The following is a 121,896-nucleotide window of genomic DNA, read 5'->3' on the forward strand; positions in this document are numbered from 1 at the left end:
GATACAGGTGAAATGTTTGGTTTGGAAGTTTCTGGTTTTGGATCAGAGATTTGTGGTGTTGCGCAAAAAAACAAAACACTTTGTCAAGTATTGCGTACTTCATCATGTAAGATTATTGACATCTTATGACCAGAATTTCCACTCCTTTTGTGATGGAGTATAGCAGTTTAGTTAGAGGCTGACAGTCCATCCATCACATCAGGCTGCCTAACCTTGCAGTAAATGAACAATAAATCCATTATATGTATTGGAGATTTTGAAGATGCTTTAAAAGTGTATTTCTTCAGCTGGACAAATATTCACCCTTGATTTTCTGTATGTAGAATTTTCATTTGGGTTAAGATACAAGAATAAAGGTTTAATGTCATAACATTTTTGGTCTTAAAACTAATGTGGCTGTTTTTCCCCTTTGAAGAAAGATGGGTTAGAGTCTCAGTTCAGAGTCAAACTACATCAACAGAAGTATAGTGTCCAGATCAAGCGAAGTAATAGTTCCACTCTATTATGCCTTGCTCAGTCCACACTTGGAATACTGTGTCTAGTTACTGACACCACAATGTGTGTTTTCTATTTGATTTAGTCCAGAAACTTAAGGTAAGAGGAAGTTGAGCGTTGTTCTTCAAGGCAATATTTCTATTTTTAGAACCATTTGGGGAGAGTTCCAATCAATCCATGTTGCAACTATAAATTCCTTAGCTTTACATCGGGATATTTATGGGTCAGGCACAGTCTACAACATTGGAAAGTAGACTTTGGCATATATCTAGAGATTCATGTTCAGCCACTCTTAGAACTTTAATATACAGTCACTGACCCAGATTTGCAGGTCTCTGTGAAATTCCTACCCATCTTGGAACAGGCAGCTATTAACATTTTAACACTCCCTCCCTCTTCATAAATCAGCCTGTTCTCCTCTACCCCCTGCTTTCTCATGACCCAAACACCTGCCATGTGCAATGGAGCTCTAGGCCGCCATTATTGCGGGCCTGATCCTCTGTGCTATTCCCCAATCCTTATATGTCAACTTCCCATCTCTATCATAGATACAAGCAAAGTGTAAGGTGTGTGTTTAGGCAAAGTGGGTTGTGAAGCCTGTGAACAATTTTACTCAAAATAACCATTTCAGATTTTCGTAAATAATTGTATTTTGGCTGTTCAAGCCATACAACCATTTTATTCTTCAGTGTCTTTTTGGCAGTTCATTTCGGACCAAGCTGACCATGTGTTTGCATGTTCTCACCATAGGCCAATTTGAAATTTCACATATATAAGGAAACGTGCAGCCCATCCCATTTCACCACCTGAGGTGAAACGGGAATGTGCCTCTCCCTGCCCCCCTGCCACACCACGCCTCACATGAGAGGAGGAGCATTCCTCAATGCTTTAATACTCATCTTCTTTGCCCTGGGGCAGAGAAGATGAGCGGCACTGTCATGCGCTTTATTGGCCGAGGGAGCCGGCATACAGCTTCCAGGTCATGTGGCCAGCATGACTAAGCCGCTTCTGGCGAACCAGAGCAGCGCACAGAAACGCAGTTTACCTTCCCACTGGAGCGGTACCTATTTATCTACTTGCACTTTGATGCGCTTTCGAACTGCTAGGTGGGCAGGAGCAGGGACCGAGCAACGGGAGCTCGCCCCATTGCACGGATGCGAACCGCCAACCTTCTGATCGGCGAGTCCTAGGTTCTGTGGTTTAACCCACAGCACCACCCGTGTCCCTATAGGTCAATTAGGTTATAGCAATAGACTGCTGAGATTTAGAGCTAGGTGAGCAGGAATCTATTATCTGGCTGCAAAGTTCAGCAATTCACTACTATACTAGGGTGGAGAGAATTTCTCCGCCATTTATTTCCCCTCCATGATCTTTGCAGACCCCAACTCGGAAGTGATGAATGAAAGAGGAACTGCTTTCATCAAGGAATAAAAAGCTAACGCTTTGCCATATGAGAAGCAGTTTTACAAGGCTGAAGATGATTTAATTTTCAGACAGTATCAAACTTTGAATAGTATGGTACAAAGACTACTTGAATAATACCTAATGTGCTCAGTTATTCTACTTTTGAGATGGAATGAGGCTTTGTACAGGGTACAATAAACGAAGTAAATTTTATTCAGTACCCCCCTCCCCCTTTGAAGAGTAAGGATCATTCAGTAATCTTGAGGTACTGAGTTGTTTTCATTTAAGAAATATCATTTTAAAAACAAAAGTGGTATTTCTGCACCAAGAACATAGTGATTGTCTGTCTCCCTCTCCCTCTCTGCTGCATGGCTTACAAGCATTTCATCTCCATGCTTGGATAAACTCCATCAAAAGCACATTATCCTCCTACTTCTGTGGCCAGCTGCCTAATTGTATCTGCTCTAGCTGCATGCTGTTGGAACACGATACTGACGAGGAACAAAAATGATAAATTACTCCCTGCAGCTGATAGCGATGATGGTAACTTTTAATTTCCTCTCTCCTAAGTGAATTGGTCAAATTGCTTTTAACTGGTTTCACAGGGGTTTGTATAAATCAGACAGGGATTTACAATTGGGAACAGAAGTGTTTTCCTAGAGAAGCGGCACAGGTAAATGAAGAAGCAGATTTGAGATTTGCTCAAATCTGCGCTTTGCTCTGTTCTTAAAAAAATAAAAATGAGCCTGAAATACAGGATAATGAATGAGTAAACTGTGGGTGTTTGACCATCTTCAACAGACACTGGGTTTTTTTAGAGAGAGACTGCTTATTTTGTGGTTTTTGTGAATAAAATTGTGTCCCACTGTGGCAACAGAACAAGTAATTAAGGCACAGAGCTGCAATATATTTGATTTGTGTGAGAAATCATGCACACACAGAGAGAGACACCTTGTACTTGCAGTTCCCAGATTGGTTACCTTATGGCTACCGATGTCTGATTATTTACATGTTCCCAGTAATATATTTGGGAGAATTTCTACATTAAGGCAAACTAGCCTGGCTTATATTTCAATGTCAGCTTGGTCTGTGAATTGATTTCACAGGTCTGCATACAGGCTTAATGATCACATTTGCAGCTCTGGTGCTCCTCCTTTTCCCCTCTGCATAGCTGACTTGGTTTATGAGCAGGAGAAATTTGTTGTGGGGTTTTTTTTTGGTGAATTTCTACATCTCATTAACCTCCTTGCTCTTCTTTGCTTGCCTACTTTTCAAAACAACCGCCTTCCCCTCAACATGCAGAGCGGTTCTGTCTGTTGATGGGATGTTGAGAACAGAAGGCAGAATAATTACTCTACTGCGGTGTATCTTTAACAAAAAGCATCCTTTCGCAGTGCTCAATAGGCCAGATCTTCAGTTATATACGGCCAATCCCATTGTGTTTGCTTTCAATTTCCTACTGGTTACTGTTCAGAGAATAGTGTTTGAATGACTCTAGTGGAGATGCTGGAGTCTATTGTGATTATTTCTCTGGGGGCCTATATATCTGTTGTCAGACGAAGTGCTGTGGTGGGGAAGGAGGTAAAAGCAAGCATAAGTCACTTGCATGTAAAACAAAATAATACCTGAAGTAACTGTTTCTAAGAGCCAACACCATTTTCAGTTTTATTGCAGTTTTTATCTTTATATTCTATTTTCTACGCTGACCTTTCTGCTTTAACTTAAAAAATATATTTTGTATCTTGTCTCAAAGCTGTTCGTATAATGTTGGATAAAAGGTCAAATAAATAAAAATGATTGCTCCGCTAAATTACGAAGCTATCTAATCTCTCAAATGTATATAGCAAGTCTCAGTTAGAATGGTTCTGCAGAAGATGAACTGTGAGGAAGTACACTGGTCTTTCGTTCGACAGCCAGTCTGTAATATTAAGAGATAAAAGATATATGCAACTTTTAAGAAGGAAGACAGAAAACTAAAGTGGGAGGAATGGCGTAACATTAGTTGTTCAAGCAAGCCTTCCCCTTTAATAAAAAACCCCTGAAAAATATTTGTGTCTCCGACTGTGGCTTTGATATACATCAGACAGTTCCACAACCAGGAAGAAACAGAATATAAAATATCATAGAATCCAGCAATTTGCACAGAAAGGGGAAACATGAATAGCAGACATTCAACCAAGTTTTACTCAAAGTAGACCTGTTGAAATTAGTGGGCCTAACTTAGTCATGTTCATTAATTTCAGTGCGTCTAAAATATAGCTGAATAACTCTCAATGTGTTTTAAAATTGCCCACTCATGTGGTAGGAAAATTAAAATACAGGAGTGTATGCAGCGTTTCATGAACAGAAGACAGCTTGCACAATGTATATTTTCCCCTAGAGTCCCCTCCTAGCCTTTCCAGAGACTTGGGAAGACCTAACAGACATTGTGGGTGGTGATGTGAAAAGTGCAAGACCTCTGTGCCAGATTTGGGGGAATTCCCTTGCCCCCTGCAGCCCTGTGGAACACAGCCCACAATGTGGGGTGACTCTCTGGAGAGGCTTTTTAGGGGGGGTGGGGAGAGGGAAAGATCTGTTGCATGACGCGATATAAGGCAGCTTCCCAGCTTCCTGTATGACAGTAGAGAGCACTTTGCTAATAATGCAAAGGAGGGGAATGCATTTGTTCCATTGCCTGGGGTGATGAGGAAAGAAACCCAAATAGTTAAAAAACATAATTTGCTTATTCAGTATTTCTCCACTCACATGATGCCCCTGCTGGATGGAGAAAAGGGAGGAGTCTGCAGCCCTCTGAAAAACTGCAGTGCCAGGCTGAGGAACCCTCCAGGGCCATGAGATGGGTGGGTTAGGGAGATGGAAAGGGAAGGGGAAAACAGGTGAAAATTGTCTCCCCACCCTTTCTTCAGTGGGAGGCTCTGCTGAATCTGGGCCTCTTTCACTTCATGGGAATCCGGCCTGTGGAATATAGAAGCACTGCAGTTGCTTCGTTAGGATTTAGCATTCTGTTAGGTGAGGTACTGGCTAAAGTCGAATAGAGTCTAAAGGGCAGGTTTTCGTCCCCTTGTGCTCTGAAATGGATGCATTATCCATTTGGATTGGGTAGTGCTAGAACATGACTGACACACTAGAACCATTCCAGATGGTTGTATTCACTTATTGATGTATTCTTGAAGGACCTTGTCACCGTTTGGTGCTTATCAATACCAATTGCAATTTAAAACTTCCCAGTTATTGAGGAAAACTCGTGAACGATGCTTCATTCTTGGTGGCGGTGGGGTGTTTGACAGATGTCCTTCATGAGCAGCCTTTCATCCATGTTCTTGTACAGAGAATGCTGCCCACATGCAGATGCAGATTTCTGTTTGAAAGTTGCATCAGTCAGCAGCAGACAGTGGGGAAAGGAACCATGTGGTGCTCACTATAGCCATGGTTACTTGAGGGAACATTTTAGAGTTTGTATCTATTGAATCCATGCTTATTGGCTGGGGTGGGATTGAGAGCATAATTAGGCTTTGTGGGTGTTTAGCAATATGTAGGCCACTTTCCATTGTTCTTGCAACTGGAAGGTGGTCTTAACTGGACTTGTATGTAGCATTTAGCTTCTTGTGGTTTAGGCATGTAGCAAAAACTAGGGAGTGTGCTGTCACAAGAGGTAGTGAGGCTTTTAGAAGAGGATTAGACCAATTCATGGAAGATAAGGCCATCAGTGACTACTAACCCTGATGGCTGTGTTCCACTTCCACTGTTGAAGGCAGTATGCCTCTGAAAGCCAGTTGCTGGGATCACAAGTGAGGAGATCTCTGTTGCACTCAGGTTCTGCCATGGGCATCTGGTTGTTGGACTAGAAGGGCCTTTGGCCTGATCTTATCCAGAAGCTCTTCTTACTTCCTTCTGATGATCTGATGCATTTTCTGCAACACAGTTTGATGCACCAGAAGCAAGAGCCCTCTTAAAGAAACCAGACAAATGAATGCATGCTTTGGACAGTTTTGGTTGGATTTGGTAGTCTTTTCATTTGTACTTTGATTCTGAACAGTGTATTTGCAGTAGCTCCCCATTCTCCATACCCTGGAAACACAACAATATTGCTTCTATTACAGTAATGAAAATGGAAGGACAAACCTTAACTGAATAAAGGCCACAGCTTTAACCCTTCATACTTGCTGGCCTTAAACAACATGTTAAGGAGCCATTGTATTTGCTGAACGACATCAAGGTGGTTGAGTTTTCAGTTTGTTTTGAATGCCCGTGCCCAAGCAAGAACTTGGTATTACTCAATATATTATTTCCAGCAATTATATTGATGATATCAAGAAACACTTCAAGGATAATGAATGTGAAGATTGCTGATGTTTGTTTATTTCTAAATTGCAGGCAGTTGCTGGATATTTTGATATATATTTTGAGAAGAATTGCAGTAAAACAGTGAGTACATGTTCAAAATTAATTTAAAGATATATATTTTGTCAGCTTTTTGCCTTAAGGTGTTTTGGAATAAGTCTGTTTTGCTGTTGCAAGCATTTAATGTATGTGTGCTAGATTAATGTAGCATGATATTAAGTCTTGTATGTCATCACAGATTTTTGAACTCTGTCACTGCAGGTATTGTTCTCAACTAGTCCCTGCTGTACCAAAACACACTGGAAGCAAACAGCATTTTTTTGGGAGAACCCAATTTCTGTGGTAGAAGGTACAGTATTTTTTTCTTAGCTAAATATAATTTCTATAATACTAGATTCTTCTTGACACGCTTTCAGATTTGTTTCAAAAGCTGAAAGTAAACACTTGGGAATTTCCTGCACAACATCCAATAATAATTTCCCTCCTGCCTTATACTATATGTGAAAGTTCTTGCTTTTAGTTCACCAAAATAATGTGACTAGAAGCTTACAAGGACTTTGCCTCATGCAGTACTGCATTATGAATGCTCTTTCACTAGATAGATGAATACACATACTCTGCACATAGGCAAGTAGAACAAAAGAAAGAGGACTAGGTAAAAATATTTCTCCCCCATATACTAGCTTTCTACATGCAGGGACTTTTTACATGACAACAATCAAAACTGCAACCATCTAGCCAGGAGTTGTAAGAGTCCAAGAAAGACTTTGGTACCTTATTTCCCCAGTGAGTAGTGATGTTTACATACCATGTCATAATGACTTGTTCGCACTACATGTGCAGAGCAAGTCACTGTTTGCTTAAATCAAATTTTACCAGCATATTACTTAACGTGTTTCTAGGTTGAGCATACACTTCATGTACAAGTAGTGTATATTTACAGAATCTACCCGCATTCATATGCAGGGAAGAGTATGTTGGGCCATAACTTCCCAAGGGAGAAAAGGAAAATGCATTCATATGCAATGGCTTCAGGGGTGGTGAAATACACAATATGCACACACAGTTGTTCTCCATGTGTAGCTTCTGCAGTGGAACTGTGCTTCTGGCCACGCCCCTGATAGTACTGGTTGCGTGGCTGGGAAAGCAGCGTAGGAGCAGCTGTTCATATATAGACTTGTCTGATTTTATTAAATTTCCCCTCCCTTCCTGCAGAGAGCATGCAACCAAATGTGGCATGACCAGTGCAGTATTCAGGGTCAGGAGCAGGGCCAGCGGTAGACATCCACTGCCCACTTGTCCACATGTAGAAGCCGTGCATGAAGAAAGAATTAATAAGGTCACTGTAGCCTCTTAGTGAAGCAGGCCTTAGTTGCTTTTGATCTATGTGTAGTCCAGGGGTAGACAACATGGTACCCTCCAGATGCTCCTGGACCACAGTTCCCATGATGCCTGACCATTCACCATGCTGGTTGGGGCAAATGGGAATTGGAATCCAACGACACCTGGAGGGTACCTGATCTAACATGAAGAATACAAGACTCCCTTTGAATGTAGTCTTTTGGGCTGCTGAAATGGAGCAAACAGTCCAGGAAGATGCACTTTCATGTATTGAGGCAGGCATACATGAAACTTTCTTTGCCCAGTGTCTCAACTCCAAATGTGTGTGCTTGAGTTGGATTTGACGGTCTTAGGCTTCTAATCAACCTTTTTCCACAGGTCATTTTAGCTGACGTTTTTTGCTTGTTCTACATTAATAAATGTGCAGTGGCATTTGTCAGAACACACTTAACATTAAAAAATAGGTGTCTGTCTAATCTACTATAAGAACTCTGTTAACTAAGGTCCAGTGACTTTAAGAACAATCTTAGACCCTGAGCATATGGACCTAATAAGTGCATGATCTTTCTATACCAGTGATCACAGTAAATCTCGTTATCAGTATTTCCTTGTCACGTGTTCCAGAATCCATACATAATTTACTCTCCACCAGAACTTCTGCTTTTGTTTAACCCTTCAGGGTGGAGTTGAAAAGGGAGTGAAGGGGGAAATGGGGGCACAAAGAGGGTTGCAAAAAAAGCGGGTGTAGGAGAAAGGGATTGAAGATGAAAGCAGCCATTTCCTCAAAGTCTAATTTATTCTGGTTTTCACCTAAAAACATTCCCAAAACCCCACTAGCCAAACTTCCCTGATAACCTCCCCTTTTCCTTCTGCAAACAAGCAACTTCATTCATTTTTGCACTGTGATACCACTTTCACTCTTCAACCCAATGTCCTTACCCAATTAACCCAAAGTCTCTCTTTTTCACTGACCAACGTCCTAGTTTTCCTGTTGGTTCCTAGGAATGCTTCTAAGAACAATTTGTGTACTGGTTTTAGTGTTCCTAAGCTCAAACTGGTATTAGTGTGCTGTTTATAGATTTACAGTAAACGTGCTAATTTCCTTTTGAGACAGTAAGCTAGTTTCAAATATTATAAAAAATTAATTCTGATTTATCTCTCTGATTTATCTCTCTGGTCCCTCTTGGGGTGCCAAACATGGGGATATGTCCAAATCTCAATGTCAAAAGCTCCCTCATATTGCAGGCTTGCATGTAAGCAGCACACTTCATTACCAGCCCATTCATCAGTAAAGTGTATATGTCTTTAAAATTTAAAAACAGTGGATGGCATTCATTAATTTCAGTGGGTCTACTCAGAGTAGGACTTAGTTGAACACAACCCATAGGGAAGAAGAGTGTCAAGGCTAATTCACATATGACTTTTGCAGTAGTTGCCCATTTGACAGAATAAATCACGTGACATATACATTAAAAATGTCCATCGGTGTGTACATATTTTCTCCTATCTAGAATATTAAACTACCAAGGCTGAACTGGTCTTCAGAAAAGTGTTTTCCTCTGACGAGTTTTGGCTGCACTGCTCTGCTGTGTACAACCTTTTAAATTGCTGTGGAAAACAACAAACATTTTATTTTCACTGCAAGGCATTATCAAGAACATAAAATGCAACCATGTGCTGTTTTATTGCTAATGGGTTTTGTGTGGTTCTCCCCCCTTTTTTTTTTTTGGTTCAAGTTAATGGTTTTTCTCCCGTTCAGAGTAAGTCAGTACAAAATCTTTTTTTTTAAGATTTCAAGAAAAGTTATATTAAACATTAGGTTGAGATCGCAGCCTGGTAAGTCAGAGATGCTCTCAAGCATATCCTTTCTATTTTGGTGAGAAATAAAAAACTTTTAAGAGCTGGAAGACTTCTAATTTGTGGTAGGCTTCAAAGCTAAAGACAGTTCTTGCATAAAAACACCATTGAGCATTCATGAGGTAGCCTTGTGAAATCTATGGGGCATATCTATGTCAGTCAAGAATGTACTTCAAAAAATGCCCTTCCAAGTGGATAGCTCCCCTTGTCTATAACATATTAAGGCTGCCCTTTCTTCTGTCATTTAGCTATGCAGCAAGGTATTACGAACAAATGGAGCATGGTGACAGCATTCTGTTGTACCTCACTGTGAATCGCCATCATATTCTGGAACATCACTCATTCATATCAGTTCCTACCACTCTAGTTAGAAAAATCTTACTTTGCAAATCTTACTTTGCACTATGCAGACCAAATCTTGGCTGCTTTAATGAAGTTCAGTGGGACTTGCATCCTTTCGGGTCAAAACTCTCCCCCCCCCCCTTTAAGGTCACGGCCTCCGTAATGTGCAAGAGATGCCTTTTTAACTTAACACACACACACCCCAGCAAAGATAATACGTAATATACAATACTAGAAGCTTCTCCTTTGCTTGTCAGCTCCCCTAACATTCCTCCATTAACCCCCTTTCCACCCCATGCCACCAGCTTTCCCAACCCCATTTCTGGAGCCACCTCTCTCTTCTAGTCTGCAGCCCCCCTTTGCACCCATTTTCACCGTCTGCCTCATGTCCTTGCCACTGCCTCCCCCACCTTTTGTGCCACCCCAGCTTACTTACTAACCACCCCCTAGTAACCTCCTGTATCCTCTTCCTTCTCCTCCTGCACATTGCACCTAGTAAGCATACTTGTCACCTCCTATTTTCGGGTGAGACAACCATTTTGTTTATTTTTCTGGTCCTCATACATTTTGAAGTTCGAATCGGTTATAGTTTGTTTTTTGCAGTATTTGGATGTGCCTTTTTTCATTTGATTCTGCTTCACTGGTAAGCTCCTTTGAAGATTTCTATAGCAGCTGTACTTAGAAGGGACACGGGTGGCGCTGTGGGTTAAACCACAGAGCCTAGGACTTGCCAATCAGAAGGGCGGCGGTTTGAATCCCCGCGACTGGGTGAGCTCCTGTTGCTCGGTCCCTGCTCCTGCCAACCTAGCAGTTCGAAAGCACGTCAAAGTGCGAGTAGATAAATAAGTACCGCTCCGGCGGGAAGGTAAACGCCATTTCCGTGCGCTGCTCTGGTTCGCAGAAGTGGCTTAGTCATGCTGGCCCCATGACCCGGAAGCTGTACGTCGGCTCCCTCAGCCACTAAAGCGAGATGAGTGCTGCCACCCCAGAGTCGGCCACGACTGGACCTAATGGTCAGGGGTCCCTTTACCTTACTGTTGTCCCATTGGTTTTTTGCTACTGTGTGCTTCACGTTGGGGCCGTTTCCATGATCCCTTGGATTTCACAGGCCATAACATTTGAAAAGGCGACTATAACCAATATTTTCTGCTCAAGGCAGAGGAGCTCCTCTGGATCCCCAATGCCATTTTATTGTTGGGTACAGTGAAATGTTGTCATTCCAATCTATTTTCTCCATTTGAGTACTGTTTCTGTACTTGCATGATAATCCCACAAACTTTCTGTCTTGTCTGAGAGCTATAATTGAGTCCTAATTGTTGTAATTGGAGCTGGTTTTCTCTTTTCCCCCTTTGTTTGCACTGGGAATGGTTGAATCATCTTGTGCATCCCAAGAGAGTCTGTTAATTAGGTGTCTAATAAATATTATAAACAAATAATATCACATCATATGAATAGTTTGCCCATAAGTATGTTGTAGTGTCACTGAGTAGCCCTTTGGTTTAAGCAAGAGGCTCAATGATACATGAGCAGAAATGCTAAAACATACTCAGCCATAGAGCGGCGGTGCCTTTTTAAGAGGAAAAAAACCTACTAATTTTGTATGCTGCAGAAACAGCACACTTCTTGTTCCGTTCCTGTTTGCTGTACTTTTTACTATGCAAAGCCAACTTAAGTGTTCTCCAAGGGAAGAATGACAGTACTGCAGTAGAAAGATAATGCATTCAGTCTTGATCAAACCATGACATGACTTGTGCCTTCCTTGCATCTTATTGAGCATAGGTGATGCAGCTCAGTCTCTGGAAGCGTTTTTTGCAGGGCATAAGAGCAGTAGAGCTGTTGAAAGCACATCCGTCATTTTATATCTATATGGCATTGATTAATTGGTCTGATCTTCCTCTCTGTTATGATTACACAGCCATTGCTTTAGTTTAGCAACGGAAATGGCTGGGCACAAAAGATTTAACGTGGCCTGTTGGGGCGAGGAAAAGGAGACGATCTTCCTCATGACAATGAATTAAACTGATTGTCTGGGTTGCTTAATGCAATTAACACGGTTATAAATAACTGGGGGCTGCCTTTAATGAAAGCTGTGGTAGGTTGTTATAGAAATGTTGCCTCTTACAGCTTGCCTCAAGGTATGCATCACTAGAGCTGCTTAAATAGCAAATTTAATTCATTTTTATGCAATTAAACTTAGACTGTGTGTTCTGATAAAACCCCCCAGGGGGTAGAATTATAACTCTCCAGTAGGATCTGGTTGTCCACCTTTTTAGGGACATTTTGGCTGGCTTTTGTGTGCTGCTGTCAGACATAGGATATTTTTGTGAGCAGATTGGCGCATATTGGGCATATTAATCAATTCTATACATGTGTGTGTGTGTTTTAGACCAGCCTATTTTATGTATACGCCAAATAATTGTGAAATCTTGTCTATACTGTCAAAATTATTTTGAGTTAGATTTTGCATCATTCAAATTAAATTTTTATGAACTAGTACACCTTCAGTTCTCACCTATCATTAGTTCTCTGCTCCCTTTGGGGTGTGGGGGATAGAAAGGGTTGGTTTTTTTAGGGCCTCAATTCTTCTGCTGCTCTTTTCTTTTGGAATTGTTTTTTTAAAAAGGCCTCAGTTCTTCACTGTTGCATAACTGGGCATACACAACAATGAATAAGATTAATCCCATCAGCTCAGTGGGTTCAGATGTGCCTTGCATTCCGACGCATGTATGGTCTTGCTGTTCTTGAATGCTTATGATGACTTCACAAAAGGCCCCTGTCAGCAATATTAACTAGCACAGAGATTTAATTCTGTATTTATGCAGTTATTGAATGTGCTTCTCAGAGCTTCTGACGAAGGAAACAATGGTGCTCCATAGAGCTAAAAAGGTCAGATTAGTTATATTTTTGAATTTATGAAGACTCCAAGTACAAAGAGTGTCTGCTACTCAAGATAATACTATAATAAAGCAATCCTGCAACTTTAAAGGCAATTATTTTAAAAGGCGGGGGGCTGGAAAACATCACATGTGGTACCAAATAGGCTTTTCCCCTCCTTCTTACTTTTTCTCATCAAACCAATCTCTAGTCCTGTTCACATGACATTAATAGAAGATTCTTACTTAGGAGCTGATATTTTAATACATGAAAGAGCCACCCGGTTCCAGAACAGGGATAGCTCTTCTAAGGAGATACTCCCACCCATTACATGTATGCATATTTTTGTTTTACACTAACAATTCAGATCAAACCATGATTTACGTGGGCTTTCTCCAGTCACTCAAAAAGTGGAGAGCACATACCGTATGTTTTTATGCCAAATGTACATTACCTATTTTCATAACAAATTACTGGACTATTTGTGAACAGAATTAAAAAATCAAACCATGTCTGCTGCATTAGTTAATCTGGCATAAATTATGAAACTATTGATTATACTTTGCCAACATGCTGATTTTTTCATGCGTCTGTCCCTTATGAAGACACATGAGGCACCTGGATGGGATCTTTTATTTTTTTTTTTATAAATAATATTTATTAAAATTTTCCAATTAATTACAAATTAATAAAACATCCAATTTCAAATCTTTTTCCAATTACATCCTTTCAGGACTTCCCCTTCCCTCCCCCCCTTGTATTCCAAATCTCTCAAATGATCTCAACAAGTTCTTCTCCTCAATTCAGACTTGTTATCCTTAACCCAATTTTTTTAAAAAAAAAACAACAACAACAACAACATTGTTTTCCATTCCCCTAAAATCGGCTTATTCCCACCACGAGTTCCCCACTTTAGAATACCATGTAGATGTACATAACCTAAATAAAACATAGTTTACGCCCTTTGGATTCCACATTTCCCACCCCCCCTTTTCCCGGTTGCGTTCCCAATGTTCCTCAATGTCCGATATTTCCACGTCTCTCTAAGTCATAGTCCTTTGCCAGTCCTCTTTAGTTTCAAATGTCCAATCATGGAAGGATTCTGTCTCAAAGAGAGGCCCATTTTTTCCCATCCAGATTTTTATATCCAGGAGTGAAAAACTCCAAATTATAATCCTTAAGCTTGTCAAATCTGGATGTCCCAAATGTCCCCACTTTTGACTTGGTCCAATTCTTGTTATTTTGTTGTTCTTATTGATCACACTCCTCTTTCTATTTCTTTCTGTCCCTGTTTTCCTGCACAAATGTCCTAATTCCAAAAGTTAGTTCCTTTACAGAGGCTTGTTATTCAGAAACAAAACATTACGTCAAGTTCCTTTCATTCCACAACAGATGATTCCATTGTCTTCTTCGGTGTAGTGGCCTCTGTAGTCATAATAATGTTCCATTTCTGCAGTTTCCCAGGAGATAAACAGTTCAGTTCCAATTTCCAGCTAAAACCACTTGTAATATCCCTCGGCTCCTCTAGGTGGATTGCAAAAACTGAGTTCTCTTCCAAATCGCGTCCATTAGCCCTAGTAACTTTATAATTCTTATTTAAAACAATTTGTATCCAATTTATAACAAATATAACCAGCAAAGTCCTTGTAACATAGTCTCTATCTTATTTTCCGCTTTGACAGCTCTTTGACAGCTGTCAAAACTTGCCTTTCTCCTCTCCAAACTCCGTCATCGATCGCTCCCGGGGTTCCAGGGGGGGTTGTTTTTAAGTCCGAATTCTACTTTCCTCCTCCAGCTCAGTCTCATATTCTTCACTCATGAGGTTAAAAACTTGCCAAAATGATGTTACTCCGATCTTAGTTATCAGATCCTTTGCTTTGACCCTTCTACAATGGAGGGGGTGGCTGACTTCCTTTTTTGCGCCTCCCCCGCTCGCTCCGAAATTTTTAAAATTTTTGTCCCTCTTTTTAATCCAAGTTCCAATTACTTACGGGTTGTTCTTTTAGGTCCGAATTTTCAAAGGAAAAAGCCAGCGCTCTCCGCCGAATGGCATGCGGCTTCGCACGGCAGGGATAGCAGAGGACTCAAAACACCACGCTTCTCCCCGGCACCCGATCCGTAGCCTTTAAAAAGGCTCCTTCACGAGTCGGGAGGGCGCTAACGGTGTCAGCCGAGTCTCCATGTCCACGGCCCCCGTGGCCGTGGTTTTTAAGGGTCCCCGCATCGCCGGTGCGGTAGGACCCAGCCCCTGCCGTGCAGGCTCCCTCCGGAGCTCGGAGGGAGTCCGCCATTCGGCGATGGCGCCGACCCGGAAGTCGGATGGGATCTTTTAAGGTCTGTTAATTTAAAATAGCCATCAGTAATCATTCCTCCTGCAGTGATTTTAGTAAAGCTTCCCCTTTCACTATGCAGTTTTTTGAACTTCATACAAATAGCAATGTTATAAAGGTAACAGAGTATGCATCAATGTATTCACAAAATCTCCAGGCTCAATTTGCAAAATTATGTTTTGTGACATAAGGAGACACAAAGATTCATTTCTCTCCCTGCTCTCTCAGAAGAAGGAAAGAGTTACGAGAAAGGGTTGGATTGGCTGCAGAAGGAAAAGACAGGATTTCCTATGGACCAAATGCTTTGGAGTAAAAGTTCTAGAATACGTTTTTTTATTGCATTTATATTTCAAATTTAAAAACACAATTTTTAAAAAAAGATACAAGGAGGGGTGTTGCTTTATATAAAGGGAATAGATCGAACTGCTACACTATTAGAAGAAAAATAAATGGGACAAATAAATTAGTCAGTGCTGACAGTCTTCAGTGCCTGAGCACAGATAAGACTTTGCTAATTTTTCTATACAAGGAGAGGCATAAAATATGCAGGAAGTTGCACTTCCTGGTTTGAAGAGTGAATAGGAAAGCCAATATGTGCCTTAATTCAGGCTGCTTTAAGCTTAGTGCCACCATCCCATAGAATATATCTATACAATTCCATACATATGTCATTTCAGAATTAATTTCTCCTGAGTTGAATGGAGTTTGCTCCCAGTTAAGTTACAGCCCAAGGCTTGAAAATTCTCTTAATTCTATCGTGTTCATCAGATAAAACCTTTCATTTCATTGCTCATCTAGACTTCTGTCATACATGTTGTAGAATTAATGTGTTTGGTTATAAAAACAAGTTTCCCTCATCCCTTGAAGGTACAGTGGCTGTCCATTTTGTACAGTCTGCTATAGTTCCTCTAACGCCAAGTAAACACTTTCTCTTACATAAAATGTGCTGGTGCTGTCTTCAAAATTTATACTAAACTACTTCTCTCTCTTTTTTACACTAGCAGCTATATGTTCATCCCCTAAATTAATAAAACAATTGAAAACCTCTAAAGATACATAAAAGGTGGTAATGATGATTTTGCTCGCTGCTGAAGCACATTTGTCTCTGGGGTGGAATATAAGCAACTGCTTAATAGCAAATTAAACACACTTCGAAGGATTGGGACAAACAAATTCGGCTGAAACATCTAGGGATAATATTTAAATAAGCAGGATCTTTTTGGTACATTGCCAAAATATCTCAACTAAACACCTACAGAAAGAGCTGGCAAATCTTAAACAAAAACAGTCAGCAATTTACTTTGTAATATAAAATAAATGGGACGTGGGTGGCGCTGTGGGTTAAAGCCTCAGCGCCTAGGTCTTGCTTATCGAAAGGTCGGCGGTTCGAATCCCCGCAGCGGGGTGCGCTCCCGCCGCTCGGTCCCAGCGCTTGCCAGCCTAGCAGTTCGAAAGCACCCTCGGGTGCAAGTAGATAAATAGGGACCGCTTACTAGCGGGAAGGTAAACAGCATTCCGTGTGCTGCGCTGGCTCATCAGATGCAACTTGTCACGCTGGCCACGTGACCCGGAAGTGTCTCCGGACAGCGCTGGCTCCCGGCCTCTAGAGTGAGATGAGCGCACAACCCTAGAGTCTGTCAAGACTGGCCCGTACGGGCAGGGGTACCTTTACCTTTTTATAAAATAAATACATTTGGTTCTTTCTTAAATACAGGCAGTTCTTCAAAATACCCTTTAGCCAAATCCTTTAAAGTCCATTTCCAAGTACTCATGCAATTACAAAGCATAGGATAGACTACTGCAAACGGAATGGATTTACCTATCTAATGCTGTGATGTTTTGGCTGTGGTTTTTTTTTTTAAAAAAAAAAAGCATGGTCATTAAAACCTTCAGTTTGTTAAAGTACCTGTGCCTCCATCTCCCATTAGATAACCTGACAGAGACTTCACAGAAGGTTATCAAGCGTGATTGCTTTTTGTCTCCTTGACAAAGGTTTTAGGATGGTTGCTAGGTGACAATTTGGATATCATGCATTTATGTTTTAAAGGTCAAAGGCAGCATAAAAGTATGTAGCCACTTAGCTGCCTTCCTACCTGCTGTCTCTGCCCATCCCTTAGCCCTGTCTCTTTTAAAATCATTAGAAACTGTCAAACAACATAAGTCATAGTTTCCAACAACTGAAGGGATATCAAAGCAATGGTGTTGCATTAAGTATATTCCCTAAACCTATCTCTGAGCAGGAGAGAACCAACTTTATGGTTTTATGTGAGTGTGTGCAGAATTCTCATTAGGGAAATCTTTTGGAAGTGGTGGGTTTCAGTCTGGTAAACAAAAGGCAGAAGGACTTTTCCAGAGTCACTGGGGGCAGAATTCACTGCTCTAGTGTTTTAAGGGTGACTCTTTTTTTCCTACTGTTGCATTAATAGGATGGTGAAGTTTTCAAAAATATGCCACCCAGATATTCAAAAACATGCCACCCAAATGTGATCTCAATTGTCATGACTTTTTACCATATTACAAGAAGTGCCTTCAATGAAGCAGGTGCCACTGTGCATGCAAATTTAGTAACAGTGTGTGTAACCATTTCCTTGGTAAACTAATAAAAGTTGCTTCATTTGTGCATTGTTTTGCAGGTGAAGAACTGAAAGGAAAGATAACAGTCCACAAAAACAGAAAAGATCCACGTTCCCTCATCATAACACTTTCACTGAAAAATGTGAAGCAGACATACAGTCTTCAGTGAGGACTACTCCACAGCTAGCTTTGAAATGTATAAAATGAATAAAAACAATGGTTGTTTGGATCAACAACTTCAAAATACGTTTTTCTGGAAATGATAGTGCTAGAAAGTGTGTTCCCATAGACTGTTGGTTCTTCTCTGCAGGCTATTTCATACAATCTGAAGCAGTTAGTAGAAGAAACCACGAGGGAATTAAGTTTATTGCAAGACTGCTATTGTGGACGTGAGCAGTGCAACTTTAAAAAATACTTTTGACCTGTTAATGAAATCATACTAAGTTGTACTCAGAGTAGAGTCAATGAAATAAATGAATTGAAGATATGCATGACTAAGTCAGTTGATTTCAATGAGTCTACTCTGAACATGGCATTGTTGGATACCGTTCTTTGATAGTTAAGTATTTAGAAACATAGCCAAGGTTCTTGACAAGGAGTTAAGATTTACTTATTGCAATTTCCCCCCCAGTTTTGGCCTCCTTTAGATGGGCAAAACATTATTTTTCCTCAAGTATTTTTATATTACAACTGAAAAAAATAAAGATTTATTATGTGTATTATAAATTTATTATGTGTCTTGACTCTGAGATTTTTGTATTGACCCACCTGTTGAGACTTTGAGGTATCAGTCTTCTCAATTCTTTGTTTTGCTAACTTGTCACACTTGGTATTATATGCCCTTCTACATACAGGATAAAATCCCATCACCCATTAAGATTGTCATACTTTAAATCTGTAAACTGTAACAAGACATGCACAATACATCATGGTTTTGTTTTTGTTTTTTAAATAATATTTATTGAGCATTTTCAAATATAACAAAAAAGAAAAATGAAAAAATAGAACATCCATTCTATAACCTTATTTTCATTAACATTTTTCCAGGACTTCCCCACCCCACCCCCTCTTGTATTCCAATTCCTTCAAATAAATTCAACAAGTTCTTACCCCAAATTTTAAACTTATTACAATTAACCCAATGTTAAAAATGTTTTTCCCTCCCCTAAAATCGACCCCGCTCCCTTCCACGAGTTCCCCACTTTAATATGCAGAACAGATTAGAATAAAAGAAAATAGAAAAAAGAATAAAGTATAATTTAACACCCTTTGGATTCCAAATTTCCCTCCCCCCTTTCCCGGTTGCGTTCCCCAATGTCCATCAATGCCTGTTGTCATCCTGGAGATCCCACATCTAGGCCAAAGTCCTTCAGAGATCCACTTTGCCGTCTTTTTCAATAGTCTTTGCCGTCTTTTTGATCATCTTTAGTTTCAAACGTCCAGTCTTGGAAGAAACTCTATCTCAAAAAGGTCCATTTTTTGTCCAAATCTTATTGTTCATGTTGTTCTTTTTATTCTCTCTCCTCATTTTTCTCTAGTTTCTTTTCCTGCTCTCCTGCAAAAATGTTCCAATTCCAAAAGCTTCTAAAGTTTCCTACAGAGGCTTTGTTATTCAGGAACAAAACTTTACGTCAAGTCCCTTCCATTCTTCAATAGATAAGTCTATTGTCTCCTTTAGTGTAGAGACCTCTGTAGACAAAATAGTGTTCCATTTCTGCAGTTTCCCAGGAGATAAAAAATCCAGTTCAAATTCCATGCCAGCAGTACTTGTAGTGTCCCACAGCCCCTCTAGGGGGATTATAGTTACTCAGTTTCCTTCCAGATCCTACCCAACAGTCAAAGTAACTTGTTATTCCTTATTTTAAACAATTTATATCTAATTTGTAACAAATGTAACCGGCAAAGCCCTCCTAACAAAGTTCTCTTTTTACTCTTCAGCTTTGACAGCTCCTTTGACAGCTGTCAAAGCCTCTGTTTCTCCTCTCCCGGCGCTCTCACGGATCGCTCCCGGTCCCGGGGGGGGGGGTGCTTTTTAGCTCACATTCTACTTCTCTCCTCCAGCCCAGTCTTATAATTTTCCATCGTGAAATTAGTAGCTTTATCAAACTTAGGTAGCACTCGAACTTAGTTGTTAAATCCTTTGCTTTAAATCCTCTACAGGGGGGAGGCTGACTTCCTTTTTGCACCTCCCCCGCTCGCTCCTAATTTAAAATTTAAAGTTTTTTCATTTTTTAAGTCCAGTTTCCAATTACTCACGGGTTATTCTTTTAATCCGAATTTTCAATGGAAGAAGTCAGCGCTCTCCGCCAAATGGCATGCGGCTTCGCTCGGCAGGGGAAGCGGAGGACTCATAGCACCACCACCCCCCCGGCACCCGCTCCGCAGCCTTTAAAAAGGCTCCTTCGCGGGCTGGGGGGGCGCAAACGGTGCCCGCCGAGTCACCATGCCCATGGGTTTCAGCGCCCATGGTTTTTGAGGGTCCGCGCGACGCCGACGCGGTAGAACCCAGCCCCTGCCGAGCAGGCTCCCTCCGGAGCTCGGAGGGAGTCCGCCATTCGGCGATGGCGCCAACCTGGAAGTCTCATGCACAATACATCATGACATACTATTGCCTATCTGATGACAATCCAACAGATTCAGAATACCGCAATTGCCATTCGTAATCAGTACTGCTGCTTACGGTACATTGATTTGAGTTAAAGACCGATCTGGTTTTAACATACACCTGGATTCTTGGGCTACCTGAAATAAAGAATAGCACAAATGGGTACATAGTTGTTGTTTTTTTTAAAGTCATGTGCAATCTGCTGCAATACCATGAAAGATGGGTGAGCATTCTGTAACTCTTTAGAAAAATATTCTTTTCCCCTTCACTACTAGATGTTTGAGGCTATGCGCGTGTCTTTACAACAAATGGTGCAGAGGGCAAGATGGCAGCATGAAACAGTAGACACCTAAATAGGTTTAGTGTGAATTTATCTACTGTAATGCATTTTCTGCCCTCCAGCATGCAGTCAGAAGGAGTGACTGCCCCTAGCCTTTTAGTAATTATCCTTGTCACCTTAAGGACACTTGGCTATCCATTTAGTCACTTTCTCCTTGATTCTCTATGTATTGCAGAGAATTCAAGTGAGGTACTTGAGTGTGTTTTGAGATGAACTTTAGAGCAGGCTGGAGGTTCTGCCTATTTCAAAGATCTGCATGTGACCTGCCCTCCACCTTGACATGTACACAGAACTGGGGAGTAGGGAAATGCTAGTCGTAGCCAAAGGGGTACACACCCTCATTTAAAGTATTCTTGTCTGTGATGGAGGGAACTGCAAAGGTCATCTTATTTAGCAGAAAATCCACTACTGCAGTACACCCAACAGGAGATTCCTTTAAGCAGAATCTGCTGCATGCCCACTTAGAAATGAGCGACCACCACTGCCATCTTCGGAGATAGTCTTCTCCACTGTCAGCACAGCCAGTGCAGTTGGGAACATTCTTACTAATGTTTAATCTAAATCATTTTCTGTTTTAATGTGAATCCGTTGGTTTAGATCCTACCCTCTGGAGCAAAAGAAAACCAGTTTTGCCCATTTATGTAATAGCCCTTCAAATATTGGAAGAAAACTGTCATGTTGCCTTTTAAATATGGTAATCTCTTCTCCAGGCTAAACAGCTCCAGCTCTTCACATCCTTGTTCTCTATCCCCAAACCATCTGTGTTGTCATCCTCTAAATATATTCCAGTTTGCGGATCATCTCTATGCATTTGCAGTCATTGCTGTATAGAACACTTCTTTCCCTCCTGTCTCCATAAGGCTGTATAGAACACTTCTTTCCCTCCTGTCTCCATAAGGCTATGGTCTGGGCCATATTGGGAATTAACACTGCAAACTGATTCTGCATGAAGTTCAGTCACCAGGGAAAATTTTGTGATGTTCCACCAAGAGTGCTTAACTGCCCTTTCATTTCCCTCAAAGATTGTTCTGTCAAGGGTGTGGGCCAATACATTTTTGGCTAACAAATTGTCACTAACTCCCCCATTCTTAGAACTTGCTTTTGCAGCCAAAATCATTGCCCCTTAATTTACCAACCTCTTTCCCATCAGTGCATTACGAAAGAAAATGGTTCTTTTAATAAATTCTTACAAGTGGTGCTAATACTTAAAAATAAGATCTCAAATTAATCACATCACTAAATAGTTTATTAATGATGCAAAGCCACATGGGCTATTAAAGCTAAGAGGTTTGTCATTAGCTGATGTAACTACAGTTTGTGCAGACTGTTTTTATATTTAATGATTCCTTTAACTATTTAAGGCAATGATATGACTAGCCATTGAAGATGGAACGTTTGCTGTATATAGGCACCAGGTCTGGGAATCTTGAAGAGTGCTATAGGGTAAACTCCTGTAGCTAATAATTAAAAGTTATTCAGAATGGGCAAATACTCCAGTATAATAATCATAAATCCCATTATTATTTTCATCTACTACCATTTTGCAATTGGCTATACGAAAATAATTTTCAAAGCTGTTTTTGGAGACATATTTTCCCAAAGCTAGCTGTGTTACACTGGGGAGAACACAGGAGCCCTAACACAGATAAGAAGCAAGAAAAAACGCTTGGACTGTGAGGTAAGCTGTTACTCATCAGATTCCTTTTTAGTTGTTGTTCCTGGATAAATTAGAATCGGTTGTATACATGTGGAGTTTCCAGAAATTCAGAAGTATTATCCAGAACTGAGTTTGACCCAACCTTTCCTGGTTATTTTTGCTAAAGTATAAAATAGGATTTATTTCTGGGTGTCAAGTGTATATAAAGAAATAAAACACGCTTCTATGGAACTGGGAAACAGTATTATCCCCACAAGGGAACTTTTCCATTTATAATACGCCACTAGATTATTTCGGAGTGTGTCAGCAACTGAGCTGCAAAACTGAGCATAGCTTTGTCATTGGACAAGGGAAAGCCATTAATATGGCGGCTGCTCTGGGTCTTTTCTTAAGAAATGAGCCTCCTATTGGGGCCTTTAATAGATTTGGGGTTTTTCCCCCATCTCACACTTTCTTGGTTGTCCTTTGTTTTTAATTCTCTAGGACATAGTGTGTTTAATGAGATGCAGGGCCTGTGATCCAGCAGGAAGAGTGCTTAATCTTAAACTTGACAATGTTCTAATGGGTAAAGGAATGCAGAGAAGCATGACAGATCGTTTCATACAATCGCTGTAGCCGCCTGATTTAGATCCTTTAAAAAGAGAGGGTTATCCTTATTCCCAGACGATGTCAAAGTGGCATGATTATATAAGAGTGCTTACTGATGGAGAAGTTGGACTGCATGGTGTGGGGGACATACTGAAGAACACAAGGCTACCTGGGCAATCCTAAAATGTGGGGAGAGGGGAAATCCCACAGCCGAAGAACTTCCTAATCATTGCTGCCTCTATCTGGCTAGCATGGAAGAAGGTGGAATTATCTTGTTGGCTCTGTCCACCACCCCTGATTTATTTATTTCTGTTGCTAATTTCCCTTTGATATTAACATAATGGATAGAAAATCACTACACTCTCTCCAGGACTAGTGTAGGATTCTGCCCCCCTTTTCAGGATTGTTTCAGGAACAAGGATTTGGGATCCTGCAGGTCCACATCCACCCTTTCTTAACCCTGTGAAAAACTGCTGATGGTACAATTACACCTGCTGAGCTTTATGGGGCCTCCTTAAGAGCACAAATGCTGCCTCCACCTGCAGAGTAATACTTACACCATCTCCCAATACGTACTCCTTAGGCAGACTTTGACCTGCTTTAGAAGTGCAGCCTCTAGTATCATTCATAAACAAGGGACACTTGAAATACATAGGGCCTACAGATGCTACCAAATGAGAAAATTGGGATCAAGTGTGAGAAGTCATGTAATCTTGGCCTACTTTCCTTGCTACAGGAGGTATCGAGCAAAACAGGGAAGCAGAAAAGGAAGTTGATAAACTCCCATGGGCCGGTCAGTGTCTTGGACTAGGTCAAATCCCAGCAAAAGCAATAGTCACCAAAGATTGTCCTTCGCTCACATGTGAGTACTGCAAGGCTGCCTCTGCAAATAGGCAGAGTGATCAGCTGCTTCAGGCAGCAAGCCCTACTTTGTGTGTGCTGCTGCTTCCTCCCATTCTTCCTGAGCACCCTAGTTTGCATTGCACCACTTGAGCTGAAATGCTGATGTCACAGAATCATAGAACTGTAGAGTTGGAAGGGGCCACAAGGGTCTAGTCCAACCCCTTGCAATGCAGGAATCTTTTTGTCCAACCTGATGCTCGAACCCACAGCCCTGAGATTAAGAGTCTCATGCTCTACCAATTGAGTCTTCTGTCAGTTTTGAAGCAAGAGGCAACTTCTACTCCAGTCTGCTTCTGTATGTAAAATGGAGGACAAATCAACTTGACCTTCATCTTGGGCAACAAAGGGTTGTATCCAATGTAGTGCTAAGCTGAAGTCACTTAGCAATATACTTTTTCTGCTAGCAAAACATTTTGCACCATCAGGACATTGTTGCACAAGAGAATGCATACGCAAGTTGCTGCTAACTATGTTGCACAATAGATTGTGCAATCTGTTACACAATTCATTTCTGCTAGCAGAATTGTTGTGTTGGATTCCTTGGTTGTGCAACATTAAAGAACCTTTGCACTAGCAGAGAACATTGGATGCAGCCCAAAATGTCCTCAGCTGGTCCTAGGGAAAATAGCAATAAATTAAGTTCCAGATTTGGGGACTTTATTCAAGATAATCTGCACCATGGGTTGGAAAACCTAATGGCATTCTGCCATGCTAAGATAAACTTGCCTAAGCAGCTGGGAAAAGTGAAGGAGATGCTGTTAAGGTTTTTACTAAACACTTCCAACCATCTCAGATAGATGCTGGTAACAGTGGCAGCACATGAAATAATCCATTATAGCAACTAAATGCAAGTACCATGGAATGAGCTCAGTGCTGCTTTTGACTTTCCACTGCTGCTGTTCCTATGGCTGTTGGCAGTGGGTAACCAAAGCAAAACACACACAAAAAACCCAAGCCACTTAATGGGGCCCATACAAATTAAAGAGGAATAAAAATTACTCAACAAGTTAATTTGATTTTCCACTTGGGTATGACTCAAACTCCCATGGAAATGTGTATAATGTAGTGGAATAAAGCTCTAGAGAACAAAATAGGGTTGGTGCACCCAGATAGTTGTCTAATATATCCAAAAATGGTTTCCATTGTGTTTTATAGTAGCGTCATCAATATTCAGACACTGACATTTGTTTTAAGATGCTTTACACTGATCATTTTTATGTGGTTGGTGCAACTGAGCATTAAGGATACTGTTCTGTCAGCACAAGCATTTCTGCATGTCTGGTGGAATGATCTCCACTATTCTCTCATCCCTCCAGAGCAGATTTGAGAAGGGGCAGAAGGTGTGAAAAGGGGAAGTCCCATTGCACTGATTTCCTCTAGCTCAACTATCTAGAAGAAATTGGCCAATTATTGAAATATACATTTGTTAAAAAACCAGAAGCTTTTCTACTAGGTATTGTAGGTACAGACATTAATAGACAACATAACAAGTTATTTTTATAACGGCTGCGAGAATATTGTTGGCACAGAAATGGAAACAAGAATTGCTGACAAAGGAGGACTGGCAGATAAAAGTGATGGACTACGCAGAATTGGATAAAGTGACAGGAAGGATTCGTAACCAGCGGGACCAGAAGTTCTTGAAAGACTGGAGTAAATATGTGAAATATTTGAAAGACAATTGTAGTAATTTGACTACGCTTGTAGGACTACAAGAAGTTGTGTAAGGAGAATAATACAAAATATTACAAAAAAAGGATTTAGGAAACAGCTTTTATTGAAGATTTGAACTGTTAAAGTAATATGGACAATAACAAAATGCAGAATTAAGACGTAAAGTTTGAAAATTATTGGTTGTGGTTGATGGAAGTAGTAGGCTAAAACATAGCCAAATGGGCATACAAATTGAGAAGACATGTTGTGTTTTTATCTTTTGTTTGTTTGTGTAAAAATCAATAAAAATATTAAAAAAAGAAATTGGCCAATTGTATTTTTTTTACTAAGGATTACACCTATAGTAAACTCACAACATGGCTACTAAATTGTAAAGGTGTTCAAAACCTGAAGAGCTGGCAACCAGGAGAGGGGGTAGAAAGAAAGGTTAAGTCTACTGGTTCTTGGGTTAACAATGATCTTTCACTCTGCATTTAAATGGATTTTTCCCTGTTGCTGCCCCAGGAAGACTGGCAATTTGGAAGCACACTCACTCTGAAATGCCAAACCAAATTTCTTAACTTCTTCTCCATCCCGGCTTCCTGATGTTCTGTGGCAGTGATTCTCTTTAGGAGAGGGGGTGGACAGACTCACATGCTAGATACATGGACCGTAAGATATGATCATATGGGGCAGGCCAATTATGGGTCTCTCCTGGCATCTGGGAATAACGGGGGGAAGGCTAATGTTGCATCATGGTTATTGAACTTAACAAAGTTCAGTTGTATATACAATTGAGCTTTTATTGAACCTCTCGATGAAGTGTGCAATGAACTAGTAATGAGCAACTTAGGTGGGGGAGGATCTCTTAATAGCATTGACCTTTGTCACATTACTGGATAGCCTTAACCCACTGTCCATCCAGCTGGAAAATTGGATTGGGGGAGTGCATGTGGTGGAACTTCTCTGCTATTCAGGAACTGTAGTAAAGCTATGCTTTCCCCATGTGAGTGAATTGATTCCTGCATTGGAAACAGAAACATAAGGAAACTAATGGTGGTTCACTCCTTTTGTCTGTAAGCCACCTAACCAAAACTTTAAAAGAGAGATTTTCTAAGGTATTCATACCTCCAAATTTTTCCAAAACAACTGTAAAACCTCAGATTCATTACCTTATAAGATGAGCTTTCCTCAAGCAGCAGTGAGGAACTGATCTGGAGCAACCAATGTCCCCTTCCCCAGTGAAACAAGTTGTAGGTTAAGCATCCACCATCCCTATTCCCTTGCTCCCCATCATCCCTTATGATGCTGCTTTTCAAACATAAATCAATTCAAACCAGTTAAGTGCCTTTAAAAAGGCAAAGGACCCCTGACAGTTAAGTCTAGTCGCAAACGACTCTGGGGTTGCGGCACTCAACTTGCTTTACTGGCCAAGGGAGCCGACGTTTGTCCGCAGACAGTTTTTCCGGGTCATGTGGCCAGCATGACTACGCCACTTCTGGCACAACGGAACACAGAAACCAGAGCAGTGCATGGAAATGGCGTTTACCTTCCCGCCGGAGCAGTACCTATTTATCTACTTGCACTTTTTTGGCATGCTTTCGAACTGTTAGGTTGGCAGGAACAGGGACCGAGCAATGGGAGCTCACCCCATCGTGGGGATTCAAACCACCAACCTTCTGATCAGCAAGCCCTAGGCTCAGTGGTTTAGACCATAGCGCTACCCGCCATCAATATATATGTGGGATATGTGCAAAAAGGAATAAATATATGACCTTTAAGAGTATTTCATAATCAATTATCAAATTGGAATAAAAGGTGATGGAATTGATTATTTAATCAGTAGACTATTAAAATATGGTGTTGTTTTTCTCAGTGTTCTTCAGTGATACTCTTGCTAGGCAAAAATTCTTAGACAGCACAATTCTAACCATGTGGAATTCAGTAGGACTTAATTCCACATAAGTGGGGTTGGGATTGCAGCCTTGATCATATAAATCAGATGCTTACTTAGAAAATCCAAATCTGCTGGTTGGAACCACCTTATTCCCAGTGGCATAGTGTGGGTTGCCAGTGCCCGGGGCAAGGCAAGTATCCTTGGCACTGTCCACCGATAGGCTAGAATGAAGGGGCAATAGCTCAGCAACCTACCCAAGTGGCAATTGCAGTGCTCCATGAGCGGTGAGTACAGCAGAGAGTGGGATGGGGGATTGGTCAGGAGTGGGTATCTTTCTAAAGCCCTCCAGAGGGTGCCCTAGCAACCAGCCATCTCCCAAATCCACTCCGCAATCCACCCAGACAAATATTGGGAGATTTTCTCTGTGAGGGAGAGGCTGTGCTATTTTTAAATTTTATTATTACTACTTTATTCTTTTTTCTTTTGAAATTTTGCGCCCCTAAGAATTTTGCCCCCAGGGCAACTGGCCCTGGGCCCCCCCCAAACTACGCCAATGCCTCTTCCTGTTCCCCCATATTTTAAACCCCAGATTTTATGCTGGCATTCATATGGCCCTGTTGTTACGTTCCATTATTTAGAAATGCTTTCCATTATTATACCACAACGTCAGTTTTCCAGGGTAAGCAGAGACATAAGGCTAATTTACCTTATTTTCTGCTTCTGAATCAAGCTGCTAGCACTTTTCTCCCTGCTATCGCTATTTGATAAAGGTTGCCCTGATCACCTCTTGAAGTTCAAATTTTAAAAGCCTTGGTGTGGCAGGCTGTTTTCTTTCAGCATTTCAAATCACTAAAATGTGATACAATTCAACAGTTAATATTAAACCTGCCTGAGAGAAGGTTGTTTTAGAAGTCTCTCTGAGCAGATCCAGCACTTTGGGAAGGGCAGAGGACAGTATCCCTTGCATCTGGCTGCCCAAACATCAATCCTGCTATTGCTGCTGAAATGATTCTCTGCTACTCCCCGATTGTGCAGGCATGAATCAATGGACAGACAAGAAGATAGTCTTGCCAGACATACAGTATCTAGGATTGGTAGCAGATACACAGGACTGTCTCAGGTAAATCCAGATGTGTGGAGAGTGAGCATGCTCATGAAATAATCTTGTTGGCTTTTTTATATTTAAGGGGGTTAAAGCAAGCATCTAGATAACCGAAAAGGATATGTGCTGTTGTAGCCAATGATCTCTTAATCAATTTCACCATCATTGCAATCCTGTGAACCATCTGCCCCTTGGGAATCTGCCAGCATATTAAGCATTATGTCAGACTGACTTATCTGGATGGCCAAGCAGTGGAAGAGCAGAATGAGAGAACCAAGATAAGAGGCCTTAACAGCCTATGTATTGTAGATGCAATGGAGGAGAAATATTCTGTTTTCTTTCACTAGGCCTGTGCTGTGCTGCTTGCATCTCTAGTGGGGAGAATAACTGAAGAGCATGTGTCCAGATTTTTTCCTGCATTTTCTCTACCTTTGCAAGTAGCTTCTGTATTTTAAGAAGGTTCCTCCCGCTTATGGTTTACACTTCCGCTTTTGTACTAAGATGCATGGAAATTAATTTAGCTAAGGACATGGGAGTGCAAGTCCAGGTATATCTCACTAGACAGCCTTCATCAAGAGATACCTAAATGTCAGAACATACACACAGAAATATATAATTAACATTCTGATTAATTAACATTTTACTGTTTTAACCATAGTATGTTATTTGATCAGTATCTTGAATGTTGGGCTACTGAGGTATCTACACAATAGATACAGAAAGAAGTTGGTTTTAATATTTATAATTCTGATATACTTCCTTTCAAAATGTCGTAATTTTTGAAAAGTTGTATGATATTTTCCAGGCTTAACTATATTTTGTCTGCACTTACCCTCCTTATGCTATATTTCTGTATGTATATTCTTCATTTTATATCTCCCATGATAAATGACATATTTTATATTATGCCTTTTTCCCTGATGGGACTCAAGGTGGCTTACAGATAAAAACAAGAATCAATAAAAACATAGAAAAACAACAACATAAAAAAACTATTAAACATTGATAGAATTAAATCTCTCTCTCTCTCTTTGTGTGTGTATGTGAAATATCTATTTAAAAATACACATAATTACAATAAAAACAGCCTGGGACCAGCCCCTCCATTCAGTGGCATAGCGTGGGGGTGCAGGGGGGGCTGGCCGCACCGGGCGCAACATCTGGGGGGCGCGCACTCGCACTCGCAGCTCTCTGCCCCTACTAAAATCCACGGGTTAGGGGGCGCAAATTACTTGCCTTGCCCCGGGTGCTGACAACCCACGCTATGCCACTGCCTCCATTAAAAGCAGCTCCCAAAAGCCTGGTTGCAACAAGAGTGTCTTTGTCTGCTGGTGGAAGCACAGGAAGGAGGGAGCCAGTGTAGCTTCTCCAGGGAGGAAATTCCAGAGTCTGGGAGCAGCCACCAAGAAGGCCCTCTCCCACATCCCCACCAAGCATGCCTGTGAGAGTGGTGGGACCAAGAAAAGGTCCTATTTTAACTTGAAAAACATTGCAGTTCAATCAATTACCTCCAAGATTTTGCATTTATTGCTTAACTCTTTGGGCCCATTGTTGATTGGGTGCTGCCCTCTTACTGTGCTTTTTCACATCTGTAAGAAGCAACTATTAAGGTGTCAGTCTTGTTTCCACTTACCTGGGTATATATAACCCCAATTCAACTCAATGGGACTTACTTCTGAGTAGACATGCTTAGGATTGAACAAAAACTAACCAGACCCACCAAGAAGTGGCTTCTCTGAATTCATCCCTTGCTCTTTCTTCATCTAAATGCCGCTGTCCTGCTCACTCTTACTTGGAAAATGGTCCATTGTGGAGATATTCCAGAATTATACCTTTAATGTCCTGCTGCTGTCTGAGAAATATGCTAGTGAAGTGGATGGCACTTGCAGGATCTGTATTCAATTGCTTTAACTTCAGAATAATAGGTCCTTTGTGCTCACTTTTTCAAAAATTGCGCTTGCACAATGGAGGAAAAAATCCTGCCCAAAATAAATTTGACAGTAGCCAAAAAGCTCAGCACTACAAATTATTCGCCATTGTTGAGAAATCAAACTCCTTTCTGTTGGAAAATGTGTGTGTGTGTGTGTGTGTGTGTGTCCCCTACTGAATTTCAGTCTTATTTCTTTCACGTTCCACATATTGAGGAATGAAACCTGTCAGTGTAAAATAGGTCAGCACTTGTTCTGCTGCAAGATAAACCACATTTCAAAGTGAACCAAGCAAACTATTTTCCTCAGGAGGACCAGGCTGAACTTATTGGTACTTGGAGATAGCTTCATTCTCAGTAAATTTCTGGGGCAGAGACTATTGCTTGTCAAGGCGAATCCGGATTTTAGTGGTCATATAGCTGGTCAAGAAAACTGCAGGTGAGGCTTGTTTCCAAGGGTTCACCTTGTTTTACAGCAGCGGTGAGCAATCTTTGCCCACCAACGGTTGTTGGACTCCATGTCCCATCAGTCCCAGTCAGCACGGCCAATGGTCAGGGATGTTGGGAGCTGCAGCCCAGTAACACCTAAGGGAGACTTACAGCGCCTGTTGTGGCTGTAGAGACCAATATAGGAGAGACATGTTTTGTTGCAGCTGGGGCAGATGAAGGCATCTGGTTGTACTGATGTAGGTGTGTCACGGCATTTATTCTTTCTGCGCTTCTCCCAGCGGTCATTCCTCCTCTCTTCACTGCTGTGGATGCACAGCTGGACTGATTGTCTCCAGGCTCTGCAGCCATCTGCAAGGAATTCCCACACAGTGGGGTTGATGTTGCCAGCCTTCATGTCACGTAGCCTTCATGTAGGGTAAAAAAAAACCCTTGTATTCTACTGCCCCGCAGTTCAGTGCACCAGTGCACCAGTACACCATTATTACTGTTTATTTCTGAGGTTTGTTTATTTAGATAAACCCTTATTCTGAGCTTTTACTTGAACTTAGATTCTGTTTCAGCCTTGAGGGGAGAGGTGGAATAAGGGTTCAGTTTAGTTTGACACCCTGACTGACATTTTTTGCTGAAACCATAGATGTCTATAAGGCGTGTATTCTAGAAATATGATACAGTGGTACCTCAGGTTAAGTACTTAATTCGTTCCGGAGGTCCGTTGTTAACCTGAAACTGTTCTTAACCTGAAGCACCACTTTAGCTAATGGGGCCTCCTGCTGCTGCTGCGCCGCCGGAGCACAATTTCTGTTCTCATCCTGAAGCAAAGTTCTTAACCTGAAGCACTATTTCTGGGTTAGTGGAGTCTGTAACCTGAAGCGTATGTAACCTGAAGCGTATGTAACCCGAGGTACCACTGTATAGTGGGCAGCAGAAATCCTTGGTGGCATAGAGGGTACATGGTCAGGGGACAATAGATGTTAGCAACATGACTGCCTGGCCAGTGATGCAGAAACTTCCTCCAGATGCGTCTGTCCCTCTCACAGCCGTGCACCTGATCCCCTTGAGCTCCCAACTTCCAATGTTATTAAATGAAACTTCCCTGACAGAAGCCAAGTCCCCTATTCACAGTCTTCTTCCTGTCTAGATTCATAGCTGTGTCAGAATTCAGAATGTGTATTTGAACATTCCAGCAGCTGCTGTGTAAATAAATTAAAGCAACTGGAGACAAGAACACAAGGCTAGGTGCACATCCTGCTTCCACCGCTTGATGAGTTAACACAAGCTGCCACAGAGAAGCCTAAGCGCACAAGCAATTAATGCTTTAAAGATTTACCAGACCCTTCATTATCTGGGGATAATTTCAACTGAAATGAGAGAGAACTTTTATCAGAGAGCTCTTATAAAGGTAATGATTTCCCTGTCCAAGAGACTTGGCTCTTTATTAACTGAAAGGACCTACGCTAGGAAATTCTGTACAGTTACAGAAGAAGGGGGCACTCATATTCCAGCCAGCCAGCAATATTTAAAACCGTGATTAGAACACCACCAGTAGCAAATCAAAATTAAATTCAACCAATCTAACCTGCAGCTTACTGTGGCAGGCAACACAATCGTGCTATATACTTTATATCACATATAATAAATTGCAGAAAGTTAATTTTAACAGGAAATTGGTAGGTCATAATAATCTGATGTAATTCAGGGAAAAAGATTAAATTAATGGACTTCCATAAGCCAGCGTGCATTATTTCTTAATATGAGCATTACATTAAAAACAGGTTAATAATTTGTTTCCATATCTAAGAAAAGTTTAAAAATATAGCTTTTCATTTTAAAAAGAGAGAGAGCAGGGAAAGTACAAAGAAATGTGTCACCTTTAGCAAAGTCTGTTTTATCTCCCCATGCTTTGATGGCTTTGTTCTGCAGTAAAAGGAGCTACAGAAATCCAAGAAACAGCCTTGCGTGACTGATTGCATGCTAGCCTTATTTCCCTTTTTATAATCCAAATGGTAAAACAAACCAGTCATTTAAAACATGCAAGAGGAGGAATGTTCATGCACCTCTGTTTGTTTATTATTTTATTTATTCAATTTAATGTTCATCAGAAGTAGATTTTGCTTAACATACAATTGGCTGAGATTAGTCCTGAAAATGATCAGCCAGAATGAGAGAGAGAACGCAAGAGATGAGCTGTAACCTCAGCCATGCAATATTTCCTAATTCCTGGGATGTGCAGTATTGAAATCATCTAATGGCCCAGCTGTATGACTGGCAGCTGCCACTGCTGGACCTTGTTCACAGCTGCCATCTGTGGTGCGGCAGCACCTGCCATTGGCATGGCTGGTTCCATTGTCTGCCCTTCACTTCAGTCAAGCTTCTTAAGAGCCATGCAATGACATTTGTGTAGCATTGGTGAGAGATGGCGCCATTGCATTCTGAAGGGCCATTAACAAATCCTTAGGACAACCACGCACTTGGTATTTTCGGGGGGAAATTATGCTGCAGCTGAAGCTATGTGGTCAGTGTGGCATGCAGGGCAAAGTGATTCAACTAGCTAGCAACCCATCTTCCTTGAAAATGAAGTTACATGGTAGTAGGGACCGTTTGTGGGCTTATCTAACTGTTCTGGCTCCATTCACAGCAGAACCATGTAAGCCCTTGGTGTGCTAAGAGCTGCAGTTCATTCTCTTGCTTGCGCTGAAAAGTTTGATTCTTTAGAACAGGTGTGGGTGGCAATCTGTCATTGGACTCCAACTTCCATCAATCTTAGTGAGCATAGTTGTGGGAATGTTGAGGAAGGCAGGAGAGGATGTATTGATTAAATATTATTCCTCCTCACTCATGCTAGTGAGCAAGCAGCAGAGCACATTCCCTTACAGATTGCTGGAAGCAAGTTGATGATTCGTTAGAATCCTTTAATTTAAGCAATCCAATCTGGATTGTCCAGTCTGGATTGTTCCTGGTAAATTTCCCCTTTATTTCCCTCTTAAAATAAGAATTACCGGTACACGACAGTCTTCTTTAAAAGTAAGAGTAAAGTGTACTTACATTCAGTTCACAGCAGTAATCTGAAGGCAGGCTTTATCTCGTGGTTACAGTTACTTTTGTAGAGAAAAGAAGTCTGAGCTACTCCTCAGATTTTCCACATTGTGGCTTCCATCATCCGTAAGGATGAGCCATGTGCTGGCTAAGAGCCAAAAGAGGAGGTCCAAGAGAGAAGTCCGAAATGAGAAAATGGAAAAGGGAAGATGGCTGCATGGCTAGCCCTTTTACATGGTCAGCTAGGGTCATGCCCATCTACCTGGTCACACACAGGGGGAGGAGGCACCAGAATAAGTATGGCAGGAAGTCCTCCCTGTCTGGGGCCACATCCCCCTGTGTGTCCACTCTAGGCAACAGGAAAATGTTGTACTTGACAGATACATCCCACAATAGTCAATGGCCAAGGGCAGCATCTGAAGGCCCACAGGTTCCCCATCTCTGCGCTCGCACTCTTGCTCGCACTCTCACTGTAGTCTGCCCTTCGAGAATGCTCAGGAATGAAGAAAATGAGAGCACTAAGAAGAGAGCGAGAGAAAGAAGAGAAAGACCTGTAGAAAATAAGCTAACAAATAATGTTGTGTTTGTTTAATCCAATATCAGATACAGCATTTCTGGATGCAAAGAAAAACTGCTTTTCAAGAGACAAGAAAACAATTCCAGGAGAACTTTGCTGTCACTGCCCAATGTTTCAGAAATCCTGCCTAATGGGTTACTATCAAAAGCCTCTTATGGTGATCATGTGTAGTATGCTAAATACTGACAAAGTGAGTCAGATGGTCGGACCTGAAACAAGCAGTGAGGCACATGGTTTTCACTAAATAATTGAGGCTGATCAATCTGCACTAGTTTTTGAACATCAGATTTGTAGATCAACATTCTAATAGTTAGGATGCTGCTTCAGCTGCATCTAAAAAGGGCGTTTAGGTTTGGGCTATGCAAATATTTAAAATGCCCTTATGCATGTTTGACTTGCCATTCTAAATGCACATACACAATTGATGCAGTCAATCCATTAAATCATTTCTGGGTTATTTGATTTAGTACATCATCATCATCATTATTAAAATGTCTATACAGTGGTACTTGGGGTTTACAAACACCGGGTTACAAACTCCGCTAACCCAGAAGTAGTACCTTGGGTTGTGAAGTTTGCCCCAGGATGAGAACGGAAATTGTGTGCCGGCGGCCCGGCGGCAGTGGAAGGCCCATTAGCAAAAGCGTGCCTCAAGTTAAGAGTGGTTTCGAGTTAAGAATGCACCTCCAGAACGAATTAAGTTCATAACCCGAGGTACCACTGTACTTCCCTTCATCTGAGAATGACAGGGTAGTATACATTTTAAAAATCTGTTGAAGCTTAAGCACATCACTTTTTATATGTATGTGTTATTAGCAGTGTACATTTTTATATGTCCTCTTAATTTCAGTTGGAGACAGCTAAGCATGTACAATCCTTGATCATATTAGCATTTAAGCATGTTTAATTCTGGTTGGATAATGCCCTAATTGTTTTTGCTTCTGCCTTTTCAGCAGTTCTCTCATATCATTATAAAACTTGAAGGAATCAAAACACCAGCTAGTTTTAGAATCCCATTTTCTACTATTCACTCCCAAATGCCATTCAGTCCAGATTAAAGCATGCCAACATCACAGAGCAGGTGTGCTGCCGTACAGTGCCAAAACAGTGAGCCAAGCCATATGCTAAAGGAGGGATGGGGAGGAGAATGTGTGGTCCTCCAGGATGACTTGACTACATCAGCTCTTGATCATGGGCTATGGGCCTAGGACTGACAGGAGTTGGAATTGACTGGGACTGACATCAGGAGGGTCAGTTCCCCACCCTTGAGATAAAGTGAAGTTTGTGAGTGTGTGAGTTATAGGGTTAGTTTTCACCCTCCCAGTATCTCAAGGCTATTGATCAATGATTCTCCCTGTTTACCTCCACTCCTGAACTATTAGGCCTCCCCCTGCAGTTTTGCATTTTGAAACCTGAGCTTTCCTTTCCATAACTCCAACATTCATACAATTAGGATTCTTTCCCCCTACATTTATTTATTTATTTGCTTATCTGCAAGGACTTGGAGTGGGGGGCAAGGTACCGATGGGAGAGGAGGGGGAGATGCGAGCTGATCCAGGACAAGATCAATTACTATTTTTCATCTTTGACAAAGTAATTAAGGCTGTAGTGACTTGTTAATTCAATCCGAATGGCTGCTGTGGTGATAGATGCAGATTTACAATCAGTTCTGCTTCAGCGTAGGGAAATGATTATCCACTGCAAACAGGAGGCCTGAGAGCAGGGAATCACTCCAGGGGGACGTGTTTCCTTTTTTAAAGAGACTGCAGGCTGCGCTACAGAGGCAGAAAAAAGCACATATGAAGGGAGGGGAAAGAGAGAGATGCCCTCATCTTCTCTAACACCCATATTAACACTTACATATACAGTGGGTTGGAAACCATGTATGCAAAGGATTACTGTGCATACAGCTCTCACAACTGGATCCCTGAAGCCAATATGTGAGATGATGTGTGTGCAGTGCCCAATGCTGGATTGGGGCCCTGTGCGCCATGCCAGACAGATGGTCAGCGCTATCAGCTTTGACAGGACTTGTTCCTGCATCCTTTCATCCCCTCCCCATCCCAATCACAACCAGTAGCACTAGCCTTCTGACTGGTGAGGCTCAGTGTGCAGAGATACAGAAATTTCCTTATAGAATGAAAGCTTGATCCATTTACTACAGAGAGCAAATCCATATGGCCAATCTGGCAAATTGAGGCTTGAGGGCAGATTGAGTTTGTCTGTGCAGCATTCTACCCAAGGGTAAAATGGTGATGTTATTTGCTGCTTCTTGAACACAACACACATTTAAGCTTTATTCACACTATAAATGTATGTTGGCTTTAGATCACTTAATTGTCATGGCTTCCCCAAAGGAACCCTAGGAATCATTGTATGGAAAGGGTGCTGATTAATCTGTTCCCATTCTGATTCTCTAGCCCTGCCCCTTTCATGATACAATTCTCAGGACTGTCTTATAGAAGGAGTGATTTTTCAACCAGGATAAGTTCATAATATATATTCTGAATGTTTAACCAGATTTGGGGCAGATTTACTTCAGTAACTATTCACCTGTGCTGTGAGCTGGAAATATTCTGAACTCACGGCAGGTCCAGCAACCTCAATACCACAGAGAGCATGCAAATCCTTCAGAGATCTACTCAGCCTAAATGTCAAGCATGTGAATTTACACTGTGACACGAAGTCATGCAAATCTACACAAAGTTTGTCAAATACAAACAGCTGTTTCTTAAAATGGCATCAAAGCAGTGCATGATAGCATGGGTGCCTGTTTCCAAATTTTACTTCTTACATAATCTCTGTAGAATAAAATAGACCACGGCACCCTGTTTTAAACGCCTTTTGATCAGGCAGCTTTCTATGCACCACACACTTAGGAAAACACAGCAGATTTCTGTGCAGCCAGTTTGAGGAACATCAGTGACCGAGTGCACCGCATGGGCTGCCTCAAAGATGGAACTTCTCAAAGCTAACTGATGTCAAGGTAGCCCCAAGGTCAAATTTGTGATGGAATAATAAGAAATGCTTTCATACATTTTTGATGGGAATGTCGGAAGTCTCAGGATTTCTGGTGGGTTGTGTATGCTACATGCTCAAGTATGCTGTGCCAAGAGGCCAACATGGTAACATGGATCCAGCGTTAGCCTTTTAAATCTTTGTTTCGTGGGAGGAATAAGGCCATTTTGTTTGAAACTTTGACAACTCACCTCCTTGTTGCAGCTCTCATGGAAGTTGCACACTTTGGGGGACGTGACAGGCAGTTTGATAAGGGGAGGCGGTGTGGCAGGATATGGCAGCTAGCATTGGGTGACAAATTAACACAGCAATGCAAACTGTCTGGGGGTGAAATTGAGTGGGACACTTATTCTGAAGGCTGGATGCGCCTACATTAATTCTAACCCTAGGGAATCCAGATCCAGCCAGCCTGCCAGCCAGCTCAGTGTTCCTTTTGGACAGACACCTTGGTATAGCTGGGAATTTATGCCCTTGGTCAATGTTGTATTGTTTATTCTTTCTGCTTATTTGAAGGAAAAAATGATGTTTGCTTACATGGTAGTCATGGGTCTTTTCTTCTACAACTGGATGGGATGTGCATGTTTGTGATCTTATTCTTACTGTTGAGGTTGCAATTGTTACTGTCTTTCAATTCAAGAGAAAAAAGGCGTGGAGATGTTCAGGGTGTCAGGAGAGGATATATTGTTTATTAATATCCTTCCTAACTTGCGATAGAGTTTACATCATAAGCAGAGTTTACATTCCCCTTCTCACATACAGCAGAAAGCTGGTTGCAGGCTTGTTAGAACCTCTTACTATTATGCAGTTTAATCTGCCTCAGATTGAATTGTATATTCCTGGTAAAATCCCCTGTAAAAGTCCCTCCTAAAAGAATAAAGACAACGCCATCTTATTCATAAGCAATAAAAAGAAAGTTTACTCATGATCAGGCAGAGCACAGTGTGATCCCTATAGGCAGGCTTTAGGCTTAAAGATACAAATTTATACTAACAGGTTTATCCCATAAGGGGGATGACCTGGGCGACTGCTTGGCTGGCAGCCAGCAGTTCATTCCAGGAAGTCTGTAGGATGGAAGGAAAATGGAAAAGCGAGAGAGTGGCAGCATGCCTTGGCCTTTTACCGGGTCTGGAAAGATCATGGCCACCCACTAGTCACATGCAAGGAAGGATGCTGCAGGCCAGGAGGAACAGGAAGTTTCGACTGGCTGGACCAAACATTCTCTTGCATGTCCACTCTAGGAAAACAAGGAATGTTGTATCTGACTGCTCCCACAAAAAGAAGGACCCTTTAGTCTGCAACTTATTTTGCCAGGAAACATGTTTCTGATGGAGTGGGGGGGGGGCTGGCACATGGGCACTCATGTGATTGTTTCCAGGGAGGGCAAAGGAAACAAACAAATATAACTAGCATCAACTAACAGATGTGCCATTTATGGGAAATCTGGTGATTCAGTGGTAGAGAGGCCTGGGTAGATCTGGCCTCTGACAAGCTTGCAATCCAGATTCATCCTTCCACTGTTTTGCAATAGGTAGAACTGCTGTATAACTGTGGGTAGCCCTAGTATCCAGACAATATTTAACACTTATTGCATTTATATCCTTTTTTATTATTCAATGAGTTTAAGATGTTATACTGGAGATGGTTCTCCTCTCCCTCATTTAATCCTCGCAACCTTGTGACTACTGAAACCCTCAGTCCATTCTCTGGCATCCTTCACTCCCTCCCCCCTTAATTAATTGCAGATATCTGGAATTTTAACATAAAAACAAAAGGTAGATTCAAAGGAAGGAGTGCTTTCTAACAAGGGTATATGGAAAAGGGTCTTCCTGAATGCTGGAGAAGAACTGTATATTTAACCTTAGGAAGTGTGATGTCTGAGTTCCATGAATTTCAAGTCTCCAGGTCAAATTCTTACTCTTATTTCAAATATGTTCTTTTAAGTAGGCCTCCCAGTGTGGCTTCCCATCCAGGTATATTATCATATTCACCCAGTTTCAGGAAGGCTGCAGCATCAAGGTTCCAATTCTGGGCCCAAATTCTGGGAATTCTAAAGGCACAAAGAAATGAAAACATTGAACATCAGCCAAATATACACTGAAGGAAGGGATTGATTGATTGATTGATTGATTTTTTTTTGCTGCCTCTTTTCTTCTAAGGAGGATCTCTGACCCTCTTCATGTCATCAAAACAGAAGCAGCGCCCATCTCTTCCAGGAAACTGCCTCCCATGGTGGCCAACTTTCAGCCAGAATTTCTATAAGCAGTCTGTACAGGGTTGCCTTCACAGCACAAAGCCACTGCTGCTTCATTGGCCAACTTCCCATGCTCTTTCTAGCTCCCTGTTAACAAAGAGGAAACAAATACCAGCAGTGTTGGTGCAGATCTCCCATAAGTTTATGGAGGGATTTTTTAAAGCGACGTAGACTATGTGGAGGGGTAGTTCACCTGCCCCCCCCCCCTCATTTCCAGGCCAGGACCCTTTCAAGCTGGCACAGTGATCTATCTAGCCCTGCAATAAAAAAAGAAAACCGTCCATCCCACGAGGGTTAAAAGAAAAAGAAAAAAAGCCCCCCCTCCATCTCTTTCCCCCTTTTCTTCCTAAGGTCTCAACAAATGAAACTGATTTGTAAAAATGTTACATGGGGGGGAAAAATACGAGAGAGACATTGCACACACTTCTGTGAATCAAGAAAATCTTTAATAAAACAAAAAAGATGGAAATTGACACTTTGTAGCTGGGACGCAGAGTTTACTAGAAATTGGCTCTCTAGCCGCCGTCTCCCCTTCTTCCACTTCTACCCGCCTCTACTGCACCAAAGAGCATGTACAGATTGCTCTCTCCTCTTCGAGGCGCAACTGCGGCTGGGGTGCAAGGGGAAAGGCTCCAGTCCTGGTTTTGCTGCTCCCCTGTGTATCGGATGGGGTCGTGCAGACGTAGACGCCTCCTTCGGTGGTAGCAAAACGGCACGATTTTGACTCGCTTTTGTTTGCAGGAATTTACGCCGTGCGCTTCAAACTTCAAGTGCTTCGGTTTAAATCCGCAGGATTCTGAGTCACTGATGCGCCAGTCCCTAAATCTCTGCTGCTCCTCCTCCTCCTCCTCTAACTCCCGTTGCGAACAGTCCCGCTCGTGAACTTGACTGGAAAGAGGCAAATCCCAGATAGGCAGCCCTCTTCGCTCTGCAGCAACGCGGAAACAAAAGGCTCCCTGGACGCAGGAGGCGTTTTGAGCACAGACCAAGCGCTGAGAGTCCTTCTTGCCGCGGTCTTTGCTCTGAAGCTCCTCTCTGCAGCGGGTTGGGATGACGCGGGTTCCAGGCCCTCCTCGGCAACGCAGTTGCCCGCCCTTCTTGCCCTCAAAAGGAAGAAAGGTTTAAATAAAGAGGGAGGGGGGGGGGCTGATGAGCAACGGGCAAAGGTTGTGGAGAGTTAAAGAAGGGGAGGGAGCGCTTACCAGGTTTAGCTATTTATAACATCCCTTCAAATCAAGAAGATCAATGAGTACGAAATTGTTGGCGCCTGATGTGCGCTTTATTAAATATGACGCCAGTAGACGCGCATTCGACCACCTTAGAGAGTGCGGAGAAAGGGGCTTAGGATACTCCCCGTTAACTCTTCCTCGTGTAGAAAATAATCTGATGAATAATACACTGGATGTCTCCGCACAAATGAAAGCTAATTAGATTACATTGGAGACAAAATGAATCTATTTCCATCTACATTTATTTAAGCGCTACAACCGTTCCTTGCTTTGGTTCTCTTGTGGAACCAGCGCATTGTAGTTGGGTGAGTTTGGGCGCTGAGAAGATTAGTTTTGAGAATACTGAGAGAGGGGAGGCTCGGGGGGGGGGTGTAATTTAACCACTACCGAGATCTTCTTGCAAAGGAAAACTAGCTCTATATTATTCTTCAGCCAACTTCTAATGACGTTAATGGACTTGTTTGACTTCGGTAAAAGTGTGTGAGAGAGGGGCGGGAGGAAGTTCTGAAAAGTTAAATGTTATGAGCTTGGAAAGCACCGTGTAACTCTCTTCCTAGTTCACTTACTTAATCACCCATTTGCAATTATGTGAATTTCCACTTCCAATTCATCGACGTGGCTAACAACATTCTGCTGGTGTGTTTTTCACTGAAGACAAAGATGTCCGGTTGTTGTTACTACTTCATTGTTCCACTTTCAAATTTAATAAATTAACAGTGCGCTAAAATGGCCAGAAATTTATGAGCAGATTCCTGTAGTTCGAACCCTACCTTATTTATCGAAGTCTCCTGCTCCGGACAGTGAAACTGTGGCAAACAACACTAGTCCTTTAAGATGGATGGTTTGTCTCTTTTAATTTAGTTCATGTATTTTAAAGGGATTACTCTAATTTTGGGGGGGGGGGGTCTGGGTGACACCAAAAGTAAAAAAAACAACTCTGTTCTGTAACCCACAGCTGTATCTGCAATTGAATTGAAACCTTGGGCACGATTCAGCTACAGCTTGGTGCTTTTAAATGGCGTTGATTTCAATAGGATAGTTAAGCTATCAACAGCGTGACTCTGTCACATCTACTCAGAGGCAAATAACATTGAATTCAATGGGACTTACTCTTGCTGAAAGGTGAAGTCCTATACACTCTTACCTAGGAGTAAGCACCACTGAACGCACTTCTGAGTGAGTACAAGACTGCGCTGTAAGAAACACAGTAAGGAAAACATTTCAAAGCAAAATGCAAATTATTTTATTTATGTTCTGATAAATATTCCCACCACCACCACCGGTGTTATATGCGTGCGCGGGCCACATCTTTCTTAATTTTTTTTAAATCGTATATTTTGATTCACGATTTTTATTTTCTTTTAAGCACACAGCAATGCCTTCGGAAATAAGTCCTACTGTGTTCAGTGCGGTTGAGTCTCAAGTGTGCCTGACTCCTAAAAAGCCAAGAGAGTTGCCGGCCCAACTTTTTAGTAGCATATCTGATGCTGCAGCACTGAGATAATGTGGGTTAATAGAAGTTTGCTAATGTCTTCAGTTGGAATCCGTGCTAGACATCTGAAGGGCATCGAACGAAGCAGGATATTGCTTATATTTTTAAATTGCAAGTGTGCATTTCATAATTGTATACAGAGAGATACATAAAAGGCGGGTGGAATATTCTTTTCCACAATGTGCACAAGGCCACTATACATACGTACATATATGTTCAAAACTCACGCTGATCCTAAATGCGTTTGCTTGAAATAATGCTGCATTGATTTTAAGGGAAATTGTTTCCTCATAAGAGTGACTGGTTAGGATCGCAGCATGTACCCTGTACTGTCCAGTTTGGGAAGCGTGCAAAAAATATAATCGTGTTCCTTTTACGGCTGCTGTTCTGTAACTAAAGCTTTTACTTACACATCGAAGCTACATGGGAAACAATGAGCCAGAGCTGCTTAGAGAATCTCGGGAATTCTCTAGGATGCGCAGAGTTGTCCAAAGGGCACTTCAACTTTGCGCTCGAAGATTGGATCCAACAGTTCCTCCTTACCTGCTCAACCTCAAGCATTTTTTAAACGCATCAAATATGCTCAGCATGTCTTTTTCTCTTCACCCCACTGCCCTAAAGATGACCTCGATGGATATTAACACATTGCTGAGCTGCTTGGGTTGATTTCGTCTGTGTTATGTCTCCCGTTGCGTTTTGAGGACAGAAGTCGGGAGAGTGGAGATTCCTCCCCTTTCCTGAAGATCTGTTACATTAAATCAAAACGCTGCCGTGGCCAGCCTGCAGCTGAAAGGCAGAGAGAAGAAGGCACACGGGCTGAAGCGTCTAAAAAAAAGTCGAAAGACGTGGTGGAATGGGGTGTGTCCATTGCAGAGGTTCTGGCTTGAAGCGTAAGGAGACGTAGAGCGGTGCTCGCAGGAGGGAGGCGGAGGCGAGGAGGTCTTTCGCGGCTCGCGTTTGTGCTTTGGGTGCAATAGGACGTGTTCCTCACATGTTCTTTTTCTAATTACCAGCAAGAAAGTTCTGCTTTCGTTGGGCTTGGCTTATTCAGCATATCCCCCCCTCTCCAATGAGTCACACCGAACACGTAATCCCAACCGCTGCCTGAGTGACAGCGAGCCGGCGCGCAGGCTTCTTGTTGTCCCTTTAAAATCCGAATCCAAGGGTAATGATTTATCAAGCTCGTATTATCAAGAAAATGTCATACGAAGGGCACCTTGCTATGCACTGACGCAAACCCAGTCTTTCCCACGGAGGTATAGAAAGCTTTGGTCTTGCCGGAGCAAAACCCAGTCTACCCATTTTGCCTGTGCTGCTGTTTTTACCTCTGCGGGTTCTATCTGATGCTACTTTAGACATGGTAAGTGATGGTGCTCTGGGTTTCCCCCTCTCTTTTCTGTTTCTTTTGGGAATGTTTAGGCTGGGGGGAAATTGTATTTTACTCTTAAAATGAAAAGTGGCTGCAAATTAAGTTTGGGGATGTGGTTCAGCCTGCATCCCTGAATACACTTCCTTGAAAGTGAGCCCCACTGTACAAAGTGGAGGATGCTTCTCAGTGGAACATACATAAGCAGCGCACTTTTAGACTTGGGAAAGTGTCGACTGCAGTGGGGAGGGGACGAGTGGAGGCGTTGGCGCTGTCCAGGGTCCTGAACGTCCACATTCCTGTGTAGAGAGCGTTCCGCATTCCTCTATACACTAAAGCGGCAGTGGGGAGGAAAAGTGGGGAGGACATGCAAAAATGTGGGTGTATTTCAGTGCAAGAGTAAAATTTGCTTTCTTTACTGAAGTTCTGAAGCTGCAGTTATTAATTATGCGCGTTTTGAGGGTTCTCGATTCTGAAATCCAAATGCGGACAAGAAACTGCCTACATGTTTGCTTTTCAGAGTCGCATGGGTTATTCTCTTAAGGGCAGCAAAATGTGACTTTCTAAAGTTGTGTGATTTTAGTTAGCACCGTTGTTTATTATAACACACACCTTCAAAAGGATTAAGAGATGTAAAAAGAGATGTAAAAAGTTAAAACACAGGCTGGAAGAATGTGGCCAATATTTAATACTGGTACAGTACAGACGTCTTAAATATTAGCAATGCAATACTATACATGCCGACTCAGCCATTTTGTGTTAACTGAGACTTCCTCCCAAGTATAGTATAGTATAGTAATAGTATAGTATAGTATAGAATTGCGGCCTAAAAAATAAACCTCTGGATTTTCCTGTGCTGAATGAGAAATAAATCCCATTTACTTCTGAGTAACATGCTGAGGATTGGAATTTCAGAAAATACAGTTTAGCATTTGTTGTAATAGATAATGTGCCTTTAACGCTTCTTGCAGGCCTTTTCTTTTTTCCACCATTAGACTAAATTATTGAGAAAAATCATTACTGGGGGAATATAGGAACCAATATTATTGAGTTCCGCTATGTCTCGCTAGCCCCATCGAAGGCAGAATGCCGACCCCCCCCCCCAATCCAAAGCTAGTGTGCATTGCTGAATGACAGAAAGGAAATGGGGCGTAAAATTAAAGAATCTTTCTACAGTGGTGCTAGGAGAAAAGAGCATCCGACAGTCGTGATGAGAAAATCAAGGAGGTTTGCAAGCAGAGAGCTGGAAGGGATATTTCATCTATCTAATACTGGAATCTGAGGGCGCCAATGCAGTTCTAGCTTACAGTATGAAGATTAGCGAGGGGAGGGCTGCCTAAACCGAATCTGCTGCGACGCCTTCGCGATTATCTTTAGCAGTGCAACCACAATACAAACACTGTATGTCAGGGACGGGCCCCTTGTCCTGTGGCAGGACCGCTTTTGCTTCCCTCTTTTCAATGTGCCTCTGCTCTTTCAGGATTACGCCAGTCAAAAGGAGATGAGCAAACAGCTGGTGAACAGCCCCGAGTCAGCCGCCTCTGGGCCACTGGAAAGCGCCGGGATGATAAGGAACAGCCCCGAGACGGAGCACCCGCAGAACCTGCCGTCCCAAGTCCCGTCCCAGCTGACCAAAGTCGCCACCGCTCTCTCCAGCGACAACAAAACTTTGCCACCCGACGAAGCCAAGGCAAATGATTCCGAGAGGACCAAAGTTGGCATCTGCAAACTCGCCCCAGTGCAAGACTCTATAGACCCTTTCCCTCTCAAGAACGCCCCCAGCGCAGGGAACACCCTCCAGGCCCACATTGCCCCTTGCAAAATCCCCCCGTTGCAAAGCACAGACGGGGAAGCTAATCAAAGTATTGGTAAGAGCACACTGGAGCAAAACAATGCCAAGGGCGCTTGGGTGAACATGAGCCAGAGCACCGTGGTCTTGGGCACAGATGGGATCACGTCTGTTCTCCCTGGCCGTGCGGTCACTGAGGTAAGTCGTTTCCCCCTGTTACTGCCTTCTATTTCTCTCTGTCTCTCTTCTCTTCCCCCACCCCACGCCTTTTCGGATCTAACACAAGTGGTTTGAACGTAGGCGGATGTCCACCAATGCCACTTTCCACGCAGAATGCATCCCTAATAGAAATTTCGGGTATACTAAATCAGATTTAGGCTTCGCAGTGAGCGATCTTGAAAGTAATCCTCCTCCTGCGTGCAGTAGAAAGAAGGAAAACGAGGGTCTGGAAATGATGACAATGATGATCTAGTTACAGATAGGTAGCCGTGTTGGTCTGCCATAGTCAAAACAAAACAAATTCCTTCCAGTAGCACCTTAAAGATGGACTTAGTTGGTCTTTAAGGTGCTACTGGAAGGAATTTGTTTTGTTTTAATGATGATCTAGTTATTCTTCTCTCTTAAGCACATAGACTCGAAATAACTCTTCTCTCTCCTTCCCGGGGCTCAGGCAACAATTAGGAGAAGGGAAGTGGATCTCCTCCAACAGATCATAAAATGTGGCCATTATTGGACACTGGAGCGCGAAAAGGGAAATCGATCTATAAGGCGAAATAGAGAGTAGCTAAAATGTTTCGCTGTTGCTTACCTGGGAGTAAGTCTATTGAACAGGCTGGACTTACTTCCAAGTAAACATCCCGAGACTGACTCTGCGTAACTACCCTGTTCAACGCACACATATTTCCTTCCACTCAACTGCGCAAAAAGTCATTCAGTATTCGCCTGAGTCTGGGAGGGAAACTGACACGCAAAAGCAAACAAATATGAGTATTTATTGATTTCTTAGCCGACCCATTCTTAAGGTTTTGGTGGGCAATGACAATTATAATACACACGGGCGTATGCATATTTCCATCTACTTCTGTGATTATGTATCTCTCGCTAGCTTGGCAGAGAGAAACCATAACAAAAAAGGATTAAGTCCCATTGGCCTCTTGTCGTTTGCTGCGGCGGGACCTGCCACCTCCAATCGAAAAATACTCATTACCTTGCACCGCTTTGTCTGAGCGCTATTCATAGCTGATTAACCTAATTAACCCTATCTCTTTCTCTGGCACGTGCGCGAGAAGAGTCCCCCTCCCCCTTAGAGAGCAGTTGTAGCTGCGACTCCAGTTTCCCAAAGTTCACTCTTCCTTCCCGGCTCTGAGCGTCCCCAGCGCCGCTGTCCAAAAGGGACCCTTGGGGAGCGCTCTTGCCTGTCGAGCAAACGGGGAAGGCAATCAAAGCGAACAACAAAAAAACCACCCAAGCAAAGAGCCAACCGTAGCAGGCCCTCTGCTCGAAGCCCCACCGGGCCCGGGCTCTGTGATCAATCACTCCATCTCAGACAGTTCAATCGTCAGTCGGGGTCAGTGAGCAAGTCCCGGGCACTGCGGTGTGATGTAGAAAGGGGGCCGGGCTGGTGAAAGCGCGCACCTGGTACCCTGGCAAGACAGTGGCCTCTGCTAAGAAACAGAGGAGTCCACGGCTAGAGGCAGCGCTGTCTTTCTCTGCTCTGAAGGCACTGATGCGCCCTCCCGTCCGCATACACACAATCCGCATCAGCGCATCTATAGTCTCGGTTAAGGTGTCCGTTTGACTGCTTTTCTGGTCGTGAGGACAGCACACTACTGCTCCCTCGTGAGCAGTACAAGTGCAAAGACATCAGATTATGTGGTTGGCTCCCCGTGGGCTTAAGATGTGCAGTTAAGGCCATGGACATTATTGTGGTTTGCAAAACCGGATTCGACTGCACATTATAACCAGCGAAGGTTACGGTTGAAGCGTGAGAAGCTATCAAACGCAAATGTGCTCACTTTTCAGAATGCCGTTATCACATGCTCTCGAGTGAAGGACAGATATATCCGCCCACTTAGCACAATTAAGTTTCATCACTACGATTTAAAACGATCTAAGTGTCAGGGCGCAGAAGAACTACATTGGGTTAACTTTCAGAAATTCCGCTGAGTTAGATCGAGATGGTTCATTTGTGGGCTCAGCTGCGTGTGGTGGACCACGTTGCCTAAGCAGCGAGCAAATCTGAAGATTCAGTCCCCGCGGTGCATTTTTTGTTTATTCTTGCGATTTGATTCCTGCTACCCACGAGAAACTGGGTATTTTAATCCGTTTCCGGATAATCTACAGTTTGACACAGTGTCCTCTTTGCCCTCCCTACAATGCAAACTGGTGTCCAACTAAAGAAAAAAGGAACTGAGTTAGTACACTTTTAAAATTAAATTTATCTTCCGCTTTTCCTCCAAGCACCTCAAGTTGGTGTATATTGCTTCTTTCCCTCTCTATTTTCTCCTTACACAGCAACACTGTGAGGTTAGTTTGGAGCGATAATGTTCGGCCCAAGGTCGGGGATTCGAAGCCAGGTCTCCCAGATCGAAGCCGGACGCTCTAACCCCGTGGTTCCCAACATGGGGCACACGCTCCACAGGGAGGCAATTTGATTTTTAGGGGGGGGGGCAATTCGAGAATGTTTAGACCAAGTTAATGGCTTCCTCCACGTGAATAGGAGTTCACTTTTTGAATAATAAGAATTATATGGGAGGGGTAATCAAGATTTTAGAGATGCTTTTTTTCCCAAAAAAGGTTGGGAAACACTGCTCTAACCACTACACTACACTACACCACACTGGCTCCAGTTAAGCTCAAGCCAAGGAATCATTCGCCCTCAGTCGCGGCGGAGTTTACATTTCAGGGCCGCAACTTTTATTACATCTGATCTATTTTATTTCGATAATCGGCGCACCGCTTTGATCACGCTGTATCTGCCAAGCCGGGCGCGGGTGTTGTGTTCATGGGACGGGGCAGGATCGGGTCCGTGGGGAAGAGAACCTTCATCCTTTCTCCCCGCAGTCCCGATGAACCGCTGGGCTCAAGGGCGCCCATTTGAACAAAATATTGGCGAGGGGGGAGGTAATCGATCACATGACACGGTGCACGCACAGTATTTGAATGGCAAATGGCCATCACTTTAGGGAAGCAGCCCCACCTCCCAGTATTTAACGGGGGCGAAAATCCCTCGCCTCGGCCCTGAGGAGTTGCCTAGTCGTCCAGAAAGGGAAACTGCCAGCCCTTCAGTGACAGAGGGACTGTGCCTTGCGGACAGGGGACATCCAAGGCCCTGGGGCGGCGTAGGCCTGGAAGAAGACAATGGCGGCCACTCAGCCCTGGCGGGTCAAACCAAAGGCCAGCGCGCAGGTCGTGCGTCATGACGCGGTTGCTGCTGTAGCCCAGCGAAGCTGAGGAAGCCTGAATCTCCTCCTCCTCCTTCTCCTCACGACAGACTTTTCTGAGGACTTCGGGACCCTCCCCAGCGGCGCGCGTGCGTGTGTGTGGCGAGTTTAGCTAGGCTGAACTTCCATCCCCTCGCGCTCCCGTTGGGGTTCACCAAGCCCCGAGTTGGGTCTGGTAGCGTCGCCAGTGCCTTCAGGAGGACATTCCCCCCGAAAAATGCTTCGCCTCCTCCCCTCGGCCGAGCCCCTCCTCCACCGAAGCGTCGTCCCTGTGTATGACTGAAGCTGTGTGGCGCCAGACCAGCTCCAAACCGGCGCTTCTCCTCGCCAGAGGCCTCTTTTCCCGCTTTCTTTAGCTCTTCAGTAAGTTCAAGCGCCTCTCTCTCTCTCTCACACACACACACACAGCCCCATTCCCGCCTCGCTGCTCTTCTTTCCCTAAGCAGTGACTGGAGGGAGAATGGACCGTGTGGTAACTGGGGGTTGAGGGATGGCAAACGACCAGGGGGACAGTTCACGCGCCCCGGGCAAATGCTCCCCAAAGCGCTGTGCGCAGCAGACAGCCGGCGCGAGTCATTACGGCGCCAGCTCGCCTCTCCCAATCGCTTACTGCTTAACTCAGCCACATGAAGCCTTGAAGTGGGTCCCTCGGCGCATCTCGGTCTCGCCTTAGGCACTGTCAGGTCTTCCGCTTTTGTTCTAAACTTCTTCCCATTCCTGCCCCCATTAAAAGGGTGATGATGCGCGCCAGGCCATGTTTGCTCCAAATACCACTGGAGTTTGCCTTCCACATTCACTCGGGGGGGGGGGTGCAGGCAGGGAAGCTGGCCAGGGATCTTCTTATGACCTCAAACTCGGAGGAGGACGTGATCAGAAGTCACTGTGAAGCTCTCATCGATTTCAACAAGGAGAGATTTAAACACATACATAACTCTGCCAATGGGACTTCAAAGTGCCTGGGGCTTTCTCTTGTTTTGTGACAGAGCCAACTGCAGATCAGCGAGTCCTAAGATTCCCAGCGAAGTACCTGTGGGAGTGAATCACCTCTAACTTTCCTAGAGGACATTTTCAGTTCATTCTTTCCCCACGCCATGATTAAATGCTGTAGCTCTCAAGGGTCTCCTAAACATAAGACCTCTGTATTTTCTTGCTCCAATAGACGTTAACGCTGCAGTTTATGTTTATGGTATGGACTGAATAATAATAATAATAAATAATAATAATAATAATAATCTGTTATTATGTATATAATTATCAAACCAATTACTACTGCAACTACTGCGGTACAGTTTGCTTAGGGATGGCAGCTCAGACATTCCGCATATGAACTCGTTGTGTCCTATCGCGTCGATGTAATTGTGTTTTTGTTTCTGTCTCCCTCCAGCCGGAGGAGGAGGATGAAGGGGACGAAAATAAAGCCCGGGGAAACTGGTCTAGCAAGCTGGACTTCATCCTCTCCATGGTGGGTTATGCAGTAGGGCTGGGCAATGTCTGGAGGTTCCCGTACCTGGCCTTTAAGAATGGGGGAGGTATGGATTTTCCTCTCTTTTTTCACCCTGCAGCTCAGAAAGGGGTAACGCTGGGGCCTTTGATCCACCAGCCGGGTTAAACGGAGCGCTGAGCTTGAACGTAAACTGCTTCCTCAGTCAGCTTAAATTCGAGCTTCCCCACTCCCTCTGGTTTCTGGATCGGGCTTTCAGCCAGTGCCTTAGAAGCAAAGGGGTGGGTGCTGCTGATGGCGAGGGGAAAGGGGCGGGGCAGGGGGCGGGGTCAGAAGCTGTCCATCGTCGGAAACCCGCAAGCCCTGCTCTAGAAAACCCGAGCAGCCAGAGAAATCGATGCCCCTGGGTTTAAAAGCGTGACTAACTCTTGATCTTGGTGTTCATAGGAAAGGTTACTTCACCTTATGTTAGAAGTACCCATTAAGCACTCCATATCACGCCCCTATCCTATAATCTGCGTTGCGTGAAAAATGAACAAAATAGACTTCAAGGCATGTTTGCGGGTGAAGTAAATTCTAATCCGCATTAGTGACCCGAAGTAAGGTCTTTATTCCACCCGATGCGGACGACAAGAAGTGTGCGATTCTATGTTATCAGTTAAAAGCAAATCGTTTGGTTTAAGGTCTGCAGTGAAGCTCCGCCGCCGCCACTGCTGAAACTGACCTTGGCGAAACCTAACAGAATGTACAGTATACATAAACAAAACATAAAAGGACTGAATGAGTCCTGGATGGATCTCTTTTGAAACGTTGACATCTGCTTCCAAATATGCATGCTTAGGATCGGCTGCGATCTTCCAGCTGTGCACCCAGCAGAGCTTAGAGAGACTTGCTTCTGAGTAAACAAGCGTTGGAGATCTCCCAACCTTTTATTCTTCCAAATGTTTCGGGGTGACTACCTCGAAGTAAAGGGAGCGAGGCAATCATTTCAAAGAGCAAAGCAAGCGAGAGCAGATTTTCGCAGCAAATCCTTCGGAAAGAGTCTGCATGCAGATGATCATGGTTGCAATTCGACGCAGTCATTCAGAAACCAGCCCTCTTGAACTAATGGGACCCTTTGGGGCCCAAACTGCATGCTAGAGGTGCAAGGTCTCCCGACGCCCCCTTTAAACTGAAATGCATCAAGGGGGGGGGGCTGCCAATTTGAGCGGAGGGGGCGGAGAAGTGTCTGTTGCCTTAGCCCTTTCCCTTCCGACTATTTGTTCCCTCCAAATTGTCCTCCCCCAAACAGCTTTTCTTCCTTCTTTTGGGAACTTCAAAATAAACAGGCAACGGATTAGGGACTAGAGTCTGGAAAGTGAAGAGACAGTAAAGCTTTCTACCGACCTCTCTGAAAAATAAAATAAAATATAGTTGATACGTCAATCAAGCCCTGAAAAACTGCGTGAGAATTGTTACCAGTCCTGTCCACCGAACCTTCTTGCTTTATAGAAAACAAACAAACCCTAATTTGGAAATATTTTCCCACCAGTTGTGACCACAGTAAAAGGGGGGGGGGCAACATCCAAACTGGGAAACCACAAAGATAAAAAAATTTCATTTATTAGAATTAGACAACGCCTAAAACAAAATGATTCCCCCACCCGTTCAGAAATGAAAGAGATGTAACATACCTCTCACAATCACAAACGAAAATAGTAGAATGTGCATTTAAAACAATCCAGCTTTCTTATAGTGCATTATTGCCATTAATCTCGACGTTGCTTTAATTACTATCGGAGTTTGGCGATTTCCTTTCCAACCCGTATATTACATACAGAGAGAACAAGACCAGCCTTGCAGATATTAGAATTTCATGAGCGAAAAAGTGCACATATTTTTCCCGCTCTGATTAATTGGACTAAGCCTAAACGGCAATTCCTCACCTTCTGCTGAACACTGCATGTTAACATATTTTTCTCGTTTGTATGTCTCGGTGTAGTCAGTACACCCAACACCACAAAAGTCACCTTTCTTAGGAAGATAGGAAGCTGCCACATACTGAGTCTAAACCATTGGCCTATCTAACTCAGTATTGTCTACACTGACTGGCAGCAGCAACCCAGGAGTTCAGGCGGGGTTTCCTCCCAGCCCCACCTGGAGATGCCGAGGCTTGAACGTGGGACCTCTGCATACGAAGCAGATGCTCCAACCGCCGAGCTTTTTCTGTTTTGAGTGAAATCACAGGATTGTACGGGTTTGGAGAAAACTTTCAACTTCACATAAAACAAAAACATGTGGTTGTCTCCAAATCTACAAGAAATGGTTGTTTATTATGATTCAATTTCAAACGGTGGTGGTGGGGGACTCTACTCTGATTATTCTAAACCTCAAAGTTTCCAGGGTGTATTTTTTATCAATACCCGATATATATATTAATCAATCACCATTATTCCATACACGTGATTTACCCAACATGCCATTTAGCCAAACTGTTGCTGAATTCGGGTTGGGGCTGAAATCCTGAACACATTTGCTTTGGGATCTCAGTAAATTTACTCCCAATTCAGTGGGATCGAAAGAAACCACATAGACGCACTTATTGTACCTAATCCGAAGCCAGTATACCCAGAAATATATTCTACCGAGTTCATTGAGGATCTCTCCCAAATATGGGTAACAGAACAAGCAGATTAAGGAGCTGCGTCTCAAGTTTGCGCAGGCGCAGTCCCTGGTCCAGTGCAAATAATTTGTCTTTTTGGCATCATTGCAAAGCTCTCCTGATTTCGATTTCACAACAGAATTCTGAACAGCAGTCTCAGCGTGGGGAGTCCAGGTTTGCTGAGCTTCCCTCCTAATGTGAGTCAACAGCAGCGGCTGCGGGCTAGATTTTATACAAGTAACGAACACAGTTGCTTGGAAGACTTCATTGTCAAATGCATAAATGCCATCCCAACGTGATTTATTTTAAAATTTGAAATTAGGAGCCGGCTGTTTCCAGCGCAATCCCCACCCCCCTCACCCGCCCCTCTTAAAAACAACGCTGACTTCCCTCCCCAGGACACACTCCAGGAAGCCCTGAGACGCAGTTGTAGGTGATGATGAGAGAAATTATGAGTAGTAATTGAATTAGCTGCACCACCTGCAGCAAGTCTGGCAGCCATTTCCACTCCGAACAGTCAGCCTTGTTTGACACGGTGCAGAAGCAAATCCATAATATGCCCCAAGGAGAAGGCGGGTCAGGAGCGGTTGAACTGAACAAGGCAGGTTTTGTCGAGGTGGCTAGAAGGGGGAACAGCCCTGCACAGGCTGAGATCTGGCACGTATTTGCCAGGAAATTAAGTTCCACTAAATCTAATAGGGTTTACAACCATCTGTATACACAGGATTTCCCCTTGAACTGGAAGTCTCGTGGATGCAGTCTTAGTAACCCTTACAGAGTTCAGTGGGGCTGCTTCTGGGTAGATATTAGGAGTGGGCACCAATGTGTTTTCTTTAGCCTGCTTTCTTTACCTTCAAAATAAGGATTGTTAGGATCAGCCTAATTTTGTTTTAATATGCCCTGGTAATTATAACTGTGGGTTTTATGGGGCATGAAAATACCTTCTGCCAATCTGACCAACATGCAAAGCTTTCCCAAGGGAGAGAGCCCTGCTTTCCGCCGACAAAGCATCTCCGCAAAGGGTTTCTAAACAGGAAATACATTAGTTTCAAAAAGTTTGGTATTGCTCTGCAGGGGTTTGGGGGGGAAGGGTTGTAAAGTGCTTTTGCAATGCACAAAATAGAACAGCTACAAAATGTCAGGGCTGTGCCCTTTCCCACCCATGCTGTCCCTGAGATCTGTATTCTCTTCTTCCACTAGGTGCATTTCTTATTCCCTATTTGACAATGTTGGCTCTGGCTGGGATCCCCATCTTCTTCCTGGAGGTTTCTCTGGGGCAGTTTGCTAGTCAGGGACCTGTGTCTGTTTGGAAAGCCATCCCTGCCTTACAAGGTGAGCTGAGCAGAAACAATGCCTTGTCCTGTGGCATTTTGTGTGCATGGGGTGTGTGTGTGTGTCTTTTTAACTTGGAGATCATGGTTTTCCTTCAGTTCAAAGCAAGAGAGATGACATGGGTTCTCCTCTGTGTGGCACTGCTACGAGAACAGTGGCTGATGCGCTGCAGTCTGACTTTGACCTTGAGGTGACCTTGCAATGACTGATGTAGTAGTAATGCAGCACTTTTCTGCTTTAGTGGATCCATGCTGCACTTCCCAGCAGGAGGAGAGCATTCCACGGCTGCATCACTTTTATAGTGTCACGTACGTCTCATAAGAAAATAGCACTCCCCTTCAGTGCTAAATATCTCGCACATACCATGCCGCATGGTACTTTCCCACTCCCCTTGTATAGGCAGCACTGGGGAGAGCTGTTTCAAGGTTCATGTTGGCTGGTGTGGTGGTGACAAATGTATTGACATGAAATGAGAAGAAGCTTTGAAAGATAATTGGACAAATTGGTGAGGGCATTAGGCTATCAATGGTTACTTGCCTGATGGCTCTGCTCTGCTTCCATGGTCAGAGGCAGTATGTTTTTCCTGAATACCAGTTGCTGGAAAATGCAGGATGGAGTGCTCTGGTGTACAGGTCCTGCTTGAAGGTACGCATTTTACGCATCTGATTGTCCCCTGTGAAAACAGGATTCTGAGCTAGATGGCTTGAGCCAGCAGGCTCTTCTGTCACTCTTAGGGAATTGCAACAAAACAGTGTATTTTAAAAGCATTAAAAAAAGAGACTTTACTGAGTGATGACTTATCATTATAATCCCATGATGCAGAATTAGATATTACTTTGGAACATAGAAAGATTCAATCCAAGATCAATGAAGATAATGGAAATATTATTTTTGTAGACGCAAGAGTGCTGATATTAATGTAGAAAGCATTTATTTTTGATCCTTTAAATGTAGATCCCATAGCGTAATAAATCACATGTGGTCTTCAAGAATGGGGTGACAGCTCCACTGCCCTGTTATATGGCAGCCCGAGATGGATTTTGTGCCAAGACAAAAATATTCTGTTAACCACTATGAATTACATTCCAGCACAACATTTACTTGGGAGAAAGCCAAGCTGAATTCAGTGGGACTTAAAAATAGATAGGCTTGAGCTGCATGGCATGTTGAACTATTTTCAGTAAAAAAAAAACGCCTGAAAAATAAGATGCTATTTAAACTAAAATGTGTTCATGTTGTATATGACTAGGCAGCCTGAATGTTATCCTTTAGTTCACTCTGGATTATATTTGATGTTAGCCCTACTCAGAGTAAACCCATACAAATTATGGGATGTGGCAAGTTTAGGTCCATTAATTTATTTCACTCTACTCTGTGTATGAACTAGTTGGATACAAGCCCATGTATTTTTAGTAGTTTAAATTGTGATCTTCCCTGATCCTTGATCCTCTCTTTTTTTTCAGGCTGTGGCATTGCTATGCTGATTATCTCTGTCCTAATAGCCATATATTATAATATTATATTGTGCTACACACTTTTCTACCTTTTTGCATCCCTTGTACAAGTGTTACCTTGGGCTTCGTGTAACAATCCATGGAACACGCCGGATTGTAGAGATAAAAACAAACTTTTATTAGGTAAGTTAGAGTATGCTTTCCCTTCAAATCTGTATATATGACCATTCTGTACACTCAAATCTGTATATCTGACCATTCTGCCTTAAAATATAGAGCAATGAGTATTCTCAAGTATGTCTCTATTGTAAATGTAGTAAAAATGAATTCTGCAATTACACCAACTTTTCACACCTTCATTTAGACTTCCTTATCTGCTTATTGATTCTGCCAACATAGTGCCATAGTAACTTCACAATATACTGTAAACCATAGAAGAAAGGAACCCAAAGGGCCAATTGAGTCCAACTCAAGGCAAAATCATATTTACATTAATTTTCCACAATTCAGCTCACCCAGTCAGGACTACAGTGCTCCACAAACAGAGAATGTAGTGATATTACCCAGCACATGCCTGTCAATTTTACTGCTTTTTTTGAAAACTGATTTGGGAGTACAGTATTTCTGGGAAGCAGGATTATCCTTTAAAAAAAATATATTTTTTTTTAATAATAATTTTTATTCAGTTTTTAAAACACATAATTAAAGAACAAACACATCACAAAATACAAACAAACATAAACAAATCAAACATAAATAAATTCATAATCTTATTTTCTTGTAACTTCTTTCAATCGACTTTAGTCAATTTATCCATTTAGTTCCCTTCATTAAATTCCCATAAATTTGTTAATTACAGCTGTAGTTCTCTGCTTCTTACCCCTTGACATCTTAACACTCCTCAATTTTACAACAGTTTTTAAGATATATTTTAAATTTCTTCCAGTCTTCTTCCACTGCCTCTTTCCCCTGGTCACGAATTCTGCCGGTCATCTCTGCCAGTCCCATGAAGTCAATCATAAAAAAAATAAAATTAATTGCAGAACTAATTTATTGGAAGCAGCAGCAGCAGCAGCAGCAGCAGCACTAAATAGATCTAATTAGTGGTGCATTCCAATGCTTACTCAGAAATTAGTCTCACTGTGTTCAGTGGGGATTACTCACAGGAAAGTATGTCAAGAATTCCAGCCTCCTTGACCCAGAGCTGAAATTGAATCAGTAAGATTTATTGCATGCATCTTCCACTTCTATAGATCAGGCCATGGTTTACCAGAGATTGTTCTGATAAACACTTCTTACTTTCAGTCTTCTATTTGGGTGACATTAATACTTGCAAACAAGGCTAACTAGATTTCATGCAAAGCCTCAAACAGGATATACCATTGTGCACTGGGGACGTGCGGGATTCACTCACAAATAGGAATAAAACAGATGCAGCATATTCCGCAGAGTGCATTGTGTTTTTGAGAAAAACAGTAAGTGGAAACTGGCTGAAATATGTATGACATTTATGAAATTTGTGACCTGTAGGTCTACATGTGAGTTGCACAATGAAAAGTGGGGGGACATTTTGGCCCCCAACAATTTGGATTAAGGTTCAAGATTCCAAAGTGTGGCTTTGGTCACATAGTCTGACATATTTCCATCATATGACTTCCATATTTCCATTTAGTTGTTTATGAAAACTTTACTATCCTGTCTTTTTTTCTTTGGGAAAGATACCCAGGATTGCTCAGAAGCCTCACTAAATCTCACTAAAAACATGACACCTTTTTTTTTTTTTTTTTACTTTAAAAGTCCAGGTTAAATCAGATGTTAGTTGGCACTTTAAAAAGGAGGGTTTTTCCTTTGGTGGCAATGCCAACTTTCTGATACTCCTGAATCAGTGCTAGCTGTTGAACACAACAGCTAAATTTTCATGTAATGAAAGAGAACGCAATCCCCTACAAAAGAAAAATTTGGTTATAGGGGGAGAGAACATTAAAAAAACAACAGAAAGAGTTGTGTACTGAAGATGGTGATGTTCAATTTCTAATGCAAAGAAATAAAATGGAAGAAAATGGTTTTCAAATGAGTATTCAAAATAACATATATAGTGGAAAGTGACTTGCAGCGATGTCACAGGCACCTCTAAACTCAGGGGAAGGAAACATGTGGCTCTGCAGGCGCTTCTGAACCACAAACCATGGCCCTCCAGATGTTATTGAACTATAGTTCCTATCAATCCCAACCAGCATGGAGATGAGGGGTGATGGCTGAGACTCATAGGAACTATAGCCAACATCTGGAGGGCCACAGATGCCCCTTTCCTATCTAACTCCTATGTAGTATGTGAGCCAAGACACTTTCTCCACACCAGATGATACAACAGTCTCACTTGGAAGGGAGAGAATAGGGCATTGTTACGTTATTTTATAACTAGCAGCTCTAGCTAGCAGTTTGAGTGCTGATAAGTAGCAGTTCCCACTCAATGAAGCTAAGGCAATGTCATTCGGTCAGTCTAGTCATGGTTGCACAGTCCTTCCTAGAACAACTTCAGCCTCTGTCTTGTCAATGACTCTTGTTGTGGGAAGGTGTCCTTTGATGTAGGGCGTCATTATGATCCCACATGGGTGTTAAGGGCTTTGCCCACAATTCATCTGAAGTTTCATTCTTATCAGTGAACTAATTTTTTTAAGCATGCCGCTTAAATGGCAAGAGATCTAGGAATAGGAGCGACAGGATAAGAACCTCATTAATAATGTTGTCATGGATATTGACTCCAGTGCCAGATAGGCAAACACAGAATAAGATTTCAAAGATAAGGTAGGGAATAGGTGGTGATGTTTTCAGTGAACCTTACAGGAGCAAAGGATGCCAGAGTTTGGCAGTGCATATTTACTTGCAAGTTAGTGGGGATTTCAGTGCAATAGTGTATTGAGGATTGCAGTCCGAGTGACTGAATCTGTGGCAGATTTTATATTCAATATGGATTTTTCTTACAATTAAAATGACTATAATATGAACACACGGCTGTGTCATCAGTACTGGTAGAAAGGATTTTAGCAGGTAGGCAGCTATTAGCACAATGAGATGTAAGTTTTAAATGTCTTTTTATATAACTTTTAATGATGCAGATATTCTGCATCTCCATCTAGTAGAAGGACCAGCTCTACCATTAAGCAGAGTGAGATAGTTGACTCTGGCAGCAGATGCTTGCTGGTAGTTGTGAGGTGTTGCAGAACAGAGCTGTGTGTATTACAGGTGCTGTTCTGTGCCCCAAAGCTAGCTTGCAGACCTCAGGAATGGTGGAGGACACTGTCCTGTAATCAGGATTAAAGTAAGTTTCTACTGCCAGTCCACTTGACTTAAGTACAGTGGTACCTCGGGTTAAGAACTTAATTCGTTCCGGAGGTCTGTTCTTAACCTGAAACTGTTCTTAACCTGAAGCACCACTTTAGCTAATGGGGCCTCCTGCTGCCACCGCGCCACCGCCACACAATTTCTGTTCTCATCCTGAAGCAAAGTTCTTAGCCTGAGGTACTATTTCTGGGTTAGCGGAGTATGTAACCTGAAGCGTCTGTAACCCGAGGTACCACTGTACATGGAAGCGGCAGGAGGGGATGCACAGTCTTGTTTGCCTCAGGCAGAAAATTTTCTTGTCAGGTCAATCCTGTATGGTGGTTATCTTAAGCAGAGGCTTGCAATCAATAGCACTCAACATCTTGTTTTTGTGTATAGCAGGGATAGAAACTCAGCAGTCCTCCAGATGTTGTGGGACCCATCATTCCTCACCACTGGCATCCTCATCATTGGCAGCTATGCTGTCTGGAGTTGATGGGAGTTGAAAATGCAGTAACATCTGGAGGGACAATGGTTCCCCATCCCTGGGGTATGGCAGGACCCATCACTCCACTGGAATAAAACTTCTGAATCAGAATTGGAATTCTAAGATAGCATTCTTAACTCCTGCACTAATCAACGTACTATACCATACTATACCGTAAAAACTTCTTTGCTAGTACGAAACTTCTGAGGTTGTGATCCTAAGACTATTTACTTGGAAGTAAATTCCAGTTATATTGATGGCTTGTTTAAAACAGCAGCAGGGCTGGGTAGATAATCCCCTGTTTGTGATCCCTGATCTCCCCCTGCCATTCAAATGCTTCTAGGTTACAGGTATGAATAAGGCCATCTTGTAACTAGCCTATTTATCTAACGTTTATGTATATTTTTTTCAAAGTCACACATTTCAACATATCTATTATAAACACATAAAATGAATATTTTCTTGGGGAAAAGCAACATATCGAAAATAATGGTTGATATGCTCCACAAATACACAGACCTGTATCCACCTGAGCTTTTATTATATCTTCCATTAAAATGTGCCATGGGAGCCAACTTATTGAAGATGGACTCGTCAGTCCATTCAATATTTCTGTTGCCTTTCCTTTTATTGTATGTATATATCTTCTTCACATTTATTTCCCACCACAGGAATGATAATTAGAAATGGGGGCCTTTGCATGGCTGTTTATGAAAGCTAGTTTCAAATGTATCCCTGCCTCTAGTCGCCACTGATGCCCAGGGTGGCGTTTGCTTGGCCTCTTCCAACTATAATTTGTGGGTGTCAGCTACATAAAATAAATGCACAATGGGAATGAATGTGCATGAGACGGGCTTTTTACCACACCCTTAAAGTAAGTTTTTACTGTGTTACTTTCTGCAAAATACAAAGGGGGGGGGGAGCACAAGCTATCTGAGCACCCAAGATTCACACCTTCCAAATAGTAAGTGCGGTAAGAGGCAACACATCTCACTTGTGCATCTTCTCCCATCACTGCTTCTTCAAAATATGCCAACTACGTACAGCTAATTTCTCAGAGCCTGAGAACAGTCACCAGGGGAATGCTGTTGAAAATGGTTTCCCCATGGAGAGTTGCCCTTGGCCAAGCTGTAAAGCAGAGGGAGTGGACATGGTAACCCCTAGATGTTTTGGTTGACTATTCGCATCAGCCCCAGTCAGAATGACCAATGGTCCGGGGTGATGGGTGTTATAGTCTGACAGCAACTGAAGGCTCCCCTTGCCACATAGTATAGAACTACTTACTATGTGCATCTTCCTCCTCATGCACTTCATAGTACTGTTTAAAGTGGACAGTAGGGTTCCTGTCCCTCCCTTGATTCTCCATTGTCCACACAACCTCCTTGCCAAATCGCAGCCTTCACGCATGCTCCCTTCCCTTCACTCAGCCATGCTTGTATCATACCAGGGATACTCTGAAAAGGAGAGGGTATGAGAAAATCTGGAGGGAGGGGGAAATGTGGGAATGCAGTGATTTAAAGGAGAAAGCCATATGGACAATGAAGAATTAAAGGAGGTACAGGAAGTTTACTGTTCACTTTAAATGTATGGATGAGCCATCTGTCCACATAGCTGATTTTGTAACATTTGCAGAGCACGCAATTTAATTGTTGCTTTGCAATTCACTGTGCAGTTTTTTTACTTCATCTTCAAAAGCCAATGCTGACCACTATCAGGGACAGGACACTGGGTTAGAACAGCCATAGGATATTTTCAAGCTCTTCAGTGGTGTGATGTCTGCAGGCTTGCACAGGCATCCATTTAAAGAATCTCTATCAGCGCGGACAAGATGTGTAAGTTACAGGTGATTACCCATCCTTCAGCATGCCTGGCTTTCTGTAACAAAAGAAAAACGAGTTCCTTAATAATCAGGTAAAAGAAAAAAGAGATAAAAGCTGATTTCATTTTTAGCAATTTGGGCATTTCTAGAAATATTCAGGGAGTTGAAACACACCCACACACTCTGTACCTGAAACCAAGAGTGATCAAGCAGTGGCCAAAGGAAATAAAGGTTGTTTGGTTTTGTGCAGAGCACATCGAGTTTTCTGGATTCTCTTATATTTATTGCGGAGGCAAAAAAAGATCTTATAGGGCAAAGATGTAAAGCTATAGATTTGAGATCTGTTCTAGTGAGATGAGATGCTGCTCAACTTGTTCTGTTTTTCAGATTTTTCAGATTTGCTCTCCTGTCCTGAACATGCTTACTCAGAAATATATTTTGTCATCCACTGATTTCGATGGGACACATGAGATTGCAGTCTTGTTAACGTTTTGATTTCCCCCGGAGTCTTCATAAATATCTGAAGGCTAGAATGATGTGTGTAAACATTTCCCCCCTTCAAAACAAGCACAGTTGGGCCGTCCTTTCCCCTAGATTACAAATGGATGCTTTTACTTATTAGCAATTGTCCATGTAAATGTAATTTCATGCTAGCACCTTCTGGTTCGGTGTAGTTATTATTTTCTGCCTAGCGTCCAAGGTTTGATGGATAGCACTGCATGCGAGGATTTGTTTGTCCTCTGCTGCAAAGTGATTGCGCCCTCTGCTGATCAGGATCGTCTGGTGCAGGGAAACCAACAGCTCTACAAAGCGAAGCTGTTTTTTTTAAAAAAAAGCTTGCTGCAGTGCAGCAAAAGTGACCTTACGTGTCATCCTCTGATCTCACTCATGCCTCTATACACTTTAAACAAGGCAAAACCAACCCAGCATATACAGGTGAACATGTTCTGTTCTACTGATGTCAGAACTGCCTATTTCTTAAATGCGCTCTCAGAAATACAATATTGTTAAGGCTGCAATCCTGTATCCAAGATTCTCTGTGCAGGTTATCTCTGAATAGACATGCATAGGATTGCACTATAAGCAGGTTTTATTTCTCAGCAGAGAAGATGTGCGATAATATTTTTGCACAATTAAGTCTTCCAAAAGTGTTCTTCTGAATACATTTGGAATATTACTACCCTTATGTAAATACGATTTTGTGTGTGTTCTGTCTTTGCAGCAGCACAGCATAGGAGCATTTGGGAAGCAAAAAAGGGGGGGGGCAGCTCAATCTAACATATTTGTAACATATATTTATTTATTTGGAAGGTCACAAAGACTCTTGTAGGAGAAATAACATTTTTTTGGGGGGGGAATGCCTTTTATTTCAGTAGCTTTCATAACTAGCTACGCAATATTGAAAAGGGTATTTAAAAAGCAACAGTTATTCCAAATTTGGGGTATTTCCCACTTTTTTAAAAAAACAACAACCCCAAGCTATTTTCTTATATCTATATTTACTAGTGTGGAATCTTTATTGCAAACCCTGCAATTCAACACAGAGTTAGCAACACACTACAACCATTTTCTATGGGCTTTACAACTAATTCTGTATTGGATTGTGATGGCCTTAGAATTTGTGTATTATTTTCCATAAGCATTTGATTGAAAGGACCAGACAATGAGACACAGGGTACCAGGTACACAAATACTGTACCAACTCCTCAGTAATATTCAACTAAATCTAGAGATGTGCAGAAAATGAGAGAATGGGTGGATAACATACCACTACCCCCTCTGCTGGCCGACGTGGGGCATAATGCTTTCCTTTCCAAAAATGCTGGGGTTGCACGAAGTTGGAAGCTTGCAACAGCACAGTTTAATAGAACACTGATAGAACATTAAAAGATTAACAGAACAAGGGGACATACAAAGGGATCATTTGACAGCAATTATTTATTTTCCTGTTTTATGCTTCTTGCATCACTAGTAGCCTTCACCGACTTTGAAGAGAGAATTTCAAAAGCAACAATGTGCTTTTGTCAATTAGCAGAAAGGGCATGGCTTCGGATTAAGCGGAGAGTTAGGAGACCGCACTCATTTCTGTGGATAATAATTAAATCTGAGCAATTTAAATACCACTCTCTTAATACGCTGATTATGTTCTCAAGATCTTTGCTGTCTTTAGGTGCACATGAGGATTGCCCTAATGCACCTAAAATGCACCTTGTAACCAAAAAACTTCTGTTCAGGATGAATATTGCTGCAAGTCATATCTGATGTATTATTCACAAATCAGTAGCTTTGGATCAAGCCTAATCACAGTCTGGCCTCTACATACAACCAAGGCTCAAGCTGAAACAAATTTCTGAACTCAAAAGTCAATTCTCCTCATTAGAACTTGATTTCAGAGCTGTGAATTTAAGTTCTTCCTGGGAATGTGAGTAGTGTTCTCCATATAGATATTGCTGGGTGTAGTAGTTTTACTGAAAACATTGACAATTTAATATTTAACTCCCATTCTTGAAATACATCTGACAAGGCTTGGCTTGCAGTAAGCCCAATCAATTTCTGTAGAACTGACTTCTCAGTAGACATCTACAATATTATACTGCTCAGACTGAAGACTTTCAGAAGTATGTCCTGAAGTGACTTTTCAATAGAAAAATCTAATACAGTGCTACCTCTGGTTATGAACTTAATTCGTTCCAGAGGTCCGTTCATAACTGGAAATTGTTCATAACCTGAGGCGTGCTTTTGCTAATGGCGCCTCCCACTGCTGCTGCGCCGCCTGAGTGCGACTTCCACTCACATCCCGGGGCAAAGTTCGCATCCGGGAGCATCTACTTCCGGGTTAGCGAAGCTCGTAACCAGAAGCATTAGTAAGGAGGACGGTACGTAACACGAGGTTCCACTGTAAAGTTTGAAAAGTAACAACTGACTGGCACATTTAAATGCTTAATCCCTCCTCTAAATGTCTGTTGGCTGTAGTCAAAAACCCAAAATTCATTATCTCATTTTACATTCAGAGTACCGCGCCAGTTTTCTATGCCTTATTTTTCTTAGACTGTGTGGTTGCTTTGTATGTGTACAGTCTTCCTGCGTTAGGACACCTCTACCTTAGCTTTCTCTCACATATTATACCTGCTGAAACGCACAACTGTTAAAGTTCGTGAGTCCTTAATGCCAGGAAATTGGCCGTTCCTGCCTAAAGATGGCCCAATGGGGAGAACAAATCTACTGTATGAACCTTGCATAAGGATTCAAACATGGGGGTTTCAGTTTTGCTCTGGGTCAACTATGCCGCTGATCCACAAGACAGATCAAGTCAGTACTGATGGGTCAAGATCTTACTGCAGGATATTAGTTTGTTCTTTCTTTCAAACTGTGTTTTGTACACTTCCAGTTTAGTGCTGAAGCAATAGCATGGAAAATGTCCACCTACATTTTCCCATTCCTCACGTTAGACACTGCTTCACAGTAGGATTGCACATAGTTCATACTGGCTTGGCTTTGGAAATATCCCTGGATATATATTTTTAAGTGTTCCTTAATAGAAAACAGCTTATATCCTATCGTTACCTGCCTTGGGCATCTTCAGATGGAAAATTGGGGTATACATTTATTAAAATCAAATAATAGCTTTAAAACCAGAATTTCAGTTAAAATGCACAAATCTGCAGCAGTCAAATATAAGTTACAAATTGCCTTCGGATTGACAAGCCTTGCAAGCAACATGTATAAAAGCAATGTTTCACTTAGTGAACTTGTATTTATTTTGCTGTTCGTTGTTTTTAAATGTCCAGAGAAACTGAGTAGGAGGAAAACAGCTCATTAAATGCACAGTATGAAATAACCACTCAGGGAGCCACAAATGAGTAGCTAATAGTCTACAGATCACAGTAGACTGCAAGCAGAGGTTGCATCGTAGCAATGATAACACAAGCCTGAGTGTGGGCAATACTAGGAAGCCCCATTTACTTGTCTCTAAAACTGAGACTTGCACCCACAGTTGGAGCTATGAGCTCATTCTGTGGGTTTGGGGCTTTTGCATGGGCACAACAAATTGCCAGAAGTCCTGCCCAACAAAAGGCCAAGATGGACTAGACCAGGCTTCCTCAAACTTGGCCCTCCAGATGTTTTTGGCCTACAACTCCCATGATCCTTAGCTAGCAGGACCAGTGGTCAGGGATGATGGGAACTGTAGTCTCAAAACATCTGGCGGGCCAAGTTTGAGGATGTCTGGACTAGACTCATTAATGAAAAGGAAGGCTCAAATGTGATTAATGTTGAAAGGAAGATAGTTTGCCTTTGTTCAACCAGGTAGAGGAACCTAATTAATTTTCAATGCTCGAATGAAATGTACTTCAATGCAAGCTGTTATTTGTTAATTGTTTTTCCCCAAGTCTTTGGATGAATTTTAGCTCAGTAATTGCTCTTTTGACTTGTGTTTTTTCAGATTCCTGCATCATTGGTGACCACCCCAAATTACAAATAAAGAACTCTACTTTCTGTATGAGTGCCTATCCAAATTTGACAATGGTAAACTATACCAGCCATGTCAACAAAACTTTTGTCAGTGGCAGTGAAGAGTACTTCAAGTAAGATTTAAAAAAAACAAAAACAACACACACACACACACACACACACACACACACACACACACATTTTGGAACAATTTTAAAGTAAATCTCCATTTGAAAGTCACAGGGTAATGCATGAAATTATTAACGGAATGAAAAAATTGTAATTACATTGTCTGTAGCTTCTTTCTCTGCTGTTCATTAGTTGAGTGTTTATGCCAGTCATTTAGATATGTCTTTCATATATTGGGACTTGACTAATGAGTTAATTGCTCCTGCTACAGAGACAGAAGCAATTTGATGGCATTTCAAAACAAGTGCCAGGAAAATAGTACATTGTGTTGGCATTCAGGAGGTAGATGTCCTGAGGTTTGAATGTGATTGCATCTGGGTTCAAGTCCCACCACATCAGTGGCGTAGCGTGGGGGGTGCAGGGGGGGCCGGCCGCACCGGGCGCAACATCTGGGGTTAGGGCAAATCCACGGGTTAGGGGGCGCTAATCCACGGGTTAGGGGGCGCAAATTACTTGCCTTGCCCCGGGTGCTGACAACCCACGCTACACCACTGCACCACATAATCTTTCGGTATCTCTTCCCTAAAGCTGCCATCATGTCAAGTCCTGGTAGACTTGCCCCATAGGATAGTGGTCAGAGTGAAAGCACCACAAAAATTATGGCAGTCTCTCTCTCTCTTTTATCTTTGTAAACTCAATTCTTTGTAAACTCAACCCTGTGTTGTCCCAGATTACTTCAAATACTCTCACACCTACAGTTTTAACCACACAGTACCTAAGGAAACGTCAGAGAGACCCTAGGGAACTTTTTGAGGCTATTTGATAAGCGTCAGCCTGTTAAATAATTAATCTCTTATTTGAAACTGGCACGTACCTCAAACAGGGAAAGGGAGGGCACAAGAGAGGGGTACACTCTGTTGTGACCAGGTCTTCCTTCGTCAGATAGGCTGGGGAGGGCTGGGATGTGGTTATCACAACTACAGTTATATTTGACAGGTTTTGGGATGTTGCCCCCAGTGATTTATGATCTTGCTCCTATGTGAACTGTGGCCCATCTGTGTTAGGAATCCGATATCTGCAGGGTTTTGGTTTTTTGTCAGCTCCCTACTTTAAGAAACTGACTGTACCAAACTATCACTGTCTATTTTCTAAAGCCAGATTAAAAGTTTTCCCATCCAAAGTGTTGAGTGGAAGATTGGCTGGCATCCCATACCAAGATAGGCTGTGCCCAAGTTCCCAGGATGCTGAATGTATGAAACACATTTTATTACACTGTAGTCTGTATAAACAGGTTAGATAGCATCTAATCAAACCCATATTAACAGAACAACCTGGAATTGCTTATTCCTTTTATGTTATGGTTCTCATTGAGGATAATACTGATACTATTACACTGGGTGTAGCAAAATTTCTCTCGGAGATAGTAAGTATCAGAAATCAGTATGTATGGCCTAAGGCTCCTCTGTTGGCTAGCGAGGACGCTCTTATGCCTTAATAACTATTGATATTTATACCATTGTTAGACTGTGTAATTTGGGTCTACGGACCGCAATAAAGCTGTGTGTGTGTATTTGACTTTACAAAAGTAAACGCCGGAGGGATTGGGCCTGTAATGACTCACATTGGCATTTTGATTCTCAGGTACTTTGTATTGAAGATTTCTGCAGGAATTGAATATCCTGGTGAAATCAGGTGGCCTTTGGCACTCTCTCTCTTTCTGGCTTGGGCGATTGTCTATGCTTCCCTGGCTAAAGGAATAAAGACATCAGGAAAAGTAAGAGAGCATCTTTCTTGAGACTATTCAGAGCCAGAACTCAGTGATATATTGTATGACTGAAGAACTAAGCATTACCAAACTACTGAATAGTTTATTGATAAATGTGAAAGCAGTGTAGCACATTCTCTTGCATGGTAGCTGAAGAAAAGTTTCATTGATAGGAGTATTTGCTCTATTTTTCAAATTTGGGATCCTCATGGCATGCTGCCTACATTCCTTGTGCTTTCAGTATTGATATTGGGTTGCATCCTAAAAGGTGAACAGAAAGAGTCCTGTAAAGTATGATTAATTCATTTTATCAAAATATGCATTCCAAAGACAAGGGATGCAGCAGCTGGCTGGATTACCCAACAAAGTGCTTACACTGGGGCAAGGACATTTAGCTGCACAATGGAACTTCCCTTCCTTCTCCTCTCCCTGAATGTCTCCCCAAAGCCCTGTTAAACCCATGTTGGGAGTTCACAACCTCCAGAGCAGATTTGGGGAGGATCTGGGGCACGCAGGGGGAAGAGAAGGAAGTTCTGTTGTGCAAGTGGAAATCCTTGAATATAATACAACAGAAGCATCATTGCCCAGCCTGTATACACTTGCTCAACTATCCCCTCTTCATAGGAGGGTTTTCAGGTTGTTACAATGTTCTGTGAGGCTAAAAATAGCAATGGAATAAAATTAATGAGTTTGTACAGTATGGAAAACAAGACAAAATATATCATATTGCCTACAAATTTAGTTCTCTTAAACACTATTAGCTTTCTTCAGTTCAGGAAGATAGATAATATCTTTTTTCAACATTGTCCTAAAGGTAATTAAAATATTAGTGTCCCCCCTACAAACTTTATAAAGATTAATTCTCTAATAAAATGACGTCTGCGTAAGCATGCAAGAGGCTGAGCAGTTTGATTATAAAACTGCTCTATTTCAAAATGTGAGGGCACATAACAAATGATTTGGGAACATCATTAAATGAAAAAAGTAAATAGATTTCAAAGATATCCCAACTGTACTGAAAAGAGAGTCCTAGAATGATAGAACTAGCCTTGTTTAGGGCTCAGCCTCTTTACTCTCAGCCTCAGCTCCCTCTCCCTCTTCTCTTTTTATCTCCCCCACATATTAGTTCTTTTCAAGCTCACTTGACTGCTCCCTCTGCAGGGAAGCTCTGTTCCCAATGCACAAGAAGCAAGATTCTGTAGTTAGCTGGTGGGTCATAAAGAAAGGGCTATCTATACACCTCTCCCTCTCCTTTCTCAATCCCCCTTTACTTCAACAGCAGACTTACCATGCTGGGCTCAGAACACCTTGGCCAATCTTTGGTAAGCTCTAGTTCCCTCTGACTAGAGTCCCTGCTCCAGGCTTAGATCCCTCCCTTTTTTCACAAGCATGCAGGTAATGCCCACCTCACCTGCATGAGTGCTAACCATGATGTAACAGCAGCTAATGTGGATGAAATACTTTAGATCAGAGGGAAAAGAAAAAAAATTTCAGCCCAACTGCAACATTCACTTCTGGGCAACCGCAATTTGCTGGAGCAATTAGTGTCATTTTGATCTTTGTAGATCAGGCTAGTTTTCACACATACTCTTTCCTGTCCTCCACTGAGCCAGGACCCTTTCCTGTCCTCCACTGAGCCAGGCGTTCAAGGACAAAATCTAGCCAGGCAAAACCACTCAAGGTCAGAGAGCGGTGTGGCCTGGAGAAAGTTACAAGGGCTGGAGGGAGAGGCCTGGAGGGTTCCTTTTGGCCCCTGGATCTGAGTGAGGCTCCCCTCCCTTGCTTTAGATGGTCCTTTTACCAAAGGGCAGCAACTGGGGAAGCAGAATCAAGCACAACCATCAGTATGTATATATAGAGAGAGGGGATCTTAAATAAATGGCTGCTGTGTCTGCTGACAGAGCACAGCATTTTATGAAAAACTACCTTGATTTTCATTGGTTTGAAGGGTCACATATATAAGATGTATGAATAGGAAAAACATCAGCTACACATAAATACTGTTATTGTTATCCCAGAACCTTGCTATTTTATTAGCTTGTGGTTTTTCATAGATAGCAACATTTTAATAATCCTTTTATCTCTGTAGGTTGCTCACATTCCCATGAGCCTGTGTACTAACTCTGCCTGGGTAATGAATTGTCATGGACAATAAGCCTACTTATAGGATCCGCCCAAATGAGTAATTCTTTGTCTATGTGTGGTCTCTTTAGGTGGTGTACTTTACTGCTACATTCCCTTATGTAGTGCTCATCATCTTACTCATCAGAGGAGTAACTCTGCCAGGAGCTGGGAATGGAATATTGTACTTCATCACACCTAAGTGGGAGAAACTGATTGATGCTATGGTGGGCTTATTATTCCAGTTATAACACTCTAATAGGGTGAATAATTCATACAGATTTATTATTTGCTGTGTATTAAGAAAGCATACAGAGATATGCTATGCTGTGCTGAATCAATTACGTGCAAGCTGATCTAGCTAAATCTATTGCACGCATTACATTAGGCGTTCTAATAACGTTACGTTTGCGCGTCCTTCAGTACATTGCTCCATTTGTTTTGGTGGGTCACACTTTTTCTGGTTGTGAGGAAGTGAAACATGGCTATCAGCAAGGTGAGCTAGCTCTGCACATCCACAGCCATGCTGCATGTGTTATGTGGAATGCAATAACACACTCCCAGAGAACAGCTCACCTGGTCACTTATCAGATTACAGTGCACATTGTTCCTTATCTAGTGACGTTTAGAGTACATTGGGGCTGCCTTGTTGGATCAGTCTGAGGTGTATCTGCTCCAGTGTAATGGTCCCAACAGCAATAGGAATTCCATAAATTTGGCTAATCCGTGTGTGTGTGTGTGTGTGTGTGTGTGTGTGTCCATCACCACATTTTGCAGTAGTAATTTGTATTACAATATTTCCTACAATCCCATAAATTCTACTGCTTGGAGCAGCCTGCTTCTTCTTGTGCCGTGAGCTGTGCCACTTTTGTATGGACTCTTTTACAATCAGTTTGAATTGTAGGGAGCAATCCTGTACACAAGAAACTGGTGTAAAGCCAAGCCAGTGTGAGTTTAGCTGGTGTCATGTTACACCAGATCCAGACTCCATTCAGCAGCAAGGCTACTGCTGCCTAAGCTGGTCTGTACCTGCAGAGGGAAACAAAGCCTTTAAAACAAAGTTTGAGTTACACCATCCTTTTTGCCAGTTTAACCTACACTAGGTTGCCAGGCATGGGCATAGCGGGGGGGGGGGCGCAGCTGCACCCCTCCAAATCAATACAAATCAATGCAAATCTGAGGTTCTTTTCTCTCTAATAAAAATCCTGCCTATGCCCAAGTTGCCAGGTCATGTGACTAAACAGAATGGGTTTAGAATCCAGCCTAAATAACCCCAGCCCTCTGGTCCCATCCCAACACACTCCTTTGTGGGGGCTTATGTCAATTTAAGATCCTTCATGGTGGGCTCAGCTGGTTGGAAAATATACTAATGTTTCTCCAGCAGAGTCGAAGATGAGGGAATTAAGCCTCTATAACCCAACTGTGACAGGAACCTCCTGACTCAGCTGGAGAGCTCTGGATCCTAATCCACTCATCCTGGTGTATCTTGAGATAGGATTGCTCCCATAGTCAACAGCACTATTGATTTTTAAAATAACTTGCTGAAAAAATGTTTGTTGAAGTTGATGCTCATTTTCTTCATGGGACTTTTTTTTTTTTAAGGTGTGGAAAGATGCTGCCACTCAAATATTTTTCTCTTTGTCTGCTGCATGGGGTGGCCTGATTACTTTGTCTTCCTATAACAAATTTCATAACAACCTGTACAGGTAAGTAGAATGATTCCATGAACTCAATGGCTTTATGGCGACGTGAGTGGCACTGTTAATTCCAGAAACTTATGGATATAATTTAGATCCTTACAAATTAGCTGGGAATTGTTTATGAATTTTAAAACGTAATTAGGATTACCAGTGGTTCCTAATTATTTGACACAGCCAGACCACTGAAAGAAGAAAATTGGGTGATTTGGATATACCCAATCAGTAATAAAACCAGTCTATGCATTCAAAACTGTCACACAGCAGAACTATATCAAATGGTTGGAGAGAATTGCACACTACCTCATGTGGGGGCAGGTCAAGGAGGGAACTTCCTGTACATAAGAAATTAGAATGCCAGGGAGAGTCCTGCTTCCTGATATGCCACCCTCCATTAGGGAGGGAATTTTGGAAGTTGCAAGGCATTCAATATGTGGTCCCTCTCCCTTCAGTACAGTTCAGGAAGGCCAGCAACACACAATACTTCTGGACCTTGCAGGAACCAGAAGTTCTGTTGTTTGGCTAAATTGTGCCTGATTCTGTGGCCATGAAAGCTATGACATTGTTTGTAAAGCACAATTTCTTTCAAGAATGGAAACACTCCATCACCTGTGATGTAGGTCCTCAAAACCCACTGGGCTCCTTCTGAGGTTGGTGTGCCCTACTTTCTATTGAAAGCTTGCCCTAATTAAAAATAGGCCAGGTTGAAAAGCAACCTCGGGAATTGCCAGGAAGAACCTGGGCTGGCAGCATGAAATACAACACAAGCATAATCTCTACCAGAGAAAGCCTGGAGATTTAGAAATAGGTCAGAATCCAGCTGTGCTCTGAGCACTCTGCATTAGAAAGGGTAATCTGCAGTTTCCAAAAGGGCAATGGCTGTATCACCTCTGCTGTTGTTATATCACTGAGCACAGTGATTATTCCTGAAATTGTATTAGCACCTAGTTAAGATTAAGAAAAGCTCTCTAAATTCAAACTGAAGATGGAACCTTTGATTAAAGGTAGTGGGTAACTTCCTACAGAGCTGAGAAGTTTGCTCTCTTATAAATGCAGGCCCATTCCATATTTGGTTTTGATTGATTGCTTTAATTATTCAACACATTCCTACTCCAAGTGTTCCACTATTTGAAGCAGCTTCAAAATGCAAGTGGAAGGAACAGTAGAAACCAGCAACCCCAACAATAGCTCATAAAGATGTAGCATGTGCCCAAGAGGGAGTTTTGGAGGCACAGCTGAACATTTGGTTGCTTGGGTTGCATTTTCTCTGAACAACAGGCAGCAGGAGTCAGAAAAGTGTGACATTAGGAAGGTGACAAAAACGTAATGCTGGGAATGTTGCAGTCAAATGTCAGTGCTGCTGATAGAACTGAAAGGCTTCAGAAAATATGTGAGCAAATAAGATAGGCAACAGGTCTCCAGAATGCATAGAATAACTGGTACTAGATTCCAGGGCAGAAAAATGTGTCTAAAGCGAATTTAAAACACTTTAACAGCTACTGTGCTGTGTTTGGCTATAAAAATGCGCTCAAGAATGAAGGAATGTTGGGACTCGTAGTTCAAGAAAGCTTGTCACATAGGCTGCATTCACATGGCAGTGCATTCTGTTTCCCCAGCGTTTCATTTCCCATTTCCCTGACCTCATCAAGAAAAGAAGGGAGGCAGTTTTTGCAGATTCTCTGAGCCCCCTGTGCCACCTCTCAAGCTGCTCTGGAGGGTCTGGATCGGGGCAGAGAACGCACAAGGATGTAGGGGAGAGTGGCTTATTATCCAAGTGACCAATTGGGCCTGGATGCCTATATTCTGCACATTATGTGCTTCCAAATAATTCATAAGGGAGGCACAACTCTTGGTGCTATGCTGCTTTAACCATCAAAATGGTTAAAGAATTAATATACAGTACATGCATGTTCAAGCAGAACTGACAGGCCCTTTTGTGTGCTTTTTTAGCCTAGGGGCCAGCCTGCACCATCTGATTTTCTTGCACTCTTCTTTAACACATGCCCTAGTTCTGTCATATTTTGCAGAGGATTTTAAAGAGAAGAGTAGTGATCTCTCTGCAAAAGCTTATGATTTCCCTTCCTAACCAGCTACCTCTCTCTCCTTCCTTGAAGCATTTACTTTTAAAGTGACATTTACTTTTGTGTATGCAGATTGTAGCTTCATAGCTGTTAGAAGGAATCACTATAATTAGTCTGGTCTTTCAGAATCACTTTTATGACAACCTGGATTTTATGGAATGACTGTCTCCCTATCATTTGATAACATGATTTCTTTTTGGGTCTCATTGTCAGTCAGCATTTTTCTGTCAAGGGAATTGTAAATTATGTTTTCTTTGACATTATTCCCTATGCCCAAAAGAAGTCTCAGACATCAAATTAATCTTCATAAGTAAGATACTTTAAATACCCATCATCTTTAAATGAAATAGAAAAATAACACAGCCGTAGCAAAGGCAGCATAACAATATAAAAAACAATTTTGACCAGCAGCCAACACAGCAATTTAAAACCCACCCACTCCAAAATGCTATGATTTTCTTGAAAACTGCAATGGAACTGGCTGTATGAGCTTCCCTGGGGAGTAAGTAATTAATGCTGTACTTAAGAGTTCTTGAAGTCTCATTAGATTTGCTTTCTAATGACTGTTAGAACCATTTTCTTTTCTGTTTTTTGGGGAGTCATGATCAATGGTATCTTGGCTGCTGCTTGCATGTTGATGAAATAATCACTGAGAGTTTTATTGCCAGCAAAATCTAAATCTTTGAGCCTTCTAAATTTGAGGCTCTGCTATTTCCACTCATGATACAGCCGTGCATTCCTATGCATATCAACACCAGAGAAAACCCGATTGAGTTCATTTACTTATCAGTAAGTGAATTTAGGATTACAGCCCCCAAATGACATTTTAGCATCTCTTGTGACTGTTTTTGCCACTGCTCTCAATGCAAGACTAGCATGCAGACAATGATATATTCCAGGCTGAAGGGTTCATTGTAGATTAATTTAAGCATCAACTAGTTTAAGTCTCACTGGTGTGAAGCTCCAGGGTATATATATGGGGGTTATCCTATTTCATTTTATAACAAGCCTGTGGGGGAGGTTGGGCAGAGAGACAGTGACTCGTCTGAGGCATCTCAAGTCTCCCTAGTCTAAGCAGACCAATTTATCTATACTGAATGCTCTCATTTCTATATATATAAAAAATACCAAACCCATATTGAAGAGAATCTGAGTGAAGAGTGTCAGCCATGCATGTCTTGGGTCCACCCTGTCTATATTTTGATCCTGAGCCCATGTTTTATTTAACTAGACATTTGCACACACTTCTTGCTTTTTACACTTACTAGAACCCTTGCCAGATAAGTCCTTCTGATGTTTAAGGATGGAACTTGATGTCATAGCAGCTGACCTGTGTGTAAGAGCCAGGTTGTGGAGCACGTGTGGGTGCGAAAAAAGAGCCAAGCTATTCCCCTGCCTTTGTTTCCCCATTTGCAGACATCCCCCCTGAACATGGGGTTCCCAGACAAGAAGTAACCCCTGCCAGGGAGAAGCCATTTCAAGGGGGAAAGCGTGGCTGTTGGAAAGGCTGATGCCACATTATAAACAGTCTCTACTTACCTGCTCTCATATGAAACGGCAGTCATCACTTTCAATCTACCTATCAGTATCATGGTGCTGAAGACCTATAGCTGCTGGTGGGAACCTGTGGATGTCCTTGTGGTTGAATTCTGACTCTCATCACCCCCAACCAGTATGGTCAGCAGTCAGGGATTTTGGGAGTTATAGTTCAACATCATATAAAGGGACACAGACTCCCTAATCTTGACCTAGAGTTGAACGTGAAACATTTTTTCTCTTCTCCCCCTTCTGGAAAGTCACTGGCAGACCTTCCAAGTGTTCCTATTTTCCAGGGATGTCCCTGATTTAGAGAAGCTATCCTGGTTTCTGATTTGATCCCAGAATGTCTCAGTTTTTCTTAGGATGTCCCTATTTTCAATGGGGAAATGTTAGAGGGTATGGAGTTATCCGATCCCTCAGCTGTCTGGAGGCAATCCTGCATAGGGAAGGTTTTTAAAAATGTTTTAGTATTTTTTTTTATATATGGTGGAAGCTGCACAGAGTGGCTGGGGCAACCCGGTAAGATGTGTGGGGTATAAATAGTAAAATTCTCATTATGGAATGGGACATCCCTATTTCATCAGAGAAATGTTGGAGGATGTGCACTGGTGCCTAGAATTAGGTAAATATATTACAATTATCCATTGATTTTGGAAAGCCCAGAGCATTAATTAGCAGCATCAGAAACAGAAATGTGTTGCTGTGTACTAGAAGAGACCTAAAGAACACTAATGGAATCATCTTCATATGCCATGTTTAAGGCCCAGTGAATGCATTCCTATAGAAGCATGGGAACAGTTACTAGTGTTGTGTATGAACTTGGCAATAATTAATAAACTATGGACTGCAACCTTTTTGGGCCCATGGGCACTTTTGGAATATTGGGAATGTATTTGACACGATAAAAATGGCTGCCACAGAGGTACGCCCACTCACAAAATAGCTGCTGTGGTGGGTGTGAGAAGTCAGAACTACCTATTCCACAGATGTCAAACTAATGAATTTGAGATCAAGTAACTTGCCCATGAAACTGAGTACAGATGCGTAGTCTGAGCCCCCAAATACAAAATTGTCCCCTTTGACCCACAGTTTTCTACTCTCTAACACACTTTTTACTGAAGAAGTGTGCATGCACACGAAAGCTCATACCTAGAACTAACTTAGTTGGTCTTTAAGGTGCTACTGGAAGGAATTTTTTTTCTTTTATTTTGTTTTTACACTTTTTACAGAAAGCAAACCACCAATTTCGGAGAAGTCGAGATTTCTTCCCCCCCTCTCACTTTACCCTTACCCCATATGTTTTTCTCCATGTGTCCTAATCACCTATACACACATGGACACCTTCCCCCACCCCCAACCCCTGGTGCTCTGGTTTTTTTTTTTAGTTTTCTCTCAACACCTATGTTTCCTTTTTGCACTCAGCTATAGGAAAAATCCCACCTTCTTGCTGTCTCTTTTCCTTAGAGTCAAAAAGCCCCCTGCAGGTAGCATCCTATTACAACCGGTCTCCCTCTTCTAATTGGATGCTACCTGCAGAGAAAGGGAGAGTCAACAGTTGTAATTGGATGCCACCAGCAGTGAGCTATTTTCTCTCCTCTTTTCCAAGTGTGCTAACTAATCAAAATGGTAGCAGGGCCTCCATAGACAACATGGGAGAGAGTGAAGAGAAACTTGGACTGTGTGGCCATTATAATTTATAATTGGTCCAGAGGGGGTCTAAAGAGCTTGATGGGCAACCTGGTAGGTCTCTGCGGCTGCAATTGTGTCCAAAGGTGCCACATTAAGACCCCCAGAAATAGACATTAGTGGAAAAGAAAGCCTCCAACCCCCGTTATCCCTGTTTGTGAAGTAAACATCTTGAAGTAAAAGGAGCAGGAGAGCTGTAGAGTGGCTTTTATGTCATAATTTACCTCAGTACAGCTAAATTTTATTTTAAACATTTCCGTGCAGACTGAAAAATTATCTTGGATTTGTAACAATCTGTTACAGCACATACCCCAGCTTAAAATTCTGTGAGAGTGATAAGCTTTCTTAGTGAGCCGTATTTCCGTCTGATGCTGATCCAGAGCCAGGGGGGAAAAAGTTTCCTTTAGAACAAAGTTAGAACACAGCAATCTGTTTCTATAGTTAGCATTATCAAGTCTCAGCAAGAAGGAAAAAATGATTACTTAAGGGAAGTCTTCCTTAGAGGTTTGCAGGAACTGCAGGGTGCTTTTTATGGCAGGTTTCTAGATTTCTTTTCATCATCTGATAAACAAATGACATTGAAACTGAAAACTATTTAATATTATTTTGGAAGAAATCACTCCATTTATATTTTTGAGCTATGAATTTATTGAAGTATGCATATATCTGCCTGAAAACGAGCCTTCCCATGTCCAAAGCTTACAAGTGCCTGTAGCACCTTTCATCTCTGGTTGCTGCAGGCATCCATGGAGCAATTCCTCCAGCCCTCTCTGTATCAACACTGATGAGGCTATTGAACACATGGCTGCAATATAAATTGGCCCCAAGTTCCCTGGAAATATTCATTGCAATAGTGAAAGGGAAGGAAGGAAATCTACTACCCTAAATTTTGTAAGGGGCACTAGAACATTGACTTTGCTCATTAGTCAGTATAAGTAAATGTTTTTCTAAGTGTCAGTCTCTCATAAACAGCAAGTGTTAGCCTTAAAAGAAGGGCCAAGGACTTAAAAGTGAAGTGTAGATGGGTTCTCAGGATGCAAGACACAGTGATAACAGCAATAACCTTTATTGGACTAACAGAACTAAACAAACACGGGCAAAGCAACTGCTTATATACATTTCTGAAGGCCTGGGCCACTCCCAACGTGATTGGCTGTCTAAACTTCCAAGCTGCGAGTCATAACTCAGAGTTTAAGGGCCAATGGCAGAGGCCCAAATCCTGAAGTGTTCTGTGATTGGATATCATGTATTGAATCAGAACACAGGGGCTCAGAATCCTTAGTTCAGACTCAAGCTCAGGCAACACAGACCACTGGGTACATAACAGTATAACTTTGGTTGCTTAGTGGTTATTCCAGGATAGCTCACTGTCTTGTTCTAATGTAAAATTATTTCCAGATATATTTTCCCCAGTGCTTTTTTCTGGGGGGACGCAGGGGTACGCATACCCCTAAATATTTTGTGAATCTAAGTTTGGCCTCATTGAGGGGCAGTATTTCAATATGAGTAGGAAAATGAGAGTATCCCTAAACATTTTTTTTTTATACAAAAAAGCACTGATTTTCCCCATTCCTAAAACAGTGTGCAAACTGTATAAACATGCCATATTTCTTGCAACTTTTATTACCTTGTTTGTCTTTCACTCTTCCTGCTCAGAGGAACACTTTGTTTTTTAATCTAGCTTATGAAAGAGACAGTGACTTCATCAAAACTGTCAGGGAGGTTGATAGCTATTCAACTACGCCTTCAAACCTGGGCCGCAAACATTCAAAAATAGTTATTACACCACACTGTTCCACCCACATATAAGCCACACATTTAGGCATATGTGCCCAAATGCTGAAATATGATCTTGGTCTGATATGGTAATAATACAGGGTGATTCATAATGAAGTATACAGTTTCAATGCACTATAAAGAAGAAGATGAAGAATGTAATATATCTTATGTTACCTGTAACAGAATTGTAGGGGAATGTTTGAAGTTTTTTCAGAAACAGTCACAGATGTTCTATGTGTGCACCCTTTGTCACACGACACACATCGAACCGGTAATCCATTTCTGCTCAAATGCGAGTTAAGATATCTGAATTAAGTGCAGTGGTAGTGGCTGTGATACGCTGTTTCAGCTCCGCTAAATCAAACAGGAAGGGGAGGGGTGAATACCTTGTCCTTTACGTACCCCCACAGATAAAGTTTCAAATTTTTCATGCCAATTGTAGGTACATTTTCTGCTTGGAGAAAATGCCGTCACTCAACAGTTACAGATTCCGTTTTGCTCAATTCAAGAACACAAAACACCTTCTCTACTGCAGACACAGCCATTTTTTCTGGCTAGTCACATGACACGCTTGCTATTGCCTATGTCATTTCCCTCAGTAGCAGAACACAAACTTTATGAGTACATCTACCTCACGGTTTGCAATTGTGGTCCATGTTGTCGCCTGTTACTGTCTTACATTAACTGTATACTTCAGTATGAATCACCCTGTATTATCTCTCCTTCAAAAAGATGACATGAAGTTTGCCATCCTAAGAATATGTATGTGTGAGAGGAAGAGCAACTCAATTTGTTCAACCAATAGGTATTTTAGAGTGTGGTGGGATCACACTTATCATTTCCCATAGTTTTTGAAATATCATATTTTTGTGGTGGAATCAGTTAATTATTGCCACTAACCACTTTGAAAGTTTTTATTTTCATATTAGTAGAATGTCTTTTTATCAGTAGTAAGCTTTCGGATGTTGTTGTTTCACTTAAAATATGTATTATTATTTTTTGTATTGTGTCTACTAAGAGTTGGTGTTCCACAAAGGATAAATTATTATCTATGTATCCACTGTCACTCATAGGCGCCGACTCCATGGGGCTTGAGGGGGCCCGAGCCCCCTCAAAAATTCGTTTGGGGGGGCTCCGCCCCCCCAATAATCTCCGGCGCCCCTCCAGCAGAGCGCCATCGCCGCCCCTCCCCCAGCCCAAAATGCACAGGGAGGCGCGGGCTGCATGCCTCCTGCCCTCCCTCCCGAGCAAAAGCTCCACCCAATTTCCTTTGGAGCTGATTAATAGGCGCAGCACGCTCCCCTATTCGCTCACGAGGAGGCGGCGCCACTTTATTTGCATATTCATGAGCTTATTTATTATTCATGAGCTTTCCCGGGCCCCCCCAATATTTTTTATAAGTCCGCGTTCCTGCTGTCACTTCTACTGTGCATATTTTCTTTCATCTTTTTCTTTCTTCAGGGACACCTTGATAGTAACTTGTACCAACAGTGCCACAAGTATATTTGCAGGCTTTGTCATCTTCTCCGTTATTGGTTTCATGGCAAATGAGCTCAAAGTAGACATTGAAGATGTTGCCGACCAAGGTATGAGAGTTTGTTTCAATTTATGAATGGAATAGCATGGCGTAATGGTTCCCCCCCCCCCCGGTTTGCAAGTCAGCCTGCAAATGTACATTATTCAGAATACTGGGGTGGGGGCACTACCACAGGCTCCCAGTCTGGATTGGGTTTGCTGTGCCCCCATTTGCATATTGGGGAAAATAACTCCTATTGGAGTAACTAGGAGATTTTTCTGCAATGCAAATCCCCAGTCTGGATCAAGACCCTGGCCTAGGAGGTAGGACGGTTTTAATAATTTGCTCCCCTCTGTGATCCCATTCTGGACTGGGCATACAATTTGCATGAGTGAAAAAAAGCTCTCAACATGAGGTTATTTTCAGATGTAAATTGCAGGTGTGGGCCAAGGAGAACGTGCCCTGAAGGGCCATATGGAAATTCTCCAAGGGCCACATCTAGCCCACAGGCCAGAGGTTTCCTATCTAGCCACAGAGGTTCTGAATTGGGCTCTGGAGCCAGTGATGAGCTGGATGACGGTAAGGAAACTAAACTTAAATCCAGATGAGGTGCTATTAGTCAAAGGCTTACCTGTCCAGGGACAGAGTATCAGCTTGTTAAGAATGGGGTTACACTCCCCTTAAAACAGGACTGGGGAACTTGTAGCCCTCCAGATGCTGTGTTGGCACTTCTACCACCCTGATTGTTGGCCATGCTGGCTGAGACTGATGGAATCCAGGGCCCAACAAGACTGGAGAGCCTTGTATTTACTTAAACAATTTGTATACTTCTTAATCACAGTTGTCTCTAAGCAGTGTAGAAAAGACCCAATACAATAAGACTAAAAATGAGTTAAAGTTATAAAATCCTTTATAACTTTAATTGAATCCTAATTAAAGTCTGCTGGAATAAAAAGGATTCAGTAAGTACAGGGAGGGGACCTGTCTGACCTCATCTGGAAGCGAGTTCTATTTCTGAAACTCAGCAGTTGTTCTCATGTGTGCCCAACTCTTAGTGGCCATAACTCTTGCCTGACATTAATTTAGGGGGTCCAAATCAAGGGGGATCTGAAATTTCATTTTCTGCAATTAAATTTTCCCAGAGGGCATGATGAATTTTAGAAACTCATTATTTTGATTCCTTAATTTACTTTCTACATGTAAGAAGCTAGTGCAAACAGACGCCTTATCTATAGTAGTCAAGAAGAAATCTTTAATCAAGAGATGAAAGAGCATGCTTATGAATATATAAGGTCCCCTAAGCCTTCTTGCCCAGAAAAGCTGGCAGTTAGCAGCAGGTTTTAAAGAGAGTTGCTTGCACCACATCACAGAATAAAAATAATCTTCAACCAACAATTCTTTTAATGCTTGTCATAGTTCCCAAACATTTTGTGAAGTACCTATTTAAATTAACCCTCTTGCTGCTGAATTATACCAGCCCTACTGCATTACAATGTAGTGCAAAAAAACAAAAAAACCAAAAAACCTGATGGGGAAGGGGAATCTGTCTACGGTAAATAAAACACAAAGTGGCAATGAAGAAGGCTTTTCACTGAAAAAGGAATTGTGTTTGTGCCGCAATTAAAACCAGTAGGATTAATGAGGGACAGTGGATGTCTTTCATAATAATTTTTATTATTATCAATCAACAGATAAATTTCGTTTCTTGTGTTCTAGGTCCTGGGATTGCCTTTGTAGTATATCCTGAAGCTTTAACCAGGCTTCCTCTTTCACCTTTCTGGGCTATAATTTTCTTCTTGATGCTTCTAACACTTGGCTTGGACACCATGGTAAACTTGCCTTCTTTCACCTACCTTGCTATTGACTGTTACAGGACCAAACAGTACATCTTTGATTAATTTTTAACGTAACTGGTTACAAGCAGGAGCCTAGCACATACCCAAGGTTTTCAGGCAAAATAAACATACAGGCAGTACACTTGTATGCATGTCTGCTCAGAAATAAATCCGACTGAGTTCAGAGGGACTTAGTCCCAGGTAAGTGTGTGTAGGATTAGAGCCAAAACTGATTTTGAGGTTAAACCCCAGTACTAGAATTGACCTCAGTGAAAATATGTCACAGCAGGAGCCATACAGAAGTTAATTACCACATTCAAGTTGCCTTTGGGATCGAAGAAGAAACAGAAAGGTGTTAATCAGGCAGACCTGTAGAGAGAGTGACCCACATACTGCAACCAAACTTGAGCAAAAGTGGAGGTTTTCACTTCATGGAAGGGGCTAGACAGCGGTTCCCAAACCCCCTTCGTTCCATGGACCACCTGAAAATTGTTGAGGGTCTTAATTATTTCCCCCCTGTTGTATTGGTTTTACCCATCCTTACTTGGTGTCTCTCAATGATACCACTCATATTAAGAGTATCTAGGCTGCTGAGGAAGAAAGAAGACTTCTGTTTCAAGGAAGGGGGAGAGAGGTGTCATGCAGCTGATTCCATGCATACTTACTCAGAAGTAAGCCTCACCAATATTAATGATAAAAATGCATAGGACTGCAGCCTTAGAAGGTTGGTCTCATTCACCTCTGCTCAAAAGTGTTCTCTGTGGTGCTTACTTGAAAGTAAGGATCGTGGTTTACAGCCTAGAAAACTTAATTAGTATTACTCCTCCTTACTGGTGTCTCTCAACAATACCAGTCATATTGAGAAGGTCTAGGCTGTTGAGCAGGAAAGAACATCTGCTTCAAAGAGGGGGAATAAGAGGGGTGTACAAAATGGAAGGAGAAGGGAAGGAAACATGGCGTTTGGGAACTTGTGGGCTAGAGGGCAGTTGGCTCAAACTTGGCTGTGTCAGGCAAAGCAGGGGCAGGTAAGCCTACTGGCATGAAGTAAACTATTGTCCTAGCAGGAGGCTGATGTTTCCAAGTATGCAGAGCCACCAGGGGTCAAGGAGAACCAATTTTGTAGAGTTGTGGCTTGGTGATGAAGCTGGAGGAAGTGATGATGTTTGGAAACAAGACTGCTTGGGGTGTATTTGGAAAGGCAGGGTAGGTCTTGGAAGTAGACACCTTTTTCAGCATACTTCAAGATGTCTGGTGTCTCCGTTGGAGATCAATTCAATCATCAAGTATTGCCATTTTAAGGCATATGGTGCAAGAGGGCCAGAAACATTATGTGGAATGCGTGTTGCTTCACTGTTTTGCATCTCCGTTGCCACAAATGTATGAGTAAAATTGCTCCAGTGGATCATTTGAACTGATCAACCCTTCACTCAGAGCTATCTGAGTAGTTTTGTATGTTTTAAAGATTATTTAGATTGTGCAGGCCAGCATAGAACCATAGAATTGTAGAGTTGGAAGGGACTCCACTGGTCATCTAGTCTAACGCCCTGCAATGCAGGAATCCTGTCCACAGCTCTCCCTGATTAGGCTCGAACCACCAACCTTCTGGTTAACAGCCAGACACGTTGTCCCATCTGCACCTTCTTATTCATGCTTGCTATTTCACCCACAGTTAATGCAGATTATTGTGTGCAATCTTACAGGAATAGCTTGGTGTAGGGATCTACATTTTGCTGAGTAGAAGAGTCAACTAGATGATCTTCAAAGAGCTTACATACCAGTTTCTGTTTGATAGAGTGGTTTTAGCAGCAATATTACATATGCCATGTTAAACAAAATGTGTTTTTGTGTGTATGATTACTATTGTCTTACTTGTTCTTTTTTGATATTCCTTAGTTTGCCACTATTGAGACGATAGTGACATCAGTTTCAGATGAGTTTCCAAAGTACTTACGTACTCACAAGCCTCTGTTTACTCTTGGATGCTGTGTTTCCTTTTTCATCATGGGCTTTCCTATGATCACTCAGGTAAAAGTGTTGCCATAATATGTACACATTATATCCCATGTTTTCTCCTACTGCGGCAAGGTCTGTTCTTACAATTGGTAGGTAGAAGTCCATGGGATTATTAGGTTTTCAAACAAAATGCATGGATCAAAGTGAAATTTTATGTGTGACATGTGATACTGTGGGATTTAACAAGATTACAAAATACGATTTGGCATAAAGGTAATATCTGCATTCTTGCAGTATCTTATTATCATGAATATTACCTTTTATACCACAGGCCACTTAATTTTTTAAAATTTCATCTTAATTGAGAACAGATCTGTTCTGTGATGCAATGCATTCCAGTATGTATCAGGTGGGAAGAAGGAATTGGACCATGCATCTGCCAATGTATGAGACAGAATGCATAAAATGGTCTTGCATGTGGGCTCAGCTTCCATATTGAACTGAAATAGAATGGAATTTCTTAGTTCATGGAATTCAGAGAGTGTTTCCAGAGTGGGTGGGCTACATGATGGCAACAGCAGTAATCTAAACATTTTCCTGTCTGAAAATATTTAGTCAGTTGAGTTGCCATGCATTATCTCCTAATATCTTTTGGCATTTCTGTTAGTAATTACCTGTTTACTTTTAGGGTGGAATGTACATGTTGCAGCTTGTGGACACCTATGCAGCATCCTACTCTCTTGTTATAATAGCCATTTTTGAACTTGTTGGCATTTCATACATTTATGGTAAGAAAACAATGTGCTATATATCTAGATCACACAGTGATAAGTACATGTGAAAATGTGTTGAGTTGCACACAACTAGTCCCACTTTTAGAAACAAAAGACTTTTATCATTTAATGGTTTGAAAATCAAACATTTCTCTGGAATTTCACTCAGAGTAAGAAAACTTTAATCTTTTTTATATTGCTACAGCTGGACTGCTTAGATAAGCAAGTCATTTGTTACAGATAGCACTTTGTTAAAATTAAAGTGGATGTTCAGTTAATAGCAATATAGGCTATATAAAAGTAATGGTGAAGCATACCAGCCAGATCAATTTGTGTGGTACACAAATAAGAATATAGGTTCACAGTAGCCAAGGTTCAGGTTCTAATAATGGCTTAATAACGATGGTACACTCATGCACTTTTAGTTTGTATAAATAGAATTAGTAAGTCATATAATGTTTGTAAGCAATACAAATGCAAAGTGTGTTTGCATGGAAAGGCACAAGTAATATAAAGAATTTGTTCTTAGTTAGATAGCACCCACTGCTTTTGTCTGAAAGTCTGCTTTAAGCAATTTGAATAACTTAATTAGGGCAAGGACCTGTAATAATAGCTTATCAGTAGCACACACCTTCTCCCCACCTCTCCTTGCAATACACTGTGAATTGCAAGAAAATAATATGTCTTGGATGTATGGAAATTTCTGCCTCCAGTTTTCAGAGCGTGGCATGAAGTATGATTTTTTAACAGTATAATATCCAGGTTTATGTTGTCAGAAGACTCTGAAGAATCCAAGTTCTGAATGCTGCAATCTTCAAATCAACTACCTTAGGAATCATTCCACCATAGGCACTAAGAATGCTATTCATATATAATCTGGGAATTGCAGTCCCTTCATGTGTCTGAGTCTTGCTTGCACATCTCCAGTCCCTTAGGATTGTACATGTGAAATGACATGATCAATTCACCTATATCTGAGATTAGCATTTTCATAGTTGATGGCTGTGTAGGCATGACGTTGCCTACCATATTTAATGTTAGAAATTAAGCACTGTCATTAGCCCTGCTCTTCCTTTTCTGAAAATGTACATGTTTTATCTCACATTGTTGAAAGATTAGAGAATACATGAACAAAGTTATTTTATATTTTCATTCATGAACCTTGCAAGGATGCTAAGAATACAGCACTCCGCTGTCACCCCAGTCTGTTCAAGGATATCTGGTTTCTTCTACAATATATACTGATATTGCCGTTAAGACATTCCTTTGTGCAATTAAGTAATATTTTGTGACAGATCTTGTAGGGAAACTGGAGTTTCTGAGTGTGTGATATGTTTGGTAGATTGTAGGCACAGATTGTCTGATTAACTGGGGCGGGGGGGGGGGGAATCTGTCAGTCAGTTGAGCTTATTCATTTTAATTTTCACCTCCTCAAAGTCATTCTTAGAAATACACCAGTTCCTGAAATTTTAAGAAAATAGGAAAAATAAAAGCTCACGACTTTAGAAGTGGAGTGTGAAAAGTGTTGACGTGAATATAAAGGATATTTACTATCATCTTGGCATGGTGGGGTTTAAACAAAAGTCAACTATCTTGATAAGCTGATCAGAGATTTGGTAGTTGAGGTTTTGGTAGGTGAACCAGCAAATCCATTAAAAAGTAGCACAAATCTCTGCACACAACTAAGTGGTAACCAAGAGCCTTACAGGTAAGGAAGTGGCTGCTTTTGAATAATTCTTTTTCATCTTCTTTCACATTATGCCACCAGATGTCCCCAAGACCATCCGTGCTGCCTGTGATTCCTTTCTCACTGACTCATTGTCTATATCAGAGAGGATCTCATGCTCAGTTCCCATAAACTCTAGGCTAACGACAACTGCTTTATTCAGCATGAGAAATGAGCAGGATGGCCAGAGGAGAAATAACCTATGAATTGTCTCTTTGTGCACTTCTATGTTACGGATGTGGAGAACAGGGGCTATGACTCTTGGATTCCCAAATGGGTCCTGCTGTCACTTTCCTCACTCCTCTTCATAAAACATGCTTGCACTATAAGTCTGCAATGGCACCTCTGTTCATTTAGTCACACTAACAGATCTGCAACTGAATTCTTTTGTGTATGTGGATCTGCTGCCTGCATTGAAATTAACGTGTATCTTCATGTGCCTATTTGAACCCAGATGGATTTCTAGAGAAGGGCAGAGTCCTGCACATTCATGAAGTTCCCACTATTGTAAGAATAGGTATGCTGGATCAGACCAAAGGTAGCTATCCCAGTGTCCTGCTTCCCATAGTAGCCAACCCAATATATTTTGGAAGTCTGTGAAGAGAGCTTGAAGGCAATACTCCATTGCTTCCCAGTGACTGATATTCATTGGCATACTGCTTCTGATTTGAAAGGCTCTATATAACCTTTACAGCTTGTAGCTATTGATCAATCTATTGTTTCCACAGGCCCTTTTATTTTCACTCCCTTTCTTAAGGATTTGCAGCATAGAATTTGCCATTTTCACTGATACTGTACACTACGTTTGTTTTTACTGACAAGAGCACTTTTCTAGCTAGTCACTACTACCTGTACATTTGGGATCTTTTGTCTCAGTGTGCATCATTTCACACACACATGAAGTCCCATTTGCCATTTCGTTGCTTGTCTTTCCGTTTTGGTTACACCCTTTTTTTGGAGCTCTTTGCAGCCTAAAAGAGTTTTCATAACTCTGAATAATTTGATGTCAATTATGGCAGATGGTGATCTGTGAGCGCTTTGGGTTATTTTCCATTCCAAAGCCAGCAGTGAGAAAGTCCTGGGTTTACACAGGCAGTGTTGACTGGATTACAGGCAATCTAGGAAATTGCTGGGAATGTAAAATGATTCCTGAAGGCAAGCTAGTAACTGAACTGTGACAAGCAGGGAGAGGCAGTCTGAGAGCAGCTCAGCCAATGCCTGAGTGATAAGTTGTTGTGATTGAGTAGCCCAAGCCATTGTTTATAGTACTTTTGATGCCTTTCATCGAATGAACCCTACTGGGTTAGTAGCTGGCCACCCACAGCAGTGGTGCTGAAGAGTATGAGATAGCAGGGCAACAACCCTTTCTTTAGCAAGATGCTATATGCACAGGGAGAGTAAGCCTTTGAGTCTCACTGCCAGAATCCAGGCACTGGGTCTCGTAAGAAGAAATGAGAGATCTGGATAACTGAGGCTGTACCATGTATGACAAATATGGTTTCACCATTTAAGACAGCTTTTCCCAACCTGGTGCTCTTCAGATGTTGTTGGTCTATAGCCCCAGCCAGCATGGCCAATGATCCTCTTCTTACATATCAATTTAAGAAGAGGATCAGGCCAATGGCCTATCTAGTCCAGCTTCCTGTACTTACAGTGGCTAACCAGTTGCCTGTGGGAAACCCGAAAGCAGGACCTGAGTGCAGCCACATTTCCCCCACTTGAGATTCCCAGAAGCATACTGCCTCTGACAGTGGAGGTGGAACATAGCCATTGCGGCAAGTAGCCATGGATAGCTTTATCCTCCATGATATGAATTGTAGTCCAGGACATCTGGAGAACATTAGTTCGGGGAAGTCTGTTCTAAGAAATTGCCAGTTTCTCACAATCAACTATTCCTATTGGTAAAGGAACCAAGTCATGTTTGGAAACCAATTGATGCTCGCAGCCTGTTTCCATGGAAACCAACGGAAGCCATATGTGTCCTCATCCAATAAAATTTGGAACAAAATAAGCTGCTGACAGATCTCTGAGTCAGAAGTGGGGAATATCCATAACAGGATTGTGTAGTCTGTAGATTTGTGATGGAGTGAGGTTCTTCTCTCTCTCTGCCTCTACCTTTTAACAACAGCAAATGCAACATCCCAAATCGCTGCACCAGATGTTGTTTATGAAATGGGTGATTGCGTACTGCTGTATGTCTCAAGAAGGAAGCATTAAAGTGTCAGGCATCTCTCTTTACATCTTCCAGTTTGACTTACTGTAAATGAATTGAATACTCGCTGGATATATTGCGAGGCGTTTCAACTTTAAGACCCGCTTATAAGATTTGTATTGCCCCTTTGTGCTATTTTATTGTAATAGAAACACATTACAGACCTAGCTGGAAGTGGAAAGAATTCTCATAAAACAGCATCCTTACAAGCTATAAGAAACTCACACTTAGAGAGAATACAAACTGGGTACTATTCCTGCCTCTAGCAGAGCATTCCTGGCTAGCCATTTCCTCCAGCTCTGCTAAGGGATTGTTAAGAGTCAGCTAAGCTGGTTTGCTTACATGTTTAACTGGTAAATTGGAAACTGAAAGTTTCAAAAGATCAGGAGTTCAGAAGAGTCAGGAGTTCTTGACTCTTCTCTCTTTCATCCTGAGACAGATTATCAAGCAAGATTCAGGGATGAGTTGGTGGATTTCACAGCTCTGTTAAGCATAAGCATAAGAGAGCTGAGCTGAGCGACCCAAAATAATCTGAGAGTTAGTAGTTCATCCTTCCTTTCTCTAAAAAATATTGACCCATCCTTACCCTGGAAAAAACTGACCAGTCTTGATTCTTCCCTTTGTCTCACTCTGGCTCTTCACTCTTTCTGTCTTCACTTTCTTTTTCCAAACCCCACTCTTCATCTCTCTCATTGTCCTCCACTTAAACTGTCCAGCCAACATTACAAGTGGTTTTCTTGCTATCAGATTCAAAAGTCTATATTCTAACCTTGTCCCACTTGATCTTTCTGCTACCTTCTATACAGCTGACCTTCACCTTGACTACTTTTATACCTTAAGAACGTAGAAGTAAATAGCTCAGCATTGTCTACAGTGGTTCTCCTGAGCCTTGGGTGAGAGGGTTTTTCCTAGATGCCAGGGACTGACTATAGACTTTTTGCATGCAACAACATGTGCTCTACCACTGAGCTATCACCCTTCCTTTCGGTTTTCACAGTTCTGTTCTCTTCCTGTCAGTTTGCTTATTCAATAATGCCACTTGTGGGGTGCTCATCTGCTTCACCCCACTCTGTCTGGCTACTTCAGGGGTTTGCTCTTGGTCTTCACTGTGCCCCCTGTACACTGTCTTGAGTCATCACAGCAAATGTCATGGATTTTACAACCACCAGTATAACGATGACACCTAATTATACCTCTCTGCCCCATAACTGTCCCTCTGTCCAGTCCTGTATACCCAATCCATCTGATAAGTCTGCTTCCATATCTTCTCGTCATGACATACTCAACGTGTCCTTCGAATCCCTTTCCCACTTAATCACTCTTCATATCCATCAGCAACATCACTGTTCTCCATTGACAGTGCCTTGAGGGTAGGAATCTCTCTATTTTTGTCTATGCAACTCAACCCAGCACAGTGATGGTACCATAATACAAAATCCCCGAAATATATTGACACTCCTTGTGTTGACAGGAATTCCTGCAGGATAACAGCTTTTTCTGGGGGTACTCAAGGGTATGCAGTACTGGCACCTTTTTTCTAGAAAAGCACAGATTTTTTTTTTCTAGAAGAGAAGTCTGCTTGAGGCCGGTATGGCTGGGTGGAGGGGAAATGGATGAAAGCAGCATTGGTGTCTGAATGGTGCAGCAACACTTGTATTGATCCTAGGCCATTTGGCCCCCACTTAGGCTGCAAAATGCCTTGAACCAAAACTGCCTCTGAATCTTGACTGTATGTCAAACCCCTTACTTTCCCTCACATACACATTATTACAACTTGGCACATTTAATTGGTAAAGTGCTTACAAATTATTACTCTACAACATTTGGTCTCCTAGTGATAGGATCAGACAGTTCTGTTCTTTTCTAGCTCTCAGTATGTCCTTTCAGAGTCTGTGCTGATGTTATGTTTTCCAGCATGAGATTAATAACTATGATGGGAAAACATGCACTCAACAGTTCCTGTGAGTGTAGATTATCTTCCTCGCTGCCCTTCCTCCTCCACCTCAATGGATCAGCTGATAGCTTTGCAAGTGCATTCAGGGTTGTGCATGTGCATGTATGTATATGTCCGTGAGGTAGAATAAGACACTTATTGTAGCACTTCAGTCACTGGTTTTCACATATGATTTCTATCATAATTGTACCTATATTAGGAAAACCTAGCCTAATTTTAGTTTTACCGAGCCATTGCCATAGTTTGCCATATATAAGGATTTGTCTAAATTTGAATTTGAAGGACAAACCATCTTTAAACATATTCCTCTCTGTGTTGATGCCACTGGGTGACCTGCTGTGCTATCACACCAGTCTGCAAGTCACCTGCCAGCCTTTGACTTGCAATGCCTTCTGTGCTAGCCAGTCCTGGCCTTTTCCAAGTGCCATTGCCATAGCTGCATTAACCCCTAATACCTTGCAATCTTAAGATGACTAATTATTAGTAACAAGCGTATCTGAATTCTCCATCCCCTGACAACTATGGACTAAATTCACAGCACTTCAGGTTATTTACATCATAGGCTTCTGAACAACAGTCCAAGACATTTTGGGGCCTGAGGCAATAGAGAAAGATTGTGTATTCCCATGGTGGTAAAAATATTGTAATAAACTAAATACTTTTGCTGCCCTTTAATGTCTGGGAACATAAGAAACCTAGAGCAGGGATGGGGAACCTGTGTCCTTCCAGATGATGATGGGTTCTAACTCCCATCAGCCCCAGCCAGCATGGTCCATGATTAGGGATGGTGGGAGTTGTCGTCTAGCAACAGCTGGAGGGCCTTAGGTTCCCCATCTCTATTCTAGAGCATCAGGCTAAAAGTTTATTTAGTTCAGCAGCCTCTTTTCCACTGATGATTCTGGGAGGCTCATACATAGGATATGATGCAATAGCACGTGTTGTTTGGCCCCTCCAATTTTGTCTCACAAAGAAGCTTATAGAACAATCTTATAGAACAATATTGTATTGTGAGTTCTGTCCACAAGTTACACTTAACACAGGTACAAGCTGTCTTGACATATGTACAAGTGTTTGGGTGTGTAAAAGTGTACACTTGTTGCTTTGTAAAACAACCAGGTGTTCTTCCACCCTTGAAAAAGTGATGCTTTAAGCAAGTGTTGCTCTCTTAGTGTAATATGTTTACATGCCTCTAAGCAGATAAAACAGCTTGTCTGTAAGGGGAAGAAAGCCTTTCTAAAACATATTAAAAATGCTTACAATTCTTATTCTGTATCTGTAATATGAAACTGCTAAGAAACATTTCTGTGCTATTCATGTTTTGACCACTGAGTGGCGCGAGTGAAATGTCAATCCTTACATTTGTTGCTTACTCTTACTCTCTCCACATTGACTGTTGTTACTGTGAAACACTTAATATTTACAGAAAGAAAACCCATGCCTTCATATTTTTCTCATATCCATTTAAGCCCATGCTGTAAACTTTGAGACTGAGTTAAAACCATGAACTAAGCAAATGTGTTTGGATTTCTATTCAGTATTTATTCCCAAGCCTTTATGGCAGTTACCTTTTCTAAGTATCCAAAAGGGCTTGGAATGTGTATTTTTGAAGGAAAGCTGGCACGCCTACTGCTTTATTGTCAGTGATACAAGTTTAGGAAATAACAATAGCACTTAAACAATAGTGATAAAATACCTGGCAACCTTGGATTGTAAATATATTTGAAACAGAAGTCTGTTCCTTGTTTATTTCTCTTCTGCCGAGATCCCCAAGTAGCCCTTTTCTTTGTAAATAAGTTTATACTTCATTTTTATGTTGCTTGCCTTTACAACTCAGCCACATTTAACCATAAGAAAGGCGTTTGAAACTGTACAGAAACCTGCACCACCTGCTTAACTGGAGGTGAAACTGGGATGTATTTACACCCCGTGAACAGCAGCAATCATTATTTCAAATGTCTGTCAGTTCTCAGTGAAATCTATCATCTGGCTCCTGCCTGTGTGACAGTCTGTCACAATAATAGGTGATGCTCAGACTGATCGCTGTAGCAGTAAATTAAGATGGGTAGGATGTATGCCCTATCCTGCTTTCTTCTTCTATACAAATAGGCCTTTTCAGCTATTTAGCTGAACTAGAGTTTCTCAGTTCCATGCTGCCTATGGAAGTTGATATGTCTGGATGCTAATTCTACCCTTGTGCACGCCCAGGTTTTTTAGTGGTACAAAAGAAGCTGCGTCTTGCACGAGCTCAGACACACACACACAGCCCCTATATAACTGGTGTCCTGCTTGAAACAAGCTGCCTCAGTTTTGTGGCATATCTGTACTTCAAAGTATAAACATTAAAATAGTAAAGCCATGATATCAATTTAGACTTGAATAAATATATTCCCCTGGTCATCCATAAGAGAGCTGTTAGTTGTCCCCTGTGTTACAGAAGCCCAGGCATTTAGTGTCACCAGTCCCACTCTCTTCCAGCAGAGATTTGACAGGCAGCCTCACTTTTTTATTTTTATTTATTTATTTATTTATTTATTTACGGCTATTAGCCCATAAAATATGTACAAACATAAAAAGCCTCACTTTTGACTTTCAGACATTTCTTGAAGTTATTTTTATTTCACCAGGGCTTTGCAGCTATTTAATTATTACCTTGATTATTCAATCACCTTAATTGGCATTGCATAGTTGTTGTTGTTGTTGTTGTTGTTGTTGTTGTTGTTCTAAACTTAAAAAAGCAGCCATAGGTGATCAGTGTTTTGGACCAAGTCAAATAGCAGCTTTGGGTTAGAGAGAGAGAGATTATTTTTATTAGAATTTTGACATGGGAGAAAGGGTCATTGTGGTCCCAGTTCTGACCAGACACACCCACTCCCTACTGGTGACTTTAATTTAAAACTTCCAAGTAAGAACCATACAACGTCAAATTACACATTTGACTTACGGTAAAAATGTAACTTAGCATGTTTACTTATCCAGGGTATGGTCTTGAAGGCACATAAGACTACAACCTTGCTGAAGCTAAGCAGGCCTGAGCCTGGTCTGTGCCTTGACAGGAGACCTCCTGGAAACCACAATTATGCCACCTTGGATTCCACAACTGAAGCAAGGTGGAATATAAATCAAAACAAAAACACCAAAATGTAGTATGGTACTAATACATTTCTTCTGAATTTACTTGGTGGGGGTTGGCTAAGCGTTCTTATACAGGTCACAAAGGATGTTTTGTTGTTTTAAATCTCCCATATTGCTTAGCTGAAAATCAATTTTTCACCAGCTCGCTTCTCTTCTCTTTTTAATAGTGCATAAACAACTTCTTAAAGTGATACATTCCAGGTTAAAAGGCATTCTTAGAGCAACTGGTATAAGCATCCTTAACAGTGTATTCTGAGCCATGTCTACTCAGGAGTAGCTTCTACTGGATTCAGTGAGGTTCATCCCCAGGAAAATGCAGTTAGGATTGTAGCCTTCAGAGGTGATACCTAAACCTGCAGCACCATTTCTCTTTTTCTCTCCAGATATGCTTTCAGCTTGATGTGTTATGTCTCTTAACTCAATCACTAGTTTACCACTTGAGTAACATATTTCTCTGTGTATTTACTATTTTTAAAATAACAACAATAAGCAGGTTGTCTTTGGGTATTTAGTTCTAGTTACATGTTCTATTCACTGAGCTCTCCAGTTTTTAAATTAGAAAAGAGGGGGAATTTTTTTCCCCTAAGGATTGTTTCATTAGTTCTGTATTGTAATCCTACCCCAAACTGGCAAGCATTCCACATGCATACACAAAAAACATTAATTTGCCATTTTCTCAGATTAAGAGTGAATGATTAGTAAGCGCTATTAGGGCTTCACACTGCATGTCATAAATCGCATGCATAATCCTCATTTACTTTATTGTGAATGCAAGGCAATGCACAAAGAACTATAAGCCAGTGGAAAAAAAGAATCATTTTTAAACTAAATTGCTTTCATCCACTTCTCTCTGCACCCTTGCCAGAATAATCAAAACTATCTTTATTTTTATTCTTCCTTAAGGACACAATGAATGCTCAGTTAGTTTCTTTCTGCAAGAATAACCTCAGGAGAGAGAAGTAAAATTGCGCTGTTGCTCATTTCTGCTCTTATATCTGTATTTTGTACTTTTATTTAGTTTAAATTATGAACCGTAGCATGCCAAGGCAGTTCAGTATAGACAAGATGGATCCTGTCTACCAAAAGTCATTCCTCACCAAGCCATTCCTCACAAATACTCCCTGTTCCTTTGTCTATTGTTTATCTGCAATTAACCAACACTCATATTGTGTAGTGCTGTTTGTAAGCCAGTCACATAATTGCTCCTACAAAAACGTCAATCGTTGCCATCCTTCCAACTCCATGGATGGAAGGAGACTGATTTCTTCACCTCCTACTTTTGGCCTTCACTTTTTTGTGGACTTGTACTCTTTCCCATGCTGAGAAGGAAAACAAAGCGTTCTAGGAAGCAAAGATGGGGAATGACACGTTTAGATATTTAGATATGGCCCTTAAAAACCCAGTGTTGGAAATGGAATTGTTCACAATGTCTTGTTCCCAAGGTGGAATTTTGATCTCCTGCTGGAAATTGGAAAGGACATATTCTCATCCATTTTATATGTCCTTTGTGGCAATGTCTAAAGGTGTTTCACAATTGATTCTATCTCTCTTTGGACATTCTATTCCTTCTTGTGATTAGAATGGAAAGGGGGAGACGAGAGAAATATGCTAGCTCAGCCCTTTACTGCTGTCCTCACCACTCTCCTTGAATTCAGAGCATATATCTGCAGCAGGGAGTCTGTTCTGCCCATAATTTATAACACCCCCCCAAAAATCTGGGGTTCCTACAGGGTGGAAAATGCTCCTTGCTTCAAAGGTTATCTCTCCAATGCATGGAAGGTGATGGGGATGGCATGTGTGTATGTGAAGCTAGAATGTTGATCCCTGCCCCCCTCCTATCATATGAAGGAACAGAATGCCTGGATAGAATGGTACAATCCTATACATTTCTAATCAAAAGAAAGCCCTACTGTGTTCTTGGATTGCAACCTGCTAGTTCGGTGTTATGCAGAAGTAAATCCCACTATATTCAGTGTGACTAGCTAAAGCCTTGTGTTCTGTTTTTACTTGGAGTGAATCTAAACACCAAAACAGAGAAATTACACATTTCATTTTGTTTCAAGGTGGGAGAGTTGGGGTTCCTTAACGAGTGAAAATTTCATGACAGTGGCAGTTTTTTCAATGTTTTGTGGGTGTGGGTGTGTTATGAAACAAATCTGTTACCAGTTACAGATAGGTAGCCGTGTTGGTCTGCCATAGTCAAAACAAAACAAATTCCTTCCAGTAGCACCTTAAAGACCAACTAAGTCAGTTCTTGGTATGAGCTTTCGTGTGCATGCACACTTCTTCAGATACCAGGCAGTAGTAAGGAATAGCAGTGTGAGGAATCTGTTACCAGGCAGTAGTAAGGAATAGCAGTGTGAGGAATAGCTATGAAAAGTCGGGGGGGGGGGGGATCACGCTGTCCAATTGTTATCTAGTGCAAAATGGTGCTGCACTGCTGTATTGCACGTTTGGAAAGAAAGCTGCACCAAATCAATATTAGTCCCTTTTTATTAAGACAGAAGGCACCTGCTGTGTGCATAGAACTGGTGCAACAAACTAGATAATGTGGCAATCTTGTGAAGGCATAGCAAACAAAAGAGGCAATGGACTGAAATAATGTGAGAATTACAGTCCTGACTTTATTACTGACGTCAAAGGAAACAGTTCTATTGATACTGGGGTATATTTTTCTGGATGAATTTGTTGTTGGTGTTTTATCTAGTAATTTTTGTTGGCATTTTAGTTAATATTCAACTAAATTTCAGTCCTTGACACCCACTTTTTAATAGTGAAGTCAATATGTTATATCCAAGATAGTGTTACAAGGGTTTTTTTGGGGGGGGGGAGGGAGGAAGTAGACTATGCCTAGAGTTCCTTCTAACCCCTGGATCCAGCAAGTGTTAAAATATAAGCCAGGCTAACTTCCTGATGAGGTGTTCGCCTGGGTGATGGGCCATTATGGGCAACAAAGGAAAGGGGCTCTGTGTGAGATGATAAATCCCCCAACTTGTGGATAGTTAGAAGGGCAAAGCCAGAATTTGCAGGGATGTGGGTAAGAAAAAAAGCAGCAATCCAGAGAGAGAGAGAAGTGGAGGAACATTTGGATTTCTGTTTGAATTCAAGGCTGCAACTATGGGAGAAAAAAGACCCTTTTGGGGTGTTAATGCTGTGAACGCCTCCACCATAGGCACAGTTTGTATAAATTTGTAAACCATACATCATAAAACCACACAGGGTGCCAATTTGAATGAAATTTTTTTGGGGGGGTGGGGCAGGACCTGCCCTGCATAATTGATCACAAGATGTGACGCATGCACACTATTTGAATGGCAATGCATACCAACTTGGGGAGGGGGTGCTCAAACATTTTATTGGGGGGGCTGATGTGACCTCGGCCCCTAGGAGTTGGCTCCTATGAAGATACCACTGTGCCTCATCCCAAAAGGAATCTCACACTGTTTGGAGATCCCGGAGACGTGCAAAATATTTATTTATTTATTATTTAATTTCTATACCGCCCTATACCCAAGGGTCTCAGGGCGGTTCACATAAAAAATCAAATACATAAAATCAAAACAACAACAACAACTCAATTACCCCCCCCCCCCGCCCCCCAAGAGCCAGCATTTTAAAAAGGGTATAGGATGTAGATCAAGGCAAAGGCCTGGTTAAAAAGGAACGTTTTTGCCTGACGCCTAAAGGTGAAGGCACCAGGCGGACTTCCCTGTGGAGAACATTCCACAGACGGGGAGCCACTGCAGAGAAGGCCCATTCTCATGTTGCCACCCTCCTGACCTCTCGAGGAGGAGGCTCACGAAGAAGGGCCTCAGAAGATGATCTCAGGGTCCGGGTAGGTTCATATGGGAAGAGGCGGGCCTTGAGGTATTGTGGTCCTGAGCCTTTTATGGCTTTATAGGTCAAAGCCAGCACTTTGAATTGGGCCTGGAAACTAATCCGTAGCCAGTGCAGTCAGACCAGGATTGGTGTCATTTGCTCAAATCGTCTTGCTCTGGTGAGCAACCTGGCCGCTGAATTCTGCACCGGCTGAAGTTTCTGAACCATCTTCAAAGGCAGCCCTATGTATAACGCATTGCAGTAATCTAACCTTGAGGTTACCAGAGCATAGACAACAGTGGTTAGGCTATCCCTGTCCAGATACGGAAGTAGCTGAGGCACCAGCTGAAGCTGATGAAAGACCAGTGGCGTAGCGTGGGGGGTGCAGGGGGGGCCGGCCGCACCGGGCGCAACATCTGGGGTTAGGGCAAATCCACGGGTTAGGGGGCGCAAATCCACGGGTTAGGGGGCGCAAATTACTTGCCTTGCCCCGGGTGCTGACAACCCACGCTACGCCACTGTGAAAGACACTTGGGGCACTGAGGCGATCTGAGCCTCGAGCGACAGCAAAGGATCCAGGAGTACCTCCAAGCTACAAATCTGCTCCTTCAGCAGCACTGTAACCCCATCCAGAGCAGGAACTTTGATAGCATTTGCATTGTGTTAAATAAATACATAAAATATTATTTTGCACACCCTGAACTTTGTTTTAGAAGCCTTTCTCCCAACTTCTACCCCACCTATTTGTCTGTAGAGGGGATGTTAACAACCACAAAAAAACAAAAACAAAATCTGGCCACAACCATTATTCTGCTTTCACCAGTTACAGCAGAATCATTACCAGCCTGACTAATAGAGCTATGTGTTTTCAGGGACTGGGAGGAGGAATGATTGTGTTTTTTTAAAAAGTTTGCTTTCAAGGGAGCAATTCCACAAACATTGCTGTTGTGTGTAATTTCCATTCATTTCAATTAAGTTTTCATGAATCTTCATTGCCACAACAAGGAACACCACATTTTCTTTAGGGAGAAAATGAGAAAAATAAATATATGATCCTGCAGAACTGTAGCAAGTAAAATGGCATAGGCTTTATCTTTTGTGTTTCAAAATATGGGAGGAAAAGCCAGAAGTATGTTTAATATTTATTACAGTACCAATTTTGTGAGTGTAAATAATTTATTAAGATGGCTATACATACAATAACCCACATTATACCATATGGTTAGAATCCCTCTTGAAGAGTTGGGCTGACAAGTCAGAGTGTCTGTTCCCATAATTAGACACAAGGGAGATCACAATAGCTATTTTGTAAGCTGCAGCCTAGTCTCTTTTGCATTTTGGATTTACATTTGTTTGTTTTACAGGCTTGCAAAGATTTTGTGAAGACATTGAGATGATGATTGGATTCCAGCCAAGCAAATTTTGGAGAGTCTGTTGGGCTTTTGTGACCCCGACTATTTTAACAGTAAGCATCAGGAAAAGGGGGTTTCGATTGAGAAGGGAAGACTATCCTGAAACATCTGTTTCTTTCTGACACTTTTTCTTCTTCCTCACTGCTAATCATGCAATAATAGCTGCAACATCTGTTAGTTAAACCTGCTATTTTTGAATGAAACAAAAAGAGATTTCTACAATGTATTTAGAGAACAATCATACCCACATTCACCAATGTTGATGGAGGTAGGTTTGCATGTATTTAGCTCTCTTCCAGCCTGCATAGGTGGAGACAAGTGCCACAAGGTGGGTTTTTACTGGGGAGGGGGGAGCTCCACCATAGCGAGGGGGGGGGGGAGATGTCCTTGTTATATTTAGTCAGATGGAAAACTACTTCCAGCTGTAGCCAATGGGAAAGCCCTGACACTGGGTGTGGTGGAGCAGGGTGTTGTAGCTTTGAACGCACTGGATCCAAAACCCATGGATCCCTGTGTTTGGGGCCTCTCTGCTACACAAGCTTGGAATTGCAGGAAACACCACCACAATCTTCCATTCTGGCGAGTGCAAGCTGAAGGGCTTTGGAGCTGATGATGGATCCATCATTCTGCTCCTCCCTAAGGATTGCTCTGCCAAATACTGCAATGTAACTTATTCAAGCTTCTAGTACCACGGAACAATCTTTATTAATTAGATGGCTGCTTTCCCTTTATTTCTGAGCCTTGTTTTCTGTTATACCATACAGTGTGTGTGTGTGTGTGTGTGTGTGTGTGTGTGTGTGTGAACAACTTGTCTAGATGGGGATAATGAGGCACCAATAAATTCTCCAAAACAAGCCCTGTTGAAATGCACTGAAATGAAGGAACTTGCTCTTGCATAGCTCCTATTTTAAAGAGATTTCAGTGGTTGTGCTCGATGTTCTCACTCATGCATTAATGAAATTATACTGTGTGCAAGTATGAATCAAACAAGGATGCAAAGTATATATATAAATATAGGGTTGTTGTTTTTCTATTGTAAGCTTCAGTTTCATCATAGGTTAAATGTCAGATGCTTCATATTGCAGTAGCTGCAGTCCTGCCTGTAGTTAATGACTTACTTTAACTTAATAAGGTAGGCAGTATTACAGCTGTTTTGTAGTGAGTTATCATGCTGAAATGGCAAGTATATGTATATCAGAATCATCTGGGTGAGGAAGCAAAGAGGTCCATGCAGTTGACCTCGCCTAGGTGGTCCCAGTCAGTAGCAGCTGGTTTGCTGGGTCAGAGCTGTCATCCCAACACTGGTGATGCTGCAGCTTACCTGGGTGGTGCAAGGTAGAGACAGGTCAATGTTGTGTTGAGACCAGAATGGCTCTGCTGGTTCATCCATGCAGCCATGACTTGGCATCACCCTGCCCTGCCCTGCGGCATCCCTTCAAGGAAAGCTGCAGCTTTGCTGGTGTTAGGACAGCTCCACCATACCACGCCAGCCGCAGCTGTTTCCAGTGTACAGAATCTCACCATGAATAAGCACCTTACACCATCCCCTGCTCACATAATATAGGGGGAGCCCTAAGTCCTAAATATTTCCCACAGTATTAGCACAGGAAAAACAGCTGTGTGGCACTGGGAGGAATGAACACATGCAGCCTAACCAATGTGAAACTCTGAACCTAATTGTGTTTGTCAGTTTGGAAAGGGCTAAAATCTCAAGCTCCAGGTTTGCCAAGACGCTCACAGACGGAAATGAGCCTCATGGCAGTTGATAGGAGGAGTGCATTTGAGGAAGCCATATGCTTAAATGCTCTGTTGAACAGAGATGCCATCTTTCTAAGAAGTGAGCTCGTTTTTGAGGCTGGGTGTAGTAATGTGTTGCCAAGTGTTCATTTCTCTCTAGAACAATGGCTGCTCTCTTAATCAAGTTCACTTACTGAAATTGAGTCATTGTGACAAACCTTTCTAAGTAAACACGGCTTTGCTTTCTGTGCACAGCTAATGTATTCCAATGCAAAGCACAAGATACATTTTTTTGAAATAATGTTTGTGCAATTTAGCAGCAAATGATTCCTAGTGCCACTAGGTGCCACTCTGTATCAGGAGCTTCAATTTTCCAGTGCTAGATGTATTCATTCTCTCTCTCTCTCTCTCTCTCTCTCTCTCTGTGTGTGTGTGTGTGTGTGTGTGTTGTGAGGTGCTAACAGAAAAAGGGAGGGGAAATCCATTAATATTTCTATAGTCGTCAAGGTCAATCTGCAAACCGCTAAACAGTGTGGCACTCACATTATCATCATTGGGGTGGGGGAATTGAACAAAGGCATTTATTATATAAGCAGCCATAATCACATATGCTTCCTGATGTGTCTCCTATTTTATTGCAGTTTATTCTTTGAAGTATTATGGGGATACCTTTGCATTTTAAAACAGATTAATGACCAATTTCAGAATTCTAAAGATAGAACGGAAGAGCCGTTTGTTCACATTGCCTGTAATCTGAATCCCCAAGGAAGGAACACCCTACACTTCCTTCTGAACATGACCCTATACTATTATATTCTCTTAGCACCTGTTATTTGCACTGAGATAAAAGAATCCTTCATCACCATTCTCCACTTCTGAACAGCTTATTGAAGGTAGAACATTTTAAACCCTTTATGTCCAAGTGTTAGAACCTAAAGCAGTCTGTTTCTTCCTAGACTGAAAGCCTAACTACAACAATTAATCCAATAGTTTAAAAAATCAGTACATTTAAGCATTTCTACTGTAGATTAAAGTTAGTGGTACAAATCAGAGACACCATGAGCAAGGATATTCACACATGCATACAACTGTTGTGAATTTTGTCTCTCACCTCTTCCTTCCCCCCCACGTCATCATCTCTTTGCTTTCTCTTATGAATTGGGAACGGCATGTCTCTGTCAATAGGTGATTATTATTTTTATGAGAAAGAAAAAGTGTGATGGATGTAAAAGAGTTGGTTAATTTAAAACCAGTTACAGTAATAAGATGCTATCTTTGAAAAATCCCACTAAAATTCAGAATATATTAATGCATGTTAGCAGACAGGAAGGTAGGCAATGTGCTATATTTAAATAGCTAACATAAAGGATCACCCTGACCCAGAAATGGTTAAAATTTGTATAGTATTGTTGCATAGTTTTATTCACTTCCTTTTGGAAAAGCAGAGAGGTACAAAAAGACTTTACTATTCGCACTAAACATAGATGACATGTTGACCTGATTACCCAGACTCCAGGCACAGGACTGTGAGATCACAACATGGAAATCTTGCCTGTTGTTTTTTTTAAAACTAACTAAAACTAAACACTTACTTAAAAAAATTGGTGTCATTGTCGATTGCAGAATTGCATCAATATAGTTCTCCAAATTTATTGCCACATGGACAGCAGCAAGCAATGCTCCCAGAGTTCATCCGTTTGCTATTTACAGATTGTGTTCTATAAATGAAAACTTTTGGACAAAAAAATCCCACAAAATCTATTTCCTTCTCCTCCTTATCATTGGGATACTCTTTTGTCCTAGCTAATGGGGTTGGGGTGAGAGGTCCTGTGTGATTTATCAAACATAAACCAATCCAGGAGAGAAGAGGTAAGGGCCCTTTTTATGACACAACACACATAGTTTTGTTTTGAGAGATTTTACCACTCCAAGACTGGCTTGGAGTAGAATAATACCCCACAAAACTATGGTATATATTTCAGTTTTAGACTACCCTGTGTTACCACACGTCACTTGCCCAGTCATTTTAGATTATATATGATATATTGGTAGGTAGATGGGGTTGAAAACTACCCAGCAAAACTCAGCAAGGTCAAGGGATGCCATTGTTCAGTTCTTCAGTGTGATGTGGTGAAGGTCACTGTGATTATCACCAGATGAATTCTGGAAATTTTGGCAGATTCCAGCTGCAGAAATCCACATCTGCCAGGGGTTCTTCCCATCTCTAAGTCCAGGCATGTTATTGGCCTGTGAGGGAATAAAGCAAAAGAGAAAGCTAGCTGGTCATGGCATTGTATCTTCCCTAAGCAAGGTGATTCAGGTGAACTGTGGTTCAAGATTAGGAACCTAGGAAACTGGCTTATTCTGAATCAAACCATTCATGGTTCCCATTACTAATCTCATCAACTGTAATATGTTATTCTCAGCTGTACCATATCTCTGTAACACGTCTCCAATAAGCAAAGTTGCTATCACACATGCAGAAAAGAAGTGCAGCTGTTTGAAGCATGGTCTGTCAACCTGCTTTTAGTTCTATCAGATGTGACTGTGTAAGGTCCAAATCTGATGTTGCATTGACCTCTTACTGAAAAAAGACAAAATTCTGGTACCTTGCTATGGTCCACAGGGTGGAGCCTAAGAGTTCAGGGATGAAACTTCATTAGGAAAAGACCTTCCCACTTACCCAGGCATTTTATATTATATGTGGTTTTTGCAATTGAGTTCTATTTGGTTTGTAGCTATGTTTGTTTGTTTTTGTTAGTTTTGCCTTCTTGTATTTTGTTATGCTTATTTGTTTGCTTTAAATTGTATGTTGTATAGCTGAATTTCATTCATGCTTTAGTACACCAGCCTGAAATCTTTTGATGCGTGGCTCAGAAATCTGATCAACAACAACAACAACAAAAAGGTGCAGATCCTTTTAAAATGTTCTGCTCATATAAGGGGCTCAACTATTGTATATGCTTCCGCTAAGCAATACCAGCCACACAGATTTTCAGATCACAATCCATATTTCAACTGGTTACGTTCTCTGGAAAGCAGCGAATGGCCTACACAAAGAATAGATTTCTCCACAAAGTTAGCTATATCACAGTTCAAATTGTGTGTGCGCATCATATGATCCAGGATTTATGTGTGATGTAGGAAACACACACACACACACACAGAGAGAGAGAGAGAGAGAGAGAGAGAGAGATATGAACATAGCTGTCAACTTTCCCCTTTTCTTGTGAGGAATCCTATTCAGAATAAGGGAATTTCCCTTTAAAAAAGGGAAAAGTTGACAGCTATGGATATGAATTATACCAGGAGTGGTTGGTGTCCTAGTTGCTCCTTTGTAACTGGCTGATGATTGCTTCTTGCTCCAACCTCTTCTATTCCTGAGTATGTGCAGAGTCCTGTTCTGGTGGCAGAGATAGGTTGCATTGCAGCCAGACTGGCAGCAAACTGAAAACTACAAGCAGGTTGGATTTGCTTTATCAAAGGGCTGCCCCCTCTATCTAGCCCTGTGAGGTGCCTGCCATTTGACTCAGTTGCTGCCTGCCACGTGTCCGCTAGGCACTGACCTCCTCCTCCTCCTCCTCCTCCTCCTCCTCCTCCTCCTCCTCCTCCTCCTCCCTGCCACCATTGCCTCATGGGTGGAAGTGAATGAGGCTACCAGCAGAGGCAGCTTGCCTTCTCCACTGCCTACCTTCTTGTCCTTACCTCCTGGCCTGCTCACCACCTGCAGTCCTCAGCAGTAATAGCATCAGTTTAAGTGAATAGCAACATCAGAAAAAGAAATAGTAATATGGGGGTAGAGGGGATTACAAAGGAAACAAAATAGCCTTTTCCTCCCTTGTCCAACAGCAGGGAAAGATTCCCAGATTCCCTAATGTGCCTCGTTCATTTTTGTTGACATGAAGCTGCATGTATCTCTCCACCCCCCACCTTCAAAAAACAACAACAAAGCAGCAAAGAGAGGCTGTGTCTTTAAGCTGAGGAAATGTTGGAGAAGGCACTGCCCAACTCTTTCTCTTCCAGCCAAAATCTACCCCTTTTCTGCTCAGAATCACCCCTAGGTCACTGTCATACCTAAGGGAAGAAAGATACAGTACGCAACAGTAACATGTGTAGAGTTCTGTTCATAACAGAGGAAGTTTTTCACACTGATAAACATGCATATAGTGCTGTACATAAGACCGGGAGAAAGCCAACCTGCGTCTTTCTTGTCTTTGTCTTTGTTCAGACTAATATTAGATGTAACTAACATTTGCTGTATAGGAATAGTTAAGGTTGCTTTTAAATGGATCTCACGAGTTGTCATTTTTTATATATGCATTAATGGCAACAGTGTTATAAACCTTCTGTGTTAAATTATGGTAAATGTAGGCAGTTCATAGATGTTACTGAATTATGCACCAGCAGAAGCAGATGCATTGCTCTATATACAGTAAGTGCAATGAAATAATAATACAATTACATTCAGTTACACTGCCAATAGATTGCATAATAAAGTTTTTTACTGTAGGTACAAAGTTTTGGTCTCATTCCCACATGTAAATATAACTTGATTCCATTGATGTCTGTGGAATTATGCTAGGTTTACACTGGTACAACAGAGGCTCTGATCTGATTATAGAAATATATTTATTGTAGTATAATGATATGGCCTGTTTATGTGCACTCATACTGTTTCAAATGAATTAAATTGTGTGTGTATGTATAATGTACTCATACATTTCGTACAGTTTGTATCCAAGTGTGTTTGCTGATAGTTTTGTTTGTTTGTTTGTTTACCAGTTCATCCTTTGCTTCAGCTTCTACCAGTGGGAACCCATGACTTATGGCAGCTACCACTACCCAGGCTGGTCTATGGTACTCGGATGGTTGATGCTAGCTTGTTCTGTTATCTGGATTCCCGTTATGTTTGTGATAAAAATGCACATAGCTCCTGGCAGATTTATTGAGGTAAGTTTTACACCTTCTCTTCCATTTTTAAGGATATAGGATAAGGTTGGCTTCTCACATGTTTACACCAGTTTCAAAAACAGTGCTTAGAAAAGGAAAAGAATCACATCCCATTAACATAATAATGATTCAGCACTGATGGAGTGGGGATGGTCCACATTGACTCAGAATATATTGTTGCACACAAATCTTCAAGCGGTGTGTGATTCCTGGGGTTCCAGGCCCTTACCCAAGGGTTTGGTTTCCATGGAATGAGGGATAGTGGAGATTATGATGTCTTTATGAGATTTGGCTTATTTACACATATAGACAACCTGAGCCTACGATGGAGAGGGTCACAACATTAACACCCCAGAAGGCCTTGCTTCTCCCATAGGCACAGCCTTGGATTCAAATAGAAACCAAGCATGTCTCTGTCTCTCCAGTTTCTGCCTGCTTCTAGCCCCCTCACACACATGAACACCCACTTCAACTCAGGTCCATGTCCTTTTTTCTTACAGCCAGGTGAGGTAGGAGCCCAGCTGTTTGTCCTCTGGCACAAAGCCACTTCCTTTTTTACCCTAACGGCCCATACGTAGAGGGCATTAGCTCACCAAGCAGCTGGCCTGGCTATTCCAACAATTGAATCTTTGCTGGCCCCAGGAATTAGAAAGGGTTTGGCATATAGCCTAACTGCCCAACTCAGAATAATATTTAAGGGCCTGTTCTATTGATCCCCAGTTTCTGGGGATTATCATTTTTTTTCTTTCAAAATAAGCATACTGTATAGCAAACATAGCTTCTGAGTTATCAAGTAGTGACACAGCAAAGCAATAAAAACAAGAGTTTATTGTTTTGTTTTGATTCTTCTGAACTACCTTTAAAGTGAGTTAATACCTATACTAAAACCTATTGCATTTTTCAGGCTGCCACCCCTTCTTTCTCAACTCACTAACTTTGTTCATCAATTTCTAACCTTAAGAGGACTGGCTTGCGTATTCAAAAACCTGCCATCACTTCTTCTTTTAAATGATATTACCCAAAGTAGTGCCAAAGCATTGTATCTTGTCTGAAAGGAAATTATTTCACTGAAGCAGTTATTTCATTTTCAGCACAGTAGCTGGAGTTACCCAGTTCATTACAGTCAATTTGGGAGGCAAAGGTTGCAAGCTGGTAATTAAGCAGAAATTAAAATAACTGATATGGAGGCTTGATTCCCTTTAATAGGCAATAAACATATAATTGTTCCCTTTTAAACCATCATAAATATGTTTTTCTTTGCTTTTTTCTATATAAAATTCACAGTCAAATTATTTATCTTTAACAATGACTTCAATTTTTAATTGTCTGCATCTCTGCAGAATTCATTGTTTCCCCTCCACACATAGTACTAAAATAATTTGTGATCTGATAATTAAAATATTTGCATAGTCCTGGCACTGTATTACTTTTTGGTCATCTGTATACTTTGGGGAAATTTGCTAAACAAAAATCCAATTATTTTCATGCAGCAACCTACTGCTTAGATGATTGGACTACATAGTTGAGCACATGTCCTTTGGTGTGTGAATTTGGTGAAGGGTGTCTGTGATTGTGAGTTGTTTTCATGTGCCTGATTTTGGGGACACAGGAGAGAAAGAAGATGCAGAAGGCCAGATAATTAAAACCTGAATGCTTTTTTCTACTAGCCTTGTGAAAAACAAACACTGAATGGCAGGGTATTGTGATATTACTGTGCAGTGTAATTAACATATCATTAATTTCACCTGATCCTGATCTGCTTTCTGTAACTTTTTAAATTCTCTCCCTCCTGCAAATTCTAGAGGCTCAAGTTGGTCTGCTCTCCACAGCCAGATTGGGGACCATTTTTGGCTAAACACCGTGGTGAACGATACCAGAATATGATAGACCCACTGGGAACGTCTTCCCTTGGACTTAAACTGCCACCAAAAGATTTTGAACTGGAGACCCAGTGCTAGTAATTCCCCCACTTCTGGCTATGTTGTACAGCCCGTTCCTTCCTTCTTTTCTTTTCTTTCTTTTCTTTCTTTCTTTCTTTCTTTTTCTTTTTCTTTTTCTTTTCTTTCTCATTGTCCCCTTTCCTCCTCACAGTGCCTGAAAGTGGTTGCTTAGAAAGTAAGATATACCGTTGCATGCTTGTAGTAAAGAACTAGATAGACCACTTTAAGTACTGGGTTGGGTTTTTACACACAGTGGTGCCCAGGAAGAAATACATTCATTGTGAAACAGTGACAATCAGTCAGTTGCTTTGGGAAATTGCTTCCGTGAGCGCTGGGCCAATCCTACTCTTTCACACAAATAGTTTTTGTTCTGTTGCAGTCATATGAGTGGGATACAGGTTGCTGGCACCATCTCGGAAACCATGAGCACTGCCTATGGTTTAGTTTTGCTGACAGACAAGTGGGTTGGCAACTATATGTTGTGCTAGGCAGATACATCCATGGTTGCCATCTTACTGTTGGTTTGCACACACAAAAAGTGAATGTGTTACCAAAACAACCATCTAATACAGAAGTACCCATAGCCTACTTTCATGACCTGCAAAACCCGGTAAATATAGGGGCTAAAATGGCGGGGGAAATTTGCTAGGTTTGCCTGAGTGTGGCAGAGTCACAACAATTTGTTTTCCTGCTCTGTGGTTATTGATTTTAAAGGACATTAAATTAGGCCTGGGAACCATCTCTGGACCAAGTGTCTTAATATGTAAAATTATTGGAATACTGCAACTAAGTGGTTGGGCTGCCATTTTGGCAAATCCTTTTCATATCTATTTGCCCCAGCCTACAACCACCCTACTATCTTAATGGAATGTGCGGCCATAACTGGATATATAGCTAGGACAAGAGTCAGGCCTAGTGGCCTATTGATCCTGTTCCTTACCAAACCTAACATGCGGGCAGCCCTGAAACTTGCTATCTTAGACCCAGTCGGGCCAAAGTCTTTCTCAACCTGAGATCTCGTTTAATGAGCATTCTGAGGTTTGTACCTGGAATATCATACACAAAAACATGTGCTCTCTGAATTATGGCCCTCTTTTCCCTCATCCTGCAGTTATTCTGCTTCACAGACTATCTGGAATTGGTTGTATGAAACAATTTAAAATTGCAGGATGCAGCTGAGAGTTAGTATGCAACATATGGGACTAGATTCCTACCTCGGTGATGCCAGATACGAAAGTGGAAAGACTCCCCTGAGTTTGAATTGAATCTTCCAGCATTTACACCATAGGAGCTGAATACGGCCCACTGATTCTGCCAACATGTCTTCCATTCAGTGGCTGCTAGTTACATTGGCACTAGCAGAGCTGCTTTGTAACGCATACAAGGAGACAGCCTTTCAATATAGTGCACTAATATAATATGATACTTGGCATTGGTGTGGAGAGAGATTAATGAGCCTTTCAGGCTCTTTTAAAGGTGTGTGTGTGTATGTGGAGAAAAATAAAATAAGAGCATGATGTTGAATACTGTGGGAGACAAAGCTGTATCTCTGTTTTGAAATCTGATGCAAGAGAGTGCCAGGCTGAGGCAGATGGGCACCCCTGTCTTAATTTCATGCATTTCAATTAATACTCTACTAGGTTTTTATTTCTGTTTCATCAAAATGTCTCAGTTCTCAGTATTTTGAAATATCTTAATCATTTTGGCAAACTGAAGAGAGGGAAGAAAACGCAAGTCCTCATTTTAGGTTTGTCTCAAACATGTTTTCCTTGCTTTCCACTCTTCCGTTCACACTCTCTACTTCTCAAGAAGCCATCATATAATTTGTGCCTAATTTTATATTCTTACAATAGTATGTATATCGTAGCTTCTACATAGAAAACAGTTGTTAGTGTTTAGCTCTGTAGATCATCTGTGTCTTTTGCCCCTGCTATTTTCTTACAAAGTTCTTTATACAGCCTTTCGATGTATTCTTCTCTTTCAGCCAGCAGGGTGAGTGAAGTACCTGAACCCTGAATTTAGTCTATAAAATTGTTGCTATTATTAATTGTAAAATAATTATTACTATATACAACGCATAACTTTTCAAAGACAAATTCTTCCTCAAAACAACCACCTTGAGGTGTACATACTTTGCTTTTATACCCCTCCTCCAAATCCACAGTTATTCCAAACTCATATGCCATTAACCACCACCACAAGTTGCAGTGGTATAGGGACAGTCTAAAATGAGAAAGAGCGAGAATTGTGTTTCTTGGACATGTCACCCATAAGTGTGTTACTGCACACAGTACACCCCATAGCATTACGCTGCAACATGTGCAGTGATGTACAAGTATTAATCTTAAAGTAGTTTTAAACCTAACAACTAGATTGAAAATAGAGCTTGTAAGAATACATTCAACAAATGCCATAGAAATAACCCTTGTTTGTATTGTATATGCACTATACATGAGGGAGAAAAATATGTCTTAAATAATTGGCAAAACTGTAACCTTTAGTATCCTCTTGTATCCTATACATGCATATATGAGGTTTTTAAAAGTGATTGGTGTTCCTGTAGTGTGTACTAGTGCTGTTATATGTCCCTATAAAATATCTTAGCAACCAGTGTAGAGATGGTGAGTTTTAGAGTAGTTTTGCCTGTTTCTTTCCCCCTCCTAGTGTTTGTAGTAGCCAATCTAATTGTACTTTCTTTCAGGGGACTGTTTATATCATATCTTTCCTTTTGCCTGTCTTCACATTACAGGGTCTCAGGTAAATCTTGAGTTAAAAGCTGTGTTTTGTAGATGTGCCGTTTTCATCCTGTCGGGTGGGTGGGGAAGTTTTTAAAATGGAAACTAAAATGACATAAACCTTAACGTGTGTTTTAAAATATTTAAGTGCAATCCTATGTGTGTCTACGCAGAAGCAAGCCTCATGGAGTTCAATGGGCCTTACTCAAAAGTTAAAAATGTTTCAGATTGTAGCATGCATATATAAACAAAACTTTGGGCATGATCCAGCCACAGTTAAGTACTTCCCATTGATTTCAATGGAACAGTTTAAAATCATGCTTAAACGGTTTCCACAGAAATAACCAGTTATAACAGTGTGCTTAATGGTGGCTGGATTGTTGCCTAGAATCATTTTGCTGAACTTTCTCTTCCATGGGGCAAATAGTGTTGCCAGTTCTTTGCTGCTGAAAGACGACTATGAGTCCTTGGGCAGCCAACATGAAGCACAAATTGCCATCAATTGGAATGGAAAATAGATTTTTAAATATTCTGTCTGCCCCATCCCTTTATTAGTTAGATAAGCACAATCTGCTGAAAACCTCTTTAAATGTTCCTATGAAATAATAGGACATGTGTGAAGTCTCTTTAATTCCAAAGAGTGATGTTTCAAGATGTTGTGTCCTTAAAGAGGTCTTCATTGGTTCCCTTCTGTTTTGAAAAGCTGACTGTGAACCTTCCACAAGTTTACCTGGCTTATTTCAGCGCTGGTGGAACCATTTGCCAGATGATTCAGTGGGCAACTGCTACATTCTGGCATTCATTTCTTGTCTGAGCTGTGTTTTGGAGATCCACCTGTTGCTCTTGGGCAAAAATAAATTTCATAAACATGAGTTAGAAATTAGCCTTTTACAAACAAAGTAGTTTAAAACAGAATGGTAGGTAAAATGAAACAAAATCAACCAGTACTGTCTTGAAGAAACCAGTTTATATCAGGATAATTTTATATTGTGTTATGTTTACCTTCCTGTTAACTTTGTTTTTGTAACCCAGTCGAAATCCATATACTGAATGTTGGTGCACAGATTTTATTTCTGCAACATTTTATTAGTATTTTAAAAACTTGCTAATCAGGAACTCTTCTAAAATAGCACTCAAGGCAACATAAAAAGTAAAATAAGGATCAAACGAGAATATCAGCTGAAAACCTTCTGTAAGCCTTCTGTAGAGGGAAACTGAAGATTTGTGGAGTAAAGTATGTACTACTTTACAATTTATTAAACATATGTACACCTGCAATAGTAGTCAAAATACTAATAGGATATGTAATTTAGATATAGAAGCCCAAATATACACGTTCTTCCCATTTTCTCCTGCAAGTGGGGAACATGCCCTATATGTCCAAGCCTTTTGGGATGGGTTATTTCACATGCTTTGAATACAGGAAGTCCCTTGCTGCTTCCTTGACAGACAGGGGATCCTCGTGGACAGCCACTACCAGAGCAGGCAAGTTAGAGCAGGCAACAGAAAGCTAGATGGACCAATGATCTGACTCAGTATAAGGCAACTTTGCATCTTCATATATTTTCTATTGCATTGCCCAAGTATTACTCTTTTCATGGAAAAAGTAGGTAATCCTTCTTGCCTAGTACTTTGGGTTCATAAACTGAACCACAGCAGTCGATGTGGAAAGTAACCACGATTTCCTACAATTTAGAATGGATAGGGCACAGCCCTGCCAAAATTAATCCCCCCCTTTTTTTGCATCCCGTTGATTACACTGAAAAACCTAATCACGTGATTACATTTTTCCAGGTTCAATTAATAACTTCAACTGAACTGTGTCTTAATATTCCACATTTCTTTAAAAGTTCATTTTCAAAAGAAAACCTGTTGCAGCCCTCTTGCACACTTGCTCAAGAGCAAGCACCCGGAGGTTTGTAGCCTTACCAAGCCCTTTCCCGTTGCTAAGTTATGTTTGGCTGAACTGAAATAAACTGGTGACCTCAAAACATGGCTGGTAGAGTTAGGGCTGAATCATGTAACCACTTGAGCACTCGCCACTTGAAAAGCTTTTGTGAGCTGTGCACAACCAGAACCACATACACAGGATCCAGCATTTGGCAATTACTATAAAAATCTGTATGTGCAGGTGTGTCTGAGAGAGAATCTTGCTGGCTGTAAAAGCTTATAGGCCACAAGCAGCTAGCCAATATGTGCAAACATTTCAGATGATTTTGAAGGGCCACTGTGACTCTGATAAGTCATATAAATTGGCACTTAAAGCTGTAGAAATTTATACAGCTATTCTGAAATACTCAGCTGGTCTGGAGAACTGCAGTGTGTGTAATCTGGAGCACATGTATGCCGAAGGATACAAATATTACTTGCTTGCTTTGTACTGGTTTGTGGGAAATGACTATTTTTGAATTCACCCTATTTTACAAATGGTAGTAATTTTCCATTGAATCTGATGGCAAAAATCCTCTTGAAAGGAAAGCTTCAGTTGAGGGCGCTGAACATGAGCAGTCTAATTTTAGTTTCTGCCTAGTGCCTAGGGTACAGAATCTATAAATTTTTTAAAAAGAAAATCAGTCTTCACTGATCTAGTCGTTTCAATTAGAGCAAAAACATTTGTTCCCTTTTTAAATGTTTCAAGCGCAGCAGTTCACTTTTAATCTACAAAACAAAACTTGGTTATATGATAATCAAGCACATGCCATAGCTGTGTGGAGTGTCTAGTAGTTATTGCACTTATTTTATGAGCACTTCCTGAACATTAAAGTATTTTAGTAACTGTAATTTTAAAAAATGTAAAAGAGTAAAAAAGAAAGAAAGCCATATTTACAGAAAAGTGACATATCTATTTATATAACTGATGACCTTGCAGATGAAAATACTAAAAATGTATTCGTAGATTGTCTTTGTGGCACATTTTGTCTAACAAATGAAGCAAACTTTTGAATAAGTCAAATGCACTATTGTACATTAAAATGATGCTTAAAGCTGAAATATTCCACCTTAAAATTCCTTAGGGTCATCTGTAAAGAGTACCTGTGTGTTCGACATAGCAGCACTTTGTTTCTAAAAGGAAGGTTTAACAAAATGAACTTTAATTAGAAAAAAAGGCTTAGAATATGTTTAGGCCAATGTTTCATTTGAGCCAAGTTATTGTTTCTATCAGGTTCTGCTCCATTGATTGGATGCCTAGTCTGCACTGGGGGGGAAAACCGTTTCCTCTTTATTATGGTTTCTTTTTGCCATAAAATGTCATTTAGCATTAATGAGCCTCCCCTCCCCTCCCTCACACCTTTTTCTATACATGCACAATTATGTGGTTTATGGGCTTATAGTGGCCTCGTACTAGAATTATTGCTTATTTCATGCAGATGCTGTTTTTTCTTTCCTATTAAACTGCACCTTTTAGCAGGTTTTCTGTCTCAAATGAAGAAAGATGAGAATGGAATGTCAATGCTTTCAGTTGCAGGCTTGGCAGGTGTTCCTTTGCTACAGGGAGAGGTTAATTTAGCAGATGTTGTTCCTGCTGTACTACCTCTGTCCCTTTTAAAAGTGACTTGAATGAGATCTCACCACCTCTCAAGTCCCAGGATGTACAGTGGTGGTGTTTGCTGGGCTCCTCCCAGTAAGTGTTTCAGTCAGAAGTCCTTAAATGCTGCCACTAGCCACAATGTGTTTATGCGAGACTGTTTTCCTAGCCTGTAGCGAAACTTTGGCACATAATAAACTGTGCCTATTGAACTGCCTGGAACTTAGCATTCCACTGTAGGTTTAAGAAGAAAGGGAGAAAAATGCATTTAAGGTATTTATGGTTTCTGCCTTTGTGTCACCACCAGGCAGCTAATAACCAAAGAAAGAGAGTGAGTGTGTGCTTTCGATGGACTGAATTTAAAATGTGAAAGCTGGGCTGGACCTTATTGCTTGCAATAGTATGATTTTGCCCGCCATGTTTTAAATACATCTTCAGGTAACCATTTGCCTTATAGGTGTATTTCATTGTTAGGAATAAAATTAGTGTTTGACTAGAATATATTGTTGTCCATCACCTAGAGTATATAGTGTATTTTGTGTCTTTTAGGCACTTTATTGTGGACCTATCATGGAATAGGTTAATTCTTAATTACTTGCGTAATGTCATAAATACTACAGGCATTCTATAGGGGTACTGCTGCCTATGGATAAAGATATGTACCCTAATCAGGACATTATATTTTCTCCATGTATAAGCTAATGGGAAAAAATACATTATGTTTCAAAGGATGCATATCTTATATACCTATCTATCTTATATAGCACCTATGATGATATACTATACATTATTCATTTAATAAATCATTATTCTTGAGGCCCTACCTCAAATTTTGTATTTATGTGTATAAATGCAATTTACTGTATTATATATTTGCTTATTATATTCTGATGTTACAAATTAGAATCTATCCTCTAATGTATGAGTTCAGGAAAAAAAGGAACCTAAATAAATGTCCAGTGTTTAAAAAATATGAATTGTTGTTGTGTCTACTAGATGATTCTATGTGCTTGTTAGGAAACTTGAGTGGTGACCAAAAAAACAAAAATGATCCTGCTCTCTTAGGGGAATACAATTTATTGCACAGATGCAGGAGCAAATATCAATTAGATGGTTAGAGTCTTAACGATTAGGATGCTCTGCAGCACTTTGAATAATTAATTACTTATCAAACGACTGATTGGATTTGTTTAAATCCTTTTATTGCATTAAATCAATCATACAGAATATTAAATAAAAATAGAGGAAGGAAAAGACATTTTGGATGGAAGACCATTGATGGAGGACGAGGCAGAAAAACTGCAATACCAAGCACACCTTGTTTGAATCAAAACCCATAGAACTCAGCATGTTTTTTTCCTGACTAAACATGCTTAGCATAATCTAAATTGCACAGTTCAGTTAGTCAAAGAGCGTTGAAGCAGTGCTGCAATCATGCCAATTTGAACAAATTCCAAGACCATATATAACTAATATCTCATTGAAACCATAGTGCTTAATCTGCTTTCTTTTGGTGAGATGTCAATCCACAGAAAACCCAATTGATGTTTGCTTAGATTCAGCAGGAAACAGCAGGTTTTCCCAGGGAAAGCAACGGGACAAAAGAAAAACCTCTCAGACCTGTGCCTCAAAATCGTGGGACAAGCAGAACCCTAAGTTTAATGCGCAAACTTTAATACAGTGACAAAATTGTTCTGGTTTCAGCAAAATTTAGAAGGTTGGATCCAGAGTGGCCCTTCTGCAAATGGAAGGGATCCTGCTGTTCATAGAAGGGACAGAGAGTCCATGAAGCCTCCCATTGGAAGAAGGAGGCACTTTTCTCTTCTTCGTCCTACAGTGGCTGCCCACACATTACTGAGCTGAGTTCAGGATTTTGTATTAATTTGTGACACCCTCAGCAACTGCATGGTATCCTTGAGCTAAGGACCACCTGATTCCTTATATTATTCCCAAATCACAGATCTTCAGGGACTCTCTGTTAGTGGTCCTTGATGGCCCAGGCACTGCTCTTCTCCCCAGCAGGAGCTGTGCATTCATTAATATGGGCACAATTCTGTGGAACTCCCAGCAGAGATCAGACAGGTCCCCTTCTTGTTCAACTTGAGGAGCTTGACGAAGACCTTTCTGTTCCAGAAGGCATTTTAAGTAAGTTGTATTAGGCCTATATTATGTTTTTATCTGTGATTTTTGTGTTGAACTGGCCTATAAATTTTGGAAATAAATAACAAATTTAGCTATAGTTTTTTCCTTCTAGACTAGTGTCATTCATTTCAGAATTCCCCTTGCTTTGTCTGCCTCTAATGACCACTAGCTACAGTGGCTATGCTCTACCTCCATTATGCTCCCGAATACCAGTTGCTTGGAATTGAAGGTGGACAGAGTGATGGCCTGATTAAACAAGCAATTCATATCTTCCTATGTGGCTGCTGTAAGTACTGGGATGGACTGTCCTGTACTTGAACCGCAGTGCTCTGAAATCTTGGTCTGGATCAAGGAATGGATTTTACATCACATAATTTGAGAAAACTCTGATGATGAGACTTTTTTCTTTCTATTTAAACTTGAAGCATAATAATCTATTTTATAACAGCAACCAACATTCCAGTAGACAACACAACAACACAGTAAATAGAAAGGATGTGTATGGTCGTTATCCCTTCATGCATGTAACAATATTTTAGTTTCCATTGGAGCCAGGAATACATCTATGCTTGGATAAGGCAGTTTCTATTTCTAGTATAGAATATAAACAATATAGTGAATTGTATTGGTTTCTAAAACTGGTTTCAGGTGTGATATATATTGAATGTGGAAAGAACTCCCAGTGTCATAAATTTTGGAAACAAGAAATATCTTGACTAGGTACAAGGCTTAGGGAACGTTCTATTGTTGGTTTTTTTTAATTAATTTTGTTCTAAACATTTATCATGCTTGAGAATTCTTATGTCAGAATTGACCCTGAGTTAAGCAACTAGGATTACAAAACATTACCTGATTCTGGAATACTAAACACAAGTTTAATGCAGCCAATTTCCCCCCTGCCAGAGCCATGCACAATGCTATACAGTTTGTGTGTGTGTGTGTTTTATTATAGTCCTTGCTTTAAAGCTCTTTGCCCCTTAGCACCACACACCTGAGGATTAAATGCCGCATGGGATTATTTAGCAGGACAAACAGCTTTCCCTGTCACTTCTTTTAATGAGACCCACTTTCTTCTCTTATGAATCACTGACAGTGATAAAAGGAAGACAAATAGCAGGTTGATGAGTGGCAGAGAAAAATGTGGCTCTAAACTGTCTAGGACTTTTTTCATCAGAAGGGGGCAGTTGAGAGGGATTAATGGATGTTATTATATATGATAAATTTCTTCATGATTTTTTAAAATGAGCATTAAGGTGTCCACAGCTACGATGGCTGCTTAAGAGTAGCTAAATATATCAACTAGCAAAAAAGTGCAGCAAGTGAGGAGACAGTGACACATGTATGATTCCTGCAGCCAGCCTTTTTTTCATCCCAAATTAAAAGGCTTTCCCTGGAGAGTTCCTTTCACTGAAAATAAAACCATTTTCTTTTGGTAGGTATGAGAGAGAATGGGAACAATAATAATCCATAGCATATATGCCACCCATATCTATCATCTATCTATCTATCTATCTATCTATCTATCTATCTATCTATATCTATCATCTATCTATCTATCTATCTATCTATCTATCTATCTATCTATCATCTATCATCTATCTAATTTCTCCAAAAAGTTCTAGAAAGCATACCTGGTCCTTTTGTTTACCTACACAAAAACTGTGTTTGTGACACTGAGACACAGGCTGTGTATACACTCCTGTTTACTTGGCATCCAGTGCGCTCCCACTATTGGTTTGAGGAGTCGTGTACACATGATATTAACCACAATCCATATATCTAGCCTACAACTATCCTGCCATTTCTTATGAAATACTGCATTTTGATGCATTTTCCTCAAAACCAACTTTGATTTGAATCGCGAAAAGGAATGACATTGCTGCGTTTCAGATTAGTAATTTGTACACAGTCACAACGACCAAAGTCACCCAATAAACTAATGGCCAAATGGAAATTTGAACCCGGGTCTCTCCAAATGAAGTCCAACCCTCCCAGACCTGCTAAACCTCACAATGCTTAGGAGTTGATTTACCACTCATGTCAGTATAATCAAACACTAGTGCGACTTCCACCCACTAGTGTAAAAACACTTTTAAAGAAGGATTTAAGGGGAGGGACAGAGCTCAAGAGTATTGCACATACAGAAGACCCCAGGTTCCATCTCTTGTATTTTCAGGTAGGGCTAGGAAAGACCCTGGCTAATCCCCCTCTCTGTGCCAAAATAAAAAACCCAAAAAAACCTTGGAAAGTGCTGCATGTTAGTGTAAACAATATGGAACTGGTTGGACCAATGGCCTGAGTTGGAATAATAACTTAATGAAGTGTGTAGAGCTTTACACTCAAAAGATCCCAATGAACATTTAGTTAAGGCTGGCAAAGATTCCTAGTTGAACTCCTGGACAATCACTTCCAGTCAATGAAGACAATATTGGGTCAGATTCATCAATGGCTTTGAGGCTTTTTCTGCAATCAAGTGGCATATAAATTTTATGAAATAAAATAAATAAAATGGCCTGACTTGGTAAAAGCAGCTTCCTATGTTCCTCTTCCCCGCCTTGCACTGTGACTTTTGAAAGCATCACATTATGACTTCAGTTGTGGACATCATAAGTCTTCCCCAATTTGTTGAAAAAAACATATATTCAAATGCACAGTCATACCTCGGGTTGAAGTAGCTTCGGGTTGAGCATTTTTGGGTTGCGCTCTGCGGCGACCCAGAAGTAACAGAACGCTTTACTTCTGGGTTTCGCCGCTCGTGCGTGTGCAAACACTCAAAATGGCATCATGCGCATGTGCGAAAGCAGCGAATCACGACCTGCACATGTGCAGATGTGCAGAAACAGGTTGCGTTCTGCTCTGGATGCGAATGGGGCTCCAGAACGGATCCTGTTCGTATCAAGAGGTACCACTGTATACAATTGATACTGGCCTCTGTAGAATCCTAGCTCAGCACACCAGCAGTTCCATCACACAGAGAATATAAAATGGGGGCTATATTGCCTAAGTAAACCAAAGCAGTGAGACATGGAGAAGGTGAGGCTATCCACAAATGTTATACAAAGAATCAAAAGGTTGGAAGGTCTCTAGAAGTCACCTAGTCCAACCACCTAGTGAAGGAAGTCCACTGCTGCAACATCCCTAATAGGTGGATGCTTATAGATCTCTGCCATATTTTCCTGACAGGGATGTTTTGCCTCATGACTGGCTGAAATGTGTAACTACGTAGATGCTGCTTTCCCCAACACTGATTTCCATAAGGCAACCCTCAACACGGATAGCATTGTGAAGGACTGCGAACAAGTATTGTTCCTCGACTTCCCACTCAGTGGATGAATATTGTTCCTCTACCTTTAACACTAGGCTTGGGGTGGGGAAATTGAACTAGTGAAGCTTCTCCTAATAAGGAGATAAATTGGTGGTGGTGAGGGAAACATCTTCCCCTCTTAATTTCTTTACATCAGCCTGTCCTGAAAACTACAGGAGGAAGGCCAGGAAAAGGTGGCAAGATCAGAGAATTTTCAGGGCCAGACAACCCTGGGGAACATACAGATGACAGAACGAAACTTGCTAAGGCACCTGTGCCTTTAAGAGAATTCCTCCAGGTGCAGTTTCTCCCATTATTGCAAACTATGATGAGAAAGGCAACACCTGGTGAAATTCTTTTAAGAGAGGCCTCTCAAAAGAGCTGCTGAGGTAAGGAGATGGATTCTCACTGCTCAATTTGCTATGGAGGAAGGGGGGAAAGCCAGGGTGAACTCTGGGCCAGAAACCAAATGTCATGGTGGACAGGAGCACTAAGCTTGGCTTTGTCTTCATTCTCTATACATGGCTAAATAGAAAATGTCTGAGGAGGAACACACGCCAAGGGACTCATTGGTTAGGTAGAAGAGGCAGAAACTTGAGGGGAAAGCAGACACAGGAAACAGTATAAGCTGCCGCCACATAACCATTTTGCTATACAGTGGTACCTCAGGTTAAGTACTTAATTCGTTCCGGAGGTCCGTTCTTAACCTGAAACTGTTCTTAACCTGAAGCACCACTTTAGCTAATGGGGCCTCCTGCTGCCGCCGCACCGCCAGAGCACGATTTCTGTTCTCATCCTGAAGCAAAGTTCTTAACCTGAAGCACTATTTCTGGGTTAGCGGAGTCTGTAACCTGAAGCGTATGTAACCTGAAGTGTATGTGGCCTGAGGTACCACTGTAGTCATGGGCATTCACCTCAACCCAAACTGTGGAGGAGTGTGCATGCAAAGCCCATCCCAATCATGATTTAGACCAAACTTTAGGTGTGCACTTTAAAGAAAGTTTAGGAACTGTGGGCAAGTTGTCTTTCCACAATTAAGATTTTCTTCTGAGGCCCTTCTCCAGGTTTCCCTGTCATTTGAGGCAAGGTGGGCAAGGAACACAAAGAAGTCTTTTAATTGGAATGGAAATGTTAATGTTGAAGGGTTTTATATAAATGCTTAAGATAAATTCCAAGCCCATTCTCTGAAACTGAAAACATACTGCTACTACTAGCATACACAAGAGAATCTGCAGCAAACTTTGAATATGATGAATTTTATCCAATGCATAGTGCAATTGCCAGCAACTTTCAGTTTGCAAAGTTTACTTTAGGTTTGCAGGACTCCTTGTCACTGTGGTATTAATGGATTCACAGTGATATTAATGAATTCACAAGCCTTTGCTGGGGAATACATAATGTACTGCTTGTAAATTGGATTTTCGTGTTTCATAAAATCTTTGTTTCTTCCCCACCCCCCTTTAAAAAAATAACTCATTTTAGTTCTTTTGCTCTGCATTGGAAGCAAATTGTCAGTTTTGGTTAGGGCTGCCAAACCAATTATTTAAAGTCAAACTATGTGGTGTAGAATTTGGAATATATGCCAAGAAACTAATGCTCCTATTTTGTTTGTAAATCTGAAAAGTTCCTCAGAATACAAAGGCTGCAAAAAACCTTGAAGGTTGTGATTGCCATGTTCTGTATTCCAGCTATATGCAAACAGAACCAGCTCTTGCAGAACGAGCACAACAGGTAGAGAGCAGGAAGAATATGCTTACATTGTGTGTCATTTGTTTGCAGATTCCTAAAACTATTTTCATTCTCCACATATTCTTGATCTATTCTGAATCACACAAAAGTGCTGCTAAAAATCAAGAAAATGACAAATGCAATCAATTAACGATTAGCTGTATCAAAATTGCTGGTGGTTTTGGATGGTGAAGAAGTGTTTTCATTGCGGCTTCCCTGCCTCCTAAGACTGCAAATGCTAAGCTTACTTAATAGGTGTTTAGTTCAATGGATCTGTTAAGAACAATGGATCCATTAAGCTCAATTGATCTTAAAAGAATTTACTTCTGTGCTTAGGAACGCACTGCATGAATTCTCTTATTCGAACCTCTACAGAAAGCTTGCTTACAGCCCTGCTGCTGCTGAGCAGGGTTTCATATTCCTTGGTTACAAGTTATTGGTTACAACCTCTGTGTGCACACAATTCTTCTGGAAGTCAATGGGACACAGTTGTGCCAAACTGATCATGGCAGTGTTTGCTGAATTTTGATTATTATTATTATTTTTTAATATAAAACAAGTCACAGCAGGATGCATGCCCACATACACATGTTGGGAATACAGTGGTACCTTGGGTTAAGTACTTAATTTGTTCCGGAGGTCCGTATACTTAACCTGAAACTGTTCTTAACCTGAAGTACCACTTTAGCTAATGGGGCCTCCTCCTGCTGCCGCGCCGCCGGAGCATGAGTTCTGTTCTCATCCTGAAGCAAAGTTCTTAACCTGAAGCACTATTTCTGGGTTAGCGGAGTCTGTAACCTGAAGCGTATGTAACCCGAGGTACCACTGTAAGTGCCATTTAACCCAGTGTGGCTTACTTCTGAATAAACATGAATAGGGCCAA

At 41.5% G+C, this 121,896-nt stretch overlaps 2 protein-coding genes across 2 annotated transcripts in view; both read left to right on the top strand.

The window, feature by feature from the left end:
- The window catches only part of PRMT3 (protein arginine methyltransferase 3), a 64,046-nt gene extending 46,001 nt beyond the window's left edge, over nt 1–18,045 (top strand). Inside the window, exons 14-16 of the mRNA XM_081835366.1 lie at nt 6,274–6,324; nt 6,502–6,589; nt 17,618–18,045. Of these exons, the coding sequence (XP_081691492.1) occupies nt 6,274–6,324; nt 6,502–6,589; nt 17,618–17,727 (249 nt within the window). The 3' untranslated portion in view covers nt 17,728–18,045. The remainder of the gene's footprint in view (nt 1–6,273; nt 6,325–6,501; nt 6,590–17,617) is intronic.
- A 25,537-nt stretch (nt 18,046–43,582) lies between these two features.
- On the top strand, nt 43,583–107,604 carry SLC6A5 (solute carrier family 6 member 5). The gene is made up of 16 exons (XM_081834849.1): nt 43,583–43,640; nt 45,127–45,624; nt 50,263–50,407; nt 54,161–54,292; nt 55,756–55,929; nt 65,815–65,956; nt 67,593–67,725; nt 69,930–70,064; nt 71,440–71,543; nt 80,081–80,205; nt 81,852–81,964; nt 83,864–83,995; nt 84,612–84,711; nt 98,904–99,004; nt 105,471–105,638; nt 107,441–107,604. The coding sequence occupies exons 1-16, from the start codon at nt 43,638–43,640 to the stop codon at nt 107,594–107,596; spliced, it is 2,361 nt and encodes a 786-aa protein (XP_081690975.1). The 5' UTR covers nt 43,583–43,637; the 3' UTR covers nt 107,597–107,604.
- The last annotated feature ends 14,292 nt before the right edge of the window (nt 107,605–121,896 follow it).

The sequence above is a fragment of the Podarcis erhardii genome (genome assembly GCF_964252035.2).
Source record: "Podarcis erhardii genome assembly, chromosome: 1".
Lineage (NCBI taxonomy): Eukaryota > Metazoa > Chordata > Lepidosauria > Squamata > Lacertidae > Podarcis > Podarcis erhardii.

Coding starts and splice junctions, on each gene's coding strand:
- SLC6A5 (XM_081834849.1), top strand. Junction 70,065..71,439: donor AGAAACTGATTGATGCTATG/GTGGGCTTATTA, acceptor TTTTTTTTTAAG/GTGTGGAAAGATGCTGCCAC. Junction 80,206..81,851: donor TGAAGATGTTGCCGACCAAG/GTATGAGAGTTT, acceptor CTTGTGTTCTAG/GTCCTGGGATTGCCTTTGTA.